Source organism: Salminus brasiliensis, chromosome 23, assembly GCF_030463535.1.
Source record: "Salminus brasiliensis chromosome 23, fSalBra1.hap2, whole genome shotgun sequence".
Taxonomy (NCBI): Eukaryota; Metazoa; Chordata; class Actinopteri; order Characiformes; family Bryconidae; genus Salminus; species Salminus brasiliensis.
This window is the reverse complement of record NC_132900.1, coordinates 3946126-4090304: the sequence shown is the minus strand read 5'-3', so window position 1 is coordinate 4090304 and position 144179 is coordinate 3946126. Positions and strand designations below refer to the sequence as shown.

The window sequence follows — 144179 nt, the reverse complement described above, 5'->3', positions numbered from 1 at the left end:
AACAGAATGATTAAAGGGCCGTATTTTATACCAGACTCAGGCTCAGCCAATCCCCGTTCAGAACCAGGTCCCTTTGACATGATGATGAAATTCTGCAGGCTGATCCCGTTTACTTTGACCAGCATGGACATGCAGCTGACCCATTAGTCTCGGGCAGAAGGACAGGGTTAAACTGTTGCCCTGCATTCTCCTCTCGCAGAGCCACTGTAAAGCTGGAAAGGGTGGTGAGCTCGATGATGAGCACGACTAGAGCCGCAGGTAACCCCACACTCCTTACTGTGCCCGTCTTACATGAACAGAACATACTTCAGATGCTATCTCTCTGATGTGGAGTGGAGAGCAGCAGCGACGGACCCCGTAGTTTGGGAGATAGGGCAGATATCTTGTCTGTGCATTCGGGGAATGTGCTCTGGGAGCATGGCTGTGCTTGCCTTTCTACATTGTGCGTGAAAGGAGACTGTAAGATTTGAGGGAGGCCTTTACACTGACCACGCTGTGACTTCAACAGAAATGGGTCTGTATGACGTCACTGTCGCGTACAAGCTCCATTTGGATCTCTGAGTTTCACATTTCCACATAATGTGTCCAGCAGATTATCTTTTTCATCATAATTTGGGTTATAATAAGGACAGAAAATGATTATTATCAATAATGATTAATGATTATAATAATAATAATAATAATAATAATAATAATAATAAAAAGTGTTATTGTTATTATTATTATTATTAATGATGATGAATGATTATAATAATAATAATAATAATAATAACAATAATAATAATAATTGTTGTTGTTGTTATTGTTATTATTATTATTATAATCATTCATCATTAATAATAACAATAACAATAACAATTATTATTATTTTTATTTTTATTATTACTATTAATGATTAATGCCTATTAATAATAATAATATTATTAATGATTAATGATCATTATTAATACAATTAGATTTTTTGTTTTGCTATTTTTAATTGATCTTTTTTACTTTTGAGTTTTAATCACGCTTTAATATTTCCTTTGATTTTCCATTCTCTTCATCATCTTTTTTATTTGAACTGTCTCTGCACGCTTTGACTGTCCGATGCCTCATGCAGTGTATGAGAGGTACTTTATAAATACAATTCCCTAAGGCTTTTATTTTTATTAAATTAAATGAATCATAATAAAAAAGAACAACTAAATGTATCTAATCATTTATTATACTGGTTTTATTAATTTAGTAGCTCAGACTGTGTAAAAAAATCATTCAAAATTCAATCAAAATTCGTCGAATTTCCAGAATAAAAAAATTAGGACCGATTTTTTTTACATGAACTTCCATTGAAAGAAGATTTGCACAAGTGTGGTTAAATCTGGGGGCATGTACATATCTGTTGACCCTCGATATATAAACAGAAAATGTATAAAATGAAACTGGGACTACAGTCATATGCAAAAGTTTGGGCACCCCTTCTCACAATGAATAAAGTCCTCTGTAGTGAACACACACTTCTGCATATACATTTAATGCACAGTAAATAACTAATATGCCTAAAACTAGGTATATTATTATTGCAATATTGCAAAAACAGGCATTATTTCTTAAAAAAATTAAAAAAATAAGTTACATTCACCATAAAAATATGTATACCTAAAATATCCTATTATATATATATTACAACATTATTATTGTATATATACTAAAATTCCTCAAATTTATCCATAAAATACATAAGTACTGCTATTATATCTACAGTTAGGTATATTATTACATTATAACATATAAACATAACATATTCTCTTCAAAGGCCATATAGGGGCAGTGTTGGCTCAGCTTTTAGAGCTCCAGGCTATCGATAACAGGGTTGTGGGTTCAATACCTAGGCGCAGCAAGCTGCCACTGGTGGGCCCTTGAGTAAGGCCCTTCACCCTCTCTGCTCCCTGGGCGCTGGAGTTGGCTGCCCACCAAAATGCATAGGGACAAATTTTGCTGGACATATTTTGTATAAGTATGTAATAATGTAAATAAATTCAGCACTTTAGTAGAAATTGTGTGTAAAATAATATTGTGTGAAGATTCAGAGTCAAATATAAGGTGTGTATGAGGGCCGTGATTCTGCACCTCAAACAATGAGTGCATTTACATGCACTTCGTAATCCAATACCTGAGGAAATCCGATGTTGTCGGTAATCCGATCAATGCGTTTACATGCTCTTGGGTTAATCAGATAACGGTCAACTCCGGGTTCACATGGGTTCTGCTTTGCAACCAGCCAATAAACCCACAGAATGAGTGAGCGAAGGCGTTTACATGCACTGAGAAATCTGATTACTGAGCTCAGATCTAGCTCAAATCTTTATCAGATTTCTTCATCAGATTTCTAAACCTTGCTCCGATCTAAGAAATCGGAATATGCTGTTTACATGACCTCTTTTTTTTTTACCAGATTACTGCAGAAATCTGATTATGATCAGATTATTAAGTGCACGTAAACACACTCAGTGATATCACTGGGTGGAAACATCTGATATTGTCTAATAATATTGTTAGACAATACTGTGATGAGAGCCATCCTGAAGCATCTAAGAGGGGTTTAAAGGCCTGGCATTCTGCTGCACAAACAGAGCATTGCTGCCACCTCCTGTTAAACAGAGGAACTGCCACTTTTCATTTGATCTACTCTACTGTACTACTTCTTAATCTCTAACCATATGTCTAACCATAGAATTCTCACAGACAGGTTGGAGAACTGGGTTGGATTTCAGAAACAGTGCTGAAATGGTTCAGTTGTGACCTGTGGTGTCCCTCAGGGTTCGATTCTTGGGTTGTTTTTGTTTCATTTATACTCGATTCCTCTTGGCCAGATCTTATGCAGCGAAGCAGATGATAGTCAGATTATTATATATATATATATATACTGCTATTTTTAATTTATCTTCTCTTGTACTTTTTAGTTTTAATCACGCTTTAATATTTCCTTTGATCTTTCATTCTCTTTATCATCTTTTTTATTTGAACTATCTCTGCACGCTTCAACTGCATGATGCATTTTTTTTTATTAAATTACATAATTATCATAATTAAAATGATTAAATAAATGTATCTGATAATTTATTATACTGGTTTTATGAATTCAGTAGCTCAGACTTTGCATAAAAAAATCAGTACAGACACATTCTTTCATCTCTGCTCGGAAACACTGAGAAAGTGTGTTTTATTAGTGTGTGTTTGATCAGCTCCGAGGGGATTTCTTTGTCCTCTGTCTGAGATCTGTCATCACCGTTCATATTACACTCATTTCGCAGGTTCCAGACAGGCCTTCACACTGACATTTCACTTCTGCCGGAGTGCTGCATCAAATAACTCCCTCTGTTCCTCCCCTGAGATTCACTACAGACCTCCACACACACACACAGCTGTAAAACCACCTCTTTATATTCCCTGCCTAACGGGATCAATGCAGATTGGACTGGTGCTGCATTTATAGATTTGATCGTAGGTCTTAGGTCTTTGTTTTAACCTTGATCAGTAACCCCATAAACCCAAAATTAAAACGGACACAGCAACTGGTCAGCCTGGACTACAGCCAGTAGGCCAAAGATGTTGGAGGTGGCAAACAGCTGCCAGTATGCTCTCAGTGATATCAACTGTGTGTTGTGTAAGCAGTCAGTATATGCAAATACTATATGGACAAAAGTATTGGGACACTTGCTTGTTCATTATTGCGTCTGAAATCAAGAAATTAAAAACGTTTATCCTGCTGGAGTCACTGTCTCTGCTGTCCAGGGAGGAAGAAGGGTTTTACTAGATTTTGGAGGAGGAGCAGTGCTGTGAGGACTAGCGAAAAGAGTGTTAGTGAGGTCAGGATCATCATCCCCAACTCCCCAACTCATCCTAAAAGTATTGGATGGAGCTCCACCATCCATCATTCCAGAGAACACAGTTCTTCCACTGCTCCACAGCTCCTCAATGCTGGGGGGCTTCATACCCCTATAGCCCACTCCTGGCGTTAGGCAGCATGGTGCCAATAGGTTTATGCTGTATATCTGCTCCAGAGAGTCCTATTGTATTGGCAGTACGTCTCTACACTTTTATTGTAGTTTTATTTAGCTTTAGAATTTATTTAGTTATTCTGTATTAAGTATTTAAGCAAGATTAATTATATTTATATAACAGTTCAGTTAATGCTTCGCTATTCTATTGTGTTTGTATTGGGATGTTTTCCCACCTAAATCCATAAGCACATCTGCATCCAATAAATATGATTAGTGTATAGAAGCAGCGTCAAAAATGGCAGATTGAAAAGCCAATATTAGCAGCAGAAATTGAAATAATAATAATAATAATAATAATAATAATAATAATTAACATTAAAATATTAATTATATTTTTAAAAATACTTTTGTTTCGCAAGTTTAGCTTAGGTCTAGGTTAGAATTAGGTTTAGGTGTAGTAGGTTTATGTTGAGGTTGAGGTGTAGGTTAGGTTAAGTTAGGTTTAGCCTATGTTAGGATTAGAATTAGGTTTTAGTGGTGTAGGTTAAGTTTAGGTTTAGGTTGAGGTGTAGGTTAGGTTAAGGTTAAAATTAGGTTTAGGTGTAGTAGGTTAAGTTTAGGTTTAGGTTGAGGTGTAGGTTAGGTTAAGGTTAAAATTAGGTTGAGGTGTAGACTAGGTTAGGTTTAGCCTATGTTATGGTTAGAATTAGGTTTAGGTGTAGTGAGTTTAGGTTGAGGTGTAGGTTAGGTTAAGTTTAGCCTGTGTTAGGGTTAGAATTAGGTTTAGGTGTAGTAGGTTAAGTTTAGGTTTATATTAAGGTGTAGGTTAGGTTAAGTTTAGCCTGTGTTAGGATTAGAATTAGGTTTAGGTGTAGTAGGTTATGTTTAGGTTTAGGTTTAGGTTGAGGTGTGGGTTAGGTTTGGGTTAGATTTAGGTGTAGGTGTAGTAGGTTAGATGTAAGTTGAGGTGGAAGTTAGGTTAAGGTTAGGTTAGGTTAGGGTTAGATTTAGGTTTAAATGTAGTAGGTTAAGTTTAGGTTAATGTTGAGGTGTAGGTTAGGTTAAGTTTAACCTGTGTTAGGGTTAGAATTGGGTTTAGGTTGAGGTGTAGGTTAAGTTAAGTTTAACCTGTGTTAGGGTTAGAATTGGGTTTAGGTTGAGGTGTAGGTTAAGTTTAGCCTATGTTAGGTTGAGGTGTAGGTTAGGTTAAGTTTAGCTTATGTTAGGATTAGAATTAGATTTAGGTGTAGTAGGTTAAGTATAGGTTTAGGTGTAGTAGGTTAAGTTTAGGTTTAGGTGTAGTAGGTTAAGTTTAGCCTATGTTAGGATTAGAATTAGGTTTAGGTGTAGTAGGTTAAGTATAGGTTTAGGTGTAGTAGGTTAAGTATAGGTTTAGGTGTAGTAGGTTAAGTTTAGGTTTAGGTGTAGTAGGTTAAGTTTAGCCTATGTTAGGATTAGAATTAGGTTTAGGTGTAGTAGGTTAGGTTGAGGTAATGAAACTACACTGGTTGCTTTGTAACAGTCTCTGTATTTAGTGAACATTGTACGAATCCTCAGATGGTCTTTTAGTCACATGTGTACGAAGTCCTATTAAGATCAGGCTGCAGCTAACACCGCCTCAAAACCATGAGCTCTAGGGTGTAGTCAGCAAACCCCCCATACAACCTCCATGAAGATGATCCAGTGTAGAACTAAGGAAGCAAACATGAGACACTAAACATTTTACACTGTTGGACCTGGCTGGTCTACTGCATTCGATGTTGAGGACAATTGTGTACATTTAGTTTTTTTTTGTTGAGCTTCTGGCTGAACCTGTAAAGGGTAACCTGAAGGCCTCATGTTCTCAACGCCTGCGCTCGGATTCTGGGATGTCAGGGTACAGGAGGAAGCCTGAGAAGGTGGAGTCGTTGTTGTTATCTGCATACACTCCTCCAACATTCTCCTCCCCATACACCTGCAGCCACACCTCATCTCCAGCTTCCAACCTCAAGACCACCGAGCCGGATGCCTGGTCCACATTCCTCTCCTGGTACTGGTCGTAGGTGAACATGACAGTCTTGTCGTTCTTGTAGAGGCTGACCTTGACATCCTTGGTGTAGACCGTGAGGTGGTAGCTGAAAAAGTAGACCCCCGGGAGGGCGCAGCGGAACTTGCCGGAAATGTCGTCGTAGTGGCGCTGGCCGTTGTAGAAGAGCTTGTTGAAGCGGATGGGCACGTTAGTGGACGGGACCATATTGGACAGGCCTACGCTGAAGGCTGAGTGATAGGACAGAGCGTTTTCTCCATGTGCTCCCTTCAGTCCTGGGGTGCCAGGGAAGCCTCTGGGCCCAGAAGCACCAGCTTGTCCCTTCTCACCTGGCTCACCTTTATCTCCTGGGTCACCTGTAGGACAGAGATGATCAGGTTTATGACCTGGCCAGGCTTTTTTTTTTTTCTTGAGGTCAGGGAAGTTATGGAAGAGGACACATTTCTCCTTACCTGTGTCTCCTTTCTCACCCTTTGGCCCATCACGACCATCTCGCCCATCCCTCCCAGGCTGCCCGCTGTGTCCAGGTGTACCAGGAACGCCTCCCATCCAGAAGGCACATGGATGCCGGTCATCAGGTTTGCTCAGTTCCTCTGCTGGGCTTTCGAGCGCCTCCTCCACCACATCTCCGTCTACTGCTCCAGTCTCTCCATCTTCAGCTCTTAGTTCTCCCTCATCTGGTTGACCCAAATTAAGCCGCCCAATTAGCAGGACAGCCAGCAGCAACCTCCACCCAGATGTCATGATGGTCCTGAGAAGGATCTAAAAAAGTGGCAAATTTTGATTTCAATTTCAAATCAGAATTCTGGGAATTCTCAGAAAGTGACGATTACAGATTTTCAGAATCAACTTTAGGACTTTTGAGTTTTTGAAGAATTAAGAATTTTAACACAATCTATTGAGTATTTCTATCTGATTGTGGATTTACAGATTCAGAATTCTGACTATTTGAAGTTCTCTGTAGGATTTCAGCATTGAAGACTTCAATTCTCAAAACCTCAATGCTGTCGCAGACTTTCTTCATTTACAAGTTTTAGAATTACAGAAACTAATTTAGATTTTTTTGAAGGATTCAGTGTTTAAACAACTTTTTAGAGGGATTTTAGAGGGAACATCATTTTCACTATTTGAAGAATTTCCCAGTCACTCAAAGTTTTCATCAGCAAAGTTTTCATTTAGCAGACGCTCCAGAGCGACTTACAAAAGTGCTTCACTATTTACCCAAGAAAAACCTCAGCTAGTTTGAATAGACTAATAATTCAAAGATCCTCTAATCTTAGACTCTACTAAACAGAGTCAATATGGAGACCATAATACTCTACTCTTCACCTGAGTACTCTCGGAAGAGGAGGGTCTTCAGTCTGGGTTTGAAGACAGCGAGTGTTGGACTCTGCTGTTCGGACACCCAGGGGAAGTTCCTTCCACCACTTTGGTGCAGGACAGAAAAAAGCCTGGACGCCCGTCTTCCATGGATTTTGAGGGATGGCGGACAACATTTGAACAACAATTGGAGTATTTAAAGAATTCCTCAATAATCATTGCAGCTGCAAGGTTTCAGTATTGTAAAATTGTAGCTGTTGCAGAGTTTTTCAATTGACAAGTTGAATTATTTGAAGAATTCCTCAAAAAGTTCACACTGATTGTAGAATTACGGAATCTAATTTTGATTATTTAAACAATTCAGTGTTTAGAGTGAACATCTTTTTGACTATTTAAAGAATTTCCCCAAAAATGTAAACTGATTGAAGGATTTCCAAATCATAGTTTTGCAAAGTCTCAAATTCTTGCAACTGCAGGATTTCACCAGCAACATTTGTAGTATTTAAAGAATTCAAAAAATATCAGCACCATAATGAAATAAAAAGTAGCATATGTTTAATCATATCTTAGTGATTCATAAAATACACACCATACCTTACAATACACACCTTTCATAACCATATACATTTCTTGCATTTAGCAGATGGTCCTGAGTGGCTTACAAACCCTTCATTGTCTACTTGGAGGCCTATCCTATCCTTAAAGCCAGCGTTTACAGACTGCAGCTCGACAGATCTGCCACCTTCACACAGAGATACACGCCACAGTCCTAAACCAGTCCTAAACCAAACACCTCGAAACTGATTCTCAATAATTATTGGCTCAGATCTTCTTGCCTAAGCTCCTCCAGTCCTAAATCTGACCGTTGTTGTTCTGAAGCTCTCTTACCTGCGTCAGCTCTGTGTCTTCTGACACCAGAACAGCACTGGACAGTGAGTTGTGTGTCCGCTGTGAGATCGCCCTTGCTGGACAAGTGTGACTTCCATCACCCATGGCTATTCACTCTATATTTATCCTTGTCTAAAGTTATTTGTGGCTCATTAATCTAAAGCAACAGGGGTCTCATGGCAGCGCTGTCCGTGCCTGTGTCCTGCTGCCATTTAAACCAGCCTTGCTCTCATTAGGCCGGGACTTCACCGAGGCTGGCCTAGTTCCCCACAGACATTCAAACAGCTGGGGTGCTTAAAGGATTTGAGAATATCATTAGTTGATTATTCAGTATTTACCCCACAGTCCTGCTGCGTCCTTCAACAACTACAAACTAACAAAGGTTTAAATACCCTCTTTAGGGGTTCTGCAGTACAGCCAAAGTACAGCCACTCGCAGAACCTGATTAAAGGGTTCTTCACGTTGGTGGAAAACCTTTTGAAGCTTTTAAAGCCCATCTTATGAAAGCATTCAACTACTTTAAGTGACACCCATTGCTGACACATACGTGCAAATGCACACACACAGCTTGTATAGTCCCTGTAGAGTACTTCCAATTGTATAGGACTCCCTGAAGAACATCTACAAGAACCTATTGTAACCTACAGTGGAAGAACTGTGTTCTCTGGAATGATGGATGGTAGAGCTCCATCCAAATACTTTTGGGATGAGTTGGGGATGATGAGGTGGGGTTTGGATCATCCGACATTCTGACCTCACTAACGCTCTTGTCGCTAAATGCAATCAAATCCTCACTGCAATGCTCCTTCTAGAAAGATCTGGTAGAAAGCATTGCTCCTGGACATTAGAGGTAGTTACTCCAACAAAAGCAGGAAAAACTCATTTAAATACTTTGGATTTTCTGAAAACAACGATGCATGAGCAGGTGTCCCAATACTTTTGTCCATGTTGCGCATAATTAGTAAGTGTATTACTTTGGTTGAGGTGAGTTGTAAAAAAAGTTGTATTTTTTTACATATATACTTTATATACTTATACATATACTTTTTGCTACTGTCCTTTTACAGTGCTCTGTTTTGATTGGCTGGTTTATGTCACTGCAACGGCTCTCAGGAGCTATGTGGCATAACATAGCGTGGCCTATCAAATAACCCTATTTCAGTACTATACAGGACCCTAAATGACAAATATCTGTAGGAGCAGGATTGTAAATACCAACAATGTGCAGAATGATACTATAAGCGCAAGGACTTAAAAAAAACAGTAAACAGATTAGTGATTGTATTTTCAAATGAAATGATGATGATGATATTAATAATATTCAGAAAGTTTAATCTCAGTGTGAATTTAGTGGTGAATCTTATTTTAACGTCCAGTCTGAAAGTTACAGATGTACTGTTAGATGTAACCTTGCCCATAGCCCCGTCTTGTCCAATCAAACTCTAATCCATGTCAGCACTATTTAAAAGCATGTAATTAAGACCAGCTGAAATAAGGTGTTCGAACCCGGGCATTCGCTTCCATTCAGTTCCCTTTTAATCTGGGTCTTTTCATGTTTGGTACTTTTGTACTTAAGAGGGCAAGAACAGCAGTCAGCGGTCCAGCAGAACCTTGATCAGTGTGGGTTATATAGCTCAAGTTAATATCTACTATATATATATATATATATATATATATATATATATATATATATTGTCACTGTCCAATTAAAAATGTGCATCTCTAAAATAGAGACTTTACAAGAGAGGGCAACAATGAAGAAATGAGAGTTTACTCAAAGTAATTTAGAGCTTTTCTATTGGTCAATTCATCCAGAGTTAGTTATACATATTTGGAAAGATACTTTAGGAAGGGCACGGTGCTTTCTGCAGGTAGTTTGTGCCACACAGCTCCAGGGGTCCTGGGTTTGTAGGGTCAGTCCTCTTTAAGGGGTTTGTGAAGGTATTCTCTGGGTAGTCAGGCTTCCTCCAACCCACATGGTAGATGAAGCATTCCTGGCCTGTGATTCCTTGTTCCATTTGGAAAAGGTGGATGTATCGAGTACAGATACTTAAAGTAATTAATTATGTACTTGCATACATGTACTTCATTACTGTCCACCACTGTGAACTCCAATGGCTGGGCCAGTGAACAGTAAGTTAACTGAAGGTAAGTGAGACTCTCACTGTATATTTAACTTAAAACAATGTACAAAATGTGGCTTAATGAAACTATTATATAATGACGTGATTTTACATTTTACTGCACCAGCATGAACTGAATGATTTTTATTTTTAGAACAGTCACCAAAGCCGTTGTGGATTTGCTGGACTGAACAAATGCTCAATCTCTCGTTCTTAGCTTTTGTCTCTTTGCTGAGTGAATGTAGTGTCAGAATAGTGACTGAAACTCACCAGAGGGGGGCAGTCTTTCCTCAAACGATCCTCCACTTAGATCCTCAACCTTTAGGAAAGTTCTAAACACACAGTTATACACACCCGTGTTATCCATTTTCCAATAAATATCAACAGCAAACTGCATTCAGCTTTTCAAAAGTTTGTGGACACCTGCTCACCCATCGTTTCTTCCAAAATCAAGTGTATTAATATGGTGCTTGCTGTTCCTTTTCTGCAGTAAAAGCCTTCTAGACTCTCGGGAAGGCTTCGATCATTGTCATGAGGATTTGATTGCATTCGGCCACATGACAACATTATTGAGGACAGAGCTCCACTGCTTCTCAGCCTAATGCCGTAGAGCTTGGGGGCATGGTGACCTTAGGCTTAGGTGACCCAAGTTCCTGGATGGCTCGTGACTTGGATAAATGAAAACCTTTCAGAAATGTTCGATTTCATACCATAATTTAAATGATGTCGGTTTATTAAATGTTCTTGGGCTTGCAGATCCCATTAACTGAAGTAGCTCTTTAAAGGACCAACCATTAAAAGCTTCCTCAGGGAACAAAAACGAGTCTCCTATGGTGTTGCACTAAAACACTGAACTCCATTTGGCACCTTCAGTTTTAAAAGTGCAACTACAGGCTTTTGAATACCAGCAGTGCTCCACAGGCTACTAAATGCACAATAAAGTTTATTAGCAAACAGTAAACAGGGGGAAATAATGCTGTTTATCCAAGAACATCATTCCCAGACTGAGGCTTTCATAACACATTGAATAGCTCTCCAACCATATGATGAGAAGAGTAATCAAGTAATCAAGCTCTTTATACACAGCCATACAGAACAAGCCATTATTCGAGGCCTAATAGCTCTAATAGAAATGAGGTAATGTCTCATATTATGCTTGGTAATAGAAAAGGTCATGGGGAAGAAATTGGGCCAGTGAGTCCTATTCATGCTCCTATCAGTCATCCTGGTGGGGGACAGCTTTCTAGTCTCTCCTTGTGCCACCATAACAGATCTCACCTTTCGAGGTGTGTTCTCCACAGGACCTCTGAAGGTGTCCTGCTGTGGTATCTGGCACCAAGACTAACATTAGCAGCAGATCCTTCGTCCTGTAAGTTGGGAAGTGGGACGTCCATGAGCATCAGTGAGCTGTAAGTGACCATGGGCCTAACCCTGTTTACCGGTTGTCCTTTCTTGGGACACTTTTGGTAGGTACAGACCACTGGATACTGGGAATGCTCTGGGAAGAAAAGCCTGATGTTTTTTGAGATGCTGTGACCCAGTCGCTGTCTAGCCCAGTGTTTGTCAACCCTGAAGGCAGCCTGCCCTGCACATTGTGGTGCTTCATCTGCTTTATTCATGCTAATACAGCTAATCAGCTCATTAACAAGTCCTTTCAGAGTTGCAGGAGGTGTGCTAAAGCAGGGAACCTACTAAAAAGTGCAGGACAGGGTGCCTCCAGGACCAGGGTTGAGAAACACTGGTCTAGCCATCACAAATGTTTTGCAATCCCTAGATCACCCATGTAAAAAAACATCAATAGGCCCCTAAACCTAATAACTGGTCCCCTTCAGAGGCGACAATCAAACGCGTCCTAAAACCTGAGCTCTTCTACACTGCTGTGGAGGCATTCAGGCCCACTCTGCTAGAACTGCTTTAATTCACCCACATTAGAGGGCTGTGGTGCATGAACTGCCTGCTTAGGGCCCTGTCAAGCATCACAATGGGGTTCAAGTGAGGACTTTGCTAGGACTTTCCTAAACTTTGTTTCTTTGCAGCCCTTTTAAGGTGGACACCCAGTGCTTCACATAACCGGCCTGGTCTTGCTGAGCTGATGGCCTTAATAGGTTCTTTAATAGTCAAGGCAGAGCAGCAGAACTGTGTCTCTCCTCATCTTCCAGCTATTCTATCTACCATGTTCAAAGCCTCTGTAAAACACAAAGTATTAAATTCACATTAAAATAACTGGACTCATAAAAAATTGATTAGTTAATCAACTAGTGTGTTGACCTGCCTGTGCAACCAAACATGCTTAAAAACAGGGTCGAAAAGCTCCATGTAAGTGCACGAATATTACCAGTGTAACAGCTGCAAAATTTAAGGTGGAATGGCGAGTTAGCATTAGAAGCCTTATTATGGCTGCTAAATGGTATGGTTGGTGTAAAGCTGGTGGTATAGCTTTGTTGTAAACGTGACACAGCGACCACAGGCGGCTCAGAGCAGCAGGTAAATAGTGTGTTAGCTAATCTGCCAGAAAAAAATGTTAGCTTTTCTGCTACATGCTAGAAAAGCTAATCACAGCTAATTCAGTCGGTCACATGACTAATCACCAAACAGCAGCAGCTATGAGGTAAAAGTGTGTACCACTATGTACACACTCTCTCTCTTACACACACACACACACACACACACACAAGTCATTTAACTGCAGTTTTTTAAAGGAGCTGGGAGCTGAATGGTCTGGTAGGTCAGTCAGACTTGAGTGTAAGATATTAAACACAGGGTTTAAAACAGTCGTTTGCTCCGAACAAAGTAGATCAGATTAGAATTGAGTCTAATTATATAAACTGGTGCGAAAATAGGGATTTTACTGCTGTTTACTGTTGTGTTAATTAACAGCACGTCTTACCAAAGTTGTATTGGCTGCAGGTACTCTAAGGTAAATCTGGCAGTGCATTTTATGAACCTGGCCCAGCTCTTCAGACAGATGCTTTAATGCGTGAATTATTTTAAAATAAAAGGTCCTGAAATACACATTTGACTTATTTTCTATTCCTTTCAACTTTATGTAACATGCAGATTTCACACTGCATGGCTGGCCACAGTGGTCTGGAATAACATTCGCCCAGCGCAGCCTCCTTAAATCACTGAGCAGCAAATAAATGAGGAATAGGAGAAGTTTGACGCAGGAGGCAGAAGTCGGTGTGATGAACAGTGGACAGTGTTTCCCACTGGCCGAGAGTTTGCACCGAGTGTCTCATGAATTAAATTGCCTGCCTGAGGCGAGAGCATGTAAGGATGTCGTTTTGAATTTACAGAGCCGCGCCGCCCGGGCTGGATTTATCCGAGGTATGTTAATGAAACTGAAAATGCCATGACATTACGGCCTGTTGTTATTAACTGACACCCGGTAAATAAAAGACCTTCAGACGGCTGGAGACGGCGATGTGCTCGTTACTGGGGTGCTGCTATAGAAGAAGCACTATTGGCTACTTGCAGAACCTTTCAATGGATAGTGTAATGACAAAAGTATTGGGACACCTGCTCAGGCATTGTTTCTTCTGAAATCACGGCTATTAATAAAGAGTTTATCCTGGTTTGGATGGAGTAACTGACTCTAGAATAGAGGAATTATGCTAGATTGTGGAGGAACATTGCTGTGAGGATCTGATTGCATTCAGCGGCAAGAGTCTTAGTGAGGTCGGGATGTTGGATGATCACCACCCCAACTCATCCCATGCCCAACTCCCCAAACCATCCCAAAAGTACTGGATGTCGCATCATTCCAGAGAACGCGGTTCATCCACTGCTCCACAGCTCAATGCTGGGGGGCTTTAGACCCCTCTACTAGCCCTCTACTCACCTGGCATTAGGCAGCAGCATGGTACACAGGTAACACAGGTAAACAGGGACTAGACAAGCTGCATCTGTGCATTTGCACATCTCTGTCAGCTATGGGTGAAGCTTAAAGTAGCTGAATACATTCATTAGAAGGGGTGTCCACAAACTTTGGACAAATTTGGACATATAGTGTATGCACTATAGAAGGAATGGAGAAATGGTGGTCCATGTGTTCGTAACCGCGGTGATCACGGCTAGCTTTCAAAATCAACCACATGCTTCCTCCTGCTAATGTCATTCAGGTGCTGTCGGCTGGCCTCTGTCCCGCCGCTGTCCCGACACCTCTAGAATCCGATAAGGGCTGCTGCTCAAGATTGACTATAATATGGGCCGAAATCTCCAGTTCAGCTCAGGCTCCATCACTGACACACTGTCATGAAATTAAATGTAATATCCTGTCAGAGAGACGGCCGCTCCCGCAGAGAGATTGTTACCGGACGTGGCAGTGGACGAGAACAAAAGGAACTCTTAGGAGGGCTTGTGTAACCTGAACAGGTGCTGGTTCCCCTGTAATGAGAACACTCCGATTTAGTGAAGGAAGCAAATTTGGCTGATTACTTTTGAGCAGCAGTACTGAGCAGAGGTTTTAGGCACCTAAGCTCATGATTTAACTACAGTGGGCTGACCCACACTATACGTCCATATGTTTGTGGACACCCCAACAAATGAATGCATTCAGCTACTTTCAGTTGCACCCATTGCTGACACAGATTTGCAAACGAACTAGTCGAGACATACTGCCAATAGAATAGGAGACGCTTTATATTTACACCCCAGCCCGATAGCCAAAACTCTGCCACGTTAGGAGAATATGAGGTTGCTGGTAATGGGTAGCAGCTCATTAACCTCCAGGCTTTCTAGTTATGGGATTACAGGTCGCTACATGAACCAGAGCTTCTCCGGTGCCCGTGTCCGTAGAAGGGGGTGCTCAATCTCTGAACGCAACAAAGCCAAAGCCAGGAGGGAACAAACAGGGATGTGTGCTAAGCTAAAAGCTGACACTTGCCAATGCTATCTTTTACCATCTCGTCTGGCTCGTCTATCTTATACTCCTCAGGCGACAACAAACAGTACTACATCAGCTGAACCAAACTGGAGCTAAACACACATCGAAAGGCAAAACACTGTTTTTTTTATTTATTTATAACAGGGTGGTAAACAGGGTGGTAAACAGGGTGAAAAACAGCGTGGAAAGCAGGGTGGTAAACAGGGTGGTAAACGGTGGAAAACAGCGTGGAAAGCAGGATGGATAACAGGGTGGTAAACAGGGTGGAAAACAGGGTGGAAAACAGGGTGGATAACGGTGGATAACAGGGTGGTAAACAGGGTGGTAAACAGGGTGGTAAACAAGGTGGATAACAGGGTGGTAAACGGTGGAAAACAGCGTGGAAAGCAGGGTGGTAAACAGGGTGGAAAACAGGGTGGAAAACAGGATGGATAACAGGGTGGTAACCAGGGTGCTAAACAGGGTGGTAAACAGGGTGAAGACAGTAGTCTAAGTACAGTATTGTCATTTTTTGGGCAGTGGTGGCTCAGCGGTTAGAGCGCCGGGATATCGATAACAGGGTTGTGGGTTCGATTCCCGGGCTCGGCAAGCTGCCACTGTTGGGCCCTTGAGCAAGGCCCTTTACCCTCTCTGCTCCCCGGGCGCTGGAGTTGGCTGCCCACCGCTCTGGGTGTGTGTGTGTACTCACTGCCCCTAACACGTGTGTGTGTGTGAGTGTGTGTTCACTACCAGATGGGTTAAATGCGGAGGACACATTTCGCTGTACACTGTACAGTGACGAATACGTGCACCTTTATCCTTTATCCTTTATTAGCAGCTGTCTGGGATTTGTTGACACAGTGGATTTACTCATATGAGCAGAAAAAGCCCAATTTGGGCAAAGCCATGCCTGTTCCCTGAGCTTTCCAACACTCTTAGGTTAATGGTGTACTTGACAGTTCTAACGGGTTTGGCAGCGGGATCCATGCTGAGAAATACATCCGAGAAGATTGAGCGCAGGCTGGGACACGGGGTGCTTTCCAGACTTACTCCTCTTTCTCATATTTAAAAAGAGATTAGCTTGAACTGTGCTAATATACTCTGAAGGCCTACGATGCTTTAAAACATCATGAACGAACAAAGTAATTAAGACATTGTTCTGTTGTATCTCACCGACCTTCACAATGTTTCAAACGGAGGTGAAACGTCAGTTTGGGACACGTTCATACACAGAATGCTCCTTCAGACTGACTGCTCAATTATTAGGTTTTTATTAAAAAGCAATAATAAGAAAGTCTCTTAAGGACATGCTGAATCACAACTGTCAGAACATTTTGGGTAATTAAGGAGCTCCTTTTGGATGTAATACGAATGTAACGTCAAAGAGAGATCTCCGAGGAGATTACGATGAGTTCTTAATTGTAAAGGAGGGGGAAGTTTCACTTGTCTTCAAGATTGACGTGGAACAAAACTGCGCCTCTGTTATTAAATTAGCCGGGTTGAACTTGGCACCCCATGATTCTTGCAAAGATGAAAGGTGTCAAGTCTAATAAACCCTGAGCAAGAATGATTAAGGCCCCTACAACAAAGTACAGCCTGAGCGCTGCAGACAGAGCAGTGGCTCTTCTAATGACGCTACAGAAGAAAGGCTACAAACTCCAACCACAGCTTGAATGTTCAGTAATCGCCTTCGTTATACAAGGACGTCCAATAACAATCCCTACAGAAACGCACTTGGACGAACTCGAAGTTGCCGCAAAGTCATTATTTCTTCCACAACTAAAGGTATTTGCATGATTAAATGAGGAAAGTATTGTTTTTATAGTGAATCCCAGACTCGATCTTTCTATACTGGGGCACACAGAATTGAGGTGGGCATAGCTGGAGCCTCGGCTGTTCAGCAGATAGTCAGAGAGTTTATCTATATAGTGCTTTTAAAATTGGGCAGTTTCATGGTCAGGGACAGAATCGGAGCAAGAAGAGGAGATCCTGCAGGGTTCGACAGGGGAAGCCATCATCCTTTGTTTGACGCCAGATAACAAAACAAAAGAAATGAAGAAAAAGAAAAAAATTCAATGTAAAAAAAAGAAAAGTTATTAATAATTGTTAATTCATGTAAAAATAATTAATAATTAAGATATAATTATAAAATAATTAATATGTAGAAACTTAAGTAGTAAAGATTGCAATGCAAAAATTAATACAATAAATAAAATTTAGTTTTATTTACTTTAGTAAATAAAAAGCAATGGTTGTTTTCTGCAGTTTTGTGTAATATGGGTCCTTTAATGGAACTTTTAACTGTCAATAAACAGAGGAATAGAAGAATGACTAGATCTAGAAGGCCCTCAGTCTATTAGGCCTAATCTAGGCCCTTACTTCTACCCAGGTGTTTTGTTGCATCTTGCCCCGGTTCGTTTAAAATGCTTTGGAAATGCAGATGCGTTTCTATTCATCTTCAACACAGAATGTCTAAATGAGTCGAGGCGAATTCTCGGATTATGAATATATATTTACAAAAAGTTCTGTTGATTTTGCCAGAGCTTTTACTACAGTAGAGCCCCAGCTGCAAGTTTATTAATAAAAAGAAACCTGAACTGAGAGTCACCCCACATTCATCATGCCTTAGTGAGTTCTAAAAAACACAAACAAGCTGGAAAATCCAGACGTGTCCATGTGACCTGTAAGATGAATTAACAGTGGGTCCACAAGGCTGGATCCTCTGTAGCACTGTTTACCCAGACTATAATAAACCTATTACACTTTGGTGAATAAACCTATTTAAAATAAGCAGAAAAAAAACCAACAACGTCCAGTGTAATAAATCTCAGCAAGCCTCCCGTGAGAGTTTAGCGAAAGAAAATAATGTATTTGTTCAACGGCGCGATGCTAAAAAGGTAATAAAAGAAAAGATGCATTACTTTAAGAAGCAGTGGACGGCTGGGGAAGTTGAGAGTGCCGAGAAGGGAAAACTTCCTAACCTAAAAATGTGTGGGTGCTAAAATGATATGATGTTTATATAATGTTTGAGAAAGACTGATAAAGCTTACTGTAAGGTGCCCTAGAATGCAAAGCTGTGTTTAGCTTAGCATAGTTGGCTTTGTAGTATGCTTTGGGGCAATCTTTTGGGGGTGATGCCTTGGGCCAATGCTTTGGGGGTTATGCCTTGGGCCAATGCTTTGGGGGGGATGCCTTGGGCCAGTGCTTTGGGGGTAATGCCTTGGGGCAATGCTTTGGAGGTAATGCCTTGGGCCAATGCTTTGGGGGTGATGACTTGGGGCAATGCTTTGGGGGTGATACCTTGGAGCACTGCTTTGGGGTGATGCCTTGGGCCAATGCTTTGGGGGTGATGCCTTGGGCCAGTACTTTGAGGGTGATGCCTTGGGCCAATGCCTTGGGGGTGATACTTTGTGCCAGTGCCTTGGGGGTGATGCCTTGGGGTGATGCCTTGTTTCAATGCCTTGGGGGTGATGCCTTGGGCCAATGCCTTGGGGGTGATGCCTTGGGCCAGGTCAGGGCAGAGTTGGGCCGAGTCGGGCTGAGTCGGACTCTGCTGCAGCCGCTGTTGTTTATTTTTTTAAATGTAGCTTTGAATGGAGTCGACTGGAGTCTGACCGGATTCAATTAAATTAATATTAAAATGATGCGTCGGCTTAAAATATTAATGTTGCAAATCGCGGCAGCCCTGATATCAAAAAAAGGCACACTAGCCACACTACTGGCTATACAGAGACTGTGACTGCCATTGTTTCCCTGCTATTTCCATATTCCCATAAGAATTCTTATAGGACAGTAGCAAAGATGTGTCCGGCTCAGAGTTGCCCCGAGTGTCATTCTCTCGCAGGTCTGCTTTGATTATGGCGGCCAAATGTCAGTAGCACTGCGGCAGAAAGAGAGTTAGCATAAACTGTGCAGCAGGTCTGGCTGAGGGCCACAAGCAGAAGGATTTAATAATTTTTTTAAATTTTGCAGGAAAATGGATTTGTCTAGCTGGTCAAGGTAAATCTGGGACAGATATTCTTTTCTCAGAATCTCTCTGATATGAACGCCTCCTCAAATGCCCCTCATCATTTACATACACCTCTCCTCAATAAGAGGCTGAAATCATTGCTGATTTTAGTAATGAAAATATGATCGTCTTGCTCCTTTTGCAAAAAGTCAGACATAGCCTGGGGAAAGTGCTGTCTACAAAGCTGCATTTGCAAGAGAATTACATCACTCCTTGCTACACTCCATTAAAAGTAATCCTGATGTTCATCTTTACCTGAGCCCTCGAAAAAAGCTCTGCTCTGCCACGTTTGACTTTTTCTTGAGCCTGTTCCAATTTGTAGGGAGGGAAGTTTCTCGCACCTGCAGTGTTTGGTCCACATGGACTGGCAGTTGAATCAGGATTCTTTGCAGTAGGTCTATGAGGATTTTGGGGGGGATTTGATGGCCTCAGCATTTCAGTCTTCATTAACGTACCAGAGCTCCCTGAAGAGTTCCAGGAGTTCTGTGGATCTGTTGTACAACTAAATAAGTTGGCATTATGCCAGGCTCTGTTATCGTCACATGTTACTGATGTTAATCAAACAGCCATAACATTAGCACTGCTGACAGGTGAAGTGAATAACACTGATTATCATACATCTACATCTACAGTGGCGGGGTGGGATCTATTAGGCAGCAGGTGAACAGTCAGTTCTGGAAGGTGATGAAGGTGTTGAGGCAGGAAAAAAGGTCAAGAGTGATGCTAGACGAGTCAGAATGGGTCAGAACGTCTTCAAAACATCAGGCAGGTCTTGTGGAGTGTTCCCGGTATGCAGTGGTCAGTACCTACCAGAGGTGCTCCAAGGAAGGACAACCGGTGATCATGGGCAACAGGGTCATGGGCACCCAAGGCTCACTGATACTGATACATATGAAGGTCCCACCTCACAACTTGCAGGACTGAAGATCTGCTGCCTGCATGGAATTAACTTCTTAGCCGATCGTGTGGCAGCAGTGCTATGCATAAAATCATGCTGACACAGGCCAGCAGTTTCAGGTATTCATGTTATGTATTTTGGGAGTATTTCTGTATTTCTAGAACTGTTGATTTTCTGGGGTTTTTTTTAGCACATCAGTTTCTAGAGTTACTAAGAATGGTAAAATAAAGAAAGCCCATCCAGTCAGGGGCGGTTTTGTGGACTAAAACACCTTGTTGAGTAGAGAGGGTCAACAGAGAATGGCCAGACTGGCTGGTGAGCAGAAAATCATCTCAGAATGCACAACACCACGTCCAACCTTGAAAAGAATGGGCCACAACAGCATTTGACCACGGCAGCTACCATTACTTTCAGCCAAGAACAGAAAGCTGAGGCTGCAGCCCAGACTCTGGACACTGTACAGAGTCTGGAAGACTGGAGAAACATAGCCTGGTTAGATGAATCTGGATTTCTGGAATCTGCTGAGGAACATCACAGAGATGAATCCATGGACCCTTGGGTGAACAATCCAGTCTGGTGGAGGTTGTGCCATGTCACTGGTTTCATGAACTTGATGGTGATCTCTGAAGTGTTCTTCAGTGCTGGTTCATCCAAGTCATCCAGTAGAACATTTTTGGGCTGTGGTAGAACTTGAGATTCACAGCATGAAAGCTCTCTTGAAAGATCAGGCAGGAATTACATGATTCAATCATGTCAACATGGACCAGAATCTTACCAGGAACATTTGCAACATCTTGAAATCAAGAAATCCAGACCTTGAAAAACAGGGAGAGCAAATTGAGGCCCTGCTCAGTATTAGTATAGCCTCCCTTATAAAGAGCCCAGTGAGTGTATACATATAGGCCTACTGTACATCGCCCCAGCCAATTAGGGGAGTGCTCAAAAAGGTTTACTGCTGTTTCGTTGTGGATATCCATCGACTTAATTGGTCTCCATTATGTTTTTTTTTTGTTGTTGTTGACAAAATTCCCTCTCCTTCTCATTAGAGTTAGCACAGGAGTTCACAAACTTCATCAAAAGCTCTGCCAGGGTTCTCAAAACAGAAACCCTAAGTCCCAAATTAAAAGACTCTACAAAACACATAGCAAAGGTGCAGCAACACCAGGAAAGTGATCTAATTAGGCTTGGCATTGCTTAAAAGGCAGTTCCACTTCGTCTAGCCATTCAGATTTGGTTGTAATTATGTCCCATGTTGTAAACCTGTCACCTGTTGGCCTTCTTTAATGGAAAAGCTTTGCATCAGAAGTGGTGTTTCCTGATGCATTACTACTGATCACCCCAGCTAATAAAGGCAGTTTATCTTCATTTTCATGCACAGCTTCATATGTGTGCTACAGAAAGGGCTTCCAATTTGCTTCCTAACTTAGCTTTAAGTTCAGGTGAGAAACACCTGTTTCTGTTCACTATAGCATCTTCTGTCTTGAAATTAAGAATCTTCTGAGACAGAACCCTTAAACTGGTGTGAACCTGGACCTGGTTTCAGCCCTAAACCTGTTCCAAGTCCTATTGACAGCCAATGCTGTTTCCTCAGATTCAGCAGAATTTTGTAGATCTGCCCAGCCAACATGCCATCATCATGCCAATCATGTGGGGCTCACATGGGTGGAGCTTAGCGTGGGCTAGGTCGATTCCAGGTGGGCATGGGCTCTGAGTGGGTTTGTGCATGTGTGGTTACTGGGATCCAGTTGGGATTCCCATTATTACAGCCCACCCTCATCTTACACAGGTCCCATCTAGGCCCTATGTACAGTGTACAACCCATATGGGGCCCATGTTAAATCCCTCTTGGTCCCATCCCTGACCCTGGTAGGACCCTGGTGGACATCCATATGCGGGGCCAACATGGAACCCTTGGGCATGTTCCCGGTTCTTTTACTGCCCAAATGTCCAAATGTTTAAGTACACACCTTCTAATGAATGCATTCAGCTACATTGCTGACACAGATGTGCAAATGCACACACACACACAGCTTTTCTAGTCCCTATAGAGAAGTACGGCCAATAGAATAGGACGCTCTGGGGCAGATCAACGTGATGAACCAATTGGCACCATGCTGCCTAATGCCATGCGTAGGATTGTACAGGGGTATAAAGCCCCCAGCAGTGGAAGAACTGTGTCCTCTGGAATGATGGCTGGTGCTCCATCCAGTACTTTTGGGATGAGCCAACATGTAGTCATGTATGCAATCAAATCCTCACAGCGGTACTCCTTCAAAATCTAGTAGAAAGCCTTCTTCCTTGGACAGTAGAGACAGTTACTCCAACAGAAGCAGGAAGAACTTGTCTTTGATTTCAGAGGAAACAGTGAATGAGCAGGTGTCCCAATACTTTCGTCCATGTAGCGTACAGTAGAATGGGCTGTGTATTGACCAGGCTTTCAGCATTTCAATGGTTTGTGGAAGAAACGTGTTTGTAAGGTGAGTTCCTGGGTAACTAATGGGATGTGACCCGTGCTGTGGCATTGATGAATAGCATAGCTTTGGATTGCAGTGGCGCGATCAAAGGACCTGGTGGGATTCTTCCCAGCATTTATCTAGCTCATCTACCCTGCCCTCTCCATAATGTCCCACCTCTGATGGACCCTTACATGGAGTGGAGGAGGGAGGGAAGCGGTTTCTATATTTCATGTCAGAAGGCAGTGGTGTGTGGTGCCCCCTTTGATTGTTCCCCCACCCAATCCCATACATGTGGACAAGGCCGGAGCATTTGAATGCAAATAGATAAGCCATTTCTGGCCAAGGAAGTGGAACCGCGGGAGCATCGACACAGATTGCAGAAGGCGAGAAGGTTCCCGAGGGGGCCCGGAGACAAATGTCCTCTCACACTGTACAGGAATTCGAGTCAGGACTGAGAGGTAATCTCGTCTAATTACTACGACTGCCCTCAGCCTGGAGCTGGAGAGGAGCCCCGTTATCTTGTCCTGCAGAGGAGATTCATTTGAGGCTCTGGGCTACGGCAGAGCCTTTGCCTGTACTTAACAAAAAAACGAGCGCCGATTTTTTCAGACCCTTTATTTAGGCTCATTAATTTGACTTCACGCAAGACTAGTGACCTCAGCTTGGCCAGGTTCAAGCCGATGTGCGTTCTCCTCACACCCTCTGAAAGTGCAGTCTTGCTCATTTGTGTTCGCTGGTTTTCAGCATGCTGACTCAGCGCCGGTTTGTTCTCTTGTCGGTGTTTTAATACGAAGACTTCAGATGTATTAAACCAGGCCGTGCCTGAGTTCCTCCAGTGGCATTTAATTAAGTTAAAACACAAAGGAAAGGCGAGACCGTCCTGGGCCCGGCAAACGCTTTATTTCCCGGTGGATCTGTGGATTCTGATTAATAGCTCACGATATGTGATGTTTACTGAAACTGTCATCTGTGAGAAGCCCAACTCTGGTGGATGCTCTGGATGAGCTGCACAACCCAGCATCCAGTGGTTGACAGCTGGGCTCATCACAGTAAATGCACTTGAGCTCGCTGTAAAAAGCTGCGTTATTCAGCCACGCCCACTTCTTTGGTTTGCGTCCTAGGTTGCTGTAAAATTCGGTTTTAAGCTATTTATTTGCCATTTATTTTGAAACTATTTATTACAGCGCCCTCCTGTGGACGTGTTTGGCCACTTCTTTAGGAATGTCTTCAAATGCGTCTTCTAATTTAGTCTGAATATTTATGAGGACATATACGTTGAGTGAATTCCGATCTGGCTGTTCGTAGCGAGTTTCTCCATTTGAGTCTTTGTTCAACTCAGTATTTCAGCCTCATGCAGGAATCTCCCATTGAGTCTTGGTTCCTCATGGTGGTTCTTCTCCATGCTCTTAGGGAGCATAGTTTTTCCTGACATTGACTCCCCCAGTCAGACTTATTAGGGGTAAGGGGTTCACCTTCAGTTCTGGAAAGCTGCTTAGAACCAAGGTCTGTTGGATTTAATTACCACAGATCTGAATGAATTGAACTGAATGATTCATTTCAAAGTGATTCACACACACTTGATTCGTTGGATCTATAAGCAATATCTTCTGCCATATTGCAAAGATGCTGACTTTCTACCCATGGATTGGATGGTCGAGTAGCTTGGCCTTCCACTGACTGTTTCCAATGTTCAGGAGACGCCATGGTCGACATGGTCTCATTGGCCATGGACATGGAGAGAGGCCTGCCGGGGCAATCAAGGCACAATGAATGTTCAGACAGGTAGGCTCACATCGTTCAGGGTCGTCTCGTGACACAGGCAGTGTGTCTTCCTACCTTGGGCTGTGGAACCGCCGAACGGCACTCTTGAGTGCAAGTACCCATCGCTCTCCTCCCTTCCCAGCTCCTTGCTCATTCAGCCAGCATGGTTCACTGAGTCGTATTACACAGTGCCAAGCTTCTGAGCATTTAGGACTCCAGTGTTCCTCTGACAAGTCATGTAAGTAGCAGTTGGTTTGATGGATGACTCTTATTTTCTTGTCAGCCTTGAACTACTTTTATGTTTATCTTGATATGTCCCAGATGTGCCTTCATTTGTCTTGCACAGTGCAGGAAGAGGGGATTTCAGCGTAGAGGGAAAGAGAGAGATAGAGAGAGGGAAGGATAGCACCATCTCTCGGAGTGATTCCCGGGCGTTCTGAGGATGCCACTTCTGCGTCGATTCTCAAACGCAAGCAGCTATGAAATGTGAAGGAGGACACTGTGGAAGAGGACGCGTTTCCAAAGCACAAGAGGCAGAGGGTTTATCTAGAAACGGAACCAAATTGAACAGAACAGGTAAAGAAAAAAAAAAGCTCGGGGATCAAAACCGGGCCGAATGCGGAAAAGCAAAGCTACTTTCCAAAGCTGTTTATCTTTGGAGTGAATCGAGACACCCGCTGCGCTTCAAGCAAAAGAAGACGGCCCAGGCGGCCTTTTCAGTTCAGTCCAGACGGCTGTAAGTGGACAGTGTCCTGTGGCTAAACTGACAACGCCTTACCCTGAAATTGTTTTTCATCGCTTTCCTTTTCAATTAGCATCATGCTTTTTTTTGTGAATTAGACGACAATCCGTCTCACCTTCATGGTGATCTTTACACAAATGCCACATGTAGCTGTGAAAGACACCAACAGAGGTTCGGTAGAATGTTCCTAAACAGTCCTGACACCCTTTCCTGGACGTAATCTGGTCTAATATTTTCACATTATTCAGATTCGTTCAAGTTGACAAGGTCGGGGATCATCAGCTTCTCCTAAGAAGAGTGTTCTCCACCAGAAGAGGACCTCCTTTGGAAACTCACTGGTCACTCCTTCTACAGAAGGTCGAAGCCTTGGTGTAGTCATGGATGATCAGTTATTGTTCTCGACCCTTTGAGAATTTGACCCTTTCTCTCTAGAGAGTCGCCCAGGTGCTCAGATGTTCAGTCTCTCGTCACTTCCAGACTTGACTACCGCAACTCTCTTCTAGCTGGTCTCCCTCTGCGCACCATCAGGCCCCTGCAACTCATCCAGAATGCAGCGGCACGGGTCGTCTTCAATGTTCCTAAATTCAGCCATGTCACTCCACTGCTGCGTTCTCTCCACTGGCTTTCTGTAGCTGCTGCCCTCATCAGATTCAAAACCCTGACGCTGGCCTACAAAGCCAAGAACGGACCAGCCAGCCCCTCCATACTTGATGGCGATGGTCAAAAGCCGATCCGCACCGAGAGGCCTTCCAGCTTCAAGTACGGCTCGGCTCGACCCGCCATCCCTCAAAATCCACGGAAGACAAGCGTCCAGACTTTTTTCTGTCCTGCACCGAAGTGGTGGAACAAACTTCCCCTGGGTGTCCGAACGGCCGAGTCCAACGCTCCCTGTCTTCAAACCCAGACTGAAGACCCTCCTCTTCTGAGAGTACTTGGGCGAATAGCGAATAGAGGACTATGGTCACCTTATTGTCTTGTGTTTAGTAGAGTCTAAGCTCAGAGGTATCTTTGAACTATTAGTCTATTCTAACTAGCTAAGGTTTTCTTAGGTAAATAGCAAAGCACTTTTGTAAGTCGCTCTGGATAAGATGTAAATGTAAATGGACAAAAGTATTGGGACACCTGCTCATTCTTTGCTTCTTCTGAAATCAAGGGTATTGTTGTTGTTTACATCAGTTTGGTGCAATGTTCCTAAAAAGTCCTTCTTGGAAGTAGTCTGGTCTAATATTTTCACTTTATACAAATTCATTCAAGTCATCAGCTTCTGGGTGAGGGGCAGGCCAACGCAAGTGCTGCAAGATCATAGTTTCAGTAAGAAAGTCAATGCTTGCAATTGAATGTGTTGATTATTATGCATTTAAATGGCCTAGATCATAAAGTCATCGAGATTGACCATCTGTTTAAAGAGTACGCACACGTCGCCTCGGCTGGACGCTGTAAATGTGGCCAACACTGATGGGGATAATGAGGTGGGGTGGTGTTAATCACCCGACATCCCGAACTCGCTAATGCTCTCGTCGCTGATTCCGAATCCAGCAAAAAGCCTTCTTCCCTGGACAGAATCAAGTTTTTAAGCGAATCCAGTCCTAACAGGCCTGTAGTTTGCTGTATTCAACTGCATGACAGATTTCCATTCATCTGCCTCTCTCTTTAACTCTCTCTCTCTAACACACACTCTCTCTCTCTCTTTTATTCACACCTTTGTCTGAGCTTAGGCTTGAACGCAATTACCTCCCACCATATCCCGTCTCTCGCTGAGAGACAATCTTATGGCCCATTTATCTCATGTCATCACCTGGGTTCTCCATGACAGGGCACTCAAATGCTAATGAGTCCTGAAGCCAGAAAAGACGAAGAACAGCCGTATGGGTGCCGCCGCTCATGCCCCGCTCATTACACGGCTGTGTATTAGAGATTAGTGTGAGTGTGAAGAACCTTTACAATCAACTGAAGGTTGACTGCAGACCTTTCCAACGTTCTTTATACCGGACCAGAAGAGGACCTCCTAAGGTTCATGGCTCATATAACTCATTCGCTCATTTGAAGCATCTGAATTTTTAACCCTTTAAACCTTTAAAAATATCCTATTTGATACATATACTAAATGGACAAAAGTATTGGGACACCTGCTCATTCATTGCTTCTTCTGAAATCAAGGGTATTCAACCTGTATGGTAAGTAGAGCTAATTTAATGGACAGTAAGTGAAGAAACAAGGAGGTGGTTCAGGCTGTGAAGGCTTAATGCTATCCTGTACTGAAAGGCCTGAGCAAGTATTTTTTTACAGCATGTTTGGAAGCAAGCCATCGCAGGCTTGAGATGAACTGATGCTGTACGTTATTTGTGCCTGTAGAGCCTCCCAAACTATTTCTATAGAGGAGGATTTTTATCTGCAGATTGGAGATAAAGAAAAGCCCTTTCTGAGAGTTCAGGCTCTCGGAAGAAGAAGAAAACAGTGAAGATTAATGCGGCTTGCTGATGTTCTCAAAAGCTCATTCCACTTGTGGCACAGTCGCAGCAGGTAAATATTTCAAGCCCTAGAGCCGTGCCTGTGTTGCTTTACAAGGCTAACTCTGCCTTTCTTGCCTCGCTACTGTGTTTACCCGCTCACTTCTCTTTCTCTCCGGTATGAACCAATAATAGTCCGTCCCAGAAACCGAGAGCAATCAGCCTTTTATTTCATTCCAGCTCTCAGTACGTCGATCAGCATTTATGTGGAAAAACTACAGAAGTAAGTTTCCAATTTCAGCTCGACAACATATTTACTTTAGTGCTCACGGCTGAACAAGGCCTCAACAGTCCAGAAATCATATTCCGCCCGAGCCGCTGAAACGACTCCAATGCTATCTTCCTTCATGGGGGATACAAAACAAGAAACTGCTTCACTTCCCATGGATCTAAGATCGGTTCCCCCATATCCAGTCTTAACTGGAACCACAGCGAGATTAACCACAGAAACACTGCTGTCGGATCGATGTGGAAAGCGGATTCCGCCGCACTCCTGGGTTTACTCAGGTGGTGTATTACACTGGCACTGCGCAGAGCAAACAGCTGTGTCATCTGGAACCGCCTCGTCTCGGGAGGCGTCGGGCTGCTGCTCCCACCACAACAGACACATCAATTTTGGGCAGCTGTCAGCGTCTCTGCATCTGTACCCACTCCACTGAGTCTCACAAATCTGACCGCTAACAGGAAACGAACAGTTTCGAGGACAGAGCTTATTTCGTGTTTCCTGGGACGTCTAGGTTGGTGGACGTTCTGCTTAGTGACTGAGAGGAGATATGGGACATAAATAAAGTGCCAGTTATGGACATATAATAACATTTATGAATAAATACTAAGGCCACAAATGGCTTATTATGCTAATTAAGACCCAATTAGTGTGCATTAGTACCTTCCTTAGTCCAGCGACTGTGTCCTATAGGTAATGCTGCAGGTGTCTGGCACTGTACTACATACAGCAAAATGTGTCCTCCACATTTGACCCATCACTGTCCCTCACTAGTGAACTAGGGACAGTGAGCACACACACATCCAGAGCGGTTGGCAGCCAACTCCAGCGCCCGGGGAGCAGAGAGGGTGAAGGGCCTTGCTCTAGGGCCCAGCAGTGGCAGCTAGCCGAGACCGGGTATCGGGTAACCCACAACCCTGTCATCAATAGCCGGAGTTCTAACCACTGAGCCACCACTGCCCCATGTGTCCTGTAATTGTCCAGTCATTACTGATGGACAATTAAATAGTATGGATGATCCAACAGCTAGAATTAGCAATAGCAACTTGCGCTATACAGAAAAAAAGTATTGGGACAGCTGCTCTATCATTCATTCATTCATTTATTAATTTCTTCTTCTGAAATCAAGAAGAAGTTCAGGAGAATGCTTCTCATGAATCCTGAGAGGATGGAATCACACCTAGTAGACCTAGTAGTCAATCTCAGAAGAGAAATTGCCATGATGAAGGTGTTCGTTGCTACACCTGAGGATATTCTGATCATCTGTAGATCCATAAAAGCTGCAGCTCAAGTTTTACCAGAAGCCTCTGAAGCTATGTCACTTCATACTCCGACCATTGGATCTGCCCATCCAATAAAAACTCAGAAAAATGGCCAGGGGGTCACGAGAACAAATCTCGAGCCATGCAGCTTTGCCATCAGCGGGCAGAATCCGAGAGAGCACAATTGGCCGGGCTCTCTCCAGGTGGGTAGAGCATAAAAGCTGCAGCTCAAGTTCTACCAGAAGCTATGTCACTTCATACTCCGACCAATCGGCAGCTTCTACCTTTCTTTAAAAAAGAACTCACCATCAGTCATGCCATCTGCCCATCGAATAAAAAAAGTATTGGGACAGCTGCTCTATCATTCATTCATTCATTCATTCATTCATTCATTGCTTCTTCTGAAATCAAGGGTATTAAAAGAGTTTCTCCTGCTTTTTGCAAATCAGAAGGGGTGTCCACACACTTCTGGACACATGGTATATCTCTAATAAAGTAGCTTCTATCATATTATAATTCAGTGATCTCCTCAAACACCTCCAGATAATCCTCACATTATTATCGTAGCTCTCTGGCTGCAGCCGAGGGCACCATAAATCTTACTTCTGCTCCTGGCAGTGTAGGAGAAGGCTGGCTTCTTACGAGGAGGTTTCACCATCCTCAGAGTCATGTCCAATACACTGGGCTATGTGCTACCGTGTTATCCACTCTGCTTATCAAGCTGTATTTTCATTCAGACCCAGCTATTGTTGTCCAGGCAGTTGTCCTTTTTTTCTTTGCCTTTTTTTTCTGAACCCAGCAACTGATAAAAGTTTAAACCAGTGCATGGGGTTTGCTTTCAAAACAAGATCAGATATGAAGAGGAGGGTGTCTGATGAATACTGATTAGGGATGTGTTTGTTCACCTATAACACACCCCAGAGGAGAGCGCAGCGCCTCCTGTACAGCACAATAAGCCAGTATTCTGTAGAAAGAGAATTAAAAAGGGATGAGGAACCATGGCAGCAACACTTCTACACATTGATTTATCTTCATAATCTGCTGGCGGCGAGCATCCCTTTCCAGGCTTGTTCCAGGCCGAGGACTAAGGCGAAACCGATCCAATGCCCAGTCGCCTTCTATAGCCAATCAATTAAGTGCACTGTAAAACTTCGCAGAAGCCACTGCGCTGTGATGGAAACCTTTGTTTTGAGTTTTGCTGCACTAATTCATCCCTCATGCGCAGGAATAAGCCATGCGTCCCGGACACACTGATTCATTGATTCCTATTGTGGTCCAGCCTCACGCTGTTTCAAGGACAGGTAGTTTCAGGGTGAAGCGAGCACCACTGTGACTCCGCAGGAGTACCAGAGCACCACAGAACAGCAGAGAGAGCCACGAGGATGTAGAGAAACTAAAAGTGAAGCTTAGTTTGAAGTATTGTTTGAACTTGGGGTGCCCTGATCAAGCTATGGCACATGTCTCTGTTTATGTAGTCATCATAAAGAGCATCCTGTTCAAGGCCTTGTTGGATGGGCCTTTCAACTCGCAAGATCAGGCACGGCAGACACACATGCCAAGTGTCAGATCTGAAAGAAGGGAACCGTCAGAGCGGAGATGTTGCATTGCGCTCCATGCGAATGCTCTGGCCTGGGACTGCAGCTGCCAATCATCATCTCAGTCACTTCAATAAAAGATCATGGACTGTGTCAGTTGTCGGAGCAGGACGCTGTGATGACTGCTGCCTGTAGAGATTCCCCTTCTGCTATGTTCTCCTGAAACTTTTCTGCTTAAACATGGAGAATTTAACCAGAGTCTGCGTGAGAGGCCGTTCAGAAAATCATCTGCAGACCACTTTCAGTGAACAAATATCACGCCGCGATTTTTTTTTCGCTCAAATTTTTTTTAATATTTCGCCTTTTTTTTGAGGTGTGAATGTCTGAAGTTCATGAGAGGATGGAATCACACCTAGTAGTCAATCTCAGAAGAAAAAACATCATGATGAAGGTGTTCGTTGCTACACCTGAGGATATTCCGATCATCTGCAGACCCATAAAAGCTGCAGCTCAAGTTCTACCAGAAGCCTCTGAAGCTATGTCACTTCATACTCCGACCATTGGATATGCCCTGAATAATGGCCAGGGGGTCACAAGTACAAATCTCGAGCCATGCAGCTTTGCCATCAGCGGGCAGAATCCGAGAGAGCACAATTGGCCGGGCTCTCTCCAGGTGGGTAGATGGCGCTGTTTCCCCGTATCACTCTTAAAGCAGTGTAGGCTGGCACAGGTGTCTGCTGGCTGGCGTGAAGAAGGGTTGGGACCCAATGCTTTTCTACATGCGTGTCAGCTGCCCGGCGATGGTGGGTTAATTACCAGTGCCCCTCCTCTACATTATCACAGAACCCATGTTAAGCCCTCCTGGTCCCTATTAACTATTATTACTGACCCTGGTGTGACCCCGGTGGACATCCATATGTGGGCCGGCCCAACATGGAACCCATGGGCAAAGCTTTCTGGTTCGCGGTTGGGCTACCCCTACAGGCCCCACGGGGCATGCTATCTGGGTTCAGTCATTGTTTCTGTCGAACCCATGGCCAGTTATTACTGACCCTGGTGTGACCCTGGTGGACATCCATATGTGGGCCGGCCCAACATGGAACCCATGGGCAAAGCTTTCTGGTTCGTGGTTGGGCTACCCCTACAGGCCCCACGGGGCATGCTATCTGGGTTCAGTCATTGTTCCTGTTGAACCCATGGCCAGTTATTACTGACCCTGGTGTGACCCTGGTGGACATCCATATGTGGGCCGGCCCAACATGGAACACATGGGCAAAGCTTTCTGGTTCGTGGTTGGGCTACCCCTACAGGCCCCACGAGGGCATGCTACCTGGGTTCAGTCATTGTTCCTGTCGAACTCATGGCCAGTTGACAGGTCTTTGAGACTGGTCTGTGCCCCAGTTAGATAGCTTAGCGTAGATAACTAGAGCAACCCGGGCCTGCTCATGTTGTAGACCATGGTTGGATGTTAATTGCTTGACTGGTTGGGTTCCTAAACTCACTTGTTTAATTGAGTTTTTGTACCACTGATGAAGAGGTAATTAGGGAAAGAGGTCCATGGGTTGCTGGTCTGCCTTTTAAACACAATCTTGATCCATCCCACACGAAAATAAATGCCCAGCAATGAGTCACAGAAGTCTAATATATTGTAATACATTCTCATCATCCAGCTGGCCTTAGCCGGTTAGCCACCCTACGGCTACGGCTGCAGAATACAGCGATGTTAAGGTCACATTGCCTGCACTGTACTGGGAAAAGAGACGACGGCGAGGTGCATTTCAAATGAACACAAATTGCCATGCCTGCGATCTGAACCCTGCAAAGGGCTTGCCCTTCACACTGCGGAGGGCATCGTGGTGCTCCGCTTCCTTTGGCCTGCACTGTCTGATTTCATCACCCCGCAGCCGCGCTGACAGCCAGCGCCTGGGTAAACACGGCCGACGTGGCCGCGGTGATAAATGAGACGTCAGCTCCCAGCCAAAGCTTTGGCGAATGCTCTCTGCTGTACCTCCAGTCGTGGGGAAGGACTTGTGCCTTGCATTAGCGGAAGGTAAGTTCTCGCCCCCTCCCCTGTTCCCTCGCCCCATCCCATTTTCTGGGGATAAAAAATGTGTGAGCATCCATACAGACTGGGGAGGGGGAGGATGGAGCCCTTCCTCCCTCGGCTGTTAATGCTTTATTATATGCTCAGTCGGGCCGGTCATTGCTTTTTTCTCCTCTCTGTTGTGCTGCTGCTGCTGCTGCGGTTTCTTCTGCTTGCCCTTGTATCACTGCTGACCCCTGCCTCCAGGGCACCCCTACTTTAAGCTGTCTTTACTCTTTCTGTCTCTCTCTGTCTCTCCGTCTCTCACCGAAGCACTTTTGGGCCTTGTTGAGGCCTGCCGCTCTCTATATGAACTGAGCTTAAGCTGTATTGATGCTTTCTTGAGTCCCAGCTCAGAGCAACCAGCAATTTCAACACTTGGTGGGTTCTCCAGTGGCAGGACATTTTTAGAACTCTATCTGAGGTGGAGATTTTTGAAGACTGTGGACGGTGAAAGCGGCGTTTTATGAAAATGCTGATGTCACAGCGCATGCATGTTTCTGGCTGAATCTCAAATAACTAGGAATAACGAGGAAATACTAGCAGTCATAAAATGGATGGGGTTTCTGATAAAGTGGCCAGTGACTAAAAGCACAAAGGGAGTGTTTCTGATAAAGTGGCCAATGACCAAAAGCACAAGGTGGGTGTTTCTGATAAAGTGGCCAGTGACCAAAAGCACAAGGTGGGTGTTTCTAATAAAGTGGCCAGCAAGTAGAAAAGGAAGTACAAGGTGGGTGTTTCTAATAAAGTGGCCAATGAGTAGAAGTGGAAGTACAAGGTAGGTGTTTCTAATAAAGTGGCCAGTGAGTAGAAAAGGAAGGACAAGGCAGGTGTTTCTAATAAAGTGGCCAGTGAGTAGAAGTTGAAGTACAAGGTAGGGGTTTCTAATAAAGTGGCCAGTGAGGAGAAGTGGAAGTACAAGGTAGGGGTTTCTAATAAAGTGGCCAGTGAGTAGAAAAGGAAGGACAAGGTGGGTGTTTCTAATAAAGTGGCCAGTGAGTAGAAAAGGAAGTACAAGGTGGGTGTTTCTAATAAAGTGGCCAGTGAATAGAAAAGGAAGTACAAGGTAGGGGTTTCTAATAAAGTGGCCAGTGAGTAGAAAAGGAAGGACAAGGTAGGTGTTTCTAATAAAGTGGCCAGTGACCAAAAGCACAAGGTGGGTGTTTCTAATAAAGTGGCCAGTGAGTAGAAAAGGAAGGACCAGGTAGGGGGTTCTAATAAAGTGGCCAGTGACCAAAAGCACAAGGTGGGTGTTTCTAATAAAGTGGCCAGTGACCAAAAGCACAAGGTGGGTGTTTCTAATAAAGTGGCCAGTGAGTAGAAAAGGAAGGACCAGGTAGGGGGTTCTAATAAAGTGGCCAGTGACCAAAAGCACAAGGTGGGTGTTTCTAATAAAGTGGCCAGTGAGTAGAAAAGGCTGTATAAGGTGTGTGGTTGTAGAAGGTAGTGGTTTCCAGTAAAGTGGCCAGAGAGTGGAAGCATAATATGGGGGTTTCTGATAAAGTGGCCGGTGAGTGGAACCATAAGGTTGGTGTTTCTGATAAAGTGGCCAGTAAGGGGAACCATAAGATTGGTGTTTCCAATAAAGTGGCCGGTGAGTGGAAACACAAGGTTGGTGTTTCTGATAAAGTGGCCGGTGAGTGGAACTACAAGGTTGGTGTTTCTGATAAAGTGGCCGGTGAGTGGAACTACAAGGTTGGTGTTTCCGATAAAGTGGCCAGTGAGTGGAACCGTAAGGTTGGTGTTTCTGATAAAGTGGCCGTTGAGTGGAACCACAAGGTGGATGTTTCCAATAAAGCGGCCAGTGACCAAAAGCACAAGGCAGATTTTTCTAAAAAGTGTAAAGCGAGCAAAATAACAAAGCAGGTGTTTCTGATAAAGTGGCCAGCGAGTAGAAAAGGAAGTACACAGTAGGGGTTTCTGATAAAGTGGCCAGCGAGTGGGTAGTGAGTATTGCTGCTAGTTTTGGGGGGATTTCGGCTGGTTGGTACAGCCTGTAAGAACACATGTCCCCCGATTTGCTTGGTACTGGCTTGGTTTTCTCAGCTGCAGCGGAAACAGTCGTGTGGTTTGGTGTAATTCCTGTCAAAGGCTCCAGAAGAATCACTGCTCAGCAGGATCTCATCCGCAGATCAGTCTTTAAACCAGGCACATATGGATGATGATGATCATGTAGTTTCATTTTCCTCAACAGAACTGAACTCCTGAGGGTTCAGTATCGCTTCAGCCACCGAGTTCGTCAGCAGCAGCTTCTTCAGCAGCTTCAGCATCAATATTGTAGGACTGTCTGATCTCTGGACGTATTGAATCTTCAGGTTTATTGCTTTCATGATTTCATTCATCCACCGCTGAAAAAGGGCAACTCTGGCTGGTGGTATCAAACATATGCCAAGACTGTATTTGATATTACCTCCGACCTCAGATTTAATGAGTGTCTCTCATGAGGAATCCTAAATCTCTTTGCTGAAACAGCCTTAGTTTGATTAAATATGAGCAAGATGAGAAATTAAACCTAATTTAAATGTTAATATGTCCTCTGGGTGAGACTCAGTGTGATTGACAGCATGGAGGGTAAAGGATTGTAGATTTGGCTCTTGGGTGACATAAACAGTTGTTGATGTGAAACTGGGAAAAGAGGCTTCTTACTAAGCAAGGCCCTGATCAGTGTGTCGGGCCTTTGGTCATCAGTGATTTAAGGTTTCACAGTTACTGATAGTCACTCCAATTAGTGCGGGATATCTGACCAGCTCATAACTAGCAGACACTCAGTGGACACTTTATTAGAAACCTCTCCTTTGTAGGTCCACCCTGCAGGTGTACAGTTAGAGACTGTGGCCCCTCTGTTGATGCACAGTGTGTGTTCCTCCTGTGTCACCATTGGTCAGTTTTCTGACCATTAGTGGTTTCCAATAAAGTGGCCGGTGAGTGGAACCATAAAGTTGGTGTTTCCGATAAAGTGGCCGGTGAGTGGAACCATAAAGTTGGTATTTCCGATAAAGTGGCCAGTGAGTGGAAGCACAAGGCTGTTTCCAATAAAGTGGCCTGGAAGGGGAACTACAAGGTTGGTGTTTCCAATAAAGTGGCCGATGAGTGGAAACACAAGGTTGGTGTTTCTGATAAAGTGGCCGGTGAGTGGAACTACAAGGTTGGAGTTTCCAATAAAGTGGCCAGTGAGTGGAAGCACAAGGCTGGTGTTTCTGATAAAGAGGCTGGTGAGTGGAAGCACAAGGCTGGTGTTTCCGATAAAGTGGCCGATGAGTGGAAGCACAAGGCTGGTGTTTCTGATAAAGTGGCCGATGAGTGGAAGCACAAGGCTGGTGTTTTCGATAAAGTGGCCGATGAGTGGAAGCACAAGGCTGGTGTTTCTGATAAAGTGGCCGGTGAGTGGAACCACAAGGCTGGTGTTTTCGATAAAGTGGCCGGTGAGTGGAACCACAAGGTTGGTGTTTCCAATAAAGTGGCCGGTGAGTGGAACCACAAGGCTGGTGTTTTCGATAAAGTGGCTGATGAGTGGAAGCACAAGGCTGGTGTTTCTGATAAAGTGGCCGGTGAGTGGAACTACAAGGTTGGAGTTTCCAATAAAGTGGCCGGTGAGTGGAAGCACAAGGCTGGTGTTTCCGATAAAGTGGCCGATGAGTGGAAGCACAAGGCTGGTGTTTCTGATAAAGTGGCCGATGAGTGGAAGCACAAGGCTGGTGTTTTCGATAAAGTGGCCGATGAGTGGAAGCACAAGGCTGGTGTTTCTGATAAAGTGGCCGATGAGTGGAAGCACAAGGCTGGTGTTTTCGATAAAGTGGCCGATGAGTGGAAGCACAAGGCTGGTGTTTCTGATAAAGTGGCTGGTGAGTGGAACCACAAGGTTTGTGTGTTTCCGCTAAAGTGGCCGGTGAGTGGAACCACAAGGTTTGTGTGTTTCCGCTAAAGTGGCCGGTGAGGGAAACTACAAGGTAGTTGTTTCTAATAAAATTGTCAGTGACTGACTAGCAGGAGTTTCTAATAAAGTGGACAGTGAATAAACATGTAAAGTAAGTATTTTTAATAAAAATTGGCCAACATGTGGAGGTACAACGTAGGGGGTTTCTAATAAAGTGGCCAGTGAGTATGTTAATGCATTAATAGTTATTTTTGGATGATTGGATGGGACATTCTGCTGGGACACGTTCCATTCTATAAATAAGAGAAACGCTCAGCGAGATGAATGGTCTGTGTTTATCATTTCATGGCTGCTGTTCAAGGGGACATGATTATTGCACGAGCCCCAGTAGTCCAGTGGCTGCCCCAGGTCACTGAGGCATGTCTCAGTCATCAGCGACAGCATCATTTTTCAACTCCACAGGCCTCCACAAGGAGGTCCAGGACAGGCAGAAGTGACTTTGAGTCAACCCTCAAACCACTTCCATTTACTTTCAATTCCAGTGAGCATCCTTTTCTGGAAAGGTTATTAGGAGCTGGGGATCATTACCAGTTAATCTAAGCACAGATCAGTGTCCTCTAGGCCGAGCTTTATTTTAAGAGTGCAATAACTCGCCCCAGACATTGATCTCGTTGAGTTTCTCCCTTTTCTCTCAGACCTTCTACTGAACATGTTCTTCCAGCCTGTATGATCTTTTAACTCTCACAGTGTTGATATAACACTGGCAAATTTACTGTGTAGAAACCATTATAGCAGTGACCTGGAACAACTTAGCAATCGCCCTAGCAACACCATACCACCCACGTAGCAACAACTTGCAAACCACTTGCGATACCATAGCAACCACCAAGCAACACCATACCACCCACATAGCAACAACTTGGAAACCACTTGAGATACCATAGCAATCACGAAGCAAAACTATGCCACCCACTTAGCAACACCATGCCACCCACTTAGCAACACCATAGTAACCACCAAGCAAATCCATACCACCCACATAGCAACACCTTAGCAACCACCTGTAATACCATAGCAACCAGCATAGCACCAACCTCTAACACCTTATCAACCACCTGAATTACATAAGCTACTGCCTTAGCATCCAGCTGGTATACCAAAGCAATCACCTTTGAACACCTTAGCAACATCACAGTACCCTTTTAACACCTAGTAAACTCCCGAAATGCCATTGCAACCTTCTAGAACACCTTATCAACCACCTAAAATATCATAGCAATCATCCTTAAAACCATCAAAAAAACACCACCTGAATTACCTAAGCAACTTCCCTAGCAATCAGCTGGTATATCATAGCAATCACCTTGGAACACCATAGCAATCATTATAGCAGTGACCTGGAACACCTTAGCAACAACCTGGCAACCACTTGAAATACCAAAGCAACCACCAAGCAACACCATACCACTCGCTTAGCAACACCATAGCAACCAGCAGGCAAATCCATACCACATGCTTAGCAACACCATAGCAACCACCAAGCAAATCCATACCACCCACTAAGCAACTTCTTAGCATCCACCATAGAAACACCACAGCAACCATCATAGCAGCGACCTGGAACGAACGCCTTATAAATCATCTGAAATGTCTTATACCAACCATCCTAGCAACCACCCTTAGCAACACCTTAGCAACACCAATGTACAACCATCTTGAAATACCATTATAACCACCGAGCAATACCTTACCGACCACATGGGACTTGCTGAAGTAAGCATCTGAAAAGCCTTAATAAATACTTGGGATACCATAGAAACCACTTTGCAACACAATTTCACACTAGTAACCACCCTAGCAACATCCTAGCAACAGTATAAGTCTGGAAGAGGAAGCCATTTAAGCTGCACAACCGTTCCGCACTTTTCTGGCCTGGAACGAAGGCGAGCAATAAGAACTTGATCATGTCCATCAGTGGAAGCTTCGGCTCTAGGAGAGGATAACGCAGCAGAGACACTTCCTCTCTGGCTGCCAGCAAACATCCCAAGTGCGAGAAGCAGAAGAAATGTAAATGTGTTATTAATGAGTGCTCATCCAAACCAGGCTGGGTGTTGAGCCTCGGGGAACATCTATGTTTGTTTGTCTGTTTTTTATCCAGTTTATGTCGCGGCAAATTATTAAAGTCATTAAACATGCAGCAAAAATTTGCCCTATAACTCAATGCCTGATCGAGATTATTAAATCCACTTAACATTCTGCAGACTTTGCATCCCTCCCTGGCCTGCCTGCCTCTCTCTCTCTCTCTCTTTCTCTCTCTCTCTCTCTCTCTCTCTCTCTTTCTCTCTCTAAAGAAAAGATGTAAATTCTATTTTTATATTCTTTGGAAATTGCATTGTGGAAACCTCTGACCCCGTCCACTGCAGCAGTAATATCAGAAGGTTGAGCAGTAGGCTGAGTTAATTAGTAAGTCCAGGGTTGGCCCAGGGTTCAGCGCTTACCTTTATGTGTAAATTAAACACAACATTACTCTTCATTATCACATGCTTTAATAAACACAGTAAGATCACTGAGCTCACCACTCCTTCGCTGTGGGAGAACTTACAGACCTTCATCAGTTCAATCAGCTTTAAGAAGAACAGAGGGGCTCCAGAGTGGTGCAGCCTTCTGAGCACTGGCCCTGTAGATGTACAATTACAGCCCTACAGCCCATCAGCCCAACCCCCTACAACACATCAGCAAACACCCTAGCAACCACCTTGAAACACTTAGTATTATAGTCTTCTCTTAGCAGCCATCTGAAATACCATAGCAATCACCCTAGAAACCATGTAGAACACCTTATCAACCACCTGAAATACCAGAGCAATATCCTCGAAGCCATGAAGAAACACCTCAGCAGCCACCTAAAATACCTTTTAAACTGTCCTTGCAACCAGCTGGTATACCATATAAATCCCCTTCGAACACCTTAGCAACATCACAGTACCCTTTTAATAACACCTTAGCAACCACCTGGAATACCATCACAATCACCCTAGCAAACACCAAGAAACACCACCATCGCAACCATGTAGAACACCTTACCAACCACCTGAAATACCATAGCAATCTCCCTCAAAGCCATCAGGAAACATCTAAGCAGCCACCTGAAATGCATAAGCAACTGCCTTAGCATCCAGTTGGTATTTTTGCTTTGCAATCATCCTAGCAACCACCATCGCAACCATCTCGAACACCTTATGAACCACCTACCTGGTATAGCATGGCAATTAACTTGAAACATCTTAGCAAAACCACAGTACCAACTTAACAACATCTAAGCATCCACCTTGGAAATCCCTAGCAACATCACAGTACCCTTTTAACAATACCTTAGCAACCGCCTAGATATCATTGCAATCACTCTAGCAACCACCAAGAAACCATCTAATATACCATAGCAATCACCATCAAAGCCATCAAGAAACACCTAAGCGGTCACCTACAACACCTGCCCTTGCAACCAGCTGGTATACCAGAGCAACCACTATGAAAAAATCTTAGCAATATCATAGTACCCTTTTAACAATACCTTAGTAAGTTCCTGAAATGCCATCACAATTATCCTAGCAACCACCATCACAACCATCTAGAACACCTTATCAACCACCTGAAATATCATAGCAACCACTTGGAACACCTTAGCAATCACCCTAGCAACCACCTGAAATTTTATGACAACCACCATAGCGACCACCGCAAATACATTAGCAGCTGTCCTAGCACCCACCTGGTATAGCATGGCAATTAACTCGAAACATCTTAGCAAAACCACAGTATCCACTTAACAACATCTTAGCAACCACCTGGAACACATTTGTTCAATCCCCAGTTTCGATCACCTGTGAGTTCGTCCTCAGGGAAGAAAATCTACACGTTTGGTGATGATTAATGAATGGAGAGTCTATTGATCGCTGTGTAGACCTCCTGCTGCCCCTGAGAAATGAAACCCTGACCTGATGGCAACCCAGGCCGCGACTAATGCTGCTATCATTGGCTGCTAATGTGAAGCAGCTGATGATGGAGGTGTTAGGGATGAAGGAGGTCCCTGGATCTCGGGCAGGACTATCTCCACCACTTGAGTGATGTTTACTCCTGTTTGCTCGGCATCTGTGAGGTTAGATGGTGGAGAAGAATCCGATGAAGGAGGGGGAGAGAAGCAGCACCTGCCGTCGCCATTTGGAGGAAATGTCAGCAGCCGAGCTGATTTATGGGGCAATGAAGTCAAAATGCACCATCTGTTTCCTGGACGCTATCCTGGCCCAATCTGATCCGAGCCAGCTTTGCTGACGTGCAGCCAGAGGGAAGGAGAAGAAAGAGCTGAGCTTGGAGTTGACCATTAAAGGTCTTACGGCTATTATTGTGTTTCTGTACTGTTCAAATATAAGGCAGTGTGATTGGCTGGGAGGTGTTCTGTATAGTGGAGTGTAGTTTAGTGTAGCAGAAGTTGTGGGTATCAACACCACCCTCCTGGTGGCAGACTGGAATTCCTTGGGTAAGACAAGATTCACATTTACGTTGCCCTGAAAATGAGCGCCAGCTAAATGCTGTGAATGTACATTCTAAACACCTTACACACCTAGAGCACCCTATTAACCACCTGCAATACCATAGCAACCATCTAGAACACCTTCTCAACCACCTGCAATTCCATAGCAATCTCCTTAGAAGCCATCAAGAAACACTTAACCAGCCACCTAAAATACCTTAGCAACCGCCCTAGCAACCAGCTGGTATACTATAGCAACCACCTTGGAACACCTTAGCAACATCAAGATACACTTTTAACAACACCTTAGCAATCACCCTATCAACCACCAGTGCTACCATCTACAACACCTTATGAACCACCTGCAATACCATAGCAATTATCCTCGAAGCCACAAAGAAATACCTAACCAGCCACCTAAAATACCTAAGCAACTACCCTAGAAACCAGCTGGTATACCATAGCAACTACTTGGAATATCTTAGCAACAACATCAAGGTACCTTTTTAACAACACCTTAGCAATCACCTGAAATACCATAGCAATCACCCTAGCAACCACCATTGCAACCATCTAGAACACCTTATCCACCACCTGAAATACTGTAGCATTCACCCTTGAAGACGTCAAAAACACCTAAGCAGTCATCTGAAATATCTTAGCAACTGCCCTAGCAACCAGCTGGTATACCATAGCAACCACTTGGAACATCTTAGCAACAACATCAAGGTACCCTTTTAACAACACCTTAGCAATCACCTGAAATACCATAGCAATCACCCTAGCAACCACCATTGCAACCATCTAGAACACCTTATCCACCACCTGAAATACTGTAGCATTCACCCTTGAAGACGTCAAAAACACCTAAGAGGCTCCTGAAATATCTTAGCAACTGCCCTAGCAACCAGCTGGTATACCATAACAACCACCATAGCAACCACTTGGAACACCTTAGCAATCACTCTAGCAACCTAGTAACCCTGAAATATAACAACCATGATGTGGGTATAAACAACATCCTATTTGTGGCAGACTGGGGTTTGATTTCTGAACTGGACAAGCCCACCATGCCACACCAAATCAAAAAAATCAAAAAGATGAACAGATGATAAAAGCGTATTGTTAATTTTTAGCTTAATTAAAGAGGAATGTTTTACTGAGGCCTGTCTGTACAGTACAGTGATTCACAGCTTGGGTTTCACTGTTGAACAGACTGGCTAGGCTGGACCTAAGAGCTCATGAAGGGACATAATACAGTGTGACGGGGTGGTATCTTGGTTGCAACTGGATTGCTGTCAATATGATTCTCCCCAGCAGGTGAAGTTTTTGTTGTCTGAAAATATAATAAATATCATGCTGTGGTTTAATCACAATGAGACACTTGAGGTTGTCCTGTACCGGCTCATACCGGTTTAGCACTTATTGCTATAGTATGCACTTTAACATCTTTTTTTTGCATTATATATGATTTAATTATGTAAATTATGTAATGTATTCATGTTTGTTTTGCAGAAAAAGGTTTTGAAGCTCCAAAAAGTTTGTAAATGTAGGCTTTGGAAGGCAAAAATTGTCTGTTTTATTAATATTAGACATATTTTGTCCCCCGTTTGATAAATAAGACAACCATCTACAGCGGTCCAGTATATTACTCATACTGTCTGTGCTGCTTTCTGAACTGACAGGTAGAGAAAGGTGCACTAAAGCAGTGTTCCTCAACCCAGTCCTTGGGGCCCACCAGACAGTTGGGATCTGGGACAGAGCAAAAATGTGGAACTGGGCCCCAAGGACTGGGTTGAGAAACACTGCGCTGAAGTAGACGCTTCCAAAATACAGAGGCAGACACCACCACTTTCAAGATCTTAGATATCAAAGAGCTTTTAAATATTAGTATGTAAACATCTGTGAAGTTTTAAGAGCCAGTGCTTTTTGCAAAAGTCTTCAACCCCTTTTAAAAATCATCAGATTAGTCTGGATTACAAATGACATTTATATATTATTATATTATATATTATTATTGTTATATATTATTATTTTATGCTGTCAAATTTTTTGGAACATCAGACTGTACCTGTGAATCACTAAACATTCAACTTTTCTGGATGAAAGGCGTCTTTTATTCAGGTATCCCTGTGAATCTGCAGGAAAACCGAGGAAATTAAGACCATAGAGCGTTCTGAGGAAATCAGAGATGAAGATATGGCTGCAAAATGAAAACTGGACTGTTTGGACTGTTGCATCAACTGTGAGGAAATGGAAGCTGCATAACACTACCCAAGCATTGCCTCCAGTGCCAAGGCCATCCCTCAAACCCCTGCTCAGAGCAAGAAGCAAACTTTTGATGGAAGCTACAGAGAGGCCATCAATCATTTTGAAGGAACCACAGAGTTCAGTAGCTAAAGCTGGATTGAAGGTGCACCAGTCAACTGTATCCAAGAAGCCTGAATGTGAGAGTGGCAAGAAAGAAGCTATGAAGGAGACCACAGTAAAGCACGTTCAGCAGAAGGTTTCATGGTCAGATTCCTCTAGACTGCCCATTCCTCCCCCAACACCATCACAAAAGTGAAGCATGGTGGGTGGTGGCAGCGTCCTGTTGTAGGGATGCTGTTACTCATTGAGAACTGGACATCTTGGGCGAGTCCAGACAAGAATCTGTGGCACTGTTTGGAAGTTAAGGTCCACAAGTATCATCTAACCAGCCTGAACAACCTGGAGCAGATCCACCCCCCACCCACCCACAAGTTCATGCCTGTAAATTGCCAAGGTACCGACACTAGGGTTGCATACCAACAGACAGCAAACACAGCATCCAAAACACACTGGCTAACGGCTAATGTTGTGTTAGCACGCTCACTAACGCCCTCGTCCAACATCGCTACCGCAGTGTTAGCATACCGGCTAAACGGTCTGGTTCCTCTAGTGTTACCTAGCATAGTGTTTCAGATTCTGAACACTTTGCAAGAGTTGTACAATCAGATACCATGAAATAACATCAGACAAAGAGCAACGTCCTGGTAAGGAGTTAGCATTATCTATCACAAACATTCACAAAAAATTTTTCCCATCTATCCAGCTCGGAGGTCTCTCCACCATCCAGTCACTGGTCCAGACAGCGCCCTCGTCTGATCTGAAACCTTTTCCTCTTTGGCTTTGGTGATGGTTTCTTGGCCATCACTCCTTAGCTAACACATAGCTAGCAAGGTACACCAGATACACCATCTCCCCTGCCCCTCCTCTTCACCCTTTGTTGCTGACTGTCCGGAGACGTGTTGTGAGGCCCGACCCGAGCCACTTTCCTTCTTTCGAATTCATTGAGCCAGAGCTGAGTACAAAAAGTGCATTTGCAGACGAGCTGAAATCGCATATAGCTCCTTTAATTACGCTAACGAAAAGCATGCTAAGTGTTCCCATTCATTTTACTGGCTGCGCTGTTGCTCTTTGCAGGCCAGTCTTGCTGTACTGCTTTAAAACCAGTCTGTCAGATTCCTGAAAGGAGTTCTAAATCAATACAGTCGCTTTAAATCAGCAGAAGTGGTGCTTTTTTTAAAACGCAGCCTAGTCTCAATTCACTCGTGCTAAACCTTTTCTCCACTCGCCCCCATATCAATAAGCATTTCACAGTAGGAAATACCTCCGGCAGTCCGCCAGCCCAGACATTCATCATGACTCAATAAATATCTAATGCAGGCAGTAGAGCGCAAAAAATTACAGCGTGATTTTTTTGAATGAAGAAGATGAATGGTTCTCCACAGCTCATTCCAAGAAGCTGTCCTTGTTCTGGCTAAACGTGTGCTTGTCTATGATTCATGAGGTGTTCTCTAGCATTAACCTCTCCACATTAATTCCCATTTGCTTGATCAGGGACTTCCATTATAATAAACAGACAGAGGCCTGGTGGAAATGATGAATAGTGCAGTCGCCCGTTTCCCCAGGTCTCTCCGTCACGTCCTGTAAGTGTGGGGGTGATGGGTTGACGTGCTGAGACAGTTTGTCAACAATCTGAGGCAGATTGTCAATGACAAATGAGCTGGAATGGAGCTGGGTGTGTTTTAAAGCAACGATATGCGGCATTTTTACCTTCAAACAGCAGCTTCAGAATCCTGCTGATGCTCCACTGACTGTATCAGGGAGAAGGTATCTCTGTCATTTCCATTCCCATTGTACTCCACAACTGTAGGGGGAGCCAAAAAAACCCCCCAAAAAACTACTCTTGCATAATGCTGCTTTAAAAGCATTATAATTAAAACTTCCCAGCCAGCATGTCATGATGTCGGCATGGGCTCTTACTGGGTTTGTACATGTGTTTTTCCTGGGACCCAGTTGAGCTTCCCAAATGGGGCCTATTGTCACACCCCTCACCTGGGTCCCATCTAGGCCTCATGTGCAGTTTACAGTCAAGATGGGGCCCATGTTTAACCCTTCCTGGTCCTATCCCTGACTCTGGTGGGCATCCATTGTTGGGACCTAAGTCCAGTCAGGTTTACTTAAAGACGTCTGAGATTGGAAAGCTGTATTTATCTTCCACAGGAACTGGAAGTGACGAACTGTGAACCGCAGACACTGCTGTTCCTCCTTCAAAAGCAAAACAGGCCAACAAGCTGTAAAACAGCCCAATTCCAAAATTTCCCCCTGAACTGTTGCTTAATCGTCTTTGCTATTCAGAGAAGGTCAAATCGGAGGAAGCACCACTGTAAATATGTCTTCCTGGCTGCTGAGCGAGATACCCACTGACAGAGATGCTAAGCTAAGCTAAGCTATGTGACTGTTTCGATTACATAAAACAGTCAATAAAAGCCAATCTACATTTTTTTTCTCTTTTTTTTCAGACAGGAAAACCAGTGTGTTTTTTTTCTTAGGTAAAGTAACAGGGTGGTAAATAGGCTTGTTAAACTGCATCTGAGCATTTTCCGCCCCAACTTACTATCACACACTTACCATTTACACATTAAACAACCTAAATACTCATGCAATACTAAATGCATTCTACGGCACCTTTAAAAACTGGCCAGGTGGTCATTCCGTGGCTTGTTTTATCAGAGGTGTTTTGGCTATGTTTGGTCATTTTTTAATCAGTGCCGTATTTAGTTTAATGTGTCGCTCTCCATATTTTTTGCTTGGGGCTAACAAAAGATAGATAAAACTGAGACTTGGAGAGAGTAATTCTGGTGTTGGCAGAGTTGCTTCTGAAAGCACACACACACACACACACACACACACACCAGTACAACCTGTTCTCTTTCTCAGCAATAAGAATCTCCTGAATTTGCAAAGTGCAATGCCAAAAAAGTCACAGTGCGGACATTTCTCAGGCGGAAAAGCACAGAAATGCAGCGGTTTTATTAAGTTTGTGTGTCCGCAACTTGCCTAAAGTCAGCTTTAAATCCAAATGTACCCTTTTAAAGGGTTCCCATTTTCCAGGTATTTTTGCAAGTAAATATAATGCACCATAATGACTGTGTAAGAAAGCTGGCATAACCTCTTTCTGCAGGATCCTGAGTGTTCACTATTCACTATTTCTGCTGTTTAATGTACTTTTCTCTATTACATTCTTTAGCAAAGGCAATGCTTCTTTATACATTTACATTTACATTTATGGCATTTAGCAGACGCTCTTAACCAGAGCGACTTACAAGGTTACTCGTATTATAGAGGTGGGTCAGTGTAGTGTTAGGAGTCTTGCCCAAGGACTCTTATTGATGCAGCACAGCACCCACAGTCACCCAGACTGGGAATCGAACCCCAGTCTCCCACATGGTGTGGCAGCTCACTGGCAGGTAGTGGTGTTATCTGTTGCGCCACACCAACCACATTTATAGAACCTTGACATCTCTTTAAGGTTTAAGCTTTAAGGTTAATGTTAAACCTTGGTCGGGTGTAGGTTCCTCCACCCTGTAGAGTTTCATGAATCTAGCTTAAAAACTGTAACAAGGAGTGGGGAAAAAACATAGCGCATCCAACAAGAACGAAAGCTTTGTATATCTTTTCTACAGCAGTAAAAACATGGTTCTCCCCGAACAGCGAGATATCAGGAGAGAAATACAGACATGGCTATAGAGAGTGCTCAGTTAAGCTAATGCTACTCAGTTAGCTTCTTGAGCTAAAGGCTAAAAACACACCCTCAGGCTAGGCCCATTCTTCTTGCACCTTTCCTCCAGCTCTGAGGGGTTTTTCTTTGCCACTGTCGCCGTTGGCTGCTCACTGGGGGTCTTGGATCCGTTTTTTCAGTTTTCTGTCTTTTACTAATTACTAATTATGTAAAGCTGCTTTGTAAAAACAACAGTTGAAAAAAGCCATACAAATTAATTTGACTTGACTTGACTTGACCTTCTTCTTTAGAGTTAGAGATTCTTCAGAAAGAGGAAAATCTGTATTTCTACTCAACTAAAAAGCCCTGAAGACACACAAGCATATTCCATTAGGTTTAGCGGCTATGCTACGTTGTTTTAGCTAAACCTTCGCCCTCATGTTGACTAGCAACAGTGCTCATTGGTAATGGACTACTTTATTCAGTGGAGGAATTGTTAATGGTCAATGTTTTTATGTAAACAAATACATTTATGAAATGAACATTGGTGTATTTTATCATATTTTATGTTGACTGAGGTTTTATTCAAGCAATAAGCCGCTTGAAACCGTCTGTTACTGTGATTTTATCTCGGGGAAGGAAGTTCTAAAGGCACTCTTTAGGCCAAAAAGCCTCTTTAGCCTTCCCCATGATAAAATTACAGTAACAGCTGGCATCAATATTACATATTACTCCCTTCTGGCTGGTCTCCCTTTGTGCACCATCAGACCCCTGCAACTTATCCAGAATGCAGCGGTGCGGCTCGTCTTCAACGTTCCTAAATTCAGCCATGTTTAACTCTTCACTGCCTTCCTGTAGCTGCTGCCCAGGTCATCAGATTTAGACCCCTGACTCTGGCCTACAAAGCCAAGACTGGACCAGCCAGCCCCTCCGTACTTGATGGCGATGGTCAAAAGCCGATCTGCACCAAGAGCCCTTCCAGCTTCAAGTACGGCTCGGCTCGACCCGCCATCCTTTAAGATCCACGGAAGACGAGCGTCCAGACTTTTTTCTGTCCTGCACCGAAGTGGTGGAACGAGCTTCCCCTGGGTGTCCGAATGGCTCAGAGAGTCCAACGCTTGCTGTCCTCAAACCCAGACTGAAGACCCTCCTCTTCCGAAAGTACTCAGGTGAAGAGAAGAGTACTATGGTCTCCTTACTGATTTGTGTTTAGTAGAGTCTAAGCTAAGAACTTTTAGTCTATTCAAACTAGCTGAGGTTTTTCTTGAGTGAACAGTGAAGCACTTTTGTTAGTCGCTCTGGATAAGAGTGTCTGCAAAATGCCGTAAATGTAAATGTAAATGTATTAAAACCACAATAACCACGGGTACTTTTAAATTCATAAAAGCTCATAATTCCACACTGATAGACAGTGTTTAATTCAGCATTAGCTTCTGTCAGCATTGCAGACACGAACCTCAGTACAAGATATGAGGCATAGCAAACCATATCACCCTTCTGTCAATACAAACCTGCTTTAGCGAGATGCTGCAGACAGGCTTAACACCAAGAAGCTCCCGTTGACTGCAGTTATTAAAACATAATCAGAAATGTGATCAAAATGAATGCGGCCTATATCGAACAGGCAACAGCGCTCGTACTCCACACAAAGGCTTTTTGACGTGCACATATCTGTCTTGATGAAACTGGATAGGACTTTTATTATGTAGTGCTTTGAGAACGTCCCCAAAATTGAGAAAAACTCAGTGTAGTCCAGAGGTATTGCTCAGTGAGCCCTTAACTCTTTAATTCCAAGCCAAAAGCATCCATTCCTGCCTCACAGTGTACTCTAGTAACGTCATTTCTCAGATTCTGTTGGAGCTTTACTTCCTGATGTTAAAGTTACTATCATTTTGAGCATGAAAACCTATGAATATTAATATCCTGCATACTTCAGAGGCTTTTTGAGTATATTTCCATTTACTATATAATCAGAATTTCACCAAATAATCTTCTAATAAATGCATTGCTGCACCCATTGCTGACACAGATGTACAGATTCACTTGTCTAGTCCCTGTAGAGAAAAAGTATAGCTGAAAGAATAGGGCTTTCTGGATATACATGACCCTATTGGCACCATGCTGCCTAATAATGCCAGGCGTGGGCTAGTAGAGGGGTATAAAGCCCCCCAGCATTGAGCTGTGGAGCAGTGGAAGAACTGTGTTCTCTGGAATGATGAATGGTGGTGCTCCATCCAGTACTTTTGAAGAAGTTGGGGATGAGGTGAGGTGGTGAACATCCAACATCCTGACCTCACTAATGCACATTTGCGAGTGGTACCGTTACACTACAGGCGGTATTTGCTTATTATTCTGTATATTTTTAATTTATTCCTACTTTAAATGAATTCAGTAACAGGTTATGTAAAAGTGTGAAAGTGAGATAAAATAAAAAATATATAGAATAATAAGCAAATACCATCTGCAGTGTAACGGTACCACTCGCGAATGTGCCCCTAGATTACTGACCGACTGCATATCCTTGTTGTTCCCAGTAAAATAGATCAACATGTGGAATTGGAGCTTCCTGTAAGCCGCCGTCTTTCTATTACTGTATATAAGAAGGCCTGTGCTGCCTTTTTTGTTGGATGGAACTGCAGTGAGTTGAGTGGCCCCAACACACAATATTGTAAAACAACATTTAATAATGGAAGACATTAGTTCACATTATTATATGTGGGACCGGGCCCTGTTAAGCTCTACACGTCATTTCAGATAAACAAGGGAATTTTTAATGAATCCCGAGGCAAGCATAATCAATATTCCCTTAATTATGCAGATTTTGACGTTTCTGGCAGCTAGAATCTGAATCTGGAAATGCTAATCAGCTTAATCAGTGTTGTCAGACTCTGGTCTTCCATCTATTATTATTATTATTATTATTATTAAAATTACCTTAATTACAAAGATTTTGACAAGAGCAGCTTTAGACTTATGTTCTGAAAAAGCTACAGCAATGCTAATCGGCTTATTCACATTTTATTTATATCACTACAGATTCAGCAGAACTAGATAATGTCGTATTAGAGCAGATTTGAGCGTTTCTAATTTGGTTTCCAGCTGTATTTTGAGCGCAGCCTCGCGGCCCTCGATGGGCACTTGTGTTCCGGCTCACAGAGGAACACATTAGGAGATCAAGCCACTTCTCTTCAGGTTCAAATCTGACACTGCAGATTAATAATGCAGTGCTTAGCTCATCGACCTTCACTCAAATCCCTTCCAGATGCAGCCTTCAGCATGACTCTCCTGGCCTCTGAGTCTCCCTGTGGAGAGCTGATGATGCTCATGATCATGGTGATGATGATGGTAATGATGGAGACCGTTTCTGATGAAGACATCAGGGAGAACCTTGATGGGAGCGAGAAGATGAAGCCATCTCATAACCCACCAGGTGCAACATAGTCAACGCAGGCAGAAATAGAGGATGTTAATTGGGGGGTCAGTGTGGTCAGTAGAACCACACATTGACAAAACGTCTGCACTAGGGTTTCTCATTGGGACAAATGGGACTTTTCTGATATTCTATAAAGTTTGAAGTATAACAGACAGTTGCTATGAAAGACAGTGCTGGTAGGCGGAGCATTGATAGGTCATAGGATAGGAATAGAATCTTCAAAACATCAGGCAGGTCTTGTGGCAGGTCTTATCCTGGTATGCAGTGGTCAGTAGCTACCAAAAATGCTTCAAGGAAGGACACCCGGTGAGCAACTGTGCACCCAAGGCTCATTAAGGCTATCCATGAAGGCCCCACCTCACAACTTATAGCATTAGATGAGCACCAGGTGGTATTATGTTGGCCCCAGATCCTATCAGGTAAGCAGCAGGTAGTATTAGGTGAGCACCAGATAATATTAAGTGAGATCAGATAGTATCAGGTGATCCAGATAATATAAAGTGAGTGGCAGGCAGTATTAGATGAGCACCTGATACTATTGGGTGAGCACCAGATAGTATCAGATGGTCACCAGATACTTTTAGGTGAGCACCTGATACTATTGGGTGAGCACCAGATAGTATCAGATGGTCACCAGATACTTTTAGGTGTGCACCTGATACTGTTTCGTGATTCAGATACAAACCGGATTCCAAAAAAGTTGGGACACTAAACAAATTGTGAATAAAAACTAAATGCAATGATGTGGAGATGGCAAATGTCAATATTTTATTCGTAATAGAACATAGATGACAGATCAAAAGTTTAATCTGAGTAAATGTAACATTTTAAAGGAGAAATATGTTGATTCCAAATTTCATGGCGTCAACAAATCCCAAAAAAGTTGGGACAAGTAGCAATAAGTGGCTGGAAAAAGGAAATTGAGCATATAACAAACGGCTGGAAGACCAATTAACACTAATTAGGTCAATTGACAACATGATTGGGTATAAAAAGAGCTTCTGTCAGTGTCAGTGTCTCTCTGAAGCCAAGATGGTAAGAGGATCACCAATTCCACCATTGTTGCGCAGAAAGATAGAAAAATATTGACATTTGCCATCTCCACATCATTGCATTCAGTTTTTATTCACAATTTGTTTAGTGTCCCAACTTTTTTGGAATCCGGTTTGTAGTTTTAGGTGAGCCAGATAGTATTAGATGAAGACCAGGCAGTATTATGTTGGCCCCATATACTATTAGGTAAGCACCAGATAGTATTAGGTAGAAAAGTAGAGAAGAGAGGCTAACACAAAGCATGCTAATTGTTCCCACTTCTTTTAATGGGGGTATTGTTGTTCTTTGCAGGCCCTGACTGGTAGTTCAAGTGATCCAGCTTACAAAATTTGCCATTAACCTCTTTAACTTGTGTGATATGAGAAGATGTAGATCAAAACTGCTCTCCCCCCGATATCCATACAACTTTAAGGATTTGAGGAGACGGCTTATTTTCGTGGTTAAATCAGTGCCAAAGAGCACATCAAAAATTAAGGCCAAGTGGACAGTATCAGGTCACCTTTGGTCTGCGGTCCAAGAGAGCCGTCTGCAAATAGCAGCCTGAAGCACTCGAGAACCTTCTCTATTCCATCGAGAGGAATTCCCACATTACCATATGTCACAGCATGAAACACTCCCTTCTTTAAGGTCGAGATGAAGGAGTGGAGGATCACTGGCCTCTTGGACTGTTACATAAAGCAAAGAGGGCGGTGCGGTGGGTTTCTGGGCCAGATCAGGTCGACATAATCATGCTGTTAAATTACACTGAATGTATATGGGGACAGGTGCCAGTGGAGCAGAGAACCCTTCTACCCATGTTCTATTCTGCCATGTTTCGTATCTTGCTGTGCGTTAAGGGGCAGAAAAGGGGTCTTTAGAGCACTGAAGTTTCTGTTTTTCCTAAAGAACCGTATTTGTAAATGAGATGTGAGTGTGAAGAACTTTAGATAACCTCCATAGGATATAAAGCAAATTAGGTGAGCGGCAGATAGTGATAGATAGACACCAGAAACTATTAGGTGGCCACCAGATACTGTTAGATGTTTGTGACACCCCGGAATACGTGCACCACCTTTAAAGATAGACACCAGAAACTATTAGGTGGCCACCAGATACTGTTAGATGAGCATAAGATGGGATTAGGTGATCAAAATTGTTTTAGGTGAGCCAGATAGTATTAGATGAGCACCAGATTATTATGTGGGCACCAGATACTAGAAGGTAAGCAGCAGGTAGTATTAGGTAACCACCTGATACTATTACTTGAGCACCAGATACTATTAGGTGAGCATAAAATAATATTAGATGCGCACCAGATGGTATTATGTTGGCACCAGATGGTATTATGTTGGCACCAGATAGTATTAGGTAATCCAGATAGAAGAAGGTAAGCAGCAGGTAGTATTAGGTGCACCTGATACAATTAGTTGAGCACTAGATACTATTAAGTGAGCATTAGATAGTATTAGGTGAGCACTAATAGTACTAAGTTAGCACAAGATTTTCAAGTTTTAGGTGATCCAGATGAGTAGCAGGTAGTATTAGGTGAGCACCAGATAGTATTAGATAGGCACCAGATACTATTAGGTGAGCATAAGATAGTATTAGGTGAGCACCATATAGTATTGGATAGGCACCAGATACTATTAGGTGAACATAAGATAGTATTAGGTGAGCCAGATAATATAAAGTGAGTAGCAGGCAGTATAAGATGAGCACCTGATACTATTATGTGAGCACCAGATAGTATCAGATGGGCACCAGGTACTATTAGGTGAGCATAAGACAGTATTAGGTGATCCAGATACTTTTAGGTGAGCCAGATAGTAAGAAGAAGGTAAGCAGTAGGTATAAGGTATAGAAGGTAAGCAGCAGGTAGTATTAGGTAAGCACCCAATACTATTAGGTGAGCACCAGATTTGAAAGCTTTTCTGTTTGCCCATTCATCACAGAATATTCACACAGTGTAAAGGGCAGCGGCTGTACTTAAATAATGTAGTAAAGTAAATGACTAAACGGGCAGATTATACATGCTGTTCACATCTTCACAAAAACAGTAAATTCAGAATTATAATTGTAAAACAGCTGGATAAAAAAAATTCCCTTTTCATCCTTAAGCAGATTCAGTGGCCACACAATGCGCCGCTGTGTTGCTTTAGTTAGGCTCATTGAATAAATAATTGAGGGGTGATGACACAGCTGTGATGTTACAATGAAAACCCATGCTGGGCTGTTCACTCGTGGGATATTCATAATTAATAAGCGACCTGCTGAGCTGGACGTGTGTGTGACTGATGTGTGAGCGTGTGAGTTGGAGTCCAGCCACAGTTGGCCTTCAGGACGTGCTGGGAATAGGCCCGAGGCTTTTAGCTGTGAATATACGGTCCAGGTACTGTCGGAAGAGTGCGGAGGCCGTACCCTCTGCAGTGGTACAGTACTGAGGCCTGCGTGCTCTTCCTTCCCGGTTCTTCTGTATTCTTTGACACGTTTGAAAGCCATAAGACAACAAGAGCTGTGGAGTCCAGGGGAAGCTGTGGCTGCTAACTAATGCATGAGAAGCTTTGAAATGACGGAATAAAAGGGAATGGTGCTACTTGGGTGAGGTGTGCTGAGTTTTGACCGGGCTTTGTGAGTGTCTGCCAGCCTCTGCTTTGGCTCAGGCTTTTTAACACCTGGCATGAAGGGGAAAAAGAGAGGAGGGAGGCGTGTAATTTAGCAGAGTGGCAGGCTGTCCAGAGCTGAAACGTGCATGACAGGACATGAATGACTGCCTTTACTGACACTTAAGGGAGCCTTTTTCCTCTGTAACACAAGCCCTCACTGTCCCTCTCATCAGGGACACTAATTGTAGCCTTCCTAAGTAAATGTGTCATTCCGGGACAGGTCAGTCACGAGATCGCAGCATGATCACATTTTAAAAATTGGTCCTTTTTTATGCTGTGTGTCTACCCACCCTGTCGGCCACTCTATTGGAAACACTCAACATAAGCTTTAAAACTGGTCAAGAACCTTTATACCCCTCTAGCCCACACCTGGCATTAGGCAGCATGGTGTAAATAGGTTCATGATGTTTATCTGCTCCAGAGAGTCCTATTCTATTATATAATATAATAAACTTAGTCTTAGTCTTAATATCCATACTTATATACCTTGATTTGTATTTTATCTGTTTTATTGTCTATAATACTGTCTATTGTATTATATATTTTTATATATTTATATTTATATATATTTTTTAAAAAATGTAACTTTTATTATCTTAATTATTCACATTTTATTTTATATTAAATTGTTATTTTTATTATTTTTTATTAATTATTATTATTATTATTATTATTATTACCTTTATCCAGCACTTTCACCTGTGAAGCACCTTGAATTTAAGTTTTATTTGTCTGAAAGGTGCTATATAAATGTTTTTGATTGACTGATTGATTGACTGATTGATTGATTGATTGATTGATTGATAGACAAGCTCTGTGTGTGCATTTTAGGATTGTCGGAGACATCTTTACTCATCTTGAGGTCTGCTCTTGCTAGGACATCCTTGACCTGGCCATGCTGGTCAGCTGTTCCATTTTAGTGGACAGCAGAACGTCTGATTTCTGATTGTTTTGAGGTCTTTTTAATCCCCACCCACAAACTTCCTCTGGTCATCTAATGTTCCAAAGCCTATAGGCTGCAGCCGAGGCAGGGCGGGTCCTGGTAGGACTGTCAGGTCCTGGGTAGGACTGTCGGGTCCTGGGTAGGACTGTCCTTCGTAGTAGTTTATTGGCCACACAAATGAAACAGTGTAACAAGGCAGCGCGGTGACGTCTCCAGAAAGGTCTGGCCTGTTGCGGGTGCGGCGGAAAGGAATTTTTTAAAACGAACTCTGCTCAGGAGGCTTCATTTTTCTGCCATTTTTATGATGCTGTTTTGTTGTGGGTCCTTGTGCGAGTACTGTGGGTATCTGGGAAGGATACACCAGCAGTGTCCTTCAAATCGTTCAGACTGCATTTCTAGGCTGTAGACGAAGGGTCCTTCAATGTCCAGATGTTTAAATATGTTAAAAATCAATGGTTTTAATAGGGTGTCCAAACTTTGTCACATGACTGTAGCGCAGGTCATCCAAGTATCTAGTATCTTTGCAGTACGGTGAACTTCTATATTATTTTCACTGGCTTCCTTTGTTATAAACAATCAGAATTCTGGCCCCCTGATCCCATATCTGGGAGGCTGTTGGGTCTTGTCGTGTATTGAGTCCTGAGTTTTCACACCTTCTCAACAAGCCTTACAGCACATTACTGTCCACAGCTACAACCCAGCCTGACACCATGAGGACCTTGAGGCTTTGAGCAGCCTCGATAATATCCGTCTCATTTTTTTTTTTTTAGCAATTTCCTGCCATCAGATGCCAAGACCCATCTGCTGATGCTATCAGCACCCAATGGAGTTACATAACAGCAGTAAATATATCTGCAGAAGTATCCACATACAATACAACTTCATCCCCTGCCTCCTTTCTTATTCTTTACGGGGACGATGAGGAGCACAGCCACTTTCGGGTCAAAGGCATCTGAATCAATCAAAGGTGTCAAAAGTATTCCCATTCATTCCTCAACTGAGAACTGAGTGGAGATACTAGGGTTTAAAAGACTTCTATAGAAGCTGAAGTACCAACTGAAGCTTTTTACTCCAGTAAAAGTGTAAAAGTACTGGTTTCAGAACGACTTCAAGTAGAAACGTAAAAGTAATCGAAGGAAAACAAGGCCGAAAGCTTAGGCCGCACCACAGGGGTCTATAGTGCACTATCCCCTCACCTCCCCAAAAACCCATTTCTCTAAAAGCCATAATGAGGAGAATGTTCTATTAAAATGTTGATGTTAAAAATGTTGGGCTGCACTAGGCTCCTGTTTCAGCTGCAGATCTGCCCATTGAAAATGAAGCATTTCAGTAATATCAGCTCTATTAAAGGAGCGTCTCTGTGCTCTACTGAGCATTAACATGAGCTTCATGGAGGAAAATATGAGGAGTCGTTGTCTAGAAGTTCTGTAAAGCTGCAGAAAATCAGACTTCAGAGGCGTGTGATCAATAAGCTTTATTGGAATGTAAATGTGGGGCTCAGTCGGGACGTTTCACTGCAGCTCTCTTGAGTCTCTGCCACGGACACAGTCTTCATACTAGACTACAGACGTCTGCTGTGAGCTGCTGGAGAGGGACGGGACGTGTGCAGGTGTGATGGATCGCTTATAAACCAATAGGGAGTCAGAATGGTGTCTGTTTATACTTCTCATCCAACCACGATCAGACTCACACTTTCCGGATGGAGAGATTTATCTGGAGAGGGTTTTTATTGATGACGAGCCGGAATGAAAACAAAGGGAAATGAAATAGGAGGAACGAGGCTGTTTTTAAAATGTAAGGAGGAGAAAGTTCAGATAATTGGGGGAAAATGTGAGAAGTAGAAGTAAAAAGTCTGAAAAATAAAGAATTACTCCAGTAAAGTTTAGAGAACCAGCATTTCTACTTAAATAAGATAACAAAGTATTTGTACTTCCTTGCTTGACTCCTCTGGATTCAATGCTACTGCACCTCATATATATATATATATATATATATATATATATATATATATAGTAATATGTGATAAATGTAAATTGTGATTTTTTATGTATGTAGATGCAATTTTCCAGTTACTTAAATATATGACATATATCTGAAATCTATACATGACCATAAATCAGATTTCAGATATTTAAGTATAAGGATTTGGAATACGTCATATATATATATACACACACACATTTATATATTTACACACACACGTATTCCCTGTCTGGGTGACTATTCTGCGCTACACCAATAAGAGTCCTTGGGCAAGACTCCTAAAACTACATTCGCCCTCCTCTGTAATACAAGTAACCATGTAAGTAAGCGTCAGCTAAATGCCATAAATGTAAATGTAAAAAAAAAAAAAAAATATATATATATATATATATATATATAGATAGATAGATAGATAATTGGGTGAAAATGTAAGAAGTAGAAGTAAAAAGTCGCTGAAAAATAAAGAATTACTCCAGTAAAGTTTAGAAAACCAACATTTCTATTTAAGTAAGATAACGAAGTATTTGTACTTCGCTACTTTTCACCTCTGGAATCAATGCTGCTGCGCCTCAGACGACTCTCAGTCGATACTTCATGCTCTGTCTCAGTTCGTTAAAAAGTTCTTTCTGTGAAGATCTAGTACGTACTTGCCGAGGTGCTTCGTTAAGTGGAGGTGTGTGGAAATTGCCTACTGCAATCAGAGGCCCTGAATCAGAGCAGTGGCTGGGGAACTGATGAACAAAGCAGCTCTCAGCAGTAAAGCTCCTCCAGACATCTTGTTTTTGCTAATTGTGCTGGAACTAAAATTAATATATGCAGCATTTTTTAAATAAAAACCCCAGAAACAGGCTGAACTGGGAGAGTACAAGTTTAAGTACAAGCAGACTCTCCTTCAGGATGACGGTGCATTATTTGGTAAATGATATGGAAATTGCTGCTCAAACTCCCCCTCCTGATTGGCAGATAGCTCCGCATGGACCATCAAAAGCAGACGCTCACACTGTCATGCTCATCACGTCAAGCTCTGCTATGACAGGCTGCCGTACGAAAAAAATCCACAGCACTGGATGAGGAAAACAACAGGCCCTGTGCCGTTCCTGACAGGTCCCAAAATGCAAGACTTGGCTTTTAAAAGACCTTTATTGAATGACGAGCCTTTTTTTTTCTTCCAAACCTGGGGAACGCTCCCACCTCTTGGTCTGACATTTACATAGAATACAAGAAGCTGCTACGGCATGATATACACGCTTAAAAATAAAGGCACCTAAATGCTTCTCATTTGGGCTCTAATTTTTTTTTCTTTCAATTGATCTCGAACCTTTCCATCATGTGGAAGCTCTGCAAACTACAAATCAGCAGGAATCTGATATATGTATATATATATATATATATATAGATATATATCATAATGGATGGGGCATATACTCCAAACTATATGCACATATATATTGTATATATATACATGTGTGTAATATATGTGGATCATATGTCCATTTTTGATTATTAGGATAGATACATATATAGTAGAAAGTAAACAGAAATAAATATGTAAATAAACATCAATTAGTATCAACATTTTTTACAATTTCTACTTTTTGACATATTATGAATCTGGCAGTTGTTCTGTGTGTTGCATCCACATTTTATGATCAACAGACCAATAGAAAAGCTCCAAAATGGCCTGGAATCAAACATTTTTACATTGACTTCCATTGAACGTTAAGTACGTTTTTCCCTTCTCCTGTAAAGTTTTGGACATATGGCATATGGTTTTCTACCATTCGGCGTTAAATACACAGTATGTGCTTTACATTCAAGACCATTCAAAAGTTTAGACACACGTGATTGAATGTGTGCTGATCATCATCTTAGAAACACCTGATCCAAATACTTTGACCATATTTTTGCTTTCAATAGGAGGACACTGGGGGACACGCATGGTATCCACCGTAGTTCGGATGTTGTGGCTGGTGGGTTTCGAGTAGGCCTGAGTTGTAGGGCCGTGGCAGTGTGTGTGTGTGTGTGTGTGTGAGGGTGGGAATGCCTCTCAAACCATGCAGCTAATATACATTAATAAACACACATTTACTTAGCAAAACAAATAAATAGCCTTAATAGCCTATATGACCAAACCATCTCAACATACAGTGGAACTTAGAACTATTTCAACCCCCCCAGCCTACGTGTCACCAGTGTCCTCTTTATTTAAAAAAAACAAAAATATGCCCACCCTAGTATTTGGATCAAGTATGATTATTAACAGACATTTAACCAAGTGTGCCCAAATTTTTGACTGGTACTGTATACGTTTGTGTATATTGATTTATGGCTGAAAGATACTGCGTGTGCTATATATTTCAAACAGCTTGGTATACATGTCATACAGTATATATATATATATATATATATATATATATATATATATATATATATACACACACACAAATATATATATATATATATATATATATATATATATAAATATGTGATAAATGTATATTGTGAATATGTTTATTTATGTATATAGATGCAATTTCTAAGGCAATTCCGAATCCTTATATATCTGGCATATATCTGAAATCTAATATGTGATAAATGTATATTGTGAATATGTTTATTTAATATGTTTATTTATGTATATAGATGCCATTTCTAATGGAATTCCAGATACTTAAATATCTGACATATATCTAAAATCTATACATGACCATAAATCAGATTTCCATATGGCTTCGGCTCTGAAAAAACATTTGAGGCACCTTGATTTTTAAAAGTGTAGCAAAAGACAACAAATCAATTACTGCATCATAACAGAACCAATGATTAGAAGATTGTACAAGTAAACCCTCAAAGTGTAAAATGCAGTACTGAGGAGATGTTATGGGGTGTTCAGCGTCAGATTTACTGTTCCAGGTATTTGAATGCAGTTTAATGACCTGTTTTAAAGCTTGCGCAAATCACAGGCTCTACACTCTGAAGGTGAGGACTTGCATTTGAGCCAAACACATTTAAACACACACACTTAGTCCTATACGTCTGAAGATCTGAAATAAAGGCTCTGCTCATTTACCTTAATGTCCTGAATATCAACTGTAAGGCATCTGAGTGTGTATTAGATACATGGGGTCTGATAACGTAGCTTTTCTGATTGGGAACACAAGACAAGACAAGAAATAATGAATCTGGCTTCCGCTTTCATCCCATCCGTGCAGTGAACACACACACACCAACACACCAGTGAAACACACACAGTAGACAGTGAGTACATGTGAGCCCAGAGCAGTGGGCAGCCATTGGTGCAGCGCCCGGGGAGCAGCGAGGGTGAAAGGCCTTGCTTAAGGGCCTCAAGTAGCAACTTGCCAAGCCCGGGTATCGAACCTGTTATCAATAGCCCAGAGCTGTAACTGCTGAGCCACCACTGCCATAAGGATTAACTGAGCTACCCATGGTGCCCCCGCATATACATGTCCATTAGTATGATAAGCTTTATAATATTATATAATATATATAATAATAAATTTAATTTATGATATTATCTATCTATATATATATATTTATATTTCAATCATTTCTTTAAACCAAATGCTGGCTCCAAAGTCCAAAGTCGACTTTTCAGTTTTACTGGTTTAAACCTTAAAAAATGTTCAAATTTGATCTCAGTTTAATAATATACCCTAAAAAGGAGTGCGCTGAAATTTCGAACCAGATTGAATGGAATCGGTCCAACGTTCTCTACAGCTTATCCAACTTCAACCACTTTCTGACCTATTTCAGGCCTACAGTCAATATTCAGCACTTTGCAAATCCTTTTCAGTCAAAGATTGATGCAAAACATCTACTCTCGAGATTCTTCCCCAGGCCTTTACTGCTGCTGCTTGTTTGTGGGGCTTTCTTTGTGGGGCTTTTCGGCCTCAGTTTTATCTACAGTAAGCGAGAATCAGCCGAATTGGGCTGAATTCGTAGTGGTTTTCAGCCTAATAAAGGCCTCCTTCACCTGTGTGTACACGTCTTTGGACCTCCTACTGAAAGTTCCCATGAATGGCTTGGAATCAGAACTTTGATCTCCTTGATCAGTCATAATTAATACAGACAGAACAGGCCAAACATGAAACTGCTTAGCGCTCAATTGTCCAATTACTCCAGAGCCTGGTAAACATGGCTGTAATTCCCAAAACGGTTAATACAATTTTTTTACTAAACCCTCTGAATCAAATGTGAACCTTCGTTTCAACTCCACTGAGGTTGTGTGCAGAGGCAAAATGAGCACAACTGTGTGTCACTGTCCAAATACTTATGGACCTCACTGTATTTTGGAGGTTCCTAAAGGACATCTCTGAACAGTTTGGGCTTAAAAAAGATCTTGAGATGAAACTCAAACCATTAAACCATGGATTAATGAGTCAAAGCAGACTCATCATAAATTCAGGCCAAGGACAATTCATGTGTTCAGCTATGATAATCCCAGTATGGCCCCTTGAGGAGTGTGAGGACTCCTGCCAAGGCTTCTGTTTTTTCACACCAGCAGATTTCTGTGGGCGTTCTTTGTTCCATAAAGGTAATTGTCGAGTAGTAAGCCCTGGACTAAAGTGAGACATCAAATGAACTCAAAGGTGTCCCAAAGAGACTCTGTCCCTGTATCCGAGCTTGCATTCATCCCTCAAACACGTACAGTGTTTTAATGGAGTGGAGATATGAATATGAGATGCATTATTTTCCATTTTTCATTTTCCTGAAAAAGAAATCTGATAAACAGACAGTGCAGATCTTCAGATCTTCAGAGCATTTACCTGGACTTTATAAATCATAATAAAAAAAAGCAAGACTGCCTGGCCTACTAATGAGCGCTAATGCTTATGTGAATCTGCCAATAGAACGGACCAATAGAAATGCTCCAAAATAACTTGGAATAACCTATTTGCACTTTGACTTCTATTGGAAGTTGTCCTCTAAAATATCCGTCTAAAATTTGCCTGTGAATGAGTATTTGATACCTTACAAATATAACAAATACTATATACTATATTGACAAAAGTATTGGGACACCTGCTCATTCATTCTTTCTCCTGAGAAATCAAGAGTAGTAAAAAGAGTTGATCCTGCTTTTGTTGGAGTACCTGGCCTCAGAAGAAGGCCTTCCACTAGATTTTGGTGGAGCATTGCTGTGAGGATTTGATTGTGTTCAGCGACAACAGTGTTAGTGAGGTCAGGATGTTGTTGGATGGATGATTACCACCACACCTCAGCTCCAATTCATCTCCCCACCATCATTCCAGAGAACACTGTTCTTCCACTGCTTCACAGCTCAACGCTGGGAGGCTTTATACCCCTCTATTAGCATTAGGCAGCAGCATGGTGCCAATAGGTTCATAGTTATCTTCTCCAGAGAGTCCTATTCTATTGGCAGTACTTCTCTACAGGGGCTAGACAAGCTGTGTCAACTTAAAGTAGCTGAATGCATTTGTTAGAAGGGGTGTACACAAACATTGGGAACATCAACAAGGCCATTTGGGCCTCAACTCTTTTTGTTTATATAAAATCTGGCCAATTTAGGGAATCTAAAATTATGGATGCTTCATTATGAAGGCAAGCGGGAGAAATATGCTCAGTTTAAGCAGTAATGATTCAAAGTAGAACATTAGAAAGGGCTCTCGAGGTCCAGTAGAACAATCCTGAACCTTCATTAAAACATGGTCCAATACAATGTACATAAACAAAGAGGCCTGCAATTATTTCTTTATGAAAAAAAAAGCAATTTGACCCACATACGGCTCCGATGTGTACATTTCAGCACTGTACAGCCCTGAAGAGATGAGGATGTGTCTGGGAAGGGTGTAGACATTGTGATCGTCATGTCTTTTTGCTGTTGAAAGGCAAGTGGTGTATAAATACATAAAGCGTTGACTGAGCTGCTTTCAGTTTGACAAAGTGCACAACACTTCTGTAGGAACAGCACATATTTAACATTCTCGGCACATCCAGGAATAGAACCTTTAAAAAGTTAAGGAATTGAAGAAGCTTTGTACACACACACACACACACACAAACACACATACACACACTCACACCAGGCCTCCTTTTACATCACACCTCCACATTCTTAAAAAGAAGCTCTGCTTTATAGAAAACTGTGGATTTCTTAAATTTTTTTACTATCATCTAAAAACTTCTTATATAAACATTATTTGTAGTAATTCTCATTTTTCCAGAACAAATAATAAATCCCATAATAAATTCTTAAATTGTGTTTTGTCATTGTGTTGACTTCATGAGGATCTACAAAAATATCTTCTCTTAAATTTCTGCTGATCACGAATGTCCAGCCATGGACATAGGGACCTAAAGCCCTGCACAAGTTCAGATCCAGCTTGGGACCAAGGTCCAAGATAACTGCAATCCCACTGTCTAATACTTGCAGCACGGGGGGATCGCGTGTGGCACAACGATCTAACCGTTTGCCCTATCCCGGCGATGCCACAGCCATCCGTCTCTGAGACGTTTAAGAGAGCATACCAGGCCTAGCTCTCTCCCTGGATGGGTAGGATGGCCCTCACTCTCCCCAATCACTTCCTCTCCCCTATTACTCAGAGTGATGCTAGCCTGTTAGCTGACGTAGCAGGACTGGCAGGTCAGCTGTCAGCTGTACATGTTAGCTGACACGCTCCTAGCATTGTGTAATGGGGGTGTCCGAATTACTGGGTGGGAACTGTTATGTAGGGATGTAGGGATTAAGGGATGGTAGTTGCCCATGGTTTAAGCAAGGGGGCGCTATGACCCACTGTAAATTCCCTGGAAAATAATTAGCAGTAGAACATCCGAACCAATGACTGCAGTAAACGTGGACAGGGTCTCTCAAAAGTGAAGCAACAACAGGTCTAGCGCCTCTGCTGGCTGCTCAGACGCGTTCCATGTGGTTTAGGCAAAATGGGGGCACGGCATGACCCACTGTTAATTATAAGCTTTTGTGTTCTGCTATGAACAAGATGAGCTGTTTTGCCGCCATCTGGAAGCTCATTTGTTTGGTCTGCAACCACGACAAAGGAGCTCTGATTGGTCAGTCTGATTTGTGTGTTCATGTTTTTTTTTTTTTTCCTCCATGAAAATCAGACTCTGTGAAAGGGGTTTATGATTAGCAGTAAAACTTACTGTACTGAAACATCTGAACCAACGACTGTAGAAAACACGGACAGCGCAACTTCTCTCAAAAGTGAAGCAACCACACAGATTTCCCCCTGGATTCCCAGTTTGCCTGGTAAGTGGAGGCTCCAACAGTAAAAGTGCAGCTCATGTAAGTTCCTCTACCACTTACCAACAGAAAGAGCGCCGTGCAGTTTCTGCAGACGACCGGCCTCTTCCATCTAAGGCTTTCTTTTTAAGTCTTTCTGTCAATCGCTTCGATCCTAAGTGCAGCTCTGCCTAAAATTTAAGAGATACAAATTTATTTTTTGAGGGAAAGGTAAAAATGGCCAATAATGGCCAAATAACTGCTGGAATTTGGAGAATGGGCGGGGCTGTTTGGTCATTAAAACACAAGGGGATGTGCGGAGCTACACATCATACTGCAACCAGCCAGCAGCTGGGCTGTGAGCTCAGTGAAGGCGGTCTGAGATACAAAGCCTTGTCTGGGAGAAGGGGGCGGGTCTATCAAATAAATAGGTGATGAGTCTAGCTCCACCTCTGGTCTCTACTGCACAGACTTTGGTTGCAAATTTGACAACATGGCGGACAATTCTTGGCTTCATTTTTATAGAACGGAAGAGGACGGAATTACGGTGTCCATGTTTTCTACAGTCGTTGATCTGAACTAAGCTCCTTCTTATGGTCATGGTCTAACCTGTTTAGCATTCACTACAGACTCTAAGAACTTTTGATTATCGGCCCCTCAAAGATAAAATCAGCTTTATCTTGATCGAATAATCAATTCAATTCAAACAAGGCAGACACAGTCCCTGAGGCAATCATTAAAACCATGGATTTGGGAGATGAGCAGGATGGTCATAACTAGCGTGCTAGCAAAACAAACCTGGCAAGCTGTAAAATAGCCTTCAACTTCTACCACAAACACAGATCAACCAGCTCTAACCTTCCTGGGGGAAAAAGCTGAAAAGATGAGTTTGGTTCCTGAGGTGAATACTGTGGTGACAGCTAGCGCTAGACCTGTTATCATGCTAATCACTGGGCTGTGACGGTTGCTGGATTTATGCATTCATCGAGCACAATAAAAAAAAAAGAGTCTATGATGTACCCAAGACGGACTGAAAAGCTTCATCCTCCTCTTTGTTGAGAGTCAGTTAGCCAGAGAATTGGATTTCCCACAACATTATAAGCTCCTCGACAAAAAGAAGACCTAGCAACGGGCCCTGGGCGACACTTTATAAGAAGTGAGACATTATCAGCACTTTTACAGGCACAGGTTTGTTTTTGCACACATCAGAGGTGTTAGAAAACTCAGAAAAGGCGCTTTTCCCCGAAATCTAAGGGCTGAAAGTGTGTACAGTGAGGGAATTGAGTCAATCAGCTGTGAACTGATGTATGGCACACATGTAGTCATGTCTGAATGTTGAGCACAGGCTCTTCTTCATTCTTTCAAATGTACAGACAGCCATTAGAGAGAGCAGCAAGTGCCCACAGCTCGCCAATCTTGGTGTGCTGCCATTTATCATCACAACACACCATTAACGTTCTTCCCTTTTTTCAGGAGTTCCTCGATTTCTCCTCACGTGATGGAGTTGCTGGCCTGAAATGTTTCAGGGATGAAGAACGACGGAGCGACCCTCAGCCGTTGTAGTGAGCCACCAGGGATACCATTGCTGGTCTGGCAGCGTCTGTCGATGGAGGCCCTTGGTCGTCCGTAGTGTTAGCCTGGTTGGGCGCTGCCGTTGTGTGTCCGACTGAAGCTGCCATGAAGGTGAAGTTGTTGTCGTTGCGCCTCATGGCTCGAGCAGGTTTGTTCGCTTTGGAAGAGCTCTTCATGCTGGAGCCTTGCTGAGGAGTCTGGCATTTGAGGAGCGCTCGGAAACATCTGTAGAACTGACAAACACAGACAGGGTGTGATACATACGGGACACAGTCTTATTAAACATATGTAGGGACATATTACATATAGTTTACTCATATATAATACATATGGGACACTATTACATAAAGCTACCAGTTCTATATGTGGTTGGTGTGGCGCAACAGATAACACCACTACCTGTCACACACCATGTGGGAGACTGGGGTTCGATTCCCGGTCTGGGTGACTGACCAATTGACACCAAAAAGAGTCCTTGGGCAAGACTCCTAACACTACATTGGCACCACCTCTGTAATACAAGTAACCTTGTAAGTCGCTCTGGATAAGAGCGTCAGCTAAATGCCATGAATGTATATAAATGGACTATATTATTATATATAAATATGCTGTATTATCTATAATACATATGGGATACAGTGTTATTACATATAAGTAGGTACTTGCTACTATGTAATACATATGGGACATTAATTATACAAATATTACGTATATAAGTAATATATATGGGATATTTTATTATTATAGGTCTGGGAGAAAGGGGTGAGGCAACCAAATGAGTAGGTGAGTGGCTCTGCCTCTGAACTCAACTGTGCAAATTTGACACATATATTACATATAGCTACTAGGGCTATGCTATATTATATATATATATATATATATATATATATGGGAAAAGTAATAGTACAAATAGTTACTTATGTATAACATACCCATATTATTACATATGGGTATTTATATACAAACTGTATACATACAGGACATTAGTACTTACAGTACACATATATAATAGCAATGGGACACATTCTCATTACATATATGAAGGTAGTGACATTTATGTAATATGTATGGGGCATATTATGTATAGTTACATTCATATATAATACATATGGGATATGTTTTTATGAGATAGATGTTTACATATATACAATAATACACGTGGGACATTATTACATAAATCTACCAGTTCTATATGTAGGGACTATATTATTACATATATACTTATATATACTGTATATATAATAAATATGGGATACAGCGTTATTACATATTTGTAGGTATTTGCTACTCGGTAATACATATGAGAGATTGTACATATAGTTACTTATTACAGATATGTAGGTATGTACTGCATATACATTACACTGCATGACACATGGGGCATACTATTATTACATATACATACTTACCATACATGTATATATTAAATGTACATGTATATGGGAGTTATTTTAATAAAAAAAAATACACAATATCCAGGGGTGCCCAAATGTTTGTGTGACCTGTATATCTAATACATGTATATCTAATAACACATATAGAGAACACTGGTATACTGTATACTATTAATGTATTTATATGACACACATGGGACACTGTCCAAAAGCAAACCAGCATGTGTTACACCCCTACAGGTAGATAAACGGGATCACATGAGCTTCTGTTATGAATGTCTTTGCCTTGCAGTTCTCCCTTCAGTCATTCATTTAGGGCGTTTTAAACAGCTGGAAACAGCTGTTTGCTGAAAGCTGGATTGCCATGAACACCACATAACGAGCATCTTCCGACACGCAGTACTGCAGTAAAACTACTGTCCACTTTTAAGCCCGTTACAGTTTGACTGTCCAAGCAACAAACCACTCCATATAACTCATTCATGAATTCAGCAGCTCCGAATGAAAGCAGGGGCCAATTTTCATCATCGGTGCTGCACAGACCAACACAGAAGATGATTACAACCATTCAGAATGGTATAATTAGTACTGTCCTTGCCTCTTCTTATCATTACAGCCCCATTTTTCATCCAGTTGTTAACCTAAAGGCATTTGTCTTTTTTGCCCTTTTCATAAGAGACAATACGAGTGCCACCTTGTCATCACTACCATTTCCAAAATGGCATTATACGCTCAATTAATTGCGGTTTCAGCCAAAATAGGACAATTATACAATTTGCAATTGAATAATTGCTGTGATAGTGTAGTGGCGAAGAGTAATCCCAATGTCTGTAATTAACGTTGAACAGAGAAGTAATTTTGTGTTCCTCCATTCAGCGCAGATAGAATTCACTTAATAGTCTCCGGCCGGGAAGGGGTCTCGCCCAGCTCGGCATTGTAATTATGCTGTAGTAATCAAACTCGGCGAATATGCTGAGGTCAAAGAAGCAGGCCTGGACTTGGTGATAGTCCAGCAGTGAACTGTGCAATTATGCAATAATCACTGGCTCTGATTTTACGCCCTTGCAAACAATAAATGCGCACAGCTCGCAGCGCACTCATGCAAAATGTTCACAATGTTCTTTCAGGCCTGGCTACAAAATATCAAGGCCAATTATGCTGCACATTTACATAGAGTTATATCCAAATAAAGGATAAATGCCCTGCTTTAGCCTTTTTTGAAGGAATTTGAAAACATAAGACTTCGTGTATATACACACTGGTGGTCTCAAAAAAAAACATTGTACCCCCAAATGTCAGTTTCCTGCATCTAGTATATTGGCTGTTTTTTACATTATGTGAAAAAAATCAATGAATGGAGCGATAAAAACAGTCTAAAATGACTCAGTATCGCAAAAATATCCAAAAATGGCAGCTATAAAATGCATAGTTCTGGTCCTAAAATCTGATTGGCTGAGCAGAGTTTCGAACCCGTTGTAAAATAAAGGTAAAGGTATTTGTCACTGTACAGCGAAATGTGTCCTCCGCATTTAACCCATCTGGTAGTGAACACACACTCACACACACACATGTGTTAGGGGCAGTGAGTACACACACACACCCAGAGCGGTGGGCAGCCAACTCCAGCGCCCGGGGAGCAGAGAGGGTAACAACAGAGCACAACAGTGGCAGCTTGCCGAGCCCGGGAATCGAACCCACAACCCTGTTATCGACAGCCCGGAGCTCGAACCGCTGAGCCACCACTGCCCACCACCAGCAAGCCTAGCAACGGTACTCACTGTTAACGGACTATTTTGTTTAGCGGAAGAATAGTTTATTGCCATTGTTTTTTGTAAACGAATGCATTAATACAGTGAATATTGGTGTATTTGATCATATTTGATCTTGATCAACATTTTATTAATGCAATATATGAATCTGCGAATGTGCAAATAATGTGTTTCTATGATTTTATCATGGGATAGGAGGTTTTCGCCCAAAACTACCCTTCCTGTGAAAGAATTAACAGGCGATTTGGAAGATTCAGAGCATGAAGGTTCTCCTGAAGAATCTGCAGGAACTCAAGGAAATATTCCTGACATCTTGTTTCATCCATGCCATGAAGAACTGAGGCTGTTTTGAGGAGCAAAGTGAGGTTCTCAATGTGCTCAATGTATTCTTTCAGTCTGAGCATCGAACAGCATCTACTTCTGACAGACTGTTTATCATGACACCTCTCTCACTCTCCACCACGCTGTAGCTCTTTTGCCTTTCGTGACTCATGTTTATTTTGGTGCGGAGAAGCTGTCATCACACGCGTTACTGCAGAAAAAGCCACAAAATGTCACGGCGGAGTGATCCAAACGTTTACGGGTGCGTTTATACAGTCCGCGGTTTGGCTCTCTTGCTCTGGAGCCGAGCAGAAAATGGCATTGTTTGATTGACATATGAAACATTAAACCGAAATGCGTAAACAAAACGGATTAGGCAGATTTTATGGCGTCTACATGGAGGCGGTAACTGCAAGAACAGTTCATAAACGTCCTGAACCACACTAAAGTCTGAGCTTCTGGTTTGAAGGACTGGGGTAAGGAGGCCGGATACCAGCGCGAGTTCACTTTTTTCAGTCATTAGTAAACTAACAAAACAAGGAACCCAGAATAATAGATACGCAGCACTGCCGGAAACCAATAAAACACTGAACACAGTGAACCTACACCAATGCACGACCAGAAACAGTGCAAACACTGGGGTATAAGAGCACAAGAGACAACAAGGAACACCTGGGGAGGATAACGAGAGGGCAGGGCTACAAAGGTGGAACAGGTGGGAACACTGAAGACTGGGTTAGGGTTCTCAATACAAGGTACGCCAAGTTCAGACTGGTGTACTTGGGCTGTATCTGATGACGTTTCACAAGAACCCAGGAACACAAGTACAGATGAATGCAGATTGAGAAAAAATGTGCAACGATGCTAATAGCTGGGAAAAGCAAAATTTGTAATACAGAGAGCAGGAATGGGCAGATACCAGGGCAAGACAGAACCACATATTACATTATGCATGTCTCGAAGTGTTGGGACGAACTTCCCCTGGGCGTCTGAACGGCCGAATCGCTAGCTGTCTTCAAACGGCGACTGAAGACCTTCCTCCTCCAAGAGTACTTAGGCTGTAGAGTGTACCATAGTGTCAAGAATTGTGGTCTCCATACTGACTTTTACATTTAGTAATATCTAAGCTTAAAGGCATCTTTTGGGCTCTAGCCAAATCAAACTAGCTAAGGGTATTTCCTGAGTAAACAGTGAAGCACTTTTGTTAGTCGCTCTGGAGAAGAGCATCTGCTAAATGCTGTAAATGTCAATGTAAATGTCTGTTTATTGTGTGGTATTCTGAAGCAATCCACCACAACAGAACCTCCATTACTGGGTTTTTTTGGGGGGATTACTGCTTCCGTAAACTATGAAAAACGTTGTGCCTCAGCCTAGTTTTGAAACTGAAACTCTGTTCTGTAATTACAGATTTACTGGACATGACTGGAGATGATGCTTTGTCCTGTGTCTGGTCGGTTTGAAAGCTTTTAGTCTAAACAAACCACACCAGGGTTCATTTGGAACCCTCTGGCCACCGAGACGGACCGCTTGTTTGAGGGCCTGCAAACAAGGGCCTGTTTTAATCAAACCAAACCTTCCAGTGAATTTGTCCCTGTTTCTCCTAATGTGCTACTGCCAAGTAACCCAGCTGTTCATTGCTTAACCTAGCAGTAGTGACGGCACACTAGCAACACACCGTACTACAACACTAAGAGCCCTTGAGCAAGACTCCTAATTCTGGGCGGATTCAATTTTTTTTACAGACACTCCTTCACAGCCTTGAGCTTTTCTTCTCCTTGCAAAAATGATCTAATTTAGGCAATATCATATATATATATATATATATATATATATATATATATATATATATATATATATATATATATATATACTTCATCTGGAACCCTTATTTCCAGACAGTCCTGATACAATTCCAGGAACAGACCTGAACCGTTTGACTGTTTTTGGCTATATTGTTTCTTGTAACTGAACTCAGGCGTTGAGAATAGTGTGTAAACGTCTTAGATAAGACGTCTTCATATAGTTATTAGCATGGTAAAGTCTTAGCAGTTATAGCTTCTACAAAAATACACTACTTTGGTTTCTTTGAAGCACTGCAAAGCCGACATCCAGCTGAAAATCATCTACCTTTTTCACGACTTTATAAAACTTCAAACACGTCCGGGTGAATTATTTACCCTCAGCAGAAGACGGCTCTGGGTGGTCATTATTTAATGGTTGTGTTTTTGTCTGATCAAAGAGTTTTATTCATTTTGGAAAATACGTGATGAATTCTGGCTTTCTGTTTAGAACAGGACTTTTCTTCACATTTTCACCTTCAATGTGACGAATATGGTTCCATATTTGATCTCTTCATGCTTGTTTCTTTATTTTGGAAAATATATTTTGGAGCATGGAACAGATCTAAGCAAGCAATTAGCATATGGAGGACAATTTAGGAGGAGACTGGAAGAGCGAGGAGGGAACTCTAAGAACTTTGGGCTGGAGTTCAGGTGGCTTCTGCTTCTGCTTTGTGCTTATAGGCCAGAAGTGGAGCTAGGACTGAGAGATATGGCTGAGTTAAAGGGAGGTGAGGGGTGGTGAACAAGGTAGATGGAGATGGAATTTATAGGATGTTAGACTGGAAGGAGGAGGGGCTTCAGGTATGTTATTCCTTCCAAGATTCAGTTATTCATGTTCTGGGAACTGATATTAATTGGTGATTTATAAAATGTGTATAGTAATGAGTCTAGCAGATCAGTTTACACCATCTGACCTGAAAACATCTGACATTGTTCAAGACCTCTGAGACTTCAACTGCTCCTCCACACACCTGGGCTTCCTTCCCTTGCTCAGACCCGGCCGACTTTGTGAGGTTACCTCCCTTGGGAAAACGTAGTGTACTTAGTATACTTCTCAAGTGTCATGTATACTTTAAGTCTACTACATTTCCCCAAGAAATGCAAGAACAGAAGTTTCCAAAGCTCCAACTCAGAAGATACAGAAGTACACAAAAGCATACAAGGAAAGATACTACAGCAAAACATAGATACACTGTATGTCCAAAAGTGTCCAGATCACTGCCACTCACTGGAAGCAAGCACATGCAAAGACAGACCCTGGGAGGCCTGAGGCCATTAGCCCTTTTGCCCTCAGACTTGCCCCCCCCTGCTTGGCATGTATAATAACTGTGTTTAATATGGACGTTCACCAAGATCTTTTCCAGCAAGGCTCAGTTGGCTTCAACCCAAGAATCAAGCAACTGGATCAGCCTGAGCTCTGTGAGATTCAAGGCTCCTGAGCTCCCCCTTTGGTACAGTATTGCTGCCTATAGAGATTTTTATGTCATTAACTCCAACTTGACACAGATTCATGAATCATTACACTATCCTGATGGAAATCCTCCTGATGACTGAACACTAATAACTGTGCATCTTATAACTGGCGGCAGCCAGGACTGTTAATAATGATGATGATAAACCAGGTTTGTGTTACTGCAACTTAAATGAGGCTCTTAGACAAATGCATTGCCGACTGAATCATTGTAACTGGCACAGAAATTAGCAGCATTACATACTTGTTTGTTGAAGATGAGGGTTCAAATCCTTGGGAGTAACGTTAACATTTGCTCTAAGGAAAACTTCAGGGCCCAAAAGCTTGTTTTGCATTTATAGAATATTAATATTTTTCCTTTTCAGCATTTGTGCAGCTTCATGTTCCCAAAAACAGTCATGGTTCATTTTACGCAAAAAACCTGGGGCAGTGGCGGCTCAGCGGTTAGAGCACTGGGCTATGGATGGCAGGCAAGCTGCCACTGTTGGGCCCTTGGGCAAGGCCCATTACCCTCTATGCTCCCAGGGCGACAAAGCAATGGCTGCCCATCGCTCCGGGCACTTGTGCTCTCTGTCACTGTGCGTTAAAAGTGGAGGCCAAATTCCATCACTGTGTCCAACACTAATGAAAGGTTCTAAAGCCTTCTATTACAGACACGGTTCTTTAAGGAACCAAAAGTGGCTATTTTACAGCACTGCTCAAAGGACCATTTGGAGAGTGGTTGGATGCTTTCCAGCTTCACCGCACCAGCTAAGAGACATACGTGGCGGCTAACATTGCTTAAGAGTGAAGGAGAGAGAGGAGAAGAGCACCATCTACCCACCCAGAGAGAATACAGCCAATTGTGTTCTTTCAGACTGGGCCATAGTGGTAGCGCATTAGACGGCTAAGCCACCTGGAATCCCTGCAAGTTGTCTATATGACAAACCCCTATCAGTACCTGACTTCAGCAATGTGCCATCATCTAGTGAAAGCCATGCCAGATACAGCCATACTGCCATACTGCAGGCATTGATTATTGATTTTTAAATTGGCAGTTTGGTGGCAGACAGTGGTTCATTTAGTGTTGTGTTTAAACTCAGACCACTAGATGGCAGTGTTGTACTTCTTTGGTCTTCAGGTCCCACTGTTCTGATTGGATAAAAAGTAAGCTCAGATTTTGTGATGTTTTTTTTTTTTATATTACGACAGTTTTGCTAAAATTGAATAAATAATATATATATATTATTTCTATTATTTCTACACTCTGTAGTTTGATATTTTGCAATGTCCTTGTCACCACACTGCCCTACTATTAATCCCTTGATTTTCGAAGACATTCTGGGTGAGCAGGTGTCTAGATACTTTTGGACATGTAACACAGCATTCCTCTAATCTGTACTAGATATCAGGTCAAACATCACACCCTCCAGTCAGAACTGGAACCTGTCGTACCTGCTCTCTCTGGTTTGGCCAGTGTCTACAGTCCGGCAGGGGTCATTCCCAGTGCCTTCGTATTTCAGAAGGAAGTGAACATCAGTGAAATGAAAACCCTGCAGACGTTTACTCTTGGAAACACTTGATGATTACGGCATCCACTGTTCCAGTGGCCTATTTTAGATTCGGCCTTCGCGAGAAAGGCCCAAAATTAAATTCCTCGTCTCCTCGATCCAACGCTGCATCGAAAAACCCAAAACAAACAAGAGTCGCTGTGAAAGTATTGCAGCAATATTCTGCTTTCCAAAACTAATAAAAGCCTGGGGTTTAACTTTGGTCAGAGCTGTGAAACAGAGCTCAAGTGTAGCCCCTGGCTTGGGTCTCGTATTAAAATCCCCAGTGGCTCATGTCTGCATCCACTTCACTGCCGTTGCTTTCAGCTTTTCTCCTGTTACAGTTCTTTGGCTTTTCTCTGGATATTCCAGTTCTACAATTTCCAGACAATCTGCTGGAATTTTCATATTTCATATAAACTCAGTGGGGCAATCAGAGAAAGACCCATGCTGGAACTCCCTTTGAGGAACAGCAGTCAGTCTGACGCTTGGTTTGACACCCATTCATATTAGATTAATATAATAAAACCTCAAATATTGAAAATGATTTCCCAAGCATGGGCTGTGATACTATATACTGGATTATTGAGTTTGTGAGCATCGGGGCACCAGAGCGGAATGCAAATACTCTGTTAGGGCTGTAATTTGACTTCATAGGAAATGAAAACCCTCTGTTAGACTTTCACAAATTGGGTAAATTCTCTAACAAGCATCATATAGTCCATTAAAAGCCCATCTCCGGTTAACCCTTGGAAGTCAAACGTATCTCTGGTGAAAAACCATCACCTCATAACCATCATTTTCTCAGTAAAAGCCAGCATTTCAAACATCTGTGTCTGGAAGCTGATGAAAAGTCAAAGCACAGGTCAGAGAGCACCCTTCACCCATTTAACTGGACATACAGTACCTACCTGTTAAAGGTAGATCAAAGATGTTTGGGGAACCTTTGGAGGGTCTTTAGTTTGAAACTGTGGAGGAACCTTTTAAAGTGTTTTGAGGAACCTTCAAGGAACCTTTCCTCAAAGCACCTCCACTGTTTCAAATTAACGGACCTCCTCAAGCTCCTGATCTTCTACTTTTAACAGTGCATGAGCTCTTTTCTCTGTCAATCTGTTTTAATGTTGGACGACGTCTTTTACTTATTAGATTCAGGAAATGTAAAGACCCTAGATCTGGCAGCATCTTGCAGTCAGGTGATGCAAATATGAAGCTAATCAGTGGATCCCTACGTCATTAAGGCCTCACCTACCAAACGGTTCTGAGCCCCCTAGTACGGTTAGGTACTGATGGTTAGCTAACTGTGCTGAGAAAACTGGGCTCAGCCCTGTTTGTAAGAGTTTCGTGCTGAATGGGTTACCTTCAGTGTTTAGAATCGGTCAGCCTTGGATTTTACTTCTAAGCTCAAAACTCAAAATTTACTTCACCTTGAGTTCACATCTCTCTCTCTTTGACACTCCAGATACCCCAACGTATGTTTTTTTTAATAATATATCTCCTTTAAATAAATGAAAGGGTCTCTGACTTTTGCACAGCACTGTACATGATTAGAATTTCATAAAAATCATAAGAGGGTTATGAAATCAGCCTGTTGAGTTCATACCTAAAGATCTTTTAACTCTTAAAAGATCTTTTAGAGACGCACTTATCCACAGGCCGTCTTTTAGGCCTCAATTAGCAATCAGATGAAGGCAACTCACCAGAACCTTCTCCGCCGTCCTCCTCCTGGTAGTCTTGGTGGTCTTCGCTGGTGTGGAAACGGCTCATGTATCTGTACAGCATTTTTAGTCTTCAACTCGCCTCAACTCACAGTTACCATAGTTACGGGCTGGGAGGAATTGAAGACTGAAAATGACATACAGGAGAATCTTTGTTCTTTGGCTGGAGTACGACGAACCTCCTGAAACATCAGTCATCACTCATCACCCGCACTGCTGCCACAAGAAGCGCATGCATCATTCATCTCAGCGCTTCGTGGAGCACAGATTACGAAAATGGCCTTTACTTCAAACAGGACAGGACAGTTTATGTGTACAGGACTGACATCTTTTTTTTCTGGGTTCTTCTAGGTTCTTTTGGTGGGGGAAGGGGGCTGAGTGGTGGGGGGTAGAGGGACGTGTTGGATGAAGGCACGGATGAAGCAGAAGCTCTCCGTCAAACCCCGCATTTCAGACCAGCCTGAGGAAAAGGGCTCATTTAGCTGTCAACTGCATTTGCCTTAGCGTCACGAGCACTGAGAAGGAACTCAGATTTCATCTCATCTTCGCATCCATGTTCTTGTCTGTTCAAAGCTCTTGAACTAGATGACAAACTGCTCCCAGAAAGCACTCGAACCCAGAATTTAAAGACAGAGGTTCGGGGTTGGTGAAGTCAAGAACATCACAGAGCTTCTCTAGAGAAGACAGATGTGACGACTGTGGCCTACACTCACAGAGTGCTTTCAGAGTCTCAGCTCAAACATTAAACCTACCATTGTCGGCCTCCTGGTCACGGCACAAGGGTCAGTAAACTGTATAATGCCGGCATTATATATTAATAACCGCCCCCCATGATTCAAAAAGAAGCCCTTAGTAGTCCCTTAGAAAATCTGTGGCCATCTAACCACTCTCCTAACAGTAAGTGCACTTTATTATGTAACAATAAAGTAAAGACTTTAACATAAGTCATAAATTATGTTAAAATAATTAAACATTATAGCTTAATGACTCCAGAAATGTATAGTTATTAAAATCAGCCTGTTGAGTTTATACCTAAAGATCATTTAACACAAGAGCTGCCCTTATCCATCTTATCCAAACTATAAACCTACGTAAATGTAGCCATTGTCGGGTTCCTGGTCACGGTACGAGGGTCAGAAAATGGTTCATAACCTCAGTAAGATGCCGGCATTATATATTAATAACCCCCTGCCATGATTAAAAAAGAAGCCCTTAGTAGTCACAGGTAGGTGACATCATCTGAGCTCTCTTGGAAAATAAGATAAGATAAGATAAGATAAGATAAGATAGTCCTTTATTAGTCCCGCAGTGGGGAAATTCACAGTGTGACAGCAGAAAGGGATAGCAAGACACTCAGTTACAAAAATTTAGATAAATAATTTACACTATATACACAATATAAATAAGAATTAAAAAAGCAATAAACAATATTATTAATATTGTTTAATGTTATTAAACAATATTAAATCAGTGTCTGTCTCTAACCATGTCACCTACCTGTCCTAACAGTAAGTGCTATTTATTATTTATTTTACTATTTATTATATATAAATATTATATATTTATATATTATATATATATATATATATTTATTATAAATTTACTATTTATTATGTAACAAATTATGTTAAAATAATTCAACATTACAGCTAAATGACAGCAATAACTTTACAGGTTATGAAATCAGCCTGTTGAGTTTACACCTAAAGATCTTTTAACACTGAAGTCGCACTTATTCCTCAAAGTACTCAAATCCAGCTCAGCTCAGACATAAAACCTACGTAAATGTAGTCATTGTATAATGCCAGCATTATATTTATATATATATTAATACCCGCCCGTCATGATTCAAAAAGAAGCCCTTAGTAGTCCCTTGGAAAATCTGTGGCCACCTACCTGTCCTAACAGTAAGTGCTATTTATTATGTAACAAATTACATATTACATAGTCCTAAATTATGTTAAATAGTTAAACATTATAGCTTAATGACTCCAGAAATGTATAGTTATTAAAATCAAGTTATAAAATCAGCCTGCTGAGTTTATATCTAAAGATCATTTAACACTGGAGCTGCACTTATCCCTCAAAGTACTCGAATCCAGCTCAGCTCAGACATAAACCTACGTAAATGCAGCCATTGTCGGCCTCCTGGTCACGGGACAAAGGGTCAGGAGACTGTTGGTAAGCTCAGGATAATAATAAGTGAGAAAACACTGTTTGGAATATTAAACACTGCAGTTCAGATGGTCAAACTTCGCTGGCATAAACACAGATGGCTGTAATAATGGCAGACAGTTGGCTTGGGTACATCAATATATGAACAGTGAATAGTGGAATGAGGCTTTAGGAGATACTGCTGACCTGAACACTATCTGAGGATCCTACCTAAATAACAGCCTCCAAGGAGTTCATCTCTTCATCTCTGTATCTCCCAGTCTCTCTACACATTTCCTCAGAGCAGGCCATTTCGATTACTGACTGATGGAAACATTGTCCCAGATTGGCATTGTTAGCATTGTCCCAGGTTAACATCATTAGCATTGTTTACGTTTACGGCATTTAGCTGACGCTCTTATCCAGAGCGACTTACAAGGTGACTCCTATTACACAGGTGGGCCACTGTAGCGTTAGGAGTCTTGCCCAGGGACTCTTATTGGTGTAGCACAGCATAGTCACCCAGACTGGGAATCGAACCCTGGTCTCTCACATGATATAATAGCTCATTGGCAGCAAGTGGTTTTATCTGTTGCGCCACACCAACCACCACACATTGTCCCAGATTAGCATTGTTAGCATGGTCCCCAGGTTAGTATTACTTGTGTATTACTTGGACTAATAATGTTAACCTGGGACAATGCTAACAATGCCAATCTGGGACAATGCAAGTAATACTAACCTGGGGAGCATGCTAACAATGCTAATCTGGGACAATGCTAATGATGTTAACCTGGGACAATGCTAATGATGTTAACCTGGGACAATGCAAGTAATACTAACCTGGGGACCATGCTAACAATGCTAATCTGGGACAATGCTAATGATGTTAACCTGGGACAATGCTAACAATGCCAATCTGGCACAAGGCTAACATGGGACAATGCTAACAATGCCAATCTGGGACAATGCAAGTAATACTAACCTGGGGACCATGCTAACAATGCTAATCTGGGACAATGCTAACAATGCTAATCTGGGACAATGCTAATGATGTTAACCTGGGACAATGCTAACCTGGGACAATGCTAACAATGCCAATCTGAGACAATGCAAGTAATACTAACCTGGGGACAATGCTAATGATGTTAACCTGGGACAATGCTAACAATGCCAATCTGGAACAATGCTAATGATTTTAACTTGGGGACGATACTAACAATGCTAATCTGGGTCTTTCAGAAGGTGATTTGGAGAACTCAAAGGAGTTGGGTTCAGCTTCTAATAATGAGCATAGCGTAAAGCTAAGGGTTGGTACTAGATTTCGTTTGTACACAACTCTGCACATTACACGGGGTAAACAGGGCCTTAGACACTTTGACAAAGACCAAATTGTGGTGGCTAGCCGATTCAGACTGGGTCAGAACATCAGGTCTGATGACCGGTCCTGGGGTGTTTCCGGTATGCATCGGTCAGTATGTACCAAAAGTGCTCCAAGAAAGGACAACTGGTAAAAACAACAGGGGTCATGAGCACCTAAGGCTAATTGATGCTCATGGAGGCCCTGTTCCATCTGCTGTTACCTAATGAAACCAACATCTCTAGTAACTGTCCTACTGTTGCTTAGCAACAGGGAGACACACTACCATAAGCAGCCTTTGAAAAACAGTGTATGAACCCACAACAACAACAACAAAAAAACAACAACAGTGGCGTCCGTGCAGTGTGAACCCCTTTTCTTTGCACACACCTTTACTGGCGCCACAACTCCACCGGCAGACCACCGGCACCTTCCCCCAGACATCCGTCAACTGCAGAGGAAGTGTGCAAACAAGCGGCGTGTCAAGATTTGCGGGAATGTGCTGACAGCACTGCACTTTTCATCTATTTCCATACGCAGACAAAAGGGTGCAAGCAGTTGAGGAAGTGAGCAAATCTACAAAACAGGGAGGTAATTAATCAACTTTGGGATGCTCAGCGCCGCACTGCCGTTTGGGGGATCGCGAGGATGGGGCGAGAGAATGCATACAAACGGAGCAGTAATTAATAAGTGAAGCTGAACAAATGCAGTGGGATGGTTTACGAGCAAAGACAAGCAAAGCCAGCATTTCTTCAGGGGATTGTCTGATTGTCTGAACGCATGCATCTGACTTCATTCAAGGATAAATAAATACGGGTCAGGCACGGAAACTAGACGCTGGAAGAGAAGCAGTGCTGTGAAACTCAGAAGGTGTTTTGGAGAGCCCAAAGGAGATGTGCTCGGCTTCTAATAATGAGCATAGCGTAAAGCTAAGGAGTTGCCGTCATGCATAATCGGTCCACTCGAAAGTTGGACCCGCTCTTCAATAAACCAGCTTCAGACGTTCCAATGGAAAACACATCGGAGCGTTTGTCAGACTCGTTTAGCACGGACGAATGAAGACGAAAGAGGAACCAGAGCCAATACGATTGGCTGCTCATTCACTTATTGTTTGTTGTTTTCTGGCGTGAGCACGGCTCCGTGTCTCTGCGACTTGAGGGCCAGACAAGAAGCTGTCATGAGGGACTTTTGTCAAGCTGTCTGCTCTGTAATCTACATGCTAATCCCATTAAAGTGCTGAATTGCACTTGAACACTTTGAACGGCACCCTGCCGGATAAGGAAATTGCCTGTGGCGTATCAAGAGGATGGAACAACCTGTCACTGTGTGCACATCCTTAACCGCCCTTGAACACTGTCAGACATGCATGCTGTCTCTGGGTTTCGTAGACGCCTGCAGTTCATTAAGACGGTATGTGGCAGTATATCGCTCAGGTTTCAAATTGAAGTATTGTTTTGGAGAACTTCTTGGTGGCTCCGAGTGGTCCAGTGGACTACAGCGCTGCCACTATGATCCCAAGACTAGGAGTGCTGGTTGCTGCTTGCCGTCACCAGCCGGAGTCAGAGAGAGCACAATAGGCCTTACTCTGTCAGGGGTGGGTTGATTAGACTTCCTCCCCACATCACTTGGTTGGTTGGTCAGCACAGGCATCTGTTAGCTGTTGTATCGGAGCTGGGGAGCCATGCTTTCCTCCGGAGACGTGCGAGTCTTCATCCTTCTAGTGAAAGAGGAAGCTCACATGAATAGGCACCGGGTAACTGGCCTTCCAGGTGGGTAGAAAAAATTTGGTCACATTAGAAATCAGTTATTATAAAAGAAAAATGTAAAGGTGCCTGACGCAAGTTTACCAGACGCTTTGACATCTACACATCATTTGAGGTCAGTTAAGTCCAGGGCTCCACATGCCACCTTTACAACAAACCAACATACCATCATGTGGGTTGTCCATTTCACAAAAGTCTATTTTCAGTGTCGACCTGAGGAGGCTAGGTTCACCCTCTCAGCAGTAAGAACGTTTCCACTGCAGAAGCTCCAGATCTCATCGGAACCGATAAAGCAGGTAAACATAAATCCAGTAAAAAGGAGAAACAAGAGCTTCTCATTCTGAAGAAAGAAAGTAGTGAGATCTTGTCGGTGAGCTAGTCTGAAGAACAGAGCTCGGTTCCTCCAGGGTTCTTCTGGACGCCCCCCATTCCAGCCAGCACAGCATGGAGGATGTGTTCAATCAACTCCATCAGCAGCAGCAGCTCACCTGATTTACCATCATTAAGCCCTGATTTACCACCAAACCAGGTGTTGATCTGAGGAGAGCTCTAAATAACACTAGACTCCATGAGGAGAACTTTGGAGATGTTCTAATGATGAACACAGTGATGGAGAACCACCACCACCACTTTCTGTAGGAATGTTATTACAGGTGTTTGTTAGAAAACAGCAAGTACTGTAGATTTTTTTGCAATTAGGAAGTCCAAAAAGCGGCTCGAGTGGTAATAGCGCCCCCTTGTGGTCACTTTTCAGCCTTCTAAACAGAAGTGAAGGTGCTAGAAAATCCTCAAAGTAATTTAATAACAGTTCATACACTGCTTGGCTAAGTTTCTTGGCTAGGTTTCTGTGGGCATGATAAGCATATGTTGTGGACATGAACTTGCAGAGCCATTCTTCAGCCAGGCCTATATTTTGCCACAAGGTCCCAATGGCACACATATAGAAATGGCCCCAGGAGAGGAAGATATACAGCACAAACCCACCCACTAAACAGATGGTGTCTTTTTAGCCCTCTCCACTGTGCCTTTTATTGAGTTAGGCCTGCTTTCTGCTGCCGCGCCGGCGCCTTGATGTGGCTGTATAAATAGAACGTCTCCCGGCGATGTGAGTGGACGGGACAGCCCCGTATTTGCCCTGCTCGCTCGGTGCCAAAGCACATCCCTGACAGCTTGACTGATGGCGTGATGAGCGCGATGAACTGGATTGTTTCACACCAGAGCGTAACACTGACACACTCACGTCGCACACCCTCTATCAACCTGACGGCGGCAGATGAACTGGGCTACAGAACCCCTGATCAAACTCCCTCGTCCGCAGCTCTGAGAGTATCACCATGCGATGCCAGCCCACCACGAGCACAGCCAAATCGTAGTTGTGAACACGGCTGAATCATCTGAATCAGAGCTGATGTGCCACAAACCATATTTGGGCAGATTCACACAACACCTCACATAATTCACAGTGACCTAAAAGCAAACAGCGGTTTGCTGGTTCCCCTGGTTTGCATGTGGGGTTCCTGATTCCTAACAGAACACCACCCTGCAAAAAAAATCCACCTGAACTAGCCGGACTGTGAAATTCCCCAAGTCTTCTTTCTATGTTCACATATAGGTAAGTCATCCACACACTCCACAGCACACACACACACATTTAGGTGATTAACAACCAATATATTTATATTATCTACATAATATACATATATATACATATTATATACAGTTCACTTTTCACCTTTTGTCGGATCACCTAACGGGCCGGCCAAGAAGAAGCAATTTCTTCTACTGACTTATTGACTGACTGACCAACTGACTAGAGGCAAGGACTCTGAGGACTACATTTAGCCACAAAGCTAACAAGTATCTGTGCTGATTAGAGAAGCGGTAATCTTAGGTAAGCTAAGGTATTAGCAGTGCACTGGTCTCCGGCCAGAATTGACGCCGCAGTCTTAGCATCGCTGCTGCGACATTAGCATATCTACTGCACCGTTAACATCGCTACTGCAGCGTAAGCATCCCTACCGTGGTGTTACTCACAAGCCATGTCCGTAATGCCCTGGGCCCTTCTTACCTAAACACTAGTAAATAAGTAGTCTACATCTTAAGGCTCTGAGAGCAAGGCTTGAGTCCCCACTGTTAAAATGCCATTGACCGGTCTAACCAGCCAATGGCAATCCAGCAAAACTAGGCTTGCCTGTTTTTTCCTTGTTTTCATCAGTTACTTGCATGGCACTATTGTAAAGTACTACATTGATATTTGCAAAAAATTTAATTATTATTTACATGATATTCACATGATCCATGTAGTTCTGACAGATTGCAATACACAACAGGAACTGTAGGGGGTGACATAGCTCATATTGCTTCCCTGCAAAGCTACAGAAGGAGTTAAAGCGGGGTTCACGTTGTGTTTTTTGTAAAAGTTTCTAGCGTAAGGTTTACGAATACTTTTATTCTTCACTCAGCATTGTTTTAATTATGCTTCTCCCCGTTGCTAAGCAACAATAGATATGTTGCTATCAGCTGTGCTAGCTAGTAATCATTTTGATATGATGTACAGGCCGAAAACTGAAATCAAGGTACTCTACAGTTCAGGGCACTCTAATCACTCGTCTTTTACAACGAACTCTGAAGGACAACCTTGCCTTAGATCTGATTGGTCAACAACAAGTACCTCAGGAATAATAAAACTTTTTTTCCTCACCTGTTTGTTCATGAAAATGTAGATGATGGGGTTGATGACCGTGCTCGTTTTGGCCAGCAGTGAGGGCACGATGCTGGCCTCCGGCGTGATGAGGTCCGGGTCTCCAAACGTTGCCAGCAAGGCCATGATGCCGTAGGGAAGCCAGCAGAGCAGGTAGCAGGCCACCATGGTGATGACCATAAGGAGGACGCGCTGCTCCCGCTTGCGGCCCATGGCCGTGCTCACTCCACTGACCTTTGGGACCAAAGGGGGAAAAGAAATGGTGAAAGGTGGAGAACAACCACCACACCGTCTATCCATGGCGCTGTTCACATTGACAGTTTGAGTTTTGACAGAAACTTTGGGAAGTCCAATGGCTTCACCTGCTTTAGCACTTTCTAGCTGCCTTAGCTAACATGTCCAAAACTTTGCAGACACCTGCTTGTCCAACATTTCTTCTGAAATCAAGGGTATTCATAAAGTCAATGGTTTTCCTCCTGTACCTGCCTCTGATATTCTGGGGAAGATTTACCCTAGATGTCGGAAGATTGCTGTGAGTAAAGGTAAAAGGTGCACGTATTTGTCACTGTACAGTGTACAGCAAAATGTGTCCTCCGCATTTAACCCATCTGGTAGTGAACACACACTCACACACACACATGTGTTAGGGGCAGTGAGTACACACACACACACCCAGAGCGGTGGGCAGCCAACTCCAGCGCCCGGGGAGCAGAGAGGGTAAAGGGCCTTGCTCAAGGGCCCAACAGTGGCAGCTTGCTGATCCCGGGAATCGAACCCACAACCCTGTTATCGATATCCCGGCGCTCTAACCGCTGAGCTACCACTGTATTTGATTGCATTCAACCACAAAAGCATCAGTGATCTTAGATGATCAGTTCTGCCACTCCAACTCATCCCACTGGAAAATTTGTAAACTGTAAATCCGCTGAGCTCTCATTAAGCTGGACAGGACTCTTTACTAATGTTCTGAAACGCTGTCATTAAGAGTGTGTTAAGATCTGTCGCTATCAGCTGTACTAGCTAGTAATCATTTTGATACAACGTCCAGGCCGAAAACTCTTAGGCACTTTGGAAAAGTAGTAAATCGATTAGCAAAAGGGGTGCAGCTCGTCAAAACGAGCTAAAGTAAACTAAAGTATCACTGATGTGATGATTAATTAGCTGTGAAATCAAGGTACTCTACAGTTCAGGGCTGTCATTAAGAGTGTACAACAGCTGCTACAGCCTGCTCGAGTCAGTTACTAAGATTTAACACGCACAAGCAATGCACAGAAATTCACGAAGCCAGTAATTCCAGAACATGTGGCCAATGATGACGAATATGGCCTAGCTTTAACACCAGTGAACGATGCTGTGGGGAAAAACAGGTAAAAACAGACGCAAGAGCAAATGGTTAGTAAATTAGCTAATCATAAGCATTGGCTTCTTACCATTTAACACCAATCAGGCTATTTTAAGGTTTTTGGTTTATTACCACTGGCAACTTCAGGGTAATAATAACGAAATTTGCATTTAGTGCATATATATATATATATATATATATATATATATATATATATATATATACGCTGCTCCCGCTTGCGGCCCATGGAAGTCCAAAAAACAATAAGCATGATAATAATAAATCAAATAACACGATAGCAACATATGTGAAAATTAAATAAAGCCACTTTAAAGAGCCCATCTCATAGGAAACACTGTTGATGAAGTATGTAAACAGTCCATATATGGTAATTAAACTGCAAAAAACTGCCCATTCGAATGAATTGAACTGACAATTTGAATAAATTTACATACAGTATATCCACCCATTCATTCAGCTCCAATTAAAGATATATGGAGTTTCAGCCTGCAATAAGAACATCCAGTCAGAACACGACTGACTGTGTCTATATGCACCTAACATAAGCCTAATGATACGTAGGTCCCCCTTTGTGCCACCAAAACAGCTCTGACTCCTCAAGGCATGGACTCCACAAGACCTCTGAAGGTGTCCTGTGGTGTCTGGCACTGAGACAAGACATGAGCAGCAGATCACAGCTCACAGTCCTGAAAGTTGTGAGGTGGGGCCTCCATGGATTGCATTAATGAGCCTAGTCCTAGACTATTGGTAGATACTGACCACTGCATGGGACCATGGAACACCCCAGAAGCCCGGCCTGATGACCAGGAGATGATCTGACCCAGTCTGACTCGCCTAGCCATTGCTGGTTTGGCTTAAATTATCACACTTGCCCACTTTTCCTGCCTTTAACACACCACCTTCAAGAACTGACTGTTCACCTGCTGCCTTATCTATCCAGCCACTAGAACCAGACCATTTTTATTTAAGGTCATGGCTGATCTGTGTATATCAGCGTATGCTCCACTAGCTGTGTGAGATATTAAACCAGACCTGAAAATGGTTGAAAAACGGTCACACAGTTTATATTGACCCAATGGGACAGAACCAAAATGCATGAAAAGGGGAGGTTATGGGCCTTTTAATGCCGCAGTGTACAGAGAGCCTTCAGCTCTGCCTTTTCCTCGCTGTCAGGTACCATAAATAAGAGTGCCTTAAGTGTAACCATAATGCTGCTACTTTGACAGTCTGTGGTTTCACGGGGCTACGAGTCTGACATTATTTGAGAGAACGAGGTGCTAACCATGAATAATAGAACAAGGGTACCAAAGAATTGTGAAAATCCCTCTTTTTGCACTAATCAGTCACTAATCGATACTTGCTGGGAGCTTTTTTATTGTTACATGTTCTAATATAGAATTAAAAATTCATAATGTACCATTAACAAATTATTTAATATTAAAATCTGCAAAAGCACATTTACGAAGATTAACATTTCTGGCTTATAGCAGTTTAGCGTCTCCCATTTGATTGTTGTTGACGTGAAAATAGACTGTTGGCAGGTTGTACGATAGTGATGAGCATCACAGTACCAGTATCAGGCTCCCATTACAAGTAGAGTACCTCTGTATTCATTACATAAGGCTGAACTCACCTTCCCACAATTACAAGCTTACATACATATACGCTTACTGGATTTGGCTCCAGTACTGTAGGTGGCGCTACAACATTCATTGGTCATTTCCATGGCTATTGAAAAAAGAACTGCATGTTTTAATGTCCTCTGAAGCTTTAGCTTTAGTTTGCCAGGATGCTCAGACTCAGAGAAAAGGCAGAGCCAGGTTAGCTTTGTGATTGGTCAGGGTTATGGTGATGTAAGCATGACCACTTTTAGGACCGCCCATTCCACATGAATACTGGTGAAATACAGCAGACATTTATTAGACTTTGGGAAGATATTCATAAGACATACTTTATATGTTTATAACTGGGGGCCCAGAGGAGCCAGATTAACTTAATAAGAGTTACTGTAACCATGGTAATCATCGTAATCATAGTAATCCTGACACTTACATGTGTTATACTCATGGACATAGTCAGTTATGACAAGTCATGGTAGCTTCTAGCATCCAACCATAACATTTATGATGGCATGGCTATGTCAGTGTCATAGTCCACGTTCTGTCTGGGGAGCCCGTAAAGCAGGAAAAAGGAAAGCATCCCTGGAACTGCTCGAAATCTCTTTTCCTGAGGGAATAATTCGTTGGCCAAATCTCGTGGTTCAGTCATTAACCTCTCAAGCTTTCTAATTTCACAAATAATCTTCTACATCCAACTCATTACATGCTCTGACTGCGGCGATGCGGCCTGGTGGCAGTGAGACGCCAGAAACAAATGGAAACTGGAACAAGACGATCTCCAAAACTGAGCGATGCTTTAAAATGCACACTCACATGAAAACTTAATAATATTAGAATATATAAAATGTAAGGATAAAGCAACTCATTTACCATAACTAATAGATACTCTAAATATTAGATAGCTTATAAAATGCAAAATCATCTTAAAAGATTAAAAGAAAAATTGTTTTACCATCTTTCATGCTTTTTTAAAATTATTAATTTCATGCCAATGTCACAAAATATAAATAAATAGATCAATATATATATATATATATATATATATATATATATATATATATATATATATATATATATATTATTATTATTATTATTATTTTTTTTTTTTTTTTTTGAAAATTAGAAAAATCAAATAAAAATTAAAGGGTAAAATCACACTGGTTTTATTTACATTTACACGTTCAGGCATTTTTAGGCTGTGCATTCAAGAAGACTCATGGCGGGTTAGGCCAGACACAGAGGGATGAACACTCGAGATGGGTCCAATGCAAAAGGTTTATTAACAAAACACAAGGGGGCAAAATAAAGCAATAGAAGCAGCAGCTACAGGTTATACATGTGAACACAACACAAACTTGACAAAGCAGAGGGCGAAAACAAAACACACCTGGGACTGGGGGTTTAGCTAGGGGAACCAGGTACTAGGCAAGAACGGCTAGGCCGATCCAAGCTGGAACTGGAACTGCTAGCTGGTCGCCTAGCTGGAACAAGAGTCATGGGTATAGCTTGGCAGAGAGCGAGCGAGCCTCGCTGAGTCCTCGAATGGCCGGGTGGCCTGCTCGCGAACGAGGAAGTCGAGCAAAAGCTGGCCTTAACACAGCGTGAGCAGTAACGGGAACCTCTCGGGCTACCTCAAGGTTCCAAACATGCAATTCTTGGCCTAGAACTAAGCGTCAAGGCTCCTTAAGTACCCCCAGCCTCAGGTGAAACGCATGAACACAAAACGAGACACTGAATCGACACAATGAACCAAATATGAACACAATAAGGCAGAAGTCCTTTTTTGGGCCTGTGGGTGGCGGCTCGGCATCGCCCCGGGGGAGGGCGCGATACCGAGGGGCTGACAGTCATTCGCATCACTTGTGGTACATGGGTTGGAACCCTGTGGAATGGTCCCAGATACACCCAAAAAGAAAGTATTGAATAAATAAATTAGTAATAATTATGAAAATATCTAGAATATAAGAAGGGTCGACATAAATAGGAAAAGTGCGAGAAAGCAGAGAAATTAACGTAGCAGATTGAGGTGAGTGTAGCAACAGGAATAAGTTAAAAGCAGTAGCATAATAAAGTGTTCAAGTGTCCTCAAAAAGTGTAGTGGGACAATCTGGGGAAGCAGTTTGGCCAAAAGTTGATGTAGATGCAGGTATAGTGAGTTTCTCTAACTTGGTCGTGTTCATGTGTTGTTTATATATATATATATTTTTTTTTGGGGGGGGCAGTTAAAAAACAATGGCAGCTCTTAATCTTTTTATTTTATTTATTTATTTTTATTATATTAATTTAGTGTATTGTAGTTATAGTTTACTAATTGAATTAATGTATATTATTTGATATTTTACGCTGATTAACTGTTCGGCCATGTTGGAAAGCGATTGTTCGGGTGGCGCACCCTGGTGGGAATATCATTTTCCCCAATAAAACCTACTTCAAGTACAGCTCGGCTCGACCCGCCATCCCTTAAGATCCACGGAAGACGAGCGACCAGACTTGTTTCTGTCCTGCATCGAAGTGGTGGAACGAGCTTCCCCTGGGTGTCCAACGCTCGCTGTCTTCAAACCCAGACTAAAGACCCTCCTCTTCCGAGATTACTCAGGTGAAGAGAAGAGTATGATGGTCTCCATATTGACTTGTGTTTAGTAGTGTCTAAACTTTGATGTCTGAATTTTTAGTCTACTCAAACTAGCTGAGGTTTTTCTTGAGTAAACAGTGAAGCTCTTTTGTACGTCGCTCTGGAGCAGAAAGTGTAACATAATATGGAGTTATGTAATAACTGAAAATTTGGAACTCCTCCCCTCCATTTCTACACACTATAAGACCGTTCCTCTTCCTTCTCGTTCTCGTGACGAAAACTTGCACCCCACCACCGCCCCTGCTCCTCCTGATCATCCATACTCAACCTTTACCTGGCTTCGGGTCCCATCAGCTTGACGCCCCCCAGAACTCCAGCCTAAATTTCTCGAGTTCTCCTCCTTGCCTCAGCTAGCGTGGTCCGCAAAGTAAATGTAAAAAGAGTCTGGGGAAAAGAGGACGTACAGTCAAAGTACCTACTTTGCCTTATGTATGCTAGTATGCTGTATTGCTGTATTTGCTCCCTAGTTAGCATTTGCTCTCTAGCTGTTCAGACTCGAACAGAGTGAAGCTATTCAAGCAGGAGTAGTTTTCATTAAGACTACTGGAAGGGACAAGCGACATTAGTGTGACAGCTGAGGTTATAGCCTGCTCAAGCTTTCGCCAAAATTAGCACCTTCCAATTTACACTGGAAGGGGAGAAATTATAGTTAAGCAAATGTAATTGAATAAAAAAAGGGCTTGGAGCCTATTTGGGGCATGCATGTGTGTCCACAGGACTAACATTAACCTTTAATTAAGAAGAGATTTAGGTTCCTTGGGAATTCAGCTCCCTCCTTTTTCTGTCTTTTCATGCAGAATCCCCAAGGAAAGAGTTTAATGGTTGCATTCTTTTGGCAATAGCATTGCGGTACATGATTATACTGCATACGCCCAACGTACTGATCAGGAACCCCACAGCAGCATTGCACAGTCACACCGTACCGCATTATGATCTACAGTCCATTACAACAGCAGGCCGTGAAGGGCTACTGAGCACAAAAAAGGCCAGTGTTTATAATTAAGGACCACAACAAACACAAATTTGCTAGAAAAGCAAAACCATGGCCTTTAGAAACCTTTAAATGTGAGTTAAAACTTCAGAGTTTCCTTAAGACTGCCCTATTTTAGGCTACTGGCGGCGGGTTCTCTAGTCTAGGCTATAATTACGTCATCCAGACTGACATTTCCAGGTTAGCAGGCCACGTCGGTTTGAGTGACAGTGAAAAGATGAACAGCGGTAATTATCAGCTGTCCTTCCTTACGTCCCGCCAGCTGTCCTATATTTACATATGTGTAGGAGGGTAATATAAAGAGCGTATTTTCATTACAGATGGCCCTTTGGCAAGCATGAACTCCTTGCCTGTGCTCTAAGTTTTCTCTGTCGCTGTAGTTTGCTTCTTAGGTTTCGTAACAGGGCTAAGAGACTGCAGCTAACTGGTAATGGAAGCGTGTACACCACCAATTAGCATGCTGCTAACGGCAGGCCTAAATCATCACACTCTTCTGAAACCTTCTGGGACTTGCTTATGTGGTTTCTGACACTGTGAGACACACTGTGAACCTTTATAATCTTCGACAAGAGTGCATGACCCTGCATAGGTACAACATGCTGTACTTTTGATTTATATATATATATATATATATATATACACAGCTCTGGAAAAAGTCTCTACGTGTCTGGCAGTTGTTTTATTCAAGATATTTCATCAAACAGAGCTGAGTTACCTGAATCTGCAGACTATGAATGGCATAAAGTCCCAACAGCAATGTGAAAGACTAGTGGACAGCCGGCCGAGATATGACAGCTGTGATTGGCCGTCAAGGTTATTATTTCACCATAGTGATTTCTGAATGCTCTCAAAGTTCAGATATTAGTACTGTGTTTAAATCTGAATAAAAACTTCTTTACATTATAATTATTATAATCATTTATTTGCATTATTTTTAGCAGGTGTTAGCATAAATGCATGCTCTAAATATTAATATTTTTATATGGAGTTTAGGGGGAATGTTGTCCATGGTTTATGAAATACAATGCAAATAATAACCTTAAACACACTGCCTATCAACAGTAAAACCAGAGAAACTGATCATGTAGGGTGGTCTCTTCATTTTTTCTGGAGCTGTATATATATATAGCAGACAACGGACAGATGAGATGGTGAAAGCTAGTTTTTTTCTGCCTAGCCAGGTCCCTGTATATATATATGTGTGTATGTATATATATATATATATACACACACACATATATATATATACATATAACGTCACTAGCTTTTACCATCTCTTCTGCTCCCTTGAAAACAAACTGGACTGCCTGGCTATATAATTTTTTTGGAAATTATTCGGAGAAAGCCGAACCTGAGTTGGAAGCCGAGTGTGGGCTACACATAAATACATATATAAAAAACATAAATAAATGTATCAATAAAAATGTAATTTCACATAAAAGCACAGTATATTGTGTTTATTTACATTACATTCTTAGGCTGTGGACAATCGGGGGAAGCAGTTTGACCAAGGTTGTAGATGCCGGTATATCTATGCTTTCAAGTACACATTAGGTGGTGAGTTTCTCTAACTTGGTCGTGTTGGCGAGTGTGGGCTAGGCTAAAAGCTAACCAGGCTGAGATCTCTTTAGCTTGCTAGCTTCAGTGTGTCTATCAGTGTGTTTCACTGGGTAACAGGGTGGTAAAATAGGCTTGTTAAATGACATCTGAGCATTTTCCCAAAATACTAGTGGGGGTAATGATAGTAATAGTAATAGTAAGTCACATGGTAACTATTTATACATTAAACAACTACTTAGATACTCAATAAATGCCTAAAGTCTTCAGAATCTTTAATAGGGACTCAGTTCTGGGCAGATCGTAAGTGGGCCTAGCAGAGATACTTTTCCCTGCTACTGAGCGTCACTGTTTTAAACAATCAAGATTTTCATGTATCCAGAAGAGGCTCTTCAAAACACGCTACAAACGGCAAAGCCCAGCTGAAGGTGGCCATCTGAAGCAGCCAGACCTCAGAAGCCTGTGGTCAAGGTCTGCCTACTGACCTGATAGCCTGGCTGACTTTCAAGGATTTCAGTCGATACGAAGACAGATGGCATTTGGATGAAAGTGAGCGCCGCACCAGGGAACAGAAAGACAGGCCGCGGGTCCTGAGAGTGCTCAACAGCCTTCACTCGGACACTCGGCCAGAGCATGGGAGACAATCCTGGTCTTAATTCCACATAATGAACCAATTTTAAGGTGCTTGTCTACATAAATAGATTACAGGAAAACAAGTGAGTTTACAGTGTTGGGAGTGTTGGAAGTCCACCAGGCCCAAATCTATCAGCTCTGGTCCTAAGGATAATGAGATGCAGCTGGTGATTATATTAGGTTGGGTTTAGAGGAGTTGGGTGAATGCTAGTCCAAGAAGCCAGACACCTGATGACTAGTATAAGTCTAAAATATACACACTCCTCTTACAAAGTCCTCTTTGGGCTTGCAGACAGCAGACCCAGACACATCCACAGCTTGCAGACACCTCCACAGAGCTGTAAGGCTGTCTGATTCTACCATTCATCTAGGCCTATGGTTCTCAGGCATCCTTGATGCAAAGCCAGGGGATCCATAGGCCGATAAAAACTTTGATTTGAACCTTGTGGCAAATGAACATGCAGAGTTGCATCATATCTTCACAAACGCAATGCAGGAACTCATGAAAAACCCTGGCAAACTATCCTGAAATTGAATTGCACCTCCTGAATCCAAATGTAGATTAGGCAATGTGTGAACCTCCACCTCAACGAGTTTCTCCTTCTGGCAAGCTGTCCTGTTTTTGTTCAATCGTTCCAACATGGCTAAGAAATGCTGTCTTTGTTCCTGAGAATCCATAAAAATTCATAAAAAAACAATCTCTGCATTATTGAGGAGTAAACAAAGTCAATCGGACTGCTCAGATATATAAAAAATTGCTTTTTTAAAAACCAAGAACTGTTCACGGTGTTGGTGAATAGAACAAGCCTTTCAAGCTAAATTTGATGCCTCTAAAAGCTCAGACATGGAAAGTTATTACATAAAATGTGCCTAGAAATAAGCTGCCTTCCACTTTTTCAGTCTGATACCGATGCCACAGCCTTGAGTATCTGCTGATACTGATACCACAGCCTTGAGTATCTGCTGATACTGATACCACAGCCTTGAGTATCTGCTGATACTGATACCACAGTCTTGATTATCTGCCGATACTGATACTAATACCACAGCCTTGAGTATCTGCTGATACTGATACCACAGCCTTGAGTATCTGCTGATACTGATACCACAGCCTTGATTATCTGCCGATACTGATACCACAGCCTTGAGTATCTGCTGATACTGATACCACAGCCTTGATTATCTGCTGATACTAATACCACAGCCTTGAGTATCTGCTGATACTAATACCACAGCCTTGAGTATCTGCTGATACTGATACCACAGCCTTGAGTATCTGCTGATACTGATACCACAGCCTTGAGTATCTGCTGATACTGATACCACAGCCTTAAGTATCTGCTGAATATCTGCTGATACTGATACTGATATTCCAGCCTTGAGTATCTGCTGGCTAGCTATAAGAAGTTCCATTAAAACATCTACGAGTATTTCCTTGTATCTGAAAAACCAGATCAACCAGGTAATGAACCATTAAAGCAATCAATCGGATCTTTGAATCAGCAAATGAATCATTATGAAGAAATTCACACGCCTACAAACATGGACTGGCTTTCCCAGAAGCATCTTACCACAAAACGGCGATTCCTAAATGGTCGAGCAAGCATAACTCTAAACACTCTCTCTCTTTGGGAAACTGGCTCCTGGTTGATGGGCTACTTTCAGACTGAGATTATAGTTGTGGGTGGCTGTGTGCTCTGGCAGGTCTGGCAGGTTGAAGGTGTGTTGACTGAGCGAAGTGAAACCCTCAGACAGCGCTGTTTGCTCAGGAAAGACAAACAAGTATTCTCCAGGGTCAGGGAACTGACCATTTACACAGCACACTGACCACAGGTAAACTTAATGCTTTCGAACTCACTGAGCATCATGTAAGCTCATGCAGCCATCTGTCAAACTGAGAGGCTGTAAATGGACCTGAATGGCTGTTAGAGATGGCTTACAACCACAGACAGCAATGGTGTACATCACACTGCTGTGTATTGCACTACTGTACATTACACTACTGCATATTAGTACTGTACATCACATGACTATATCACAACTGCACTGTTGTATCAGATTATACAGCACTACTGTATATTACACTATTATATATGCCACTACTGTACAACATCCCACCTTATATCACACAATTGTATATTACTCCACACCACTGTACATTACACTACTGTACATTACACTACTATGCACAATACAGTGCATCACACGTCTGTGCAGCACACCACAGTACATCATACTACTAGATATTACACCACTATACATCACACCACTGTACATCATACTACTACATATTACACTACTGTACATCACACTACTGTACATTACACCACTATACAGCACACTACAGTACATCACACTACTGTATATCACACTACTGTACATCACACCACTGTACACTGCACTCCTATACATCACACCACTGTACATCACACTACTGTACATCACACTACTGTACATCACACTACTATACAGCACACTACAGTACATCACACTACTGTATATCACACTACTCTACATCACACCACTGTACACTGCACTCCTATACATCACACTACTGTACATCACACTACTGTACATAACACTACTGTACATCACACCACTATACAGTATGCTACTGTGTGTCACACGACTTTACATCAAACTACTATACATCAAACCACTGCACGTCACACTCCTGTATGTCACACTACTGTACATCACACTACTGTACATCACACCACTATACATCACACTACTGTACATCACACTACTATACATAACACTACTGTACATCACACCACTATACAGTATGCTACTGTGTGTCACACGACTTAACATCACACTACTGTACATAACACTACTGTATGTTACACTACTGTACATCACACTACTGTACATCACACCACTATACATCACACTACTGTACATCACAGCACTATACAGCACACTACTATACATCACAGCACTACAGCACACTACTGTACAACACAGCACTATACAGCACACTACTGTACATCACACCACTATACAGCACACTACTATACATCACAGCACTACAGCACACTACTGTACATCACAGCACTATACAGCACACTACTGTACATCACACCACTATACAGCATGCTACTGTTTGTCACACGACTATACACAGCACTATATATCACACTACTCTACATCACACTACTCTACATCACACTACTCTACATCACACCACTATAAACCACAGCACTATGCAGCACACTACTGTACATCACACCACTATAAACCACAGCACTATGCAGCACACTACTGTATCTCATACTACTGTACATCACACCACTACACAGCATGCTACTGTATGTCACACTACTGTACATCACACCACTATACAGCACACTACTGTATGTCACACCACTATAAACCACAGCACTATGCAGCACACTACTGTATGTCACACCACTATAAACCACAGCACTATGCAGCACACTACTGTATGTCACACCACTATAAACCACAGCACTATGCAGCACACTACTGTACATCACACTACTGTATATCATCCCATTTTCACAGAACATGGTAGAATAAAAAAATAGTCAAACATATCTATAAACTGGGTGGTCATACAATCAGCTACACAGCTACTATACACTGGTCAGCACACACAGGCTCTCGCTCTCTTTAATGGCTCTTTATGTCTTTTTGATGATTCTTGCAGGACTTCTGAAAGTACTGACCAAACCCACCATAACATACTGTCACACTGTCCAGCTCTGTGTTGTGACAGATGCTGCTCTATAAAAGAATGACCTCCCTCTGCCATTTAGCAGGACTGGACCTTCTGTGCTGCGCCTGTAGGGACGGCGGTAATGAGTTATAAAATCTCAATATTCAGCATTTAAGCATGTAGGAGGAAATATTAAGATGTCTGTCAAATATAAGCGTAGTGGAATGCTCAATGGCTCATTTCTTGAGTAATGAGGTGTCACTGTGCGGCAGATTATGCAAAAAGTTCCAATAATAACTGTTAGAGGCGGCAAACCGGAAAAGCTTCTGCCGTCATTTATACACTATCCAACAAAGCAGCTGCTCACTGAACCTCTCTCCCTCTCTCTCTCTCTATCTCTCTCTCCTCTGTGTGTCCTTCTCCAAACATAATTCAGTGGCTCTCTAGGTAAACATGAACAAGGGCAATGAAGAGAGAGAGAGAGAGAGAAAGAGAGTTTTCCTTCCATCTCGGGAAAAGAGGAAAAGCTAAGACATGCCTGGTGTCCAAATTTTGCTTCTTTAGTTGAGCGCCACAGCTACTAGGCTCATCATTTTTGTAAGTACATGCTTACATACCTCTCTCTACCGGCGCAAACGGCACCCGGGCCTTCGTTAAGGTCGCACAGACTGATTAGGTGTGGTTTAGGGGTCAAATTCCCTATGTAGATCAACACACTCAATATATTTAGCCTCTTTCCATGAGCCCTCTAGTGGCTATTCCGCATGCAAAACATTGCAAAGATTTCGACTAGTTGATTTTTTTTACTGGTGTAGATTTGCTGCCAGAGCAGTTAAAGCACAGGCATGTGTTTAAACTACCCACGGTAAAACCGAGCAGCATGTCAAATCAGTTCCTGTAATTCTTGTTGGATGCGCTGTATTTTTTCTGAATGAGCTGAAACACTTTTTACAACTTCAGAGTGAACAGACCGACTAAAGGCCTCCAGATCTTCATTAAGGTGCCTTGTTTAGACTTGTTTAGACAGGCAAGGTTTAGGGTTCACTATGACGTACTGGCAGCCACAAAACTGAGCAAAACTTCAGCCTCAAAACTGTGGGCAGCTATTTTTTTAGACGACCCCCAGCACCAGGCCTCGGCCCTGTCGATTTCCCACCCGTTTTTTTTTTTTTTTGCATTATTCTGCTATTCTGATCCGTTCGGCTACTGAATACAGAATACAGAAGGCCCCAGGAACCGTGATCAGGGTTCTTTTGCCAAAACCCTGCGACGCATGATGCCGAAAATGAGCCTGGAATTGGACGGAGGAGCCGGGAACAGGCGGCGGCTTTAGTTTTTCTCGTTTTACATTTCAAAGATACCCTGATGCGTGTCAAAGGGCACGACAAATAGCAGATATTACAGTTCTTTTTCTGTAATTTGTGATGTCTCCCTGACAAGCCCAAAGTGAGAACAAATTGTGCTAAGACCCCGAAGAGCAGAAGTACGGCTGTATGCTTTGAATGTGCACCGAAGGGGGGATGAAATGTCTGGCAGGAGTAAAATCTTAACTCACGATAAGAGACTCACAGCTCTCATGAGTAGAGATCAAAAACACAGAAGAGCTTCAGAGTAGTCGGCTGTGTTTCTTTCATCTGATATCCTCACTCCATAACCGCCATGAGACAGGCCACACTATACATACACTATATACCCAAACGTTTGCCAGTAGAATAGGACTCTCTGGAGCACATAACTATGAACCTATTGGCACCATGCTGCTGCCTAATAATGCCAGGCATGGGCTATAGAGGGGTAAAAAGCCCCCCAGCATTGAGCTGTGGAGCAGCTGGAATGATGGTGGTGGAGCTCCATCCAGTACTTTTGGGATGAGTTAAGGAGGTGGTGATCATCCAACATTCTAGCCTCATTAAAAGCAGCGCTCCTCCAAAATCTAGTAGAAGGCCTTCTTCCCTGATAAGTAGAGACAGTTACTTAATAGAAAAAGTCTTTTTTTAATCTTCTGGATTCTGAAAGAAACATTAAATGAGTGGGTGTCCAAATACTTTTGTCTATATAGCGTATTTGCTTGAGGTTTATGTTTCGAGAACTCAACTAATCAGAAGCACCCAGGAGACAATGTGAGTACTTTAACTAGTTTTTGCAACCCACCACCGACACCCCGTCACCTGCCTTTACCTCATGTCTCTCATTACTAGCTCCACCCATCAGAGAAGGGGAGGGTGGGGTCTCCCTCTTCTCCCGTCAACAGTCTCCTGCCATATTATCATATGTTGATGGCATGGTCCGAACTCAGGAACAAGGATTTTTCGTAAATATGCATGTGTAATATATATATATATATATATATATATATATATATATATATATATATAATACCTGTGTCATTATAAGATATGAATTCCCACAGCTTGCAATCATTAGCTGTAACGTCTGATTTACGTGCTTGACGTGAACTGCTTTCAGCACATTATCGTTTTCATTATCATAGAAACCCGCCAAGATGTCAAGGACATCAGTGCATTCATCAAGACTGGTTCCATCAGGTTTCTGATTGAAGCTTATTAGCTTTCCTGATCCGTTCACCATTTCAAAGAAGTGATGAATAAAGCACAGTGGGCTTCATTCTCAGGAGACTGAATCATCAGCAGAAGTGTCTTTAATAAAAACAAGAAAAGAGCTTTAATACAAACGTGCATGAACTGCATGAATCTGATGTAGCTCAAGTGGTTAAGGAAGTTGTAGAGTAAGTGAATGAACACATTCTTGCTCTCTCTCTCTCACACACACACATACTGTAATTCTATCTGGCTGGAATCACACTGAAAAGTGGCTAATTATTATTCATCGGCGCAGTGCGGCTTTGGATTAATTCATTATCGGGGCTCTGAAATTCTAGTGATTAATCACACAAATTGTTCCGTTTTGCCAAATGGGACATGAGTTGCATATGGATAATCAGGAATTTGAGACTTTAAATATGGTCATAATGAAGGTTTTTAAAAGGCCAGTACCATGGAAAACTGAACGGTTCTTGATTTGCCTAAAAAAGAGCTTGACAGTGTTTGCAATCACTGTCACTGTTTCAGTCCATATGTGGAAACTAAGCTCACTAAGTCACTGTTTTGACCAAAAGCCATCAAAAACAGCAAGACTCAGGATTCATCTGTCCAGAGTGCACTGTTCCAGACGTCCTGGTCTTGGTCTAGGTGTTCTCTGGCAAACGTTAGTATTACCTTCCCCTATACAAGCCACCGCCTCTTACTGAACTGCAGCTGACGCAACCTCAACGGGTGACCCACGCTCTCTGAAGAAAGCTCCAGGTTGTGCTCTCTCAGGCTGCGGCTGCTGATGGCAGGCAGCATGACTCGAGATGCTGTGCTTTGGCATTAACTGTGGTGAGAGCTACTGGTAGGTCCTGTAAGGATATTTCTGTTGGACTGTTGGAGGCTTCTTTACGCTTCATGCTCTCTTGGGCTGAACTTGCTAGGATGGCCTGATCTGGCCTTGATGCCAGTTGTTTTAATTGTTCTCCAAGTGATTTGTCGATCAGCGGAACGGCTGATTTCTAACTGTTCTGAGATATTTTTAAGCCCCTTCCCAGACTCCTTCTTTCTAAAGGCCTCAGAGAGCTCTTTGGATCTCGCCAGGCTGATCTTCTTCACCACTCAATCAAGAGCAGACCAGACTAAACGTCTGAGGTTTAAATAAATAAGACAGACCTCCAGAATAATCCTCTCCAACCATGTTCTGATCATCTGCAGCTGATGATCTGCACCTGATTCTAATTCTATAGATTTGTGTAGAGTAGTAATAAATGTGTGTATGGGAGGGGTCACACGGTTTTCACACAGGAAAAGGACATTTCTATTAATTATATGTAATAAATGACGTTTAAAGGCATTTCTTCAGTTGTATGTATCGAGTATGTAAATAACCTTAATCTCTTTTAAAGGGGAAAGGTTTTCATGGGGTGTCCTAATTTCCACATGACAATAATCTTCGATGTCATGGCATTTGTTCATTTTTAAGAATGTATTTTTTTTGTCTCATGCCACTGGGACATTTTGTCTGGGACATGCAACAAGACATAGTTACTTGTATTGTATGAGTATAAAGGCAATTAACCAAAACTCATCTTCAATAAACTTCAATAGCTTAAACCTCGTGTCACATGCTAATCAAACATGACAGTATAAAATGAAATATGACACTGTTAAATTACTGGAAACATCTGTCATGACGGTCCGTTACAGCATATTACAGCGCCGCTTTCTGCTTCCTTCCACACCATTACAAACAAACTTCAACTACAAATGATGTGATAAAATGAGCCAATCACACTAAAGTTTATGCAATGTTCGTCAATAGTCAAGTCAAGTCAAGTCAAGTGGGTTTTATTGTCATTTCAACTACATACAGAGAACACAGTGAAACGAAACAACGTTCCTCCAGGACCATGGTGCAACATAGACACAGTGCATACAGAACACAAGTGCAACACAATATAAGTGCAGACAGACAACACAACACAGTACAGACACAATACAGAATAATACAGAATAATAAATTGTTAGGGGTAGTGTGCAAATTATGCAATGTGTAATAAATATTAGAATAAAAAATTAGAAATAAAAAATAAAGAGTCCAGAGAGGTAGTAAAGTTATTAGTGCAAAATGCTTTGGGCAAAAATACTTCCCAGAGAGAAGGAGTGTGTGTGTTCCTATGGAACAGAAAAACCATCAGTTCAGTCTCTGGAGTTGAGAAGTCTGATGGCTTGAGGGAAGAAGCTATTGCAGAGTCTGGTCGTGTTGAACCGGATGCTGCGGTACCTTCTTCCTGATGGCAGGAGGGAGAACAGTCTGTGTGAAGGGTGGGTGGAGTCATCCACAATGCTGGTTGCTTTGCAGATGCAGCGGGTGGTGTAAATGTCCATGACGGAGGGGAGAGAGACTCCGCTGATCCTCTCAGCTGTCCTCACAATAATTTCTTTCCCAATTATTTCTCCTGATTTGGTCCTGCCAATCACCCACCTATTGACAGTAGTTTGTAATTTCCTATAGCACTAGAAATACATCCGAACACTAGGAGGGTTGGGACTTAACAGACGTCTCCTTCGATACAAGCGAAGCCAGCCACGGCCTCTTTTGCAACTGCTTACGACATGGCATCTCCGGGTAGCCGGCACGCTCGGAGGAAAGCGCCGGGTCCCCAGCCAATTGTGCTCTCTCAGACTCCAGCTGCTGATAGCAAAGCGGCATGATTCAGAATCCAAACCCAGATCACCTGGGCCATAACAGAAGTGCATTAGGCCACATTAGGCCACATTTATGTCAATGTTATCAAGCAGGGGTTCAGTACAGGGGACCCCTCCAAATGACTGCCTTAGCATCTCTCCTACAACAATAAAGTGAAAATCCAGTCCAGAACCAGCCACTTCACAGCAGAGGTACACATTAGTCCCAAACAGGACCTGTGAATTAATACCCACCTAATTATATATACCAAATAAATCAATACAAGAAAGTGGGCCACAATGAAGGATTCGAGAATCCGCTCAAACCGCTGCTCCAGTTCCAGTTTCAAGATTCATATTCCCAGCAGGAGATGCAGGTGAGATTCACAGCGCTGGCCGCTGTGAATCTCGGATAAAGCTCTTGTCCTGCTTGCCAGTGTCCGACGAGGACAGATTATTTCACTTGAGACTTGCCTTATTTGATTTAAGAGTTGAAAGGCGCAGAAAGACCGTCTCCTTCTTTGCCAAGGCCACAAGCATTCAGCCTAAGCAGATTTGCAAAGCATCAATGGCTTAATTTCATAAACTTCGCCAGTGGACGATTCACACGACGATCAAATATGCAATAAACAAGAGATGGCAGCCAACTGATTTCCAAGAAATGTGTTTGAAATGCAATATTTCTGCTAACGGCTGCAAATGGACTCCATATTTGACAGGCAGGAATGCTAAGCTGCTTTTAAGTGGACACCTAATCAAGCTAGCAGGAATCTAACAGATGGCTTTCTGTTTGGACCGTCCTGAAAAGTGTCAACATGTTATTTTTCTTTTCGGTAGTGCCCCAGCTCCATCCTCCCGTCACATTTTCTGCTCTTCACTGGCTAATTTGGCAGCAACTCAGCCCACAGTGAAGCTAGCATGAAGCTAACTGATATGTTTAGCACTGTAATGTTGTCCATATTTCTTCAGGGTTGTTTACCAGCATATCCGTCTCCCTGTGGTCATTCATTTCCATGAATTAGCTTCATTTTACTGCCTGAGGTGTCATTAAGCTAACCAATCTCTTACTGCTTAGCCTACTTAGTCTCTATTAGCCTGTTTATCAGCACAGCTCCCTGTTGTTATATTTGTCTTTACCGTGAATTAGCTTCATCATCACCTCAGAACACAGCTAAGCTAGCATGGAGCCTGGTGCACCTACTGCTTAGCATATTCCTAATGTTGGTAATAGTATTATTATTATTATGAGCGGTGGTTTACCAGCATGGCTACCAGTTATTATATTCTCATATTATGACAGATAAGCTTCGTCTGAGGTAAAATCACCTCAGATATAGAGTGAAGCTAGCATGATGCTAACATTTACACTGCCTAATGTATCCCTGATGTTGCCAATAGTCCTTTGAGAGGTTGTTGACTAGCATGGCTCCAATTCTTTGCCATGAATTATCTTCATTATTGGCTAAAGTCGTTAAGTCACCCCGAAGTATCGCTGGTATCGCTCAAATGTTGATCTTTGGTGTCTCAGGAGACTTGTGTACGAATTCATTTGCGTTTAATTCGTCACAGATGTTTCTCCTAATATTGCTGAGGAGAAATAGCATTAGACAGATATTAGACATACAATCTTTTGTCTGTCTTGATTTAACACCTTTTATGACCCCATATTGTTTTTATTTGGAACTGGAGTTGCTTAGTAAAACAATGGAAAAGCTAATTATACATAAATATCTAGTTTTACGCGTCACACTGAAGCAAACACTGGCAAAAAAGAGAGAACGGAAATGGCCGATACTGTGGTCACCATTGTCAAGAGACTAACGCCCAGCTAAGCAAAGGCTGGCTTAGCGAGTGGGCTACAGAATCAAGGGAAACGCCACAGGGAAAAATCTTTCATTTCAGTTTTCTGTTCTTTTATGACTCATATGACGTTTATTATTTATTATTTATTAGTGTCAGACGGACTGGAATCTGTTCTGTGGAGAGACGGTTATCCTGCTAGCTACCTAAGCTAATGCTAACTGGCTTCTCTCTCCAGATTGAGAGCAGTTGACCAGTTGGATTTGCGGTCAGACTGACCGTCTAACGTTTGTTGAATGACTGACTTAAAAGTGTGCACAGTGTTCACTTAGTGTTTCACCCTGAACTTTGTATTTGATTGATTTTGGGACGTAAACAGAAACCATGCTCAGCGTACGCTACTCACCACCTCAGTAATAATGTCAACCGTGGTAATATTTTGAGACAGAATGACGGAAAGAAAAAAAAGTGGATATGTGTGCAATGGTGGCTTAGAGGTTAGAGCCCCGGGCTACTGATGACAGGGTTGTGGGTTCGATACCCGGGCTCGGCAAGCTGCCACTGTTGGGCCTTTGATCGAGGCCCTTCACCTTCTCTACTCCCTGGGTGCTGCAGTTGGCTGCCCACTGCTCTGGGTGTGTGTGTGTGTGTGTTCACTGCCCCTAGTTCACTAGTGTGTGTGTTCACTACTACAGATAATCGGTCAAATGCAGGGGACACATTTTGCTGTACATAGTCATTTCACCTTTACCCTAAATGAGTCCAAAATAAGTTGATTATCTGGGCCTCCAGTGAGAGGTGATGCTTCCGGTCAGGTCAAGGATCAAGGATACTGCAAATTACTGCTTTATTCAAATATAATATGAATTATTTTTATATTAGACGAGCTGCCTACCCTCCTGACACTGCTACCTGCCCAATGACTATGTTAAAATTGACATGGACTTTAACTATCTGCCACTATTATTATTATCGTCACCACCATTACTCTTACCATCACTACTATGATTATATTAGTTATACTCTATTATAATATTATGAGTGTGATGCAGACTTGAGCAAGTGGAACAGTCTTATGTGGAGTTTCGGTGACTTTTATTAATAATTTATGAATAAATCTGATCAGAGGAGGAGGTGGATGGGTTGTGAGTCTTGGTTCCTCCCAAGGTTTCTTCCTCCAGCTCTGAAGGAGGTTCTCCTTGCCGCTGTCGCCTCTGGGTTACTTACTGGGGGTCTTAGATCTTTGTCTTGTTGGTCTCTTATCTTTATAATGATTACTGAAAATAGTATTTAACAGACCTGAAAAATGAGAAATCATTGAGATCATATTGAGACTCCTGGTAATTATATGGTCACTGAGGTCTCATGCTAAAGTCCCCTCCTGTCTTTCCATCTAATTATATTGTCGTCTAGGAGAAACGTCAGCGATATTAAGGGAACTAGCATCACCATAACCGCTCCGCTACTGTTGATTATAATTATATGCCATGAATTAGCAACATTTCACAAACTATGGTGGCATTATCTTAGCACAGGCGCTAAAAACAAAGCCAACTGAGGCCTCGTCGATTAGCATATTCCTAACGGCAATGCTTTTTCTCAGGGGTTGTTTATCAGCATGGCTCCCTGTTGTCATATTCTTTGCCATTAGCTTCATTTCACTGGCTGAGGTGGCATCGCCTCAGCACACAGTGAAGCTAGCGTGAAGCTAACCCATGCCTTACTGCTTAGCATATTCATAATGTTGTCAACGTTTTTTTCTTTTTTCAGGGGCTGTACACCACCACCACCACCACCACCATTGCCATCGCCACCACCCCGGCTCCCTGTGGTCATATTCTCGGCTATGAACTAGCTCCATTTCACTGGCTGAGGTGGCAGCACCTGCGGCTGCCCTCTGGCCCTCAGCCTACTGAGACGTCAAGAGAGATGCTAGCAGTCTACACGGGGCTTCGTTTAGGCAAATTTATGCTAATGCCATGGAACCCCTACAATGCAAGAGACTTCCAATCTCATCCCACATTCATCAGAGCACAGCAGCTGAGGTGGCGTAAGTCTGTTAGCTCCTCGCAGCTACAGGAGCCATGTCCAAAATGGCTGGTTTGCTGATCACAGCATAGGGACCTGCAGAAACATGGCACTTTTTCATTCGGAGGCTAGACAAGAAGCGCAGATGGCGGGCACTGTTTGACGTGATGGCCTGGCTCCCTCGACTAAAACTGTTTACTCCATCTTTTCATCAAATTTTTGGGACTTTTTATCTGATCTGCCTTGAACCATAGCTGTGATCGAGACTGTGCCCTATTCACCACCCAGATCACTGTATGAAGCACTAGCATAGGGGACAAAATCTGAACATCGGAGGAGCTTCCTCAAATCTTCCAACTAAACTACGCTATGAATTATGAGTATTCCATGTTTGCTAGTGTACATCGTTTGCACACCGCTTATTGCAGTGCAGAAAATTATGCATTATGGCTCTGTCCCAGTTCTCACCCTAATAGGGTGTAAGGGCTCTTGGCTTCGTTTTGAGCGTTTAGAGCAAAATTGGGACACATCCCTTCGCTGCTGCGTAAACGCTAAATACCGCAGTTGCCATAATGCTAGGTTTAAAAGTTGATGCTATTTATGCTGTGCTGCTGCTAAAATGGATAAGCGGTCGGCGGAGAGTCCCCCTGCCCTGCACATGTTGGTGCTTCCGATTAAATACATCTAAGAGAACAACCACGCAAATACTGAACTAATGTTGTACGTTTTATTTTTATTGTTCGAAACCTGACTAGTGCGCCCCCTAGAGGTGCTGTGTCCATAACGCCGCCTCAACTGATGATGAAAAACAAAGAGGGTCTGGGACAAAAATAGTTTCCTTATTTACGTTTTAGAGCACTATTAAACGCACCAACCATTTTTCGTTGAGTGCCGTTAAATCGTAAAGTGGAATTTGAGCGTGATTTGTTTTTGAGGGCACTACAATATCCCACAATGCACTCATAATTTATAGTGAACATGGTGGCTCCCTACATCAGCTAAACGTAAACGTATACTCGCGTTGCGAGTGGTGTTACTAAGCAACAGACAGCGGAGGCTTATGTTGCTAAGCAGCATAACGGTCAAAATATTTTGCATGAACAGCTCAATGCTTTTGAAAGTGTGTACGGAGCTTGAAGGCCAGCTCACCCAGTCAGGATTTGGTTTAGGTGAACGGTGCTGACGAATGATGATGATGATGATAATAATGATGATGATGATGATGATGATAATAATGATGATGATGATGATGATGATGGTGAGAAAGTCTCCAAACTCACTTGTATGTCCACCACTACTTGGTAAACTAAACGGTTCTTCCCTATATAGCAATACTAACGAGGGGGTACGGAGGGAGACAGGGTTTTTGCCAGTGGGCAGCACCCTTCCAAACGTTCTCGCCTCTGATTGGCTGCTGGGTTTCGACCCCCCAACCTGCATTTTTCAAATGTGCTGATAGAGCAGAAGACCTGCTGTTATTAAGGGTAAGTCTACTGTTTAATAAGATTATTTTTAATAATAATTTAATAATAATTGAAATTGAGAAGCGCTGAAAAGCTTGATGACGCAGTCGCGTCTCTCACGGCTCACAAAAACAATCAGATAAGACACATCAAGCAGGACTGTGAGCTCCACACAACTGTCAACTTTAATGTCAGCAGTTTCCTCGAAACAATCCCAGCGCAGAGATTAAAGCCTGATTCCGTGTAAATTACAGGTGCAGAATGCTGATTCCCACAGTGAGATAGGAGAGGCTGGGTGTGTGTTCCCTATCAGCCACCAGCGGAGGAAATCTGCAGAGCACATTATTGTCCTCGCTTGTGTGAAAGCAGAATTTACAGATATCGCCGGTGAGCGGCGGTTTGTCTTTCAGACCAGTTTATGTCATGCTGAGACTTTTTAAAGGGTAGCATTGAAAAACAGAGCTTACCTCATATTCTTAAAATACACTGATCAGCCAGAACATTATCACCACTGACACATGAAGGGGATGGGCGGATCTATTAGTCAGGTCTTGAAGGTGATCGAAAGGTGTTGAAGCAGGACAAATGGGCAAACGTAAGAATCTGAGACACTTTCACAAGAACCAAACTGTGATAGCTGGACGAGTCAGACTGGGTTAGAACATCTCCAAAACACCAGGGAGGTCTTATGGGGTTTTTCCGGAATGCAGTGGTCAAGACCTACCAAAAGTGCTCAAGGTCAGGGCACCGGAGGCTCATTGAGGCCATCCATGAAGGCCCCAAACTCTCCAAACAACTTGCAGGACTGCTGCTAACGTTAGTTTTGGAGTCAGGTACCACAAGACACCTTCAGAGGTCTTGTGGAGGCCATGCCTCGAATGGGGTTCTACTCAATATTAACGACTGGATCACTGACTGGATCAGAACATCTCCAAAACCTCAGGCAGGTCATCATAAGCACTGGTCAGTACCTACTAAAAAGTGCACCAAGAAAGGACAAACCGGTGACCCCAAGGCTCATTGATGCACATGATGCCCCACCTTACAACTCTATCTCTATAACTCTATAACTGCTAACGTCTTGGTGCCAGATACCACAGGACGCCTCAGAGTTCAGGCTTGTGGGGTTCATGTCTCGACGGGTCAGAGCTACACTATTTTAGGCATGTGTTTTTAATGTATTGGCTGATTGGTGTATATCAGTCTTAAAGGCCCAGTAAGGTTTAGGAAAATGGTCATGAAGAAAGGAATTACACAAATATTGAAAAAGCCAAGTCAGGCTGTTCTTCTCAGAGACCTTCAGATGTAATTCCTGCTCTCCTTGTATTTGATTTGATGGAAAACAGCTTGAGTGTCAGAGATTTATCAGCAAATGCGCCGTTCACCAATCAGGTGAATATTCAGTATTTATTTACGGTACATGCTCATATAATTGTACAAATCATTTCCTTGGTTCTGTGTATGTATTATTTTGCTGTGAGCATACATGAGCAACATCTCCTATTTCTCTCCTCTGGAATAATAAGCCTCTGTTCCCATTCCCCTCCTTAGAACTCCTACAACATCTTTACAACACACACCATCTGTCTTCAGTGACCATATGGATTATGTAGAATCTCTCTCTCTCTCTCTCTGTCTCATATATATATATATATATATATATTTAATTTAATCAGTAATTTCAATATTTGTCTGAAGCAGTATTTTGGTCTCTCCCGATTCATAGAGATAGAAGCCTGGTCTTTTATGGCTAGAAATAACTGCCTGGTGGCATTGCAAACGTGCCTGCATGCCTGTAGGGGGAGCCCAGGAGCAAGAAATACCACTTCTCACATAATGCTGCTTTAAGATGGTGTAAAAGACTCACTCAAGCAGAAATGGAGATGGAAAGTCACCTTGGGGGGGGGGTTAGAAACAGTACTCAGAACAGGTTCAATACTGTGATTAACTGATGATAACATGCTTAGACTCAGTATAGTCCAATCACATTTCAGTAATCAGTCGTCAGTAACAGATGTAAAGTAACTAAGCCAGAATTGGTATTTTGTGCCCCTGCAGTGTTTTAAGTGCCCCCTCATAGACAGCTGTACACATGCATTTCTGGACAAGCTGAGATACAAGATGCAGAAGCAGCATCTGAAGGAAGGTAGAGAAGCATGTGGGCTGAGGCGGTGGAGTGATAATACAGGATTTTACACTAATATGACTCTATGGGTTACGCAGAGTTACACAGCAGCAGTTCTGGAGAGAGGGTCTTCTCCTGCAGCGTTCCGGCCCGGAGTGGGAATGACGGAGACGCCGGCCGCTCTCCCTGTTATAGCCAGTGGAGCATCAGCATGATTCTGAAGATGCTGTTTTAAGGTAAAAAGCTGCATAGCGTTGCTTTAACAGTCATTCAGTGTGATTTCTATTGGTCCATTTGTCACGAAATTAAATCTTTCCACAATGTTAAGGGCAACTGCTGTAAAAACAGAAATGGGGAAAACTCATTTTCTTATGACAGCGATGATATATGTGTGTGTGTGTGTGTGTGTGTGTGTGTGTGTGCAGTCTGAGCCTGAGGCGTTCAGCAGGCCAGCCTGTAACTTTCCCACAGCTGCAGCAGAACTGATAGCGGTCCTGCCAGCCGTCCGCGCTCTCTATGTCCAGCGCGGGCTAGCCAGCGCCCAGGGCCTATCTCAAAGCTAGGCGAGGGGGTCACGCCCTACATCTCCCTGACCGTGAGCATCCTTCTGTCCAAAACACGCTTGTTTAGTCTCCAGGGCCTCCGAGTCCATGTGGCATTTCTTTAATTAGAAATGATATCTACAAGTCTCTGGCTGCTGCAGATAGGCCTGTTTTCTCTTGACCCCGTGTACTGACCCATGCCTTAAGGCTATCCAAAAAGCTGCGCTGTATTGTGGCAGAAGGGTCGTGGTGCCGTAATCGGAGGAGGATGCTTCAGCTACATTGTGTGTGTGTGAAGGGAAATGTCAGTGGCGTTAGTGTGTGAGTTTTAGCTTACATGCTAATGTTATTAAAGGCTTTTTAAGGTAACTAGCTAACGTGCTAACTTTGAGTTCACATGCTAACCATGAACCAGCACAGTAAATGTAAACTAACACACTGTGAGCTAATAAGCTAATCGCAAGCAATTAACTGTTTACAGCAACGACCGTAGAAAGCACGGACAGTGCGACGTCTCTAGGTCTAGCGCCTCTGCTGGCTGATTGCAGTACGATGTGTAGCTCCACCCATCCCCATATCCCCAAAGAGCCCCACCCATTTTCTTTCCATCTCCAGTGTTTCTGGGCTGTGAGCTCAGTGAAGGCGGTCTGAGACACTAAGCTTGGTCTGGGACAACCAAATGAGTAGGCGATGAGTCTAGCCCCACCTCTGGTCTCTACTGCGCAGACTGTGGATGCAAATTTGACAACATGGCGGACAGCTTTGGCTTCATTTCTATAGAACGGAAGTGGATTGAACCACTGCGTCCATGTTTTGACTGACAGAGAGGGTAGGCACAAGCTAATCTGCTATTTACCGGTAGATGATCGACCCTAGCTGGCAGTATTATGGAGGTGGCTCCCAGGAATGTGAGAATCTAAACACAAGTTAATGACCCATTCCAACTAGGGATGTCCCGATCCGATCCAGTGGATCAAGATTGGGGCCGATCCATGCATATTTTAATGAATCAGGTATCGCCTATGTTAACCCCATTCCAGTTCCAGGTCTTTTTCAGGTTTTTCCCACAGTGTTCAGAGCGCCATCTGGTGTCCTCAAGGCGTCATTAACCTACATTAATAGAACATGAAAACAGACCATAATATCTGACCCTTTATAAAACTTTCACTGAAACGCTCTGTTTTACCAGCGGGAGAACCGGCACTCGCCTTTCTGTGTTTTTAAACCAGCACGGAAGAACCCATTCTTCAGTGGAGGCTAACGCTAATGCTAACACACACACACACACACACGCTATAGAAATCCTAATCACACACACAGCACATTCACCCACTATAAACCAGTTATTACACACCAGTAGACCCACAACAACCACAGATACCAGTCCAGAGTGTGTACCACTACACACTTACATACACACACAGGAAGTGATCAGACTACAGTGTTGTAAAGGAGCTGGGAGCTGATTGGTTAGGGAGGAGAGTCAGACTGGATTATCAGATATTAAACATCATTTTAAGAAAAGTCTCAACTAAACTAAATCAGTCAGTCCAGAAAGTCTGATTATAGAAACTGAGACTGAAAATAAAGGATTTTACTGATCGGATTAATCAGCAGCTCGTCTGATCTAAACTGATCAGATCAGATCAGATCGATATCTGCTGATACTCAGCATTAAGAGACTCAGATTGGACCAGTTAGGTGGGGTTTGGCGAAATAACCTTAGTCTCGACTAAACAGTCTCTGTTTCTGGAGTTTCTGGTGGATCGAGCCCCCCAGAACGGGCCGAGCAGGTGGGTGAGCCCAGTCCTTAACTCCTTCAGAAGGCTGCCTTTGTCTGTCCAGAGTGCCTTTAATCAGTGAAATCCTGAGCGGCAGCTGTAGACTAATTCTTGGTTTAGACGGGAACAGGAGACTGCGTAAGAAACCGCAAGTGTGGCATGAGAGCGTGAAATTAGAGCTAACTGCATGAGAGCTGGCATCCCTGCAGACTTCTGCAGTGTTCGAACCCTCAGATCAGGACCTACTCTGTACTAACGTGACCTCTGGGTTTTTAGTCTGACACCAGCAAGGGTGGGAAGTTGCAGTAGTGATTCTCCATACACAGGCCTGCAGTTTGTGCCATCACATTGTTAACCTGCCGTAAAATAATCTGAATAAGAGAGTAAATGAAGCAAAGAAGAGCTGCTATTTCTGCCTGAGGTGCAAACACACACACACACACACACACACACACACTGTCTATTTGCTGTGCCCGGTGTGAGTTAGCAGTTAGTGGTGCTGATAATAAAAGCATACCAATTACTTCCCAATCTGAGCTCAGTGGAACTGCACTGTGTGGAGAGTGCAGACGAGACTGCAAGCAGGAGACGCTTAGAATTTGATGAACGTTACTGCTGTAGTGTCTTTGTGTTGCAGCACAGAATACGTCAGAGCTGCGGGCTTCAGTCCTGCAGATATCTGGACCAGGAATCTGGTTTGTAGTCGTAATCTTCGGTAGGTGTGACACTACGTAGCCAATCAGTGGCATTAACTGTGGCATTCCAGGCCTGGAAACTGGATTCAAGATCCAGATTTGAAGATCTAGGTTCTACACTGTTAAAAGTAGAAGATCCTTAAGGAACCTTTGGAGGTTCTTCAACTTCAAACTGTGGAGGAACCTTCGAGAAAACGTTTTTAGAAGCAAAAAAGATTCCTTGAAGGTTCTTCAAAGCACCACCAGCTAAATAATATCTGGTCTGTAGAGGCCCTGTTGACTGCACTAACTGTTTGGCTACAAAATCCAGGCCTGGAAACAAGGTCCAGATTTGAAGATCTAGGTTCTACACTGTTAAAAGTAGAAGATCTTTGAGGAACTTCTGGAAGTTCTTCAACTTCAAACCTTTAAGAAAATGTTTTTAGAAGAAAAAGGTTCCTTGAAGGTTCCTCAAAACACCTTAAGGACTTCCTCCACAGTTTCAAGCTGAAGAACCTCCAGGATCTTCAAGTTCCTCAAGGATCTTTTACTTTTTTAACAGTGTAGACTTTAAATCAAGCGTGAATGTAATTCATTGGGTTAACTGATGCCGCTGAGACGCTTGTTTTGGCGAGCTGTGTTGTCTTAGCAGTGTGTTTGCGGTCTTTATCTTGCTGTGGAATGAGCTTAGGTCCAGAAAGTAAAAATCCACCCCAGGAATTTATTACTATCTATTTATTTCTGTAACTGAAGCCTGAGCAGTCCTGCAATGTGGAATGTGAGCTCTCTGGAATGACGGATGCTGCTCCATCCAATACTTCAGGGTAAGGGAACTGGGGATGATGAGGTGGGATGGTGATCATCCAACATCCTGACCTCACAAACGCTCCAGTTGCTGAATGCAATCAAACCCTCACAGCAGTCCTCCTCCAAAATCTAGTAGAAAGCCTTTTACCCAGGACAGTGGAGACAGTTACTCCAACAAAAGCGGGACCAACTCTTTTTAATAGCCTTGATTCTGAAAGAAACAATGAATAAGCAGGTGTCCCAATACTTTTGTCCACATGGTGTACGTTCAGTGTCTTTTTCTTTTCTTTATCGCTCTCTGTTTTGTTTGCAGTGAAACGACAAAACGAATAAAATTAATAGAGGGTTTCCGATATTCTGGCCTTTTCATGGTGGAGTCTGGTGGAATCTGGCAATGGCGCTGTGTCGGTGTTGTGAGGTGTGGATGTGGAACATACCAAACATGCTATTTACCATTTACTATGCCATTTACAACCTCAGGGGGGCGCTAAACCACACTAGGTGGATTAAACTGTAACTTGCGCTACTCTCTGTTCGCAATTAGCTAAGGGAAGCTCAGGTTAGCCTTATGCTAAGCCAATATTTGCTGCTTTTTTCCTGTTGTACTGAGCCGTCAGGTCCAAACCACAGTGTAAACCGAACCCTGCTCCTAATCAGCTTTCCCTCAAGATGGCTTGAGCTCCAACTCTGACAACTCTTCCACGCCCGTACCCACTCAGAAGACAATGTCTGATAGCACTCTGACTCAGAGTGCCATGTCCCATGGACATAATAGCCTGCTGTGTTTGATAGCAATCTCTTGCAACAGTCAGTACATCATATTCACCAGGAAACGCTTGAAAAACTTCCCCGGTGTGTAACTTCCATGATGCAACGGTGAAAGCATCCCAGAAAGAGTTTCTACTGGGTCTGATCTCCAATCCCAGAGCAGCAGAAAATACAATACAGTTAAGAAGAAGATGGGAGAGGTAATGTAAAGGAACACAGCTGCACAGCGGCACACTAAGGTGGGTCGCTAATTAGCTCATACATCATTTAACATGGCAACGATAGCAGTTCTTCAGAGGCTGAGAACAGCTACAAGGCCTCTCTAGTGCCATCGCTGCCATTCTCTCACAATTCTTGTCTGGATATTTTGCAGTGTTGGATTAAACTCAGCCCGGCAGGGACACCTCTGTGCCTGATACACTTGTCCCAGCACTATACACACTATGAATGCTGTAGGGATGCACCAATCCGGCTTTTTCAGTTCCGATACCGATACAGATACATGAACTCTACATATCGGTCGATACCCGATATCGATCCAATACCGTTGTTGAATTAATAAACTGAACACCTCACCATGTGGGAGAGGCTTAAGGCATCAGGATTGACTTAACAAATTAACACATAGATATAAATGTGCTAAATTGCCATTTCTTTGTCACTAAAATAAACAATTGTGCAGAATTTGAGCATTTAAATTCAAAATAAAAAGGTCAACTTGAAATATATTAAAATACATAAAAAGTATCAGCCGAAACTGAAAACAAGTACCTTCACTTTGTCAAACACACAAACAGGAATCTTATTTTAAAAAATTGAGCGTAATTCAAAATAAAATCTAGCAGCTGAATCGGAGAACAAATTAGCACCATGGCCAAACAAACAAGCAGCAATAAAAAATGGCAAACATCTAAACATTTAGTTCCATCTCACACCAACCAATTAAAGTAAAAGGATCGGTTTCATGGATCGGCCTAATTATCTGATACCCGATCCAGCTAATTTTGTTAATATCTGGGCCGATATCCGATCCTAATATTGGATCGGTGCATCTCTAGAATGCTAGCAGTTCAGTGTCCCTGCTGGGAATGGACCACCAGCTAAATAATATCTGGTATCCAGGCCTGGAAACTGGATTCAAGGTCCAGATTTGAAGATCTAAGTTCTACACTAAAAGTAGAAGATCCTTGAGGAACTTTTGGAGGTTTTTCTGTGGAGGAACCTTCGAGAAAATGTTTTTAGAAGAAAAAGGTTCCTTGAAGGTTCCTCAAAGCACCTTAAGGACTTCCTCCACAGTTTTAAGCTGAAGAACCTCCAGGATCTTCAAGTTCCTCAAGGATCTTTTACTTTTTTAACAGTGTAGACTTTAAATCAAGCGTGAATGTAATTCATTGGGTTAACTGATGCCGCTGAGGCGCTTGTTTTGGCGAGCTGTGTTGTCTTAGCAGTGTGTTTGGGGTCTTTATCTTGCTGTGGAATCAGCTTAGGTCCAGAAAGTAAAAATCCACCCCAGAAATTTATTACTATCTATTTATTTCTGTAACTGAAGCCTGAGCAGTCCTGCAATGTGGAATGTGAGCTCTCTGGAATGACGGATGCTGCTCCATCCAATACTTCTGGGTTAGAGAGCTGGGGATGATGAGGTGGAGTGGTGATCATCCAAGCAGAATGGACCATCAGCTAAATAATATCTGGTCTGTAGAGGTCCTGTGGTTGGAAACTGACCGATAATGAATGCAGTAGAAAAGGGGCTAAGGAGGTATCACTATTCTTGCACTGGTCTGCCAGCATGATCAAGTGGGTTGACCAGCAAGACCAAAATGAAGTGAAAAACATACCCTACGCTGGTCAAGAGCTAGACAACCAGCCGGCTTACCAGCATAGGGTATGTATTCACATGGCTGACCAGCTGTTCAGCTTTTCAACCACCCTGACGTTCAAAGACCAGCTCAGACCATCCGAAACCCGAAAAGTCTTAAGCTGGATTTCACCTAAATCCAATGTTTGCTGCTTACCCTCAAACTCCGCCTACGTAGAAACTGTCCACTGCAAATGTCTCTTTGTGGCAGTTCTATTTTCTCACCCGTGACATTTCCCACCTCTCATGCCTTTAAGTCACATCTCCAGCTCCAGCATTAACACCATCCTTCATCTCGAACAGCCGCCGCCGAGCTGAGTGGCAGGTGACTCATAACTCAGAGAAGCGTCCTCGTCTAAACCCCACCTCCATGGCCTCCCGTTTGCCATATCGGCCAGTCACGGGCTAGGCGAGGTCACAGCGGGTGAGACGTGTCCACTCGGTGGAGTCAGCTTGGTTTATTTATTTATTTATTTTCTGACTTTTGACTATTTCCTACTTTCAGCTTTATTAGCGCTCGCTGCGCAGGGTTTGTCCCGGGGAGTCAGAGAAGGCAGTGTCTCCTTCCCACACAACAGGAGGACTCTGTAGGTTGTAATTAATTAAGCTGAGATCTCACACTGCTTTTACTGGACGCAGCAAATCGCTGGATGCTGCGGGTGTCCGGCCTGAGAACACGGAGGCCGGTGATATTGCCGAGAATTGCTCGGAGATATCTACAAATCTATGCGGGCAAAACAACAAGACGATCCAGAGAATAATTGGTAGAGAGACAGAGACAGAGAGTCAGGGAGAGAGAGAGAGAGAGAGAGAGAGAGAAATGTGAGAGGAGGGAAATAATAAGGAAATCAAGGAAAATGCTCCATGTTAACACCTGCCTCTCTGTCAACAAATGGACTTAAAGTGGAGGCAAACAGCGTCTGCCCAGATGTTCATTATGTAGCCTGGTAGAACGAGCCTGTTCTCTCCGCAGGGAACCATTATCTCTGCTGAATGAGCTGAAGTTCTAGTCTACTTCTAACAAAAGCTTTAAAAGAGTACATTTGAGGAGTCTGATATCGAACGTTCCCGTCCCGGCCTGCATATGCAAATGAAGCTGCTAAAACCTGAGCCTGATTTGCATACATTGGGCAATTATGGTATCACAAAGGACAATACATATATATACAGTATTTCTAACTACTCAGTCTATACAGCAGTTTGGCCACGCCCATTCCTGCCCATGTAAGGAGTGTTTCAGCTTTTGGATGAGGCCCAATCCAGGGTCCCAGCAAGCAGAGAAGGTTGCAGGAATGTTCAGCAGTGTTTTAACCCCCGAAAGGCTTATTACACACGGATTTACCTCCTGTAAAGTTGCAATTTTGGAGCTAAAAGGTTATCGCGTGACAGTGATGTAAATCTGAAAGTTTTATTTGAAGCTTGTAACAGATATTAGCAGATGCATTAGCAGCTTGTGAGCTTGTAGTGTGTATTCCGAATTATTCCTGAATTGTGGCCTATGAGTACATTTGATTTGGCACCACCTCACCCAATGAGGAATCCCAATGGTTGGGCTTTTTTGGTGGACCTCAGCCCACCGAGATGTTCATTATGTAGCCTGGTAGGGAGAGTACAGAACATCCCGTTCACAACCCAGTCTAACCCAGCTAAAACAGCCCAATTTGCATACATTGCATTCCCAGTTGTGACATAAGCAGAGCTGCCTGAATTGTGGCCTATGAGTACATTCGATTTGGCACCACTTCACCCAATGAGGAATCCCAATGGTTGCACAACAAGACAACTGCCCCCCCACCCACCCCCCCAAGGCAACCCATTTGGTGACCCCATTTAAAAAAAAAAAGACTGGTGATTGGTTGATTCCACCATCACATTCTAATTATGTCAGTAGTTAATCTTGCACTGTCCTGAAGGCCTAGCCCACAGGTTCAAACCCTGGTCCTGCAGCATCTCCAGTTCTTCACATGGTGTCTTCCTGCTCCAACACACCCAACTTAGTAAGGGGTTCAGGGATCAGGTGTGTTGGGAGCAGTGAAAATACCCAAACACGCAGGGTTGGGAACCACTGGACAGCTTACAAAGCTTACATAGCTGTACTCGCCCATAGTCTCAAAAATGAAGGTGCTACAAGGGGTTTTGGAGCAAAGCCATAGAAGAACCATAAGGAACTATTTCTGTAAAGGACATGTGAGTGTGAGGAATTACACAACATTATAAATACACAACATTCAATTGGTAACGAACCTTTACGTCCACTTTTTAAAAAAAAAAAAAAGGTCCTTAATAGAACCAAAGGTGGATCTGCTATGGTACTGCTCAAAGAACCTTTTGGAGCCCCTTTATAAGAGTGTAAAAAAACACAGAGAACAAAAATAATGAGCTGACAGTTTTCTGCTGAGCGTTTCCGGGGCTCTTTTGTTTCCTAAAAATCAATTCTTAAAAATCTTTAGGCCTAGAAGGCCCTGAGGGTTTGCCTCTAGATATGTACTAGACTTGTATCCTGGTTTATCCACCAAATCCAAGAAAACGCTGATCACAAAACAAGACTAGCGGTCAATTTCATGAACGTCATCATTGGCTGCAGCACTGGAGTTATAGGAACAGACCTATATGGGATGGAAAATGGCTCAAAAGAGGGCAGGCTTTGGCGTTGTCACTCACCTGTTTGATTGCATGCAGCAGCTTACCATAGCAGTAGACTATGACGAGAAAAGGAAGGATAAGGCAGAAGATAAAGAGGCAGATGATGTAGGAGATGTTGTTGGCCGTCTTGGTGGTCCAGTCCACCGAGCAAGTGGTGCCAGGCCCCTCTGGGCCATAGCGGCTCCAGCCAAAGAAAGGAGGCACAGTCCAGACGAGGGAGTAAACCCAGGATAAAGCCACGCCCACCGCCACCTTCCTATAGTTTGTGGCGTCTGCCTCTGTCGGGCCCATCATAGTAGAGTACCGTTCGTATGACAGAATGGCCAGGGAGATGAGGGACACGATGCCTGTAGAAGACACATACAGACACATACATTCAGTGTTCAGCCCCAACCCATTCGAAAAGCACTGAGAGCACCAGAGACCCCCTCCACCCCTTATTATACCCCTCTAGCGTCCTATTCTATTGGCAAAGCTTTGCTACAGGCACTATACAAGATGTGTGTATGTGCATTTGCACATCTGTGTCAGCAATGGGTGTCCACAAACATCTGGACATATAGTGGATATCTACTGGATGGATTTCACAGGGTAAACCATTTGCTTGACAACAATGTGGAGGCGGAGCTTAGTGAGGAGTAGGCAGGGTCGAATGGAGCCAATCAGAGACATCAGTTTAAGCTTTGTACATTGCCACGGCCACCAGTGAGATCATCATCAGCATTCAGAAGGCCGCCGCCCACCCCGACATAATCTTCAACCACTAGGAGGCGCACTAGCCGATCAGGCTGTAAACAGGTCTCCAAATAAGTCATCAATGGCTTCAATGCTTTGAGAAGATGACCATACAGGGGAGGAGGAAGCAGTCTGCGTCTGCTGGACAGGTCAGTCATGTAAAGTCCTAAAAAGATGAGTTATGAGGCTCACAGCTGAGGTGACGGGCTCCTGATGGCCTGTCTGTTTTCTGTGTTTACTGTGTGCTCTGACGTTTACATGAGTCACAAGCCTGTCCTTTACAGCTATTGATTTCCAATATCAGTAGAAAGCAGAAGCCGGGCTGTAATCTGAAAGCAACCTTTCGAATGTCGAGCACTGATGGGTGAGCACTGTTCATTTAATCCCCATCAAATAAATCACTGCACATACACGGCATTGACAAAAGTATTGGGACACCTGCTCATTCATTGTTTCTTTTGAAAGTAAGCCTATTAAAAAAAAAATTATCCTGCTTTTGTTGGAGTAGCTGTGTCTACTGTCCTGGGAAGAAGGCCTTCTACTAGCTGTAAGAATTTGATTGCATTTAATGACAAGAGCATTGAGAAAGTATGGGATGGAACACCCATCATCCATCATGCTCCACAGCTCAAAGGCAGCAGCATGGTGCCAATAGGGTCATGTTTATCTGCTTCATGGAGTCCAATAGGCCGTACTTCTCTACAGGGACTAGACGAGCTGTGTGTGTGTGTGTGTGTGTGTGTGTGTGAATTTACACATCTGTGTCAGCAATGGGTGCAGCTTAAAGTAGCTGAATGCATTCATTAGAAGGGGTGTCCACAAACATTTGGACATGTAGTGTAGTTTATACTGTTGTGGATGGTGAAGATTGTCTGGTCTCTTGAATATTGTTGCTCTTGTGACAAAGTTGATATCACATGGAAACTTGCACTTCAAAGGGGAATTCTAAGTTTTAGGCTTTTCAAATTGGGATGTCCCGATCCAATTCAGTAGATCAGGATCGGGGCCGATCCAGGCCAATTTGAATGGATCTGGTATCGTCTATTTTAATCTCAATCCAGTTCCGAATCTTAATTTTAATCTCGCTGTTCAGAGCGCCATCTAGTGTCCTCAAGGCGCCATTAACGGACATTATGTCCAGCCGGCTGCAGCAGCAGCAGCAGTGCGGACGTTCTCAGAAGGTAAATAAAGGAGTTGAGGTTCTGCAGTGTGGAGCTATTTTACAGTGGAACCTGAAAACAGACCATAATATCTGACCCTTTATAAAACCATCACTGAAACGCTCAGTTTTACCAGCGGGAGAACCGCAGAACCGCTCACTCACCTTTCTCTGTTTATAAACCAGCACTGAAGAACCCATTCAGAACCGAGTGGAGGCTAATGCTAATGCTAACACACACACACATGCTATAGAAACCCAAATCACACACACAGCACATTCACCCACTATAACCAGTTATCACACACCAGTAGACCCACAACAACCACAGATATCAGTCCAGAGTGTGTACCACTACACACACACACACACATTGGAAGTGATACTCAGCATTTAGAGACTTGGATGGGATTGGAGGGGGGAAAACAACTGGATTGGGGGATCCCAAACATTGAACGACTTTGTTTACGTCTCAACCATCATCCAAAAAAATTATTTAGACATTAAAAAAAATGAATTCTGGGTCGTTTCTATTGGTTCATTCGTCGTGAATTCTACAGCGACGGTGACAAGACGCAGCCCCAGGATTCCAGACATGAGACATTTTGCTGCTTTGGGCATCGCTGTATAAGCAGGGCCCTTCAGCCTGCAAAGAACAATGGGCCGATCTTAAGGAGTCATTAACGAGGCAAAATTGTCTTCCTAAGTGAAAGACGAGTGAGGCTGAGAGCTGCTTCATTACAGTGCTGAACAAGATTATGATGATTATCTGTGCTTTAAAGTAGAACGCAAGCTTTCTGAAGCCACTCAGGGCCACAGGGTTGGGTGGCCAATCAGTTTATCTCGGTTTAAATAACCAGTGATGACATTTTAGGACTGTTGGAGTCTTCTTGAGCTTCTGCTCTTGGCCTGAACTTGCTAGAACGGCCTGATCTGGCCATGTTGGTCAGTTGTTCTACTTGTAAATGATGTAGCGGCCGATGGAACGGCTAATTTCTGACTGTTCTGAGATCTTTTTAAACCTCTTTCCAGACTCCTCTGCGTCTCCATCCTTCTTTCTGAAGGCCTCAGAGAGCTCTCTGGATCTGGCCATGGTGATCTTCTTCACCCCTCACTTCAACTGTCAATCAAAAGCAGTCCACACTAAACGTCTGAGGGTTAAATAAATAAGACAGACTCCTCCAGAATAATCCTCTCCAACCATGTTCTGATCATCTCAGCTGAGGTTCTGCAGCTGCTTCTGATTCTACATGTTTTAAGGAGTAATATATGTAAGGGGGGGGGGACATCACAAGAAAATGACAACTCTATTAATTTCATTTCATCGTTCAGTATTGATCACATGAAGATCACCTTCAGATGTATAAATATGTCCAAAAAGATATTTAAGGTTTTAATGGGGTGTCCAGATTTTTTTCACAAGACTGACGTAAACGAGAGCTTGGTCCAGTTGCCTTGAAAACACAATTGACTGCAATCAAGATAAATAAGCTGTGTGAATTAAGACCCTTTTCAGACTCGAACAAGTGGGTTAATTTCGATAAAAATATGGTAATCAGCAATCAAACACACAATCAATGTCTCCATCTTTACTTTCTGTGGCTCATGATGATGCTTTTTTGCAGCCCAGCACCTCCCCATACATATACACACACACACACACACACACACACACTATATATATATATATATATATATATATATATATATATATATATATATATATATATATATATATATATATATATATATATAGACGCTGAAGCTGAGTTTCAGTCTCACAGACGTCGAATTTCAGAATAAAGGTCTGTGCCAGTCAAGTCTATGGGGTCACGTGCCACACAAGATCAGACTCTTGCAGTGTAAAAAATGTCGTATCCCAAAGTCGAAGTCCACGAACAGGCTAGGATCCGTTCCAGACGGCAAAACTGGATAAAGGGCACGGTTTGGTGGAGCTTGGAGGCGGACGTAGACGCAGGTACTTATTGACAAAAGAAAACAAAACAGACTACAAACTGAGGAACAAAGCGAAACTCTGAGAATAACAAAAAAACAAACAAACAGGATAAGCAAACCTAACAAGACCAGACAAAGGTCAGAAGGTTGAAACAAAGGGGTACTTACACAGACAGACAACGAGGAACACTTGGGACTCACAAGGCACGTGGCTACAGATAAGGCACAGGTGGGAACACTAATGAACAGGCGGGGCTAGGACAGACCAGACACAAACAGAGCCATGTGCTGGAGAGCACATGGTAACACAATACAGAAGGAGGCAAGACAGATAAACGTCACACATGAGGGTAGTCGAATATACAGGCAGTAGGTCGAAATCCAAAGTACAAATAAGTTCAAAGTATTAAAGTCATACACAGACGACAACATCGCTTTTAAAGCCCGGGCTTAAATACTGTGCTAATCAGAGGTGAAACAGGTGTTACTGATTAGAAGTCAGGTGCGTGGATGGCTGGTTGCAGTCATATGATCTTTGCTAGTATCTCCCAGAGGATTCTGGGAAATGGAGTTCGAAAACTGCAGAGGTACCAGTCGGAGTCGTGACACACAGTTTTTAATTATAGTGACAAATAAACAGCAATTCAGTTCATTTATATCTAATAAATAAATAAATAAATAAATAATCATGAATTCAGTTTTTAGTGAATAAATTCATAGTAAATTAATTTGTTAAATAAATGTATGTTATAGTCGATCCTGATGCCTTAAGTCTATCCCACATGGAGAGATATTTGGTTTATTAATTAAACAGTGGTATTGGATCGGTATCGGGTGTCAGCCGATACACAAAGTTTTACATATTGGTGTCGGACCAGAAAAAAGTTTAAGAAGATGCCAAACCTCTGCTCTCACTCTTGATCTTCCACATCTCTCTGGTGAAGAAGCCTGCAGCCCTACAGCCAGTTTCTTCAGTGTCTGATCCATATCTGAAAGTGTTTCGTTGTTGTGGTTTGATCTATTTTGCTGAGAACCAAACAGGCGTACGCAAATTTAGAGCGATTTATTATGATATAGGCTCGGGGACATGAGGCTTGTACCACGCTGTGCTCGCTGTTTGAGTAATTGATTTAACTGAAGTGCTGCCAGACATTTCTAATGGAAAAGGATCACACAAAAAAGTGGAAAAAGCCTGGCATCTCCGTCTGTGAGGCAGCTATGATCAGTTTGCATTATGCAACTGATAGTCCACCACTTCTGAAATCTGATTGGCTAAGCCAACCTTTAAAGCTTTTATAAAATCCTCGATATACATACTTTGCATAAGTTGCACCCATTGCTGACACAGATGTGCAAATACTGGAGGGGCATAATGAGGGTTACAGTGTATGCAGTGTACCCTACCCATGCCGACCCCTGTCCACCAAGAACTGAACTGGACCTTGAAGCACTGGAGGAAGGTCACCTTTGTCCCTTTTTCTTTTACATATTGACCAGCTGTACTACTGTACAACTGTGATGCCTCGGGGCATCGGCTGCCGATGGCTAGCAGCATGGCCGGGATTCGAACCAGCGATCCTCTGGTCAGACTGTAATCCTGCTAACTAAGGCAATGCTAACCAGTGTCTCTCTCCTGATTAGCATTAGCATTTGTCGTCAGACTGACAATTTCACCCTGTGAGCAAACTGAACTTTGTATTTGATCATTTTTCAGTTTTGAAAATAAGGCGTATTTCAGGTGATACAGAAGCCACGTAAATGCAGAGCTTACCCCCCCATCCCACCCCCGTTATTTGGGTTACGGTCCCACCTAAAATCTGATCCCTCTACTATCATCGCCAATCCATTATCCAGCTAAACAGCACAAATCAGGGGGTCCTCTGGAGCTTTACACTCCTGGAGTGCTTGTTCAGAGCCCTCGATAAGGTGTTTTGATGCACACACAACCACCTGGTGTTATTCATTAATCAAATGCAAATGAAAATACGAGCTTGGTACATAAAGTCCAGTGAGAACATAATAATAGGATACTGCGTGCTCATTAAATTTAATGTGATTAGAGAGAATACATTTTTCCATGAACATCTAAATCACTGGAGCATGATGTATTGGCCAGAAGGCAACTCCTCAGTTCCGAGTGAGCCCAGCATTCATTCTGCTCGTCAACACCAGCAGCGATGGCCAGAAAAAAACAAGAGAGCCAATTAACCTTTTCTTACTGAGCTGAATGGTCAGCTTGGCCCGCCGATGACAGAGTAAATGTTAGCACGGCCCGTCCTCCTAATAACACTCCGCTATAACACCGCCATCATTATTGTTGCTTCAGTGCTGCCTGTAGTAAGTTCTGCAGCTTTGCGTTCAGCGCTGAACAGGGATGCACCGGTACCACTTTTTTTCTTCCGATAACGATACCAGATTTTCGTAAGAACATTTTCATCAGTGCGCTTATCAGTTCAAATAAAGCTCTTTAAAAAGCTAACAACTGCGAACAATGTTTCTCACAGTTAATAGTGTTAATGGTGCCTAGAGGACACCAGGGGGCGCTCTGCAAAAAAAAAAAAAAAATTGAATTAAAAGTGAAGGCAGCTTTAAAAGTAGAAACTTGGACATCCCATCGGGACATCCCATATATAAATATATTTTTTATTTTATTTATTTATTTATTTTTATTTTTTTGTTAAAGGCATCCTTCTGTCTTTCTTTCCTTTCTACAGGATAAAAATTAATGGAGACAAGCTTGATAGAAGCTAATACTCAATGCAAGCTAACACTCCTCACTCCGCATTTCATACACAAAAGCGATGCCTCACATAATGATCTCTAAGATCTTTAACTATAAAATGTGCTATTAGACCATATGCTATTACTACCCTAAATAAATCATATTTTCTTAATCATCGTATTTTCTAAATGGCCACTTTACCGGAGGAGGTAACGGTACTTACTCATTAAGGGGGCTAAAAGGAAAAGAAATGCAAATTGTATTAAATGCAATTTTATTAAACACCACTTTCAGAAGTCTATGAAATATTCCTGAAGCTTTAAAAGTATATGCCTGGTTCATTAACTTCTTCTGCAGGCCTCCTAGTGGTCATTCTGCAAGAGGAAGAAAAATAAACTGGTTGAATATTTTTGTTACTGGTTCAAATCTTCCTCCAGAGGATTTACAGTGCATGCATAACACCACACACAGTAGAAAATGATCTTGATCAGTGCTTTCTGTGTGCTATTTATGGTTTTTACTGCTGGTAAAAGATTTTTGTTGGATGCGCTATGTTTTTCCCGAATGTGAACATGAGCAGCTTGGATCCGTAGCCGCTAGAATAAGGATACAATGTGAAGAATAAGTGTCTTTTATTGCTATTTCTAGAGCACCCCCCTCATAGTTTGTTCTCCAGACAGGTCAAGGTAATTATGTTAGGTGTTAGGAGCCCAACTTAAGAAGCACTTTTAAACAACTTAAGAAATTAAACAATTACATCGGATTGTGTTTTCATTTAGTTTCACTTGTGATGCTATTACATAATAAGCTGTTCTCCCATGATGAGGATACGTAATCTAATATGCTAGTTTTAGGCTCAGTGGCTAAAAGGAGGCCTAGAGGCGCAGTAGTGCTAAATCAGATTAGAGTTCTTTTAAAGTACTTGCTATAAAACACAGTTAACATTTGCGGTCTGGCTGCTTGCACCTGGCATCAGCATATCCGATGTACGTCATTAAGCAAGTTCTCAGTTCAAGTGTGGCTTAATGGAGGGAATATCACCAGGGTGACCTTCTGTTTTAAGCTGAGCTGGACGGGTCACTAGATCAGATCACTCCCTGTATGTTTGCGATTAGCAAAGCAAACATACAGGGAGTTTAATGAGAATGACCTTCCTTCACCATTGCTTATTATTAATTTGGCTGAACGGCTGGATGCTGCTGAATGGATGGGAGAAGCTAAATACTTTTGTTATTTTTGTTGCTTCTTTTCTGAAAAATCATAAAATATTCATTGTTATATCTATAAATAATAATACATATATTATTATAAAAGAATAATATTATTATAATAAAGATTATTTTTTTCAGAACCACTGAAATGGTTGGGAAAATGTTATAAAACAAGGGATTTTATCACAATCTGATCCAATAGATTGGAATAAGGGTCGATCCGGACCTAATTCCAGTCCGGTCAGCTAATTCACTTGTTTAAAAGAGCGCGTCCAGAGCCAAGAAGGCTAATGCTAATGCTAATGCAAACACACTCTGTGATCTGACTGTAGTTTTTTAAAGGAGCTGGGAGACAAATGGTCTGGTAGGTCAGTCAGACTGGACTGCAAGATACTAAACACTATAAACATCATTTAAAAAGTTGCTCCAAACAAAGTAGATCAGATTAGAATTTAGTCTGATGTTAGAAACTGGTACTAAAATAGGGATTTTACTGGGGTTTACTGGTGAGTATTAGCACATCTTATCTAAGTTGTGGGGCTACATTATTTATAGAAACACAAAGATCAGATCAGATCAGACTGGATTGGTATCGACCGATAGTCAGCATTAAGACACTCAGATCAGATCGGGAGATGAAAAAACTTGACTTGGACATCCCTAATATTAACCACTAACAAACAATACAGTATACCGGCTTACGCTGAACCATTTCAGCTGGGCTGTACCTGAACCGAGGTCAATCAGACACCGCTGGCCAGGAAACAACGGAGCTGTCAGCTGTCCAGTATAATTTAGCTCTAGAAAATGGGACAGCTGTTCATAAAAGGCTGCCGGTAGAGCTCCTGATATGGATATACGCACTCAGAAATGAAAGCTGACAGTCGGCCACTTTAAGTTTGTTGTCATTGTTTCATTTCAAATCCAGTGTTCTGGTGTTCGGTATGGAGCCAAAAAAGCAATGATGGTGAAAAAATGGCGTTGCTGCCCAATTAGCCTATTTCCAATTACCTCCAGAATCCCACTTTGGTTACATAATCCATAATCCAGTCTTAGAACATTAGCAACACTGCCAGTATTCGCGGCATCCACTGCTGCTGCATTCGCAGTAAAGTAGGGACAGTAGGTGTCTTTTCAATGCAATTAGAGGTCATCATATTAAAAAGGGACTTAATTAACTTCAGTAGTTGCTTCTTTGTTGAGTGTTGGGTCACGAGTGGCAATTCTTTATTATCTTTATATAATTATATCACCATATACCTTAATATTATTATTGAATATATATACTGTATGCTGGTTTAGTCATTCCTAAAGCAAAGTATGGTAAAAGGGGAATTCCATAAATTTTTTAAATAATAAAAAATATAATAATAAGGCATTCAGAGTGGGTTTGGTGGGAAACCCTCCAGCCTAGACAAACTTGCCAGGTCAGAACAGTTCACAGTGGTGGTGAATGGAACCCCCCCCCAGTTCGATTCCCAGTCATGCTGCTAGCCATCGGCAGCCGGAGCCCAGATTGAGCACAATTGGCCAGGGGGCTCTCTCCAGGGTGTGTAGATGGTGCTTTCTCCCCCTAACACATCGCTCCAGTGCAGTGCGGGCCGATGCATCAGAACCAAGTACACTGCATTGGCTGTCCAGTGATGAAACAGGGGTGCCGGCTGGATGTGCAGGTGTGGAGGACCCTCCCAGTGTCAGTAGCATTGCACTGGTTGGCTAATTGGGGAAATAATGGGGGGAAAATAAGCTTCCTCGCAGAGTTATAACAGCAAATGGTTGGGAATACACCGCACGTTCAGAGCCGAGAAGGCTCATGCTAATGCTAATGCAAACACAGTCGGTGATCTGACTGTAGTTTTTTAAAGGAGCTGGGAGACAAATGGTCTGGTAGGTCAGTCAGACTGGACTGTAAGATACTAAACACTATAAACAGTCATTTAAAAAGTTGCTCCAAACAAAGTAGATCAGATTAGAATTTAGTCTGGTTTTAGAAACTGGTACTAAAATAGGGATTGTTGAGTATTAGCACATCTTATCTAAGTTGTGGGGCTACGTTATTTATAGAAACACAAAGATCAGATCGGATCAGACTGGATCAGACTGGATCAGAATCGATCTTATAACAGCAAATGGTTGGGAATACACTGCCTGATGCAGTCTCCTGTCTATAATATAGAACAAGCATCAGCTGCATTTGGAAATATTTGAAATATGCATTAATATTTTACTAATAATAGGCCAGAACAATGAATAGGATACATGCATTCACATGTGTGTTAATGGTTAGTCTTCTGTTCTGCATATCCTTTATAGTCAAGGACCTTTCTTCGCAGCCAGTTTACAAAAGTTATGGCTATTACACAGTCATGTGCTCTAAGCAAACCACCAAACCTTTAATTATTTAAATAATAAAAAACATAATACTTAATTAATTAATTAAAAATGACTGAAATATAGAATATTCCACCTTATATACTCATATAAGACAACTAGCCTGGTGGTTTTGGGGCAAAATAAATATACGATATATATTATGTAGCTTATAATGAAAAAATGAACTGGTCCACGACAGACTTGATCTTGATCAGACACGGTGTTGTGCCGAATTCTGACTGCCTGCCAGAATCCGACTCCCCTTCTCGTGCAGAACTAATGCGTAAGCGATGTTCTGTTTGTTATGAACTGAATAATAATAGTTAAGTGTAATCTGTTATGCTCACACTGCTGCCCATGGCAGAGATTTTGGGGTGGACTCTGGGGTGGCCAATCAGATTGAAGTGGCACTGGCCATCCCTTTAGAATCAAAATTTTAAATGGCCCGAAAATCTTATTTTTCCCCCAAAATATGTTTTTTATTCTTCTTCTTATTATTCAAGATGTTGTAATCAATTCTAGCATCAAAAAATCAGAACACAGAATACTACCACCTATAGGTGACCGACTGACGTAGCGGCTCATAACTGAAGCAGTACTGACCCTTTAAACTCGCTCTACATCTAATCGTGCTCCACGTAATCCGTCCCTTCAGCGCAGTCAGGGCTTTGATTCCACATTTAAGGCTCTACTGGCATCTACATGCAGCTCCATTCCGACTCCAGTCCCAGTGGTTAAGGAAATAATACAGCAATTAAAAAAGCCAATTAACTGCCACGTTTCAGTCATTCATGGACAAGCTGGTTAAAACTGCATGGGGTTTTCCATCTCAGTACGTACAGGTCTGAGCACTTCACGCTTTTCCCTCCTAACGTCCGTGAAGCGCTCTCGCGAATGTCTCATTTTTGCCTAGTGTCTATTTTTAAGACCAAATCCCGGGATTAAAAACATCACAGGATGACGAGAAGGGTCGTCACTCCGCGTTACTCCACCGTAACAACGGGATGACAATGAGTGCCATGCGCAGATATTACACGCCAAAAATAAGCACACGGCAAGCGTCCCATTGCTGAAGGGTCGATAACAGCGCAGGTTTGGGTCCAGCTGGACGTTAATTATCACTGTAGATGGAATTCAACAGAAGGTGTCTGGACATGTTTGCTGGACATGGATTAAGCCTAGCCCTGGACTACATTAAAAACTTAGCCTAATCACTGTCTGTGTGTGAGTGCAGCACTATAGTACATTTCTGGGACAGGGATTAAGCCTAGTCCTGGACTACCTTTTCCTTTCATTGGACATCTGTGTAGTCTAAGACTAGGCTTAATCCCTGTCCAGAAAACCCGCCCCATGTGTTTTAATGCAACAGTGCAACATTACTGATAAACTTCTTGGACAGGAATTAAGCCTAGTCCTGGACTACATTTTACTTTCAGATGACATCTGTGTAGTCTAAGACTAGGCTTAATCCCTGTCCAGAAAACCCGCCCCATGTGTTTTAATGCAACAGTGCAACATTACCGATAAACTTCTTGGACAGGAATTAAGCCTAGTCCTGGACTACATTTTACTTTCAGATGACATCTGTGTAGTCCAAGACTAGGCTTAATCCCTGTCAAGAAAACCCGCCCCATGTGTTTTAATGCAACAGAGCAACATTACAGATAAATTTCCTGGACAGGGATTAAGCCTAGTCCTGGACTACTTTTTCCTTTCATTTGACATCTGTGTAGTCCAAGACTAGGCTTAATCCCTGTCAAGAAAACCCACCTATATGTGTTTATGCAACAGTGCAACATTACCGATAAACTTCCTGGACAGGAATTAAGCCTAGTCCTGGACTACTTTTTCCTTTCACATGACATCTGTGTAGTCCAAGACAAGGCTTAATCCCTGTCCAGAAAACCCACCTATATGTGTTTATGCAACAGTGCAACATTACCGATAAACTTCCTGGACAGAAATTAAGACTAGTCCTGGACTACTTTTTCCTTTCAGATGACATCTGTGTAGTTCGAGACTAGGCTTAATCCCTGTCCAGAAAACCCGCCTATATGTGTTAATGCAACAGTGCAACATTACCTATAGACTTCCTGGACAAAAATTAAGCCTAGTCCTGGACTACTTTTTCCTTTCATCGGACATCTGTGTAGTCCAAGACTAAGCTTAATCCCTGTCCAGAAAACCCGCCCTATATGTGTTCATGCAACAGTGCAACATTACCGATAAACTTCCTGGACAGGGATTAAACCTAGTCCTGGACTACTTTTTCCTTTCAGATGACATCTGTGTAGTTCGAGACTAGGCTTAATCCCTGTCCAGAAAACCCGCCCTATATGTGTTAATGCAACAGTGCAACATTACCGATAAACTTCCTGGACAGAAATTAAGACTAGTCCTGGACTACTTTTTCCTTTCACATGACATCTGTGTAGTCCAAGACTAGGCTTAATCCCTGTCCAGAAAACCCACCTATATGTGTTAATGCAACAGTGCAACATTACCTATAGACTTCCTGGACAAAAATTAAGCCTAGTCCTGGACTACTTTTTCCTTTCATCGGACATCTGTGTAGTCCAAGACTAAGCTTAATCCCTGTCCAGAAAACCCGCCCTATATGTGTTCATGCAACAGTGCAACATTACCGATAAACTTCCTGGACAGGGATTAAGCCTAGTCCTGGACTACTTTTTCCTTTCAGATGACATCTGTGTAGTTCGAGACTAGGCTTAATCCCTGTCCAGAAAACCCGCCCTATATGTGTTAATGCAACAGTGCAACATTACCGATAAACTTCCTGGACAGGGATTAAGCCTAGTCCTGGACTACTTTTTCCTTTCAGATGACATCTGTGTAGTTCGAGACTAGGCTTAATCCCTGTCCAGAAAACCCGCCCTATATATGTTCATGCAACAGAGCAACATTACAGATAAACTTCCTGGACAGGGATTAAGCCTAGTCCTGGACTACTTTTTCCTTTCAGATGACATCTGTGTAGTCTAAGACTAGGCTTAATCCCTGTCCAGAACCCCCCCCCCAATATGTGTTCATGCAACAAGGATTAAGCCTAGTCAAGATTACACCATGCTAACAGATGAATTACGGCCTAAGTAAGTTACGTAGCTAGCGTTAGTTGTAGCGCACGACTAAAAAGCAAAACTGTCACATAATTCTCACGAGATGCCATGTGAACAAAAGAAGACATCTAAGGGGTCTGTAAGGGCCCAAAAGAGTATGCTGTGGCCTTAGTAATCATTTGGCCCTGCAGTGGAAAAGAGGCCTATGTGTTAATGCAACAATGCAACATGATTAAGCCTAGTCCTGGACTGCACCATATACTGGCAAGGGAGGGCACTGGCTTTGTGTCCCATCAGCTCGAAGCCCCCCCAGTATTACAGCCCAAATTTTTTGAGTGGTCCGCACTACGCAAAATACATCTTATTACAACATTTCAGTTGCACTAATGCAACACTACGTTTCAGTATCACCTACTAACCACTAATGAACAGTCCTTTCTGTTGCAATAATACATATATGTATCACATTGAGTATTAATGCATCACTACATACTGTATATGCATTAATGCAGCAATGCAATACTGTATGACTGCGCATGCACTACAACAGCTACTATAACACTGCATTTTAAAGCAAGAACATATGTGTATAATATAAAAATAAAAAATAACATAAAATGCATCAATGCATGAAGTCAAGTATTAATGAACCCATGCAACTGCTGATGTGTTAATATACTATATTAATATATAGTAACAACATCACAAGAGATAAAGCTACACTAATGCAACACTACATTTCAATATGACCTATTATAATATTAATCACTAATTATTGCAGTCTTGTCTGCCGCAATAATGTATACTTTATGTAATTATTGCAGAAAGTGTTCATGCAACAACATACATGCATTAATGCAACAGGGATGTGTCCATGCAACACTGCAAGTGTTAATGCAACACTATGTTAATGCGACACTGCAACCAGTAACGCAACACTGTACATGTTAATGAAGCAATGCTAATGTTAATGCAACACTACAGACTGTATATGCATTAATGCAATACACACATTTACTATCATATGAGCTATTATTATGGCTCCAGTACTGTACTGGTGTTAATGCAACACTGCCCGAGTTAAGCTTCATTAATGCAACACTGCGTTTCAATATGACCTATTAAATACTTATTAATGCAGCCTTTTGCATTGCATTTACACATATATGTACCATATATTACTACATATATGCATTCATGCAACAATGGCATGTAAGTTTATAGTGTTATTAGTTTATAGAGTTAATGCAACATACAATTTTGATATTGCACAATTTAGTGCTAATGCATTAATTGCATTGAATGCAAGTGTTAATGCAGAAAGTGTTCATGCATCACTGTGTGCATGCATTAATGCAACAGTGATGTGTTACTTTAGGAGTGAATGCAGACAATTTGGGGAGTTTTAATGATATATATGCAATAAAGTAAGTGCAACAATATGCTGTATAAACCTTAACACAGCACTAATAGGTTAATGCAACTCTATACATGTCTATAAAACATTGCAAGTGTTAATGCAACACTCTGCATTGATGCACCACTCATTCACCGTCATATGGGTCAGTCCAACATTGCAAGTGCAGCACTACACGTGAGCTATTAAGCACTAATTAACGAGGTCTTTCTGTTGCATTAATGCATGCATGCAGTGTTGCATCCATGCAATACTACGCTCGAGCTAATCCAACACTATACGTGTTAAGGCAGCCCACTGCCGGAGTTCAGCTACACTAATGCAGGACACGACGCTTCAGGGCGACCTAGGAAACGCTCGTGTCACCGAACACAGTGTTTTCGACCAGAGCCCGCGCGCTCTCCGGTACTCACCCAGCAGCGAGTTGGCGAAGCCGTACCACACGCAGCCCCCGTCTCCGATCAGCCAGCGTCCGCGCGCGCTGGCGGCGAAGCTGAACGGCGTGGCGAGCGCGCACACGAGCAGGTCGCTGACGGAGATGTTGAGCAGCAGCAGGTTGATGGGCGAGCGCAGCGCCTTGTAGCGGCCGAACAGCACGAGCACCAGCAGGTTATTGAGGATCCCGAGCGCGCCGATCAGACCGAGGCACGCGGCCACCAGCGCGTGGCCGGTGGGGCTGAGCGCGCGCGGGGAGCCCGAGTCCGAGCGCGCCTCCGCGGAGGACACGATCATGGAGAGAGAGAGAGAGAGAGAGAGAGAGAGAAGGGGGGGGGGGGAGCGAGCTAGCGCGAGCGCTCACATCTGGAGGGGTTCATTAGTGCTGACTGAGGGGGAAAAGTGCAGCACGAGGGAGAAAGAAAAGGCAGCAGCATTGCTTACGGTGTGTATTTTTGGGGTGCAACAACAACAAGAAAAAAAGAGCAGCTCGCGCAGAGAAAAGGTAGGCTTGTACTGATTGCACTGAGGGTGCAAATCCATGCATCCAGGAAAGCAGTGTGTTACTTAGTCTATGCACGAGGGTGCTCGCGAAAATTCAATCCCAGAGAGACATAAAGCATGCAAAAAAAAAAAAAAATCCCAAAATAGTCGCGTGCAACAAGGCAAACACCTCTAACAGCAGAGCTGCAACTGTTGAGCAAGTACAGCACGCGCTGAGAAAGCTAGTCTTGCAAACCCATGCACCCTGAAAAGAAGCCTGGGCAGCAGTGTGTTATTCAGTGCATTGGAAATGCACGAGGGTGTTCGAGGAAGTTCTCAATCCAAGGGAGACAAAAAAAAAAGCAGCACTATTTACACCCTCCCTGCAGAGCTGCACCAACGTGGCTGTCTGAAGCACTGCAATCCAAAGAGTCGCGTGCAACAACGTGCAGCACTGCACGGTGCTCGGACCCCTAATGCAAAATGCAGCTTGCAGAAGCGCCACTAGTCTGGTTCAGAAGGTGAAGCACAATCCGAGAGAGAGGCAGGGCTGACTGTGGGAGAGGAGTGCAATCCACTGAGAGAAGCTGCAGCACTGGTTACAGAGTCATGGTGGATGCAACAGGCAGGGCAGAAGAGAGGACGGCTAGGTGGCTGCTTAGGTAGGTGTAAATCCATCCAGCAGCAGCAGGAGGAGCAGCAGCAGCAGCAGGAGGAGCAGGAGCAGTGTGTGGAGCGTAAAGTGCAAACAGCCCCAGAGGTGGCAGAAGCAGCGAGGCTTGAGAAACACACAACTTTGCTTTACTGCTGCTCTGGGTTTGGAGGGAAGTCAGAAGAAAGTTTGGAGTGGATTTGCTCCACCTTGTGGTGATCAAAATACACACACATACAAAAGTACATGGACAAAAGTATCGGGACACCCGCTCATTCATTGTTTTCTACCAGCTTTTTGAGGAGCATTGCTGTGAGGATTGGATTGCATTGCATTCTGCAACAAGAGCGTGATCACCAAACCCACCTCATCATCCCCAACTCCCCCCCCAACTCATCCCAAAAGTACTGGATGGAGCTCCACTGCTCCACAGCTCAATGCTGGGGGGCTTTATACCCCTCTAGGGTACCCCACGCCTGGCATTATTAGGCAGCATGGTGTCAATAGGTTCACGTTATTTCTATTCTATTGGCAGTGATTCTCTACCGGGCCTAGACAAGCTGTATGTGTATGTGTGTGTATGTGCATTTGCACATCTGTGTCAGCGATGGGTGCAACTTACAAGTACCTGAATGCATTTATTAGAAGAGGTGTCCACAAATATTTGGACATATAGTGTATAGTGTATCCCATAGCAGATCTTTTAAGTCCTGTAGGTTGTGAGGTGGGGCCTCCATCAGCATCATTAAGAGCCTTGGGCACCCATGACCCTTGTCGCTGGTTCACCGGTTGTCTTTCCTGAGAGTCCTGAGATGTTCTGACCCAGTCGGACTCGTCCAGCCATCACAGTTTGGTTCTTGTGGAAGTGTCTTGCCCGTTTTTCAACACGACTGTTCACCTGCTGCCTAATAGATCCACTGTAGATGAAGATAATCAGTGTTAGTCACTTCACCTGTCAGTGGTACTAATGTTATGGCTGTATATGTATATATATATATATATATATATATATATATATATAGTCCCAATATGTGAAAATCAGTTCCGTATATATTACATACACTGTACACTGTTAAAAGGAGGAGATCCTCTGGACTGTTCTAAAGGAACCTCTTAAAGTGCTTTGAAGAACCTTCTAGGAATCTTTTTCTTCAAGGTTCCTCAAAGCATCCAAAGAGGTTCCTCCACCGCTTCAAACCGGACAAACCTCCAAAAGGTCCTCAAGGATCCTCTACTATTTATCAGTGTACACACCTGAGAACGTACGAGAATGCTCTCAGACTCATCTTAGCCCTAACCATCGTAATTAACATGGAGTCACACTGACAGTCACGCTAACATCAAAGGTGAGCCCTGCTTCTGTCTGGTGGCGGAGATTTCGTCCGGTGGAAGATGTACGAACACTCTCTCTCTCTCTCTCTCTCCCTCTCTTTCTCTCTCTGTCTCGCTCTCAGCGGACGCCTGTGTAGTTTAAGTAGTTTAAGTGGATGCGAAATTGGGGTTAGGAGGACGAACAGGGTACTGAATAACCCTCCCTCTGCTGTCACTGAATGAAGCCATTATTTTAAGCATCATTTCCATGGAAACCACTTCCGTATAAACACATACAGTACATCACATCAGCACACATTAGCCCTTCCTTCACGCTATTACTAATACTTTAGTTAATAATAGTCGTGTGATATTGGTCATTCGTTTAAACCGAGGAAATTGCGGCCTGTAGCGAACTCACAGACGGCTGCTAACTCCTCACCCGGGGGGCTGGAGGGGTCCGTACGTTGTTTGCGGTTGCTATTCTTGCTGCTGATACAGTCACTATTGCGTTTAAGGAGCAGGACTTTTATTGGAGTATAGATTAAGGCAAGTGGATCGACCTGTCCCAGTACCTGTATCAGTCAGCAGTGTGAGTGCCACTGTCCAGGGTGCTGAATCCTCAGTGCAGTAAACTGAGCTTTGAAAACAGCCCATTTTAACCCACAGAGGTCTAGTCAGTCTAAAGCCTCAGATTAAACCCCCCCCCCCCCCTATTCACACACCCCTCGTTAAAAGGCGTGCTACAGCCCAAACTGATTTTTGATAGGACATAATAGGGGGCAGCCAATCAGAACACAATTCATTTACATAGAAACCATAGGGACAAAAGTATTGGGACACCTGCTCATTCATTGTTTCATCTAAAATCAAGGGTATTAAAAAAGTTTAAAAGACTTTATCCTGCTTCCCCTCCAGATTTTGGAGGAGCATTGCTGTGAGGATTTGGTTGCATTCAACAACACAAGTGCTTTAGTTAGATGTTGAGCTTAGGATGATGGAAGATCACCACCCCACCTCATCCCCAGCCATCCATTATTCCAGAAAACATAGCTCAAAGCTGGGGGGCTTTATACCCCTCTACTAGCCCACACCTTGCATTAGGCATGCTGCCAGTAGGTTCATGTATATCCTCATCTGGACAGATGTTGTAAATGCCATTGAAGGATTTCAGTTGAAACAGCTAAGCACAAGAGAAGGTAAACAGAGAAGAACCTGTCCCATTACTTAAAGCTATGTAGAGTTCCCTAAGCCAGAGCCACTTCATTCTGTTTTAATTGCCCTCAGATCTCCCTATAAAGTGCTAATGGATAGTTATAAGCAATTGATTAAGATTTATGAATCATCACCAGGCCTGCAATAACTTCCAGTTTAATTCCCTCAGAATCGTTACCGTCAGGATCACTGCCATGAGCTGTGATGAATTAAATGAGGTAATTGGATCATTAACGCACCCGGTCTTAATTAACCTCACTGGGATACCACAATGGCTGTTCATTTCCTCAGTGTGTAAAGGCTCAGGCTCCTGCCCCTTACATCGGTGTTAGAAACTGGCCGTGCTATTTTGAGCCTGGTGGGGTGGCGGATAGTGGGAGAGTTTGGCTGATGTGCCTAGTTATTGGCCTAGTTCTGAAGTAAGCTATGCCAACCAAATCTCAGAGCGAGCAGGACTCTCTATCAATAATGAGGTGCTCTTTTCACCCCAAACATAACCGAAAACGCCCAGAGCAATCAATAGCAGACTACTTTGATTAATGGTCTAAACTCTTGAGGGTCCTGAGGGGATTCGGTGGTTCTGCATTTTGGTCAAAACAGCCATCTTTTACCATCTGAAGTCATTGTTTTTTATTCCAGGTGTTCAATCAGTTCAAGTCAGTTCCAGTACAATTGGATTCCTACTAATAAAAGATTTATTAGTAATTATTTACTTTCATTAATTTAATATTTTTCCGACTTTCTATTTCTATTTCTACCCAATTATCTGAACTTTCTCCTCCTTACATTTTAAAAACAGCCTCGTTTTCATTCCGGCTCGTCATCAATAAAAAAACCCTCTCCAGATAAATCTCTCCATCCAGAAAGTGTGAGTCTGATCGTGGTTGGATGAGAAGTATAAACAGACACCATTCTGACTCCCTATTGGTTTGTAAGTGATCCATCACACCTGCACCCGTCCCGTCACTCTCCAGCGAGCTCACAGCAGACGTCTGTAGTCTAGTATGAAGACTGTGTCCGTGGCAGAGACTCAAGAGAGCTGCAGTGAAACGTCCCGACTGAGCCCCACATTTACACTCCAATAAAGCTTATTGATCACACGCCTCTGAAGTCTGACTTTCTGCAGCTTTACAAAACTTCTAGACAACGACTCCTCATATTTTCCTCCATGAAGCTCATGTTGATGCTCAGTAGAGCACAGAGACGCTCCTTTAATAGAGCTGATATTACTGAAATGCTTCATTTTCAATGGGCAGATCTGCAGCTGAAACAGGAGCCTAGTGCAGCCCAACATTTTTAACATCAACATTTTAATAGATCATTCTCCTCATTATGGCTTTTAGAGAAATGTGTTTTTGGGGAGGGGGGGGTAGTGCACTATAGACCCCTGTGGCGCGGCCTAAGCTTTCGGCCTTTGTTTTTCTTCCATTACTTTTACTTTTCTACTTGAAGTCGTTCTGAAACCAGTACTTTTACACTTTTACTGGAGTAATAAGCTTCAGTTGATACTTTAACTTCTATAGAAGTCTTTTAAACCCTAGTATCTCCACTCAGTTCTCAGTTGAGGAATGAATGGGAATACTTTTGACACCTTTGGATTTAATGTATGGCATTTTGTGGGCGCTCTTATCTAGAGTAGCTAGCTGTTATCTAGTTTAATTGTGTAATGTAGAATCCTTAGTCCTCAACAGGGCCTGCTATTGCTATAGCGGCACATTCCTAAAAATAGAGCTTATTGATGCAGTAAAAAACACCTATTGGTTCCCTAACAAAGCTTTTATTAAAAACCTACCATCACTAGAACAAAAGGCCATTTCCATTCCTCCCAATCACTTCTCCTCAGGCTTCCCATTTCCCATTTCTCATTGTGTTAATGTTGTGTCATTGAGTTAAATGAGGCTCTAAATAAGGGTCATGTGGGGATTAGATAGTTAGACTTTATAGTTAGACAGTTAGACATAGTGAGTATTTGAGTGATGCCATTGAAGAACCACTTTTGGTTCCATTAAAAGAACCATCCTTGCAATTGTGTAAAATGAAAGGTTTGTAAAGCCTTTTAAAGGTTCTTTACCCTTTCAAGAAAGGTTCTTTAAGGAACCAAACATGGTTCTTCTATGGCATCACTCAAATAACCCTTTTCAGCTCCTTTATTTGTAAGAGTGTAAGGAACAAAACGAAGTTATTTTATTCCCCCACTCCAGGTGTCTACAAATTTCTGGACATGTACAGTAGTCCACTGTGCACTCTCCAGGCCCCGAACCTGACAGCTAGCTCTTGTTCCACTGATTGAAATGCGTTCCGTGGGTGATGGTTTGGGATGGTTCTGCAGGCTCAGAGCCCCGTAGATCAGCCCAATAACTCACTTGGTCTCCATTTCATCCAGACAGCTCCTGTGTTGCGAATCATAGTGAGAGTGTTGCAGTCCGGGTTAAACGTGCCTTGACACAAGATTTGTGAGGCTTCTTTTCAATTCTCCCTCTGTTCCTCTCCCAAACTCGCCGTTAAAATTTATGAATGGCAGTAAATCCGCTCTGAATGGGTGCAGAGAAAGCACGCGAGACAGCCGAGCCAGACTGAATCGTGTGGTGGAACACAAACCTGCTTTTAGTACAGATACGCTGGAGAGGAGTGTCTGGGACAATGAGACAAAACAAAAGGGAACGCCAACAAATAGCTTCAAAATACACATAGAAACTACAGGGACAAAAGTATTGGGACACCGGCACATTCTGTATTTTGTCTAAAAAAGCAAGGATAGAGTTTATCCTGCTTTTGTTGGAGTAACTGTCTTTTATGTCCAGGATTTGATAACACAGATGTGCAAATGCACACACAGCTTGTCCAGTCCAGTCCCTGCAGAGAAGTACTTCCAATAAAATAGGGCTCTCTGAACCAGATCCTATTGGCGCCATGCTGCCTAATGCCAGGCGTGGGCTAGTAGAGGGGTATAAAGCCCCGAGCATTGAGCTGTGGAGCAGTGGACAAACTGTGTCCTCTGCAATGATGGCTGGGATGAGTAGTGCATAGATAAGGTGAGATAAGGTGGTGATCAACCAACACCCTGACCACACAAATGCTCCTGTCACTGAATGCAATCAAATCTTCACAGCAATGCTCCTTCAAAATCTGGTAGAAAGTCTCGACCTGCCATCCTTTAAGATCCACGGAAGACGAGCGTCCAGACGTTTTTCTGTCCTGCACCGAAGTGGTGGAACGAACTTCCCCTGGGTGTCCGAACGTCTCAGAGAGTCCAACGCTCGCTATCTTCAAACCCAGACTAAAGACCCATCTCCTCTTCTGAGAGTACTTGGGTGAAAAGTAGAGTATTATGGTCTCCATATTGACTTTTTGTGTTTAGTAGAGTCTAAACCTCTTCTAGGATCTTTGAATTTTAGTCTATTCAAACTAGCTGAGGTTTTTCTTGAGTAAATAGTGAAGCTGGATAAGAGCGTCTGCTAAATGCCTTAAATGTAAATGTAAAGACTTTGTCCATTTAGTTTAGAAGGTTTTCTTTAACAGTACTCCCAAAGACAGAACTGTGCTGATGTAATTGTATTAATATGGCAGTGATACAAGAGGAGTCGTATTTCTGGAGCAGTGAAAACAGCAGATGTTTCGTCCAAAGTTCTGAAGAATCCACAAAAAAAACCAATTGACTCTCAAAGAAAAATTAATGAGACACGTAGATTCATTGGAACACTTCTGTTCAGTGTGATGTGTGTGTGTGTGTTTGTACATAGTTCTAGCAATGTTGATAGGACATGGGCCTGGTTGTTCAATTTATCTGTGATACGGGTCTCCTCCCTCTGTGTCCCAAATAAAGCAAGAAGCAGCTTCACAGGAGGATAATAAAGACCTGCAGGACTGACAGCTAATACCCAGCAAAAGCCTCGGCGCCTCGCATCTAATGATGGAGAGTCATTCACAGCAAAGCACTGGGGAGAATTGCAGCTTTGCTGCAGTAATACGAGACGAGGAACTTGCACTACATTAATGAAGCTTCACAGAACTGGAGGCTCCATCAGACCTGGCAAATTCAGCTGCAGAGTCTGCTGGCGAGAAGCTCCATACACTCTGGAGGCTCGTTCTGGGAGCATCGTTTGACCAATCTAAGGTCCAATTTAAAAAGTTTCATAACCATTTGTCATTACTTCAGTGGACGTTTAACGTTTGCCTGATGTATGGAGCAGCTTGTCTACCCGTTTTAACTTCAGTGGAGGTTAGTAGGAGCAGAATGATGGAAGAAGGTGGATTTTTGCTAAATTTGCTAAACTAACCATGATGCAACCAGACAAGCCCTCATTAAACTGGATATGTATCCACTCAATGTCAGCCACGCCCACTTTCAGGAGTTTGTTTCATATCATATATAGTAGCTAGCTCTGCTAACCCATCATTCCAATAGGCTATTTAATGAGAGCTATATAGAGCAGAGCTAACTAGCTCTCCAATATGGGAAAGCTGTGGAGCACCATAGAACTTCCACCATCTTCCAAGAAGACCTGCATCTGTGGTTGAGGGCACTACATGTACTACTGTGGTTTGGGTGGACACAACATCCACTCAAACGTCCCTTCTTACCATGTTCTGGTGAGGAGAACCCAACACCAGAACATCCTAACCCAGAGAAATGGCTCGGTTATTAAGCTATGGTGAAGCGGACATGCCAGGCCTACCTAACACTACTCACAAGCACCTGATGCATTCACTTCCTCAGAGTTTTACAATCGAGCCATTTCTCTGGGTGAGGATGTTCTGGTGTTGGTTACATCCACACATAAGGTCTTCAAAGGTAAGGCGTAAATGGAAATGTGAACTCAAGGCGAAGTAAACATTAGCTAACCAGTGCAGGTTCCTCACAGGTGTATGTTACAAACATGGTTCTTCATAAAAAATTGCTTCTTCTGTGGCATCATTCAAGGAAGTCTTTGTATGACCTTTCTTTATATGAGTGGAGATAATTAAATATGTTGCCAGCAGGTTGGGTCATGGTTTACAACGAGTTCTAACAGACTTTCTCAGAGCTTGGTGTATGGGAGTGTCTGGGTAATCAGATGGTGTACTGCACCTGCTCGAGAGTTATTTATTTATTCTTAGCCTACAGTGGACAAAACCGAGACAAAGAGCGAGAGAGACAGAGAGAGAGAGAGAGAGAGAGAGAGAGAGTATACACAGAGCATAAGAATCTGTTTGAGGTCCGGGAAAGCCGTTCTTTTATTTTCCCGGCCTTGTTTACGTCCACCTTACCCGAGTCTGCCTTGTTCTCCTTGCCAATTCTCTTGAAACCCATTAAAGTGTCATAGCATTAAAAACGTGTTCAAGGTTCAAGCTTCAGCCCAAACATGTTAGCAAGTTAGCAATGTGAAAACTCCAACAACACTGACTTCTGGTGTTTCCAGCATTTCTGCTGCAAACAAGGTACCCTAAAAAGGCTGGTCTGAGACCATCACTTGTCCTTTAGGGTGTAAACTGAGGTCAACAACACCATCCAAAATGTTGGCGTCACCATTGAAAGCGTTGGAGTCAATGGGCCTTAATCATCCATATGTTCTTAAGAGACAGTCCTAACAATAAAATCTAGGTCAGATTTCCCGATTACCCTGTTTTCCCGAGCAGAGATTGAGCATAAGACAAGGGCCAGTGGTGGTGGGATGTGAATCTTCTTCACGGTTAGAAAAAAAGGTCAGACGAGCAGTTTTATAGTGTGTGTAGAGGAGGAGTGGAGGGGATTGGGGTCCTCCATAGTTCAGGTCCTCGAGCGGACCTTTCGTAGATCTTCGGATTTAGCAAGGCGCTTTCGCTCGCTCCCTGGTTATATCCTCGACTCTCACTCCAGCTAGGCGACCCTCTTCTACATCACGTCTTCAGGTTTGGTAGGACTTTACCATTTATGGTTCAGCGGCTGGTTCCCCAGCTCTCTTCCCCAGTAGTCTCTGCGCAGTTCACGCGTGTCCTTAGTTTTACCCTTAGTCTCCCCAGGCACTGCCTGGAAGGTTTGTTTGTATTTTCCTCGTCAAGTTTACATTGCTCTCCTGTTTAAGCCCTTTAGTTGCTGCTTTGCTTGCTTTTTAGTTAATCTTTCCATTTCGGTCCTAAAAAAACAGTGATAAATGACTTCTTAAATAAATCAGACCAACTTCAGAAAAGCTTTTTAACAGTAACTGTTAGTGCTCCCTCCTCCACTGCTGCTCCGCTATGACATATCGCTTCATCGCTTGGAAGAACTTCAAACATTCCACCATTTCAATTGCACTGTTTGGTCCCATGGTTTTGGAACACCTCCTCTTTTCAGAGTCATTTATTTCAGGGTATCTCCTCCAAACCTCCTCTCTCCGGCTGTAGTATCTCTCTGGAGGAAGTCTGAGCGATGGGGGAGTTAAATGAGTTCACCACAAGGTGAGGTTGCAATAGCCTCCTACAACATCCTAAAACACACACACTCACTCTGTATTGCTCTGTGGCTTCAACCTGGCAGGTCCAACCTTGCAGTGTGTCTGAGGATGTCTTTATGGATGGTTTCGCAGCTTCTTCAGCACTAACTCCAAATTCACTTTTTACTCCTAGAGCCAAGGACATCACCGGGGTACATCAGCTGTGAACGTTTCAAGTTTTCATGTTGTTCCTTAAAACGAGTTTTAAAGGAGGGACACACATATGTGTGATGGTCATGTTTGAGTAATGGTCATGTTTGTACACACGTATTGGACATTTTTTATTAGTAGGCAAATGCATCAGTGTCTATATATGCATACATTTATCATTGTATATATATACATATATATGTATCTGCATGTGTATGGAAGCTTACGGTCATACGGGTCTACCAGCAGTGGCATATATCCCTACATTCTCCTCATTCTGGGGCCTCCAGAGTGCCGCTCGGCAGCTCCCTGTGCAGAGCATTCTTATAATATAATAAACATATAATAAACACACCTCTAAAAACAGCTGAAAACGTCACTGTAAAAACAAAAAGGCCACAGAATCCCACCCCTTTTCATCATTCCTGCAGCAGGGGGGCGATTTTACCACCTCTCCCCAGAATCCTCTACAGAATGCCTTTACACATCATTTCCTCAGATAGCCAGGATTTCTGCACAGTACTGAGAGAAAGGGAAGATGGGTAATTGAAGCGCCAGTCATTACTCATTGTCAGTGGATCTGCCACTGAGGTGACATAAACAGTGTATCATTAAAGCCTCTGGAACCACAGGCGTACTCGTCAAAGCCTGTCAAAGCTGGACAGCCACCAAC

The 144179-nt window shown here is 42.8% G+C and overlaps 2 protein-coding genes across 2 annotated transcripts; both read right to left on the bottom strand.

The window, feature by feature from the left end:
- Positions 1-5826: 5826 nt before the first annotated feature.
- On the bottom strand, positions 5827-6753 carry adipoqb (adiponectin, C1Q and collagen domain containing, b). The gene is made up of 2 exons (XM_072669197.1): positions 6462-6753; positions 5827-6365 (listed from the first exon to the last, which is right to left on the bottom strand). Exons 1-2 carry the CDS (start codon positions 6751-6753, stop codon positions 5827-5829), a joined length of 831 nt encoding a protein of 276 aa, XP_072525298.1.
- A 54528-nt stretch (positions 6754-61281) lies between these two features.
- tmtopsa (teleost multiple tissue opsin a) lies at positions 61282-133561 on the bottom strand. The gene is made up of 4 exons (XM_072669211.1): positions 133243-133561; positions 118198-118526; positions 83974-84207; positions 61282-66188 (listed from the first exon to the last, which is right to left on the bottom strand). Exons 1-4 carry the CDS (start codon positions 133559-133561, stop codon positions 65934-65936), a joined length of 1137 nt encoding a protein of 378 aa, XP_072525312.1. The 3' UTR covers positions 61282-65933.
- Positions 133562-144179: the final 10618 nt, after the last annotated feature.

Bases quoted from the DNA above. Each gene is read 5' to 3' on its own strand.
- adipoqb (XM_072669197.1), bottom strand. From the start codon at position 6,753: ATGACATCTGGGTGGAGGTTGCTGCTGGCTGTCCTGCTAATTGGGCGG. The intron at 6,366-6,461 runs GTAAGGAGAAAT...TCTGTCCTACAG, and splicing joins GGGTGAGAAAGGAGACACAG to GTGACCCAGGAGATAAAGGT.
- tmtopsa (XM_072669211.1), bottom strand. From the start codon at position 133,561: ATGATCGTGTCCTCCGCGGAGGCGCGCTCGGACTCGGGCTCCCCGCGC. The intron at 118,527-133,242 runs GTGAGTACCGGA...TGTCTTCTACAG, and splicing joins CTTCGCCAACTCGCTGCTGG to GCATCGTGTCCCTCATCTCC. The intron at 66,189-83,973 runs GTGAGGAAAAAA...TGTGTTTGTCAG, and splicing joins ACATTTTCATGAACAAACAG to TTCTACAGATGTTTCCGAGC.